This window comes from Eutrigla gurnardus (assembly GCF_963514095.1).
Source record: "Eutrigla gurnardus genome assembly, chromosome: 9".
Lineage (NCBI taxonomy): Eukaryota > Metazoa > Chordata > Actinopteri > Perciformes > Triglidae > Eutrigla > Eutrigla gurnardus.
In genome coordinates this window covers 25,226,580-25,347,638 of record NC_139923.1, presented here as the reverse complement: position 1 = coordinate 25,347,638, position 121,059 = coordinate 25,226,580, and the positions used below count along the sequence as shown (strand labels likewise).

The following is a 121,059-nucleotide window of genomic DNA, read 5'->3' as shown; positions in this document are numbered from 1 at the left end:
CTTCGCTATGATGTCACAGCTGTTGCTGATTTCCTCTTTTTTTTTCTTTTTTGAAGGAATTTGCCAGTTTTGCCACAGCAATAAACCCCTTCTGCATCGCGGGTCCTTGATCCTTTGTTGGCCTGGACTCACCGTGGGGAAGCTGCTGAAATTCACTTGTAAAATATTTCTGTGCACATTTGGTTAGAAGGATGAAAGATATGCCTCCGTTTCAACATAATCCTTATATAAACAGCTGCGTCCAGATGTCTTGAGGTTGGAATTATGGGAACAATAAATGAATTAAAAGGCAAATTCACAGATATTGAAACAAGCCCACACAGTCAGCCTCATGGCAACGTTTCTGCTGCATTTGAGAATTTAATTTTGCGCCGTGATCGCACCTGGAGGCTCAGACATGTTGAGAAGCTCATTCATCACCGAGCTGCACTCATTGCGTTTTGTGTGATCGATGATGCAGCGCGATGACGCCGTCCGATAGACGAGGAGGAGCCTCCGTCTCCGTGTGAGCTATGATACCACTTTGTCCACGTCCAACTGTGTGTCTGTGTGTGTCTTATGTACACACTTAACCCTTTGCTTCATTATGAATGACTTGACAGCTGATGCCGCAGTGTGACTTTGCACAAACATGGCCTGACTTAGCAGCGGGGGCGCGGCGGAGGCCACCTCATGGCAGATGGCTGTGATTCCGTTAACATCTGTGGCGGGCGGCCCCCGCTGTAAAATAAATTTCCCCTCTCGGCCCGAGACACGACTTTGTCTTCGGCGGCGTTAACATGCCATGTAATCACGCTGCGTCTGCGGATGCCATTAGCCTCCCCTTTTGGAACATGTAAGGGAATGAGAGGAGGGGGCTTTGCTTTTTAAACACAGGTGTGGGCATGTTTGATTCCTCCAAAAAAATAAAAAATAATACCTGGTTTTTAAACTGGAGATTAGTGCCATTCATTTTCTATATTCACATGAAATCAATAAAAAAACAACGCAAAGCCAGAGGATGATTAAGCGATTCTCGTTAATGGAGTCTTAATCATACAGTATATTTACAGTAGCCCCTCCAGCAGCCATATACCTTACAGTATAACAACCTAATTGTGATTATATACTAATGAGCCCCAAACGAGACCAAGGTTTGCCTTTAATTTGTCAAGTTAATGCTGCATTCAGCAGAACGTGCACCACAAGGCCTGACCTGGCAACCCGCAGTCCTTTCATGTACTCTCCTCTCTTTTCCTGCCCATTACCTTTCCTGTCTTGTCCATTTCATGTCTTTTCCTTTCCTCTTCCTTCTCTGCTCTTTTCCATGCTTTTCTCGGTTGTTTTTATTTTATTCCTTTCCCTTTCTTCTCATGTCCATTTTCTGTCCTTTTCCATTATTTCTCTTGTATTTCCTTGCCTTTTCCACCAGGTTTCTGACTACTTACGTATTCCACAAACGAAATTCCTTCTCCCACTGGCTTCTCTTTGGGCTTGAAATTTACGATTCTGAGGTGCAGCCGGGGTGTTTCGTCCTGAGGACTGAGGGGAGAACCACGGAAAGGGCATTTTTTTGCAAGCCGTCCTCTGACACACCACCCACACAGTCCTAAGCAGGGTGTTATCCTCGGCCATAAATCACCTGGGTCATTAAATCAAACCCCAGACACTCTTCTGCCCTTTCTCATCACAGTGGTTCCTCTTCATCTTTATTCAATTAGAGAGATTAATGGCCCGGGACACATCGCCCAGGTTGACATTCTGTTGGGGGGGGGGGGTGACTGAAATGTCACGATGTGAGGAGGACAGGACCGGATGAAAAAGGATGGAGGCTCATTTACTGTGGACACATGGTGAGAAGCCTCTTTAGCCCTGTTTATGGATGCACCTGTTGCTACCAGCTTGATTTGACTTCAGGGTGAACATTTAGGGAGAATCAAAGCCAATTTGCATTGTAATTTAATGCACAAATCTGATTTTTGCACACATAACTGGAAGATGTAGTAGATGGATAGATAGTTTTCCCATCTGATTATGAACGAAAACTCAGCAACTGCCAGAATTCAAATATTTCCCGAACTGGGAATCGACCCACGTTTCATCTGCCAAACATTGCACCACATCTGAAAACAAGCGCTGAGCAGCGCCGCTGAAGGCTTCTTGTTAGTTTTTGCAACTAGAACTGTAACTGTGATGTAAATGAGGAAGTCAAACAATACCAGGGATATGAAAACGTGACAGTAGGACAGACAGTGAAAAGAGTCCTCGTTTATTAATGTATTGTTCTGCTGCTGTGCATGCCCCTTGGTGGATACTCCATCACAATCTAAATATAGATTTTAAAATGCATATTTCATACATTGGTCAGCCTTGATGCCTGCTAGCGGGATTTGGTTGATAAGCTACGGAGTTGAAGGGCTGTGATGGCAGAATAAAGCCTTTCATCTGCCGTCATTTGAATCTTTTATCCGGCCTTGTCTGTGGTGCAGCGTCTGGCATGCAGCCTACAGACGGAGAACAGGATCGTTATGGATGAATGCATGGGGGCTCTGTTGCACAAGAGCAGCTACTACTTCCTGTGCTCCCCATGCTAATGGCAACGCTGCAGAGATGCTAATGTCGCTATGTAGCTGAATGGGCCAGCGCTTTAGTCCAAATATCTCATCTTTCTGTGTTGTCTTTGACATTCATGGTCCACAGAGGATGAGTTTGACGTGGTTTTAAGAGCTATGTATAGAACGAATCCCCTTTGTTTCATGCCGATAACCAAATATTAGCATGCCAATGCATACTGAGCAAAGATGGTTACACCTGTTGTGGCCCGTGCGATCAAAAATAAGTCATTTACATTATAAATAATATTAAAATGTAAATGTAAAAGGGTTTTGTTGGTGTTTTATGAATTTTCTTATTGGAATTTGCTGCTGGAAAACATGTATATGCTATATTAATGGTTAAACAGCACATTATGTATTCTATACAGTAAAATCCATGATTACATTTAAGCTCTGACATTTCTGGGTCATGTTGTTTAATGTGTTTTGTGTTTGTATAAAGTATTAACAGAAGAATAATGATCCCGGCTTGTATCCCTGTCGACTCGGCGGAGGCTCACTCACATATTATTATTATTTCACTTACAACATTAATTGCCCGTGCTGGTGTTGCGTTACGCCTTCCACCTCCAATACATCACACGTGAGGAAACGGGGAGTCTGTGAGGTCTGAACGTCAAGAACACTTTCTGCGATGTACTCCCCGCTGTTCTCCAAATAATACGCCTGTTATGATTTCCACATAGTTGTTTTCATTTCATTAACTCCACTTTCAACATGACAAAATAGAGTGTAACGTGATTTGTGACAGAAACGGCAACGAACTAAGACATTTGACACATCCATCAAATGATCATCAGATGATGGGGAGGAGGGGGTTCCTGCAACTCATCCACAAAAAGTAGGTTTGCTTCATTTAACTTTCTTTGCCTTTGCATAGAGTTTGGAAGCAGCTAGGGGAAGAAGACGAAGAAGAATGAGAAGAAGGGAAAGAAGAGGAAGGAGGAGGAGGAGGAGGGGGGAAGAAGAGGAAGAAGAAGAAGAAGAAGAGGAAGAAGAAGAAGAAGGAGGAGGAGAGGGAAGAAGGGGAAGAAGAAGAAGGAGGAGGAGGAGAGGGAAGAAGGGGAAGAAGAAGAGGAAGAAGAAGGAGGAGAAGGAGGAGCTCAGTTCTCTGCTGCTTCGTCTCCATCATCATCTGGCAGGTGACTGACAAGAGCAAACACTCAGGCAGCCACGGTATTGTTCACAGGGAGGAAATCTCCTGGGAACCCTCTGCAGACACACACACACACACACACACATATTTACAAGCCCTCGTAGACACAGACGGGATTGTCTCCCGTTAGTTAGTATTCATTTCTTCCCCTGACTGATTGTCGGGCTCTGGGCAGCCATTGTTCAGGTTGTGTAGTGTGTTTTAGATGTTGTGTAATGTGACAGTCGTCGTGACTAAAGCTGACGGGAGTCTGGCAATAAGCTCGTTAACGAGGTAAATGAAAGAACACATTTCGAGTCCAACATTTTGTTATTTATTTTGTTTCATTTTGTATCGCTGTTTAAAAGAGCCTTTTAATTCAGCGTTTTATCTGCCGCTGACACTCAGTAGACTCCTCCATGCGCCGCTTATATAATTAACGTTTACTCATGTGTGCAATCCAAAGCACAGTGGAGCTAAACAATCAGGCGTATGGCCTCACGCTCCCAGATACGGTTTGTCTCCGGTGAAATGAGGAGGAGCGGAAAGATCCCGACATGGGAAGTAACATGATTACGCAGGGACTCGCAGGTGTAACATTTTCCAATTACTGCAGCTCTCATTTTAATCAAATCACAGCCACCCCAGTGCACCGCAAATCTCTGTGTTTATGAATTGTAGTTTAGAGGGTTTGGCTGTCAAAGTTGCTTAAATAATCATCCTACATCCCATCCAGAAAAGTACGTCTTCAAGGAAATAACTGGAAAAAAAAAGCATTTTAATTTCGGTGTTTCAGGAAATGTGTTGATCTGCCAGCTTGGCAGCGGTTGCATTCATCCAAGCTGTGAGAGTTTTGGCAATCAAAGATTTGAGATGATTCCAAAGTAAAGACAAACAATAGCGAGTGACCGCAGGGTGGTAACCAAGCGGAAGCAGACAAAACGATGCCACATTCTCCCTTTCTGAACACATTTTCAATAGAAAACATGCAAGTTACACACATTTAGCACACATGACATACATGGTTTTATGTGTCTTCGTGTAAAAGGTGCTGACTAATGATTTTGGACAATTGCGCTGGAGCATGTTGTTTGGCTGAATGCGTAATATCATCATAGGGATGTTACATAAAGATGTTTTGACAGACATTTAAAAAAGCATATTGTAACAGTGGTGGTTGGTAGAGTTACCTCAGCACATACTGAATATGTATGTTCAATACTTTTCAAAACAGGAAAAAAGAGTGAATGGTGATGTAAGTATAGTTTGCTGTGTTATTTTTTGAAGGTTAACTGAACCCTGAGTGAAGCAAGCATTGGTTTTGGGTGGAATCCAATCCGTATTAAATGATAGTAGAAGTGCCAGCTAAAGCAGGGGTTCCTCTTCCTCTGCTATGGCAACTTCTACACAGTTTCAACCCTCTCTTCATTAAACGGCCATTTGTCACAATTGAGAAAATCCATTGTAAGAGCTTTTAATGCAATTTTAGGAGCTTTTTCATGTCTTCATGACCGGCCAATGACAGGGTGTGACCATATTGTGCAGGCCTTCAGTGTGAGTGGATCCATGCATGGATGACGGGAAAATGGACTCAATCAGACCATCAGACGAGGCAAAAAAACAACGAAAAGGTGGATGGAAAATGTTGGACCTCACTTGACGGAAAGGAAAATGCACCTTCGTGCCAGAATAGCTCATACTACGCTCCGTGGCTGCAGCAGCAGCATGAATGATGTCATCCTGTCAATATTAAATGAATTACTTTGTGGCCAAAAAGCTGATTGGATCTTGAGGAAAATACTCTGCCAATCCCACTCCCCCACATTAGCATGAAGAGCCGAGCGACAATGAACAACAGTTCTGTTATTTCCAAGCCAATTATTGTCATCAACTCTGCACCGCCTGCCATTTCTCAGCAAACCTCAGATCCACGGAGCAAATATATATTGTTATACGCTCTCTGGATCTGATGCAGTGATGCTTTCAATGTCGCATTCTTCAACGGGATTGATACTTGGAAGGAGGGGGAGGCAAACGAGCGGCTCGGCAACTCATTAGCATAATTGCATCATTAATTGTGAATCCCTTTCACTCTGAGAAATAGTAGCTGGTACTGGGTGCAGCTTGCAGTCAAGAGAAAGGCTCCACACAGCGGGTTGTTACGAGCCAGAGAAATGCCTGCTGCCTCATTAGTGCTAGATCCCTCCAGACCCCCCTTCTCTCTATACAGGGGGGGTCTGACGCCTGTGAATGACAAACCCATGGTGTTTGGTAGAGTGGAGGCATTCAGGTGAAAGTTATTACACTTTTCTTCCCACACTCGGCCGCATAACTCAGCTTTAGTGTTTCCCCCCACAGGGACACTCCAAGGTCGATTGTATCTCTCCCAAAGTAAAAGCTGCTAGCAAACTTGCCTTCTTAAGAACTGTTTTCCCCCCAAACTGGTGTCTGCTCCGTAATGAGGACGCTCTCCCGGCATTCCTGCCCCGCCGGCGCTGTGAAAACAGAATGGAAGAAAGACTCGTGTGAAGAGGATGAATGAGTGAGTAATTAGTGAGTGTGAGGGCCGATCTCGAATTAGCAAAAGGAATGACAAGTGTGAAAGCCGGCTCTTTATTTGAACACAGAGAGGAACCTAGTGAGTGGGCAGAACATGAGTCACAACAGGCTGCATTCAAGACACAATGGAGAATGTGCGAAATGCACGCTGTTTGAGCGTTCATCGTACAATATGATGCTTATGAGATTGTTTCGAGTGACACAAGGTTCAATAATAGGATTAATGTCTGCACAAAGCTACCGCTAGAAGCTGGTTAGCTTAGCTTCAAAAAAAGACTGGAAACGGGACCAAAACTAGTCCTGCATATTAAACAGTGTCACACTGTATGGATTGGTTGAGCTTTAGAGGTGCTGGGAGGTGGCGTTTGTTGGCTGTTATTTCATCTCAAGCCGAGAGTTGAGACACGAGGAGGCTGATGCCACGCTCACGTTTGTGCGATAAATACGAAGCCAAAGCCAGCAGATGGTAAACTCAGGCAGGGCAAGTATTTATGTAGCAACGAGGCAATTAATGGTGCTTAACAAAAAAACATAAAAAGGAAACGAGTCAGTTGTTTAAGAGCCAAGAGAATCGGGAATGAAAACAATCTAAACTAGAATTAAAAAGAAAAAGAAGAAGTTACAGTGGAGTGTAGGAAATTAAGAATTATTTGATTTAATAAAAAAGGTCTTCAGCCTTGATGTAAAAGAAGTTAGAGTTGCTGCAGTTTTCTTTGAGACCTGAAGACACCGATACAGTAGTCGAGTCTATAATGAAGATAAATGCATGAACACTTTATCAGAAAATCCTGCTGAGACATAAATTCTTTAATCCTTGTTATATTGTTAAAGTGATAGTAGGCTGACTTTGTCATCGTCTGGTCTATGTAGCTGTTGACATTCAGGTCTGAGTCCAGAACTACACCAAGATTTCTGGCTTGGTCTGTGGTTTCTGACTTTTTTTTGACATTGCCAATTGAAGCAAATTGCTGACTTTTAATCACTCCTCATTGGCTCCAAAAAAACAACTAGGTTTGTTTGAAATGAGCCCTTAAAAGGTTCTATATAGAACCATTTCAGAGTTGCAAGGAACAATTTGGGGTTGGGGCTTTGTTGCTAAACAAAATGTTTTCATATCGAACCCCTTAAAGGTTTAATCAATATCTCAAAACCTTTATTGCCCTGGTTGGCTAAATGTTTAATAATTTGGCAGAATTACCATGAAATAGGTTTTTTTAAATAACCAAAAAGCAATATTAAACCTTTAAATGCACCTTTAAAGCTCATGTTATATCTCTTTTGTTTAAAATGACATATTGTGGTGTTACCAGAGGTTATGTGGGACTACGCTAAGCTAACCGGCTGCTGGTTGTAGTTGTATATTATTTGAACAGACATGACAGTGGTATCAAACCTCTCATCTAACTCACTCGTCAAACTATTCCATTAAAGAAGATGTTTACTTTCAGACAGTATGGACATGTTGGGAATGTTTCCTTTCTTGGCTAAATAAAACGAGAAACGAGGAGAACGTGGTAGCTAATTAATGGCCAAGCTGCTCAACAGTCCATCTCCTAAAATGTCTGGTGGCTCCCAGATGAAAACAAGCCAACAATATTAATGTGACTTGGTTGAAAACCGGTCTTTCATGGAGCCATAAATGGTCTCCTTCAAAAGCAATTACGGGGTACATTTCCTCAGCCTGCATGGTTGAATAATTACTCATCTAAAAAAAATGCCGAAGACGGATGCAACAAGATTCACTTATATGATACGGACATATTCAAATCATTTTCTGCTTTTCAATTAGAGCATTTAATTTTCTCACTCGTTTGTGGTTTTGAAAGCAGCAACACAAAAACAAATGAATAATCCTCTCGCGGCCCCAAAACAAACGGTTCACATTAAGTATCTGATATCGCATCGGGACACTCAGGCATGTTGTGATGTTCTCTTCATTATTCATGGTTGATAAATAATGCAACAGGTGTTGCAATGGGTCAGACGCGACACAGTGTGCTTTTAGGGGGAAATGGAGGATTCACACTGTATGCATTTTTAATATAACGCCGCTTTCTGTTTCCAGTCTGCGATGAAAAATGCTTCTCTGACCTTTCTTGCTGATGCGGAAATTAAATAGCCTTCTGCAACGCGTCAAACGCGAGAGAGGGGGGAGACTTCAAATCCACAAATCTCTTCAGAATGAAACGACGGCAACGTGGTCTTAAATTCATGGAAAACCAAACACTCTAAAAGGTTTGGCCGGGGAAGTCTGTGATGAATGACAAAAGAATCAGGAGTTTTGGTGGTTTGTAGCCACCCAGGTGGAGGTGAAAAACAAGAAAAGATCCCTGAAAACGGATAGGAATGCCATGATTGTTTCAATAAATCATGCTTTAAATACTGCATTTGTTTTTCAAGTTTGTTTTTCAAGTCTAAAGCTGAAATTGTATGAATTGTTTCAATAATCTGATTTGTTTTGCATCTGTGTGTGAAATGTACCTCCCAAAGGTCACAGATATAAATGTTTAATTTGGGGTAAACAGCTTGTACTACTCTACTTGATATTAAGTTAATATTCTGTGTTTACATTGACGCATCATCTCACCTCACATTTTTCATATTTGAATATCTCAATAATAAAAATGTATCTTTAAAAGGTTCTTATGTATTAAACATGCTTGCAGGGGAAAGTCAATGATTCAGGAATATGATTTATATTTTCCCATTGCTTCTGCTTAAATGTTTTAGAGATGGCATATCGTCTTATATGTTAGAGCATTTATTTACCGAATGCACAACAATGTAAACCAAATAACAGAACTTCCTTTCTACCAGGATATAACATCAATGCACTGCTCATAATTTGAATGAATAATGAATGTCCGTAACAGATTTCACAGACACATTAATACAGATTGTATTTAAATGTAGCTGATCCACTCACTTATATACTCGGCGCCCATCGAATTCGAAACCCTGGCAAATATCACAGTGCTCCTAAAGAAGACGTATCACATCAGCGTATATTCGACCACTGTCTCCGATGTCGTAGCACGGCGTGATGGATGGGCCCTCCTCAGCGACGTCGATCACGTCTACTCCTTCATTTTCGGAACGAATGGAGCGTCCTTCCCACCGGGAGCCTTTTAAGTGATAAGCTGCATTTATTTCTAAAATGCTTTCCCTTTCTTGGTACAAAGCCCTGGACATCTGTTGGAGCTGATTACAAAACCAGACCTGTTTCATGCGTTCCCTGTTTTTTCCCCCCTCCCCATGTCAACCTTTGGGATTGTTTATCAAAAAAATTATGAGCAGTGAAAGGAGCTATCCAGGGAGGGGATGCTCACGATGAAAAACAGATGGCGAAGCGTCAGATTCTTGGTAATGTCATGTTGCGTTGCAGACAAGTGTGTTCTGGTAAGCAAGTGAGTATTCTCACAATTACTATGTTTGATTAATGTAAAGGGGTGTGTGCTGCAGACTGTAAATCTGGGTGTAAGTGATGCTTGATTATAGTCAGAGCTGGGGGTCCGACCATTGACTGTATAAAAGAAGTAGACCGTGTCACTGTGACATCACCCATTGGTTTTGGCTGCCGCTGTCTCATTTTTTTTTGCAACCAAAAGTGACACGATAGGGTGGAGCTAAGTAGGACCAGACGTGGAATTAGACATTTTTAGGCGAGGAAAATGTTATATTGGAAGTGCAAAATAAGAGAAATAAATAAATAAAATTCCAAAACACCATGGTTTCATCTTCCTCCTGTCCTAACCCTCAACTGTCACTGGTTGATACACTACATTCATTCAACAGTCACACTTTTTATCTGTCAGAAAGTAATCATTTAAGAACGTGAAAGATCATAAAAAAACACTCAATGCTTTGTATTGGACATTCCTATTTATTTACTTCCAAATAATCTGCAGAGGATTATTTCATTTAAATACCTTTAACTTTTTTGTTGGTTTCTGTTTTGACCTCCGGCTCAGAAAACAACAATCCCAAAAGCCACAACCACCCCGGAGCCATATTTACCTCCCAGCTCTGAGCTCAGACCGCTCTTGGCTCTCTATGTTAAGATGCTCTTCGATACATAAACAGAACCCAAGCTCACATTTCTTGCGTATAAACAAGCTCCCATGAACTCAACATTTGACCTGAAAGCTAATGTAATTGTGTTTAAGTATGATGCCCAAAGTAGAGAGGCCTACCTTGTGATTAGGAGAGATGATTACATGGTGAAAATCTATAATGGCTGTGGATAAGGTCTGCACACCAGCAGCGATGCGTTTTCACTCTGGAGGTTTAAAAGAAACCCATGTTATTTAGTCAACCAAAACAAAAGCTCCTCAGACTATTTTTCGAAGCTTGGCTCACTTGTTGGATAATCTGACTGTGATTAGTTGTCCTGCGATAACCTCACACACCAGCAGACGATTGAGCAAATCTTGAACACAATATCCCAAAAGGTCACGTCAGCGAATGATAGAAAGCAACATATTTGGGCATGATTCACGTCTTTGTCTCGAACACCTCCTTCTCACAGTGCTTCTTTTCTTTTCTCCCACTTGAGCTCAGATGTGCCAATCACAGAGGCAGCAGCCGAGTGTTTGTGTTTACCTCACAGATTTACACACAATCTGTTCGACTAAATTTGAACCGTTTGAGTTGGATCTTGAACAGAAGGTGGTTTGGATGATGTTTGATTTTTCTTTGTTTCCATGAAAGGAAAGAGCATAACATTCACATACAGTGCACGGTGTTTTTGAAACAAGGCCTCTGAAGGAGTTCAGGCAGTCGACTGTAACTATGAGCACAGCACTCCGACAACATGGTCTCAACGGTTTTGAAAAAAGAAAAATGTATGCAATCCAGACACATCCACATTGTCTTTTTCATTCCATGCATGTGTTCGTCCCTCAGCCACATTGTCTTTTTCATTCCATGCATGTGTTCGTCCCTCAGCCTACATTACCCACAATGCAACTACTCCACTGACAGTTGGAGAGTCGGGTGTGATATAGTATGTCACATAAAGTCATAAAACAATCATAGTATAGCGTGCCCAAAAAAGTCATCAGAAAAGTGATATAATGTTGAAAAAAGTCATAGTAAAGTGTCCTGTCCCCTCTGTGTGTATTAATTCCCCTGTTGGGAGTGTTCTGTGAATGTATGGAGGTGTGTCTGTGTGTGTGTGTGTGTGTGTAGTGCATTCATCACATAGTGTCCACTGAGCAGGACTGATGCCATCCACCGGGGGAGGCTGATTGGTGCCTCACTTTCCAGGACCGAGACACCAATGAGAGGAGCAGGAAACAGTTTAAAGCCTCTACAACGTGACATTCGAGACGGAGGCTGCTCGTGATAACATTGTAGCAATACTGTTAACTAGTGGAGGCACTTGTTTGAGTCTGGACCAGGTAATACTCATAGTATAGTATGTCCAAAAAAGTAAAAATAATAATAATTAAAAAAAAGTAAAATAATAATTTGTCCAAAAAAGTCCATAAAAAGTCAGTATAGCATGTCCAAAAAAAATCAGAAAAAGTTATAGTATGGCATGTCGGAAAAAGTCAATAGAGTATGAACAAAAAAGTAAAAAAAAAAAATGTCACCGTATAAAAAAGATCAGAAAAAGTCAGCAGTTTGTCAAAAAAAAGTCCTAAAAAAGTCATGGTATTGTATGTCCAAAAATGTAAAAAAAAAAAAAAAAAAAAAAAGGAAAGTAAAAGTATAGAATGTTGAAAAAAGTAAAAAAAAGTCAGAAAAAACAAATGAAGAAAATTTATAACAGTAGTTAAAATGTATATACAATACCTTTTTTTTATAATGAATATGTATTCTCGCCTGTGGTGTGAGTCAATATATTGATCAATTGCTGCCATACTAATAAGCCCCACCCACCCCAGAACCCCATAACACCTGTAGGATCTAAGTCTACTGCCCCGAGGGGGAACTCATTATCGCCACTGCAGAAGTCTTACCGCAAGCACCTTGGTGTGTCCTTATGGGGGTGATGAGGTCAGAGCCTGGACGCCAAATACCAACTCTGAACATATTCTTCACTCGTATACATTCCTGGTGAGTTGGCTGACTGGTGTGGTGGTGGCGGAGCTCTAAGGTTACGAAGGGGGGCGTGAACAAAGGGGTCACCACATTAAATCCCTCAACTAAGGTAAAGGGCAGAAACACAAACTGGCTCTACTTTCTTTCATTTTTTTCTCGTGTTTCTTGGTTTGTTTTTTTATTTCACCTGTCCCTTTTTATTCAGCCAGCTGTGAATCACCAGCACCTTTCATGTGGTCCCCTGCACTGATAGCTAATAGGGAAGTCTGCCCAAATATGGCCCCCAGATGTTCATTTGAAGGGTCATTTGCTGTTGATGTTATATTAACACAAGTGTTTGAGTTGACCGACCCAACTGTGATTTATGATCTCTTGGGAATTCCAGGAAATTGTGGTGAACGTGTAATTGCAGACGGACATTTTTAGCTCCTTGCAGTTCACTGGACATTGTTGCCCGGTCAGAGGTCTGGCAACCACACTGGAGCTCAGGGGGAAAACAGGGATTGTTGGAACGTGTGACGCCGCATGCTTTGATTTCTTACCGATAGAATCTTAATTCGTTGCAGTAACATAATGATTGTTTACACACTGTCCGGTAGCTCATTCAGTCCGAGCAGGGCAATGAATCACACGGTAAACCATAGAGAGAGAACAGAAGGAGTGGAGTCTTTGAACCACGGAGTAGCGTTTGCATCTGCGGCACCTCCTATCCTCCTTCACCATTTCCTCCAGGTGTCCATCACACAAAGAGCTGCTCTGTGAGTCAAACCATATATACCTGGGCTCGTTATAAAGCAGCACGACCACAATGAAAGTCTTTGTCCGGGCGCCGCATGATTCGGTGCATTCAAAGAAAGAAAAAAGTTCAAATAAATGACGAAAGGGATCGCTCTAGAAGTCACTTGTAAGTTCAGCAGGCCGTCTCATTTTTCTTTAGAGAGAAATAAAAACACCATTAAGGATACATCCACAATGAATCACAGTAGCAGCAGACTTTTTCTCCAATATATATCTATATACAATATCTGCAAACATGTACAATTAGCATTTTGGGTGGCATTATATGAAGACAAAGAGCCTTAAAAGAACCATATTTGATACACATTGCTGTTATTAAAACATGATTCCCTGAGCTGAATGGATCCCATTACAGTGACTGTGTGTTTCTAACAGAGCCCTTTGGGTTGGGTGTAATCTATGTATGAACCGAATCAATTTCTTTCGCGTCATAAAAATCTAATCCAAAGTTTTTAATTTAGACGGAGCTGTCAGAACATCTGAAACTAATCTGCTCCTGTAAGACTCGTATTAAAGCAGCACTCGGCCTCATTTTTAAAGATCTTGTGGGTGTTTCGAAACAGAAAACAGAACTTACTGTTGTACCAACCAACTGTGCAAAAATGGAGTGACTCATGCGTTTCAAATTCAAATATCATCTTCACAACCCAAAACAGAAGGCAATAAAGGAGGTTTAACGCAGAGTGACCTGACAAAAACCAAGCAATCGCTCTGTTTATTTTGCAAATCAAGAGGAAAAATCCACTTCCATGTGTGTGACCATGTAATGGTTTGGTTCAACGTGCCCTTGGGAAGGTTGAATTCATCTAAATCCCTCTAATTAATTTACCGGACATTTCCAGGTCTCACACACTCACATCTGCTTGGACAAACAGCCAATCAGGACAGACCCACCGCGTTCAGCGTGGTATTCAACATTAGCTTAATGAGTGATCAGTGTAAATGTGAGTACATTTGTTTCTTTTTACTGGCTGAATTAAACTGTACCCAAAGGCTGTCTGGTATCCCACTGTAAACATGGTGTTACATAAATAACACAATGTTTGTGTGACGTAAAACTTTAAACATCCTGCTTTTCCTTCAGAATTATTGCTCGACACACTGAAACACTTCAAGCTTTAAATGTTAACCAATAAGAAAGAACAGAAAACAGTTTGCTTTGTAAAAAAGTGCCAACGTAAATCATCTCCTGTAATACACGTTGCAGCCCAAATGTCAAAGTAATAGATAAAATAATAATCATTTTAGGCGTGAACACTTCTCATGGAGAACATTAGCATAAGTGACACTTTAGATACTGACTACAAATACAGGCTGTGGTATCATCCCCTGCTTTATCCTCTATTTAACTCTATATTTACTAATTTAACATCCTGTTGCATTGAAGAAGACTAGCGATTGGGACCATAAACTCATGTTTACAATGTTTACAGAGATAAAAAATCAAGTGGAAGGAATGTAGATAGAGAATGCAAGTTAAGGGCACTTCAGCATTGGCTTCACTTTTCAAAACCGGAAGCTGCCGGCTGTCGGCTATTCAAACACCACCTATATTTTGAGCTCAGCTACACATGGTAAAGGTCTGTGACTGCATCTTCCATGCTCGTGATTCAGACTGACACACTCCGTCCACAGACAGAGAGACGGACAGACGGACAGACACATAACCGCCTGGCAAAGTACTCAAAACCACTTCTACGCTAGTTCCCGGTATAGCAGATGTCTCCACGATGACACACACACACACACACACACACAAAGAGAGAGAGTCGCAAGGTGAAAACAATCCCACCACACGTTGTCGTGGCTGGTAATAAGGGCCGTGAGAGGTTGGTCATGGTGCTGCACACATTCGCCAGGACTTAAGATTCTCATCATTAACAGCCCTCAAAGCCCCACAAAGTGCTGTGGCTCAAGCTAATGAAGAAATATGAGTGGGTTAAAAGTGACAGCCTAATGGCTGCGATAGTAAGCAGTTAACCACCAGCTGCCTCGTTGCCATTTCATACTCGGCATTAAGTGAATATCGTTTTGCCAAATTCATAAACATCTTCTGATTACTTCCAGATTTTTTATTTTTTTTTGCTTTTCCCACTAGAGCGGAAAAACACGCCAAATCCACTCAGTTGACGAATGATATGATTAACGAAAAACAGTTTTGGTACCTCTGGGTTGGTGACAGAAAAATATGAAATTACTCCAACAACAGCAACTCCCCACAAAAAATACACAAAAAAACGGTTGAATCTGATAGAGGCAGTCAATTTTTCTTCCTTTTTTTTTTTCAAACGAATAACCCATTCATTATGTGTGCTATGTTTGGAAATAAGTTGACATTGTACCAGGCGTTTTACTGTGGGATTACCATTCTGAGGGTTGGGCACACATCTACTTACAGTGCATACATTTGTCACAAACCCGGGGGGTGTTTACGAGGCTTTTCCTCATCATTCTTACACTCCGCTGCAAACTAACAGCATTTTTTCTGCTGGCCTCAATGGAGACTTTGTTCCTTTTCTCCGCTGTCTGGTTTGATGCACAACAGAAGCGGCTGTGCGTGCTGTTTTTTCAGGGTATTTCTTCTCACATGACGACGTATCGTGGCCTCCAGCTATAGTTAGCGTGGCTGTGGATGGCAGAGCTTGACACAATCAAAGGCATCAATTACAATCAGGCATGTAATAGGGCTATCGGCATTGTTTGAAAAAGAGCTGATTTGCAACTTTGCCTTCAGAGGGGAGAAAAAAAAAGGGATTTTCGACAGAAGACGCATTCGCGTGTGAGTGGAAAGACTCCACATGTGTGTGAGGCTGCATTTAAGTTGGTTAAACAGATGAAAAACACAGACACGTCTTGGCAAACAATGAATCGCGACGTGGTCGTGTCCGTTAATTATTTTAACAGCACCGAATGTACTCGGGCCAAACAAACACTTCATCATCGCAACAAACTAAAACTTAGGCCGCTATTTCTACTTCATCAGCTGGAATTCTGTTCGCGTTAAACGGTTCGTGCACGCTCATACCTCAGACGTGCCTGATCCAACGTCTGTCATATGAGCTGGGGCAAGAGAAAAAATGTTGATAGTAAAAACGAATGCACTGGTTTCAGCTTTGAAAGCGATTGCATAGCAGCGCGGCATTTCCCTCACGTGCCTGAATAACCTTTTGATGTCAAAGGGCGGATTAGTGTTCTGAGCGTAGACTCTAATTTCACGTTTGCGCAGGTATCAAAAAGGGGGGAATACTGCTTTTATTTGAATAAATAGCCTTCAGGATTCTTCTGGAGCTCAGTTAAACCTGCTGGTAGATGTCCAAACCGCAGCTTTTCCATTGGAATCCATATCGGAGCTGTCAGGGGGCCTCTGGGCTGGAACCCTGGCGCTGAGCGTCCCAAAGCCTATTTGCAAATTACCTCCTTCACCGGAGTGGAGGGTAGAATAACACACAGCAGCCTGCTGTCTGTCCGAAGCCAGCTACCTGGGTCAGCTACCGCAGGGGGAAGAGATATGGACGGGGGTTGGGGGGGATGTCAAACCTGGCTAACTGAACCCTACTGATACGAGACCTGTTGCTCCTTCCACGCTCGCCCACTGGTGTCCCATTTCTGTTATTATGGGAGGTTTTTTTTAAAAAGGAAGTGTCCAGAGTTGTTAGCGGCAGACTTTTTACTGGTTTTTGACATGAGGGTATAATAAAGCAGACTGAGGCGGACTTGAGCACAGCGTTCGTGTTCTAGATTTGCATGATGGATGGTGGCGGTGGCTCGGTGGGACAGGTTGCCTGCTCTAATGGGTCTCCGAGGAACTTAATCAGCCATTCCCGTGGCGCTAAGGATAAATAACAAGCTGGACAACGCCGCTGCAGGGGGGGTCCGGTTAGGAAAGAGCTGACTGATGGCACCTCTTGCAAAAAAAAGAGCAAGAGATCCCCTTAGCAAGATATGAACTTAATTATGAGTGAAGGGTGAGAAACTGAGCCACATACTCTTAAAATAAATCCATCTGTGTGAATCAACCTGTGTGCATTCGTGGAGCATCTAAATCTGTGGCGAAGGATGGTGTAAGGTTTGTCGGTTCTTTGTCAAACCGCATATTTAGGCACCAGTCGGATCCGACAGCAAAGTATTGCATGTGAGCTCTGCTGCAGTATGTTCATGTATGGTGGAAAACTGACAAGATCTCTCAGTATAAATAGAATTTTCACCTAGACAGTCATCCAGGTACCTGATGTACTCACAGGGTGAGATTAATCCATTAAAATGATTAGCAACAACAGCTCTGGCTACGTGAAATACACGGCGGCAGCTGTCAAGAATGTATTGATCGTTTCAAAAATGATTCTGCAGCAGATGGTTGGAAACAGCCGAGCACGGGACCTGCAGCCGACATCCACTGGCAAAAACACGGGTAATGAACTCACAGTATACGAGCTGATAAACGGAGAACAACAATTTAGATGGTGTACTCTGGGGTTGGGAAAAGAGCCAAAACTGCAGCACATAAAACTACCTACTCGGGACACGTCGGGAGGATATACTGTGCAGATATCACAGACTTTTACCTGAATTAAATTATGCAACCAGAAAAAAAAAAACCAATGTTGTAAAAATGTCAAAACACAAGCTGTGTTTAAGAAATCACAGAAGCTCCGGGAGACAAACTGTGAATTGTAATCTGACTGTAAACAGTAATTATTGTAAATACGCGGGATGACAATTTGCTGTTCGCTATATCAACAATGTTCTGCTCCAGTAACAGGTAGGAGGTAGACAAGTGCAAGGATTATAAATAATATTTCTTCTGACGCACAAACTGCCTCTAATGATGTTAAACTCCAGCAGTGCTACTTTCACTCATCCATTGTTTCTGCTGTTTACATCCAACCAGGAGGATCTTTGTTGCACCTCCACTGTGCTCTGCAGTCCACCACCAGCCTGGACATCAGGTTGAATGCAACAAGGAGATCATTTTTAAATCAGATGAAATAAAGAAGAGAAAGGGCTCTGCAGCATCATAAACCTCTTGGCCTCTGCTGATGCAAATTTTGCTGTGTCAAAACATTTCAAACACCCACACAAGTTAATGTAATAAGCACCAAAGTGGATTAGTTGGACAGTGGTGTGATGCTGATGTTCCTCTGTCACTGCCTGATTTATACAATATGCCCACGCAACATTACTTTACACCACAGCACTTCAACGCCAAAGAATTGTCCGTTCCCAGTCACGTCTCTCATCCGTTCTCTCTGGACCGCGTAACCGTTTTTACGCTTCATATTTATCTCACTAGAGCAGCCTGACAACAAGAGCGATGCCTGGAAAAGATTGTTGCGACGTGGGCGTGTGATCAAGCGCTTACATCACGTGGCAAAATGGAGACCACAATCACTGCAGGCAACAATGTGAAAACAAGACGCTTGATAATTAGCATGCAAATAATCCACCAGGGGGTTTCAAGCAGAAGTAAAGGTGCAAACAAACAGAGCGGAGCTAAAGCAGGTGGAGGTCGGAGTGAGGAGCCTCTGGCAGCAGCAGCAGCTACTGAGAGAAACACATCTGCACTCGTATTGGAGTTGAAATAGCCTCCGAATCACTGCGTTGAGATGTGTTGACAATTAACGCAGTACGCTGTGATGCAGAGAATCCTCCCAGGACGGATTCATTAGGGTCATTAAAAGTGACTACTGTTCATAAACGACAATCTGTCTCCAGACAGTCAGAGTGGTAGGACACAACACCTTCCTTCATCCTGCATCATTAAGTAAACCAGCTGAAGTAAGTTGAACCGCAGCATTAAAAAACCCACTGGAATAGAGAGGAGAGATACTACAACTGGTGATTATGCTGCCTGTCAGTAAGAGCTAACATTATGGGCAATAATAGCAGAATAATGGAACAGAAACAGAAACCTCAAAGTATAGTTATGAACCATTATCACCTGTCAGTACCTGTTGCATACTTCTGGGTCGTAAGCCGCCCAACTAAAACTTTTTGTAATTCAATAAGTCCAAAACATATACATTTTTATGAAGCAAATATCTCGTATATCTCTCTTTATCTTGGATTTTGCCCGTTGACATCCTCAAATGTTTGCATCCAGTGAAAGGATATCAAGTGACCATATTTGGACTCAATAGTCCGAAAGTCTCATAGATTTTCATGCAATCTTATTTGCAACTACAGGAGTCGCCCCCTGATGGCCAACAGTGGAAATGCAAATGTAGGCGCTTCCGCATTGGCTTCACTTTTGGCAAATTCTGTTTTTTTTAGGTGACATACAAAATCTCCCAAAATACAAAATTTGACTAAGATTTTCCAATGTCTCGCAAAAATAGGAGAAGATATATTGAAGATATGGTGAGAATATTTAGTGTAGTGACCAAATTTGCATAAATAAGGCTAACCTTCAGTGTGTCCCACCTGCCTACACACTGGGATATTGGATAAGTGATGAAATCTGATAAATCTCCTGTCAAAACAGTAAAAAATGAGCCCCATATGTTTAATGTACATTTAGATGTGCAATCTGTTCACCCGCATTGTTGCTCATGCAGTTGAGGACGTCCGTTATGGCTGTCAGTGTGTGTTAAATCACCTGGAATCACCTCTCTGTAGGTCAAATGAATAATTCTTCTCTATCGTTCCGTTGCACGACATTGATCTTCTGGCGGCTTGCGAAGAATTCCCCCAAAAGAGCTCTGAGCCCACACTGGATCACACACAACTCCCCTATAAATAGTCTCCCATAGAGTCCTCCACCCCCAAAGCATGCATGCATCCACGACGGTCTGAATGGAAATCCAGCTGGCTGGAGAGGAGCCTGTTGTTTTGACAGTACGCTGCTGGATCTTCACATCTCGTCTCTCTCTCTGGAACTAATCAATCCTGCAATAAGGGCAGGCCGCACCTGCGTCCTCTCCGGCTACCACACACACACACACACACACACACATATGGTATATGTGTGCATGCATGTAATTCTACACATACACATCGCAGTACTCCAGCTTGGAGGCCGCTGCAGTACTCTCATACAGGGCAGAAGGGAAGACAAAGTACATTCTGTCAGTGTAGACCGAACACAAAAAAAAAAGAAAAAAGAAGCCATTTCCTGAGGTGTGTAGGTCCCAACTGCCAAAAAAACACACAAAACCGTGTGTTCAGAAGGTCTCGAGAGTTTGGCTGTTAATAGTGCTCTGTAAATCCTCAAGGGTGGCCAAGTTGTGGGGGAGACGGGGGGATCTGGGTTGTGTCTCTGACTCCTTTTTCATGCTACATTGTACACCTGCACAAGCACACACAGGATCACACACACATACACGACTGTGGTAGTAGCTGGTATATGTGGGGGGAATCGAGTCCAAACAGGGGAATAGAACAGAGGAGGCCTTTGCCAACTAATAGTCAGAGCCAATAATGGTGTTTTTCGGAGGATTCCTGCATGCCCGTACTGACATTTGGGAGAGCGTTGGCACTGAAACACAAAAATTTGAGTTCTGGGAAATCACATGCATCAGCAACTTTGGTTTCAAACTTTTCAAAAACCAAACACACATTACACAATGTGCTCGTGTCAGGATGGCTGGTGTAAAAACCAAATATAGAGTGCTGTAGTGTTGAAGAGAAGATTAATGGCACGGATGACAGGAAACCACCCAATGTGTTCATTTCCTGTGGTGTGCCAGAACTCTCTCTCTCTCTCTCTCTCTACACACACACACACACATACACACACACACGCTCATTTCAATGATATGATCAGAAACTCATTCCAGTCGGGTGTTATTACACCGCATATCTTCATGTACAAGTAGTCCTGGAAGCGAAGGATTTGACAGCGTCGTTGTGATGAATGTGTCGTCACATTGCTGGACTAAATATAATGTGGGGGTTTGGATTGTGTTAAGCTTTTGTTATGACTCTTTCATGCCATTATTATATATGCATGTATGCGTTTAAAATGGAGTTTCCCAGTTACTGCTGCAGTGGGATTTAACGTGGCAAAGAGAGATTACGTATCTGTTCCTTCAACTTCAACGTTGCTCTAACAGCTAATGTTTACACGCTGTCCTCTCATTGGCTTTCAGACAATGTGAAATAAACAATAACTAGGTCAAGTTAAGTTATGAATAGGAATGAATAAGAAATATACAAAACAAAGAGACCACAGCCATGCTAGCTAGAGGCGGTGGTTCGGAACTATGGTGCTTTAAATGCTAATTTCAGCATGCTAACATTATCACAATGATAAATAAATGCTAATGCTAAAGAGGTACAATGTTAACATGTTCATCTTCATGCTTAGCAAACATTAGCCAACTAGCACTAAACATAAAGTACAGCTGAAGTTTGAAAATAAAAAAAATAAAAAATATCACCAAAGTCATTATTATTTTTTGTCCTCTGGGTTAAATGGATACTTCTATCAAATTATATGGCAATCCATGAAATAGAGATATTTCAGTCAGGACTAAAGTTGTGAACAGACGATTATTGCTATGCTTTTTAGCGTTTTAGCGAATTCCCAAATAAATCTGTCAAGAAAAGAATAACACAAGGAAATCCTATTTCCAAAATAAAGTGTGGCTTACAAATCCATCACAGCATATTTACCTACAATACTCTGCCACGAGGAAAGGGCTGAAGAACCCACCTCCTCGTGAACTTTGCCGTGTTCTCATAAGCACTCTGTATTCAAAGGTAGTAGCTTCTGTTACACCGGCAACCTCAGCCAGAGTAGATATTGCATAGCAACGCCAAAGAAAGACAATTTCCTTTCTGGACATCAAAACACTTCAATAATATGAAGCAGTCTCATCTTAATGCTTCTTCCATCAAGTAATAATAGTGGATATTGGGTCCAGAGGGAGGACTTCCCAGCATCACCGTCCACTCCACAGAAGCTGGCCGGCTGCTGTGAGCGCCCCGGCTCAGGCGCTGCAGATCAAAGTGGTGATAGCTCATCAGCGCATACCACAAAATATTTGCTCGATAACGGCGGGAAGATTTGTCAGATCAGAGCAAAATAAGGCAAATTCCTTTCTCCCAGCGTGAACTCTTCTGGATGCATGAGGTGCTGAACGCAGGGAGTCCAAACTTCATCAAACGCTATGAGAGAAATGGGGGAATATTTTGAAAAAGTTCTCCAGTGGAAGAAATGATTATATTATTATTTAAAAGATATGTAACTTTGACAGTAAACTATGGACTTGAGTCAGTAGCATATCACTTTGAGTACGATGATGTCATGTTGGCGTCAATTTCTAATTCTCCAAGAGGATTTAATTTACAGGCTCTCTGCTGCACATAATGATGCCGTCGATGGGAAAAGACCCATGACTTGATTTATCATTACCACTCTAATTGAAAGCCTTGCAGCACTAATAACAACTGACAAAGTGATATGCTCGCATAAACACAAGTGTTTAGAGGTTTAAAGGCAAACGAGGACACGTGAGAGCCCAGAAACATCACTATTTGTTTGACATTTAGATCCAAATAAACACACAAGGTCAACGTCCATCTGCTTAAATCATTTTAGGAAAGCCCGCATAAGTGTTACATGGCATAGACTTGTGCAGAGGGGATAATGAACAGTATGTGATACAGCCAAAGTCAGATGGAGGGATAATAATAATTACCGACATTGCCCTGCTTTAAAATCCTTTAAGACTGTTTCTCAGAAATGCCTTGCAACCTCAAAAACGCCTAAAACAGGACTCTGCAACCGGGGCAAGTACCATGCAATGTCACATAATTCCAAAGAGGAACTATGTGACCTCATACTGGAAGAAACCCGAATGCGTCCCGAGGCCTAGAGCAAGAAATCGAACTCCAGTGTGAAACCAGCTAGCTTCACCATTGCATTCATTGTCTGGACTAGAGAGCACATTCCAGACCAGGAAGGAATGCCGGCACGGCGGTGAGCTCCGATCATGGGAGCAGCAGACCTTCCACGTGGACACGTGAGGAAACATCACAGGGCGGACGTCTCGGGGAATGGCCGTTCACTTGTCAGCGGGGTCCGGCTTGCGGAGGCGGTCGTAATCGAAACACACCGGCCATATGTAGACACCGTGCTACCGCTTCCATATGGGATTATTTACATGTCTTCTTTGTTGTACGAGATCAAAGAGAAGGAAGGAGATCCATTTGAGTTGATTTTATGACACATTTTTAGCAAATTTGGCTAGGGGGAACTTTAAATACCCTGTAAAACCTGTTTCACAGCATGCAAGGGTCCACCCCCCCTCCCCCGCCGGCCCATATGAACATAAAGGAGCCAGAGGACTGTACATGTTGCTAAAGGGAGTGGCTACTTCTGTGAATGTGAATCATCAATATGAAACCCATAAACGAATGTGAAATGTAAGCTACTTCAAAAGAACGGCGCCACAGGAACCAAAGCAAAAGCAGAACAACATAAATTTATTGTTGAAAAAAAAACCAAAAAGAAGCAACAATCGGGAAGAAAAAAAGCTCTATCCTGGCACATTGTTCATCTTTATATTACAAAAAGGAGCAAAAAGGCTACAAATCTCGATAATTTATACAAATACGACAACTTTCCAAAAATAAATCTTTAATTTAGTAAACGCTCTGTGAACAAGTTTCTGCAATAACCCACCGCTTGAGATCCCTGAGCAGAGACACATTTTTTTTTTTTTTTTTTTTTTTTACATCTTCACTCAAGCAATAATAATTATCAGTGTTTGTTCATTTAAACACTTTATATACACAGGCCAACTTAGCGAGCTCTTTGACTAAGGGGTGCGTGAGGTGTGGGGGAGGGGAGGGGAGGGGGGTGAACGTGAGCCGGGGTGATCTTACTGAACATATCACTGGTGACGATCAATAACAGGACGGTGTCGACGCAACACACCACATATATATATATTTATATATATATCCAACATTTCTATTCTCCGACATACTCTGCATTTACCAATAATGAGCTGTATAGGGAGATTTCTCTCTCTCCTTCTCTCTCTCAGTAATGACCACAAACGTGTACATCACATCCGTTAACTTCCTTCATATTATTATTATTATGTAAAAACACAGTGCCAGCTGGTTCTGTTGCTACGGTAACACACAGCAATAAGTTACAATATGTTCAAAACTAAGGACACAGAATAGTTCAGCGAGGTTTGTGGTCAATGACAAACAAATGATCACAAATATACTGCACATACTCTTACTTCCCGCAAGGTGCCGTTTTCACTTCATGTATGCTGACAACAAACTAAACACACAAATAGATGTTAATCACACAGAATATATACACAATGAGACCTCACGATGTGGGGAAATCCTTCATGTGACCAAACCAAACTTCAGCCTGGCTACTTTTTCGCTGCGAGATCTTCAGTATACTATACACGACGTAGGTATATATTAAGGATTCATTTATACAAACAAAATTAGTTTTATTCCGACACAAAACATAGGCGTTATAACACTTCCCTCAGACGTGCTGCGTCCGTGCGTCGGCATAGCTTTTTGGATTTGGTTCGGAGACCTTTCACCAGTTTCAGCTCCGCGTTATTGTTCGTAAAAAAGCTTCAGGCATGTGGGAAGACGTGTACCAAACTACTGCAGCTTCCTCATTCCTATAGCTTCTTACTGTTGCCGACAAACAAGTAACCATGACGGCTCGGCTTCCTCGCCAGCGTAGATCACAAGGAAGTAGTGGTAAAATCACTCTACTAGAGGAGCTCCTCACCTTTTATTATAAGGCATCACAATGTAAACGGAGCCCCATTTCCGTATTAGCTTTTTTTTGCGTTTTCTTGCACAAAACCTATCGTGTTTGGCAAAGTCCAGCCTTTCGAGGAGGTTTAAGAGGCTATTGTTGTGCTGTAATGGATACCAGATTAAATTCCCTTTTTCAAGTTTTCACCCAATATCAGGACGTCTGCTGCAAATGGTTTGCAGCGATGGTGCTAATTTTTCCCATCTTCGTGATGAAGTGTGTGCAATCTCCCGTCGAGGATGTGAACGGAGCTTTAAGTGATTTAAACTATTGAAGGGTATCCAATTCTTAATATTGTGTTTTTTTTTTTTTGTCTCTATCAAGATGGGACATGAGATCAAACCAAAAACTTTATTAAATTGTGATGGAATACGTGTTCAGGGCAGCGCTCTGAGATTCTTTTCCCTCTTTTATACCTCACTATGCTCGGAGACAAATTTCACCTCTTTGAACTACAATTCCTTATTTAAAAAAAAAAACCCAATTCATCACAAATCTTGAAGGATGTACCTACGGTATGGTCTTACTTCAAGTTCAAGTGCTCTAGGTCTAAAAGTAAAAAGAAAACAAAAAAAACCCCACAAACACATGGTTCCTGCGGGAGCACACGTTTTGCAGAGATTTATAAAAAAACAGTCCAAAGACCATGTAGCACCTGCCAAACTGTGAGCAACGCTTCTGAAGAAAAGGCTGCTGGCCCCCGAGGCGTGTGCAGAGCTCAGGAGTTATTAGAAAGGCCGGGCGGCACAGTCGCAGTCTCACTGAGCAAACATCCTCCCTGAGTCTCTCCCATCTTTTCCTGGACGAGAGGAGCCAATGGGGAGCGTGCGGGCCGTTTCCCCGTTCCCTCCCCTCCAGGTCTGGCTTGCAGATGGCAGGTAGGCAGGCGGGGTTGAGCTCAGGGGCTCATGGTCCTCAGGCCCTGTTTCTCCATTATGTTCCACAGCTTACGCAGGTTGGACTGGGTGATAGCGTCATCCGGTTTCAGTTGAAGTGCTCGGAGGTAATTGGCTTCGGCTTCTCGCAGCTTCCCGTTGAGGTGGAGGATCGCGCCCAGGTTCATCAAGGCGGCGGGATACTAAACACCAAAAAGAGAGAAAAAAAAAGAAGAGTATTAGTCATTTTTAGGATGAGATCGGTTTCATACCTGCACCTCAGGGTGGCTTAAAGCTCGGTTCCAAAGGTGCACATTGTTCAAGGACAGCAACTAAGCATACCCTTGTTATTGAGAAATAACTAATGATTTAGATTCTCCTTTTTTTATGCTTGTTTTGAGCCGAGCTCTCCGGCTTCTCTGTGTTTTCATGCTGATGACTTGTATTTGTAGGGCACTTAATGCACTTTTAATCCTCTGTATTGCATTATAAACTCATTTAAGAGAGAGAGAGAGAGAGAGAGAGAGAGAGAGAGAGAGAGAGAGAGAGAGAGAGAGAGAAAGGTACAATAAGTACAAACACAATGAGTCTAAGAGATAGCAAGAGATTTACCTACAGTTATTACTCATCTCTAATGGTGTGTTCAGAGACTTCATTTAATAAGGAATTCAATTTTTTAAGACGCCAGAGATCAGGTGTGGATTACGATGAATAATGCAAATGAAGTCTAACGACTTACACGTTGGGTGGTACACACAATTTAACAGGGAACTCAATTTGACCAGAAATGTTTTACATCAACGAGCCACATCCAATTTCTATTGTTACAGAAAAACAGATGTTATTTCAGAGCGTTAAACACTTTGAAATATCAGTCTTATTAGAAAACCCGAGGGGAAAAATGTCATCGCGGATGACGGCATGGAGTTTGAAGAATAAACAGTTATTTTGTCTGTGAAGTGAATAAAAACGGCCGCTGTAAAAGAACATTTGGTCGTCCTGTGAAGTTTCTGCAGAGCGTTATTGGATCACACGCAGGCTGCAGCGCCGTGTTTGGTAACCATGCCACTTTGCCTGTCCCTGTGTCTTGTCCGCGGCCACAGATGTCGGAGGCAGCAAAACCGCCACTTTGAAGTGGGTCGGGATGAATGCTATCCGGGTCGCTGCTCGGTGCCAAGAGGGCAGTGAGACGGGCGGGTGAGTCATGAAGACATAAGTACAGGAAAAAGTGTCCAGGGTGCAATCACGGTACGACCGTGAAGTAACCGGGCCAAGGGAGGGGCCCACATCTGATCTCCATTTTAGTCAGAAGTGTGGAAAAAAACGATGTCTAATCCTGTAGCAAAGCTACTGTTTTACAGCTTGAGATTATTGTAATTTCTGTAATTGCCATTCTTAGGAAACAAAGAATGTTCAAATAAAACAGTCTGGGTAGAAACGGACAATCGTGTGCTTTCATTGCAGCGTTTGGGAGTTTTTCTCATACACCATTGACACATGGAACGGCACATGATTATGGCATCTTGACATTTACTGAGTGCTGCGCTGCGAGCATTAGCCTTAATTTCTTTCTTATGGTCTATTAGCTAATGAAGAGTGATTCCCAGAGCAACACTCTTGCATGAGAAAACAGTGTTTTCCTATAAATGTTAGGAGAAATCTGCAGACTGTTATGAGATACGCGTGGAAAGTGAACCATTCACAATAACAGCAGTGCTGCGGAAAAGACTAGAGTCCGCAGCCATGCTAGTGAGAAATTCAAAATGTTGGATCAGCAAAGTCATGAGGATATATCCTCTGGGAACCACGAATGTCTGTAGCAAACATGGCACCAATCCATCCATTAGATGTTGAGGTATTTCATAGAATAGGTGACATTTTTGACCTAATGGAGCTACAGGAAAAGTCACATGATCACTAAGGCCAATCAACCTCATCCTCTGGGGACCACGAATGTCTGTAGCAAACATGGTGCCAATCCATCCATTAGATGTTGAGGTATTTCAGAGAATAGAATTTTTGACCTAGTGGAGCTACAGGAAAAGTCACATGATCACTAAGGCCAATCAACCTCATCCTCTGGGGACCACGAATGTCTGTACAACTGGATCAAAGCCACTAGCATGGCAAAAATACAGATAACTTCTTAACTTATCAATAAAGATTCAGATGGGATTCATCTTTTTTCCTATAAACTTAAAAAATATGATATATAAACTTCTAACAGGCTGGAAAGAAAATCAGGGTTTTAAATCAGAATGAAACGCATTCCTGAGGACAAACAGCCACAGATGAACCATCTGAACCGAATCACTTCCCATACAGTACACACCTTATCGTGGTTTCAAAGTTTACTCTCTGCGTATCCACGGTTTAGCTGTCGGTGCATTGAGAATACCTTCTCAGAGAGGTTCTCAAACACAGACAGTCTTAAATCATACGGTCATTTATCTTGCTTTGTCCACACTGCAAGTTTGTGTGAACTGTCCTCCTTTGCCGGACTGTTGCACTCTTGTCTCACAAAAACTCCCAAAACATCTCTGTGTTTTTCCACTGTCAGATTCAGATGAGTGATGCTCCACGCATGAGAATCGCAATGGGAACAATATGTCCAATAGCGCTGCTTTTCTCATCGGGAGAATTCAATTGCTGAATAAATCAAAGGGACTCTGGAACGGTCCTGTTGTCTCTTAGAGACACATTCTAAGTATATACGCACATATAAAACATGCTAGAAATGCCTTGGCCATATATATATATATATATATATACGCATACTGACTCCAAATCTGCATGTAAGTTACTTCCAATCCACTACATTCGGTGCAAATTGCTCTATGAAATGAATCCCCTAGCAAAACAAGATATTTCTCTGTGTTTTTGGATTATTGTTCACAGAAGCAGCCAAAGTTCTTGACTTTAATGGTCGGGGTAATTCCGAGGCTGTTTGTGTAATAAATTACCTTCTGTTTGACCCACCATTCCAAGGTCAAACCACAAAATAACGCTGGGGGATCAATTTGCACGTTTTGGGAGATTTTTACAACTCAGAATAATGCTAGCCCCAAAATATAGAACCGTTAATACACATGGACGGAGAAGTGACAGTGAAGGGGCCACACAGAAACACTGTATCCACAACAGGTAAGTGACAACGTTACTGATATTAATGCCATTGTGTGGAGTTGATCCAGTGGCCTCAGGCAAGGGTTTGGATTTGGTTTCTGAAGTGGGGGGGGGGGGGGGACATTATGATTAATTTATTGTTCAGAATTATAAATTATGATTTAATTAGTTATCTTCACAAAAGTGTTAGAGTACCAAAACATTTCCACGTACATATTTCTCATAATGACCTATACTTTTTTCTTGGATTGGATTTTTTGGAATAAATATGTTTGTATATGAAACATATAAACACAAAGAAAATGCTTCTAAAAACTACCATTTCCAATTTCAACAATGAACCTTTAGCCATATCTTACTCCATTATCTTTGATTATGAGTCCTTTCAGGAGAATTGTCTGCTAAATTATTACTTTTTACCGAAATGCGGAGTTGTGGGACTTTTTTCAGGCCCGACTGGTCTGCAGTCAGCATGACTCAAAGCTTCTCCCATCTGGATTTTGGTAGTTTGGTGGTCTTTTAGTGAATGGATCAAAATGAAATTGTAGAAAGTGAAAGGGAACCTGGAAAGTTTCACTGATGATTCAAGCTTCTCACAACATTCTCTTTATCCCACCGCGTCAGAGTGAGTTTGTTCTCTCACTAGTGGTGCCACTAAAGACGGTCTTGATGATCGAATAATGGGTCTATTATTACTTCGATTTATAGAAGACTAATCGGATAAAATGTGTTTTTTTTCCAGCATTTAATGAAAATCTCACACTTTTAATAAAGACAAATGTCATCACCTATTGCCTTACGTCTGATTTCTTCCCATTTCCGTTACTTTCATCAAGCTTTAGCTTCAAAATGTCTGAATCAGGGACTGCTTGCATTGGTACATCATGACAGCAGACAGTATTTCTGTCTGTTTTTTAAATTAGATCCTGTAATCATGCTTTTGCTGTACTTTTTCTCCAGTGCATTGTTAGTTTTTGCCTCTGGCTTGCGGCATATTTTCTTTGTTTACTTCAAATGTTTACTCCAGAGACATAGGAGACGGTGCCACTTCATGGAATTCAACATTTGAGCTACACAAGGAGTGGCACTGGCTGGCTTACTGCCTCCGTGGAGACGCTGCCACAGTGCCTGCATAGACCCAACTAATCAATGATGGAATTCATTGCCAACATAATACAGCAAGATTTCCCTCAGAAATGAGTGAGCTTTGCTAAACAACTGTCCATAAAAGAGGAGGTTTAAGATGGATGAGAGGTTGGTGAAGATGTGGAACGACAACCACTGACTCTGGTTTTCCTCTCAGTGCAGTTCAAAAGATCTTTTCTTCTCCGCCCATGCAGGACTTACAGGACTTATCAATCCACGAGTTTCGTTTCCTTCCTCTACCTTCCTCCCCTGTAGGCCCCCCCTTTCCTCACCAAAGCCTCCCCCCCATTACTTTATAGACTTTTGTGATTTATAACCATACTCCTGCATTCTTCCTCACCCTTGCAACACTCGCAACACTCTACAAAACGTTCCCTTGTCAAAAGATTTCTTTTTTTCCCCTCATTTCCTGCTGCTCTGCAACCTCTCCGCCTGCCTACCCTTCCCAAAACTGGCATGTCGCAGCCGAGGCTTGGGCCAGATGTGCAGCATATTAGCCTATAGCCCCGTAAAGAACGTAGTAAAGAGCAAAGAGTGAAGCTAGGTCGAGGAACGACCTGACCATAATGGCTTCTGATTGACAATGAAGTGAAGAATATTTACATTGAATGGGAAAACGAGAGATGTCATAGGGTGCAGAGATCGACCATCGGATGGGATTTAGCTCGTCTTGATAGGGGGAATTGTTGGACTAAGGGTCTAAATCCCTTGAATGGAGGGAATTGTCCTCTCTCACTCAGAGCGAGCAAACACATGTGCTTAATAAAAAACACCAGGGCTTTTTTTGGAGAGCCGCAAAAAAGCACGAAGCGACAAATGAAGACGGACAGGCTACATGGCTTAAGTCAAGTCACATCGGAAAGAACAAAGGATAATGGTCAGGATGATGAATGAAGATGCTAAATTCAGCTGTAAGCAATACAAATGACAAAAAGGCACCAAAGCAGAAGTGACCAAGCTGGGGCAAAAAAAGAAAAAAGAAAGGCCTCTGTGTTTGGATGTGGCAATTAGAGATGCCAAGAACCAGTCGTGAGGAAATTGCATGGATTTGGCTCCGAAATAGAACTTTAAGGAACACAAATACCCTCAGCACCTTTTTACAGAAGTACATATCCATCAGGGGATGGAGTCTTCTCAACCACCAACCCTGTCGCCCTGATTTACATTTTTCCCTAAAAAATCCATTAAGATTTCAGGACAATTTGTGCTTCTTTATAAAAAAAAAGGGACTTCATAGACACACTCCCACAATTCACCTGAAATGCAATGGTTGTCTTCCTTTATTCAAGTATGCTTTGAACTAAAAACTTGAACAAATATTTTCCCTAACTTTACATCTGGGTTTAATCAGATATACCCAATTCTCCTGCGCTACATTGGCACCGAGAACGACAGCGCGGATTGCCGCAGCTCGGCTCAATTTCATGGTTTCCGTGGGAAATCTTACAGTTGTATCCTTTTGTTATACTCAACTTTTTTGTTTGTCATTGTTTGTGCGTATCATACAGAGGTTTGTGTGCTTGCAGATCCAAACTTTATCTTCTGTATAACAATGTTCAGATTTATTTTCATCATTAATCCTGAACGGATTTCGTCCAATCAAGCCTCAGTGACAAACAGGGCGACCACATGGCAAACATATTTTTGCTCCCTTCGGCGGCCCACACTTAAACAACTCGACCCCTCCTGCCAAAGCTCTCAAAGACTGGACCCCATTCATTTTCAAGATGTCAAAGTCCCCAGACTGAGTGTTATCATTATTCTTTCCAATCTACGTATTCCCTTTGAAGCCGGTGATGGATGCTGCATAAACAAACCTCTGAGCTCAGGAAAAACCCAGCCCTCGTTTCTCTGAGACCCAGTGACAATGAAAGTCGTTGTGACAAGGCAGACCGGGGCAGCAGGAATATTGGAAAAAGCCACCCAGACTGTGATTGCAGTGTCCATCAGGGTTAATAGTAATGAGGGATGATTAGCTAGTTGTGGTTGTACTCACGTTGGGCCTCAGGCTCGCCGCTTGTCCGTAATACTTCTCGGCTGCCTCATTCAGGCTGGCTTGTCTGCAAAGGGAAAACAGAGAGAGGCATTACTCATCTTTATTGCTCCGGGCTTCGAATGAGGCCTTGACCTCCTGTGTGTTTACCAGCACTCAGGGGTCACTGAGCAAATAACAGAAGGGAAGAGCACAAGGGCCGAGAGAAGCCGATCCAATCGCCTATAGAGTTCCATAGCATCTTTCACTTGATACCATCTGTGCTGCGTATCTGCTTTAATTGAGCCTCGAGGTCAGGACATTTGGCTTGTTGTTGGGTACTCAAGAGAAGACTCATCAACACACCAAAGGCTGATCAGGAAAAGTCACCGTACATTTTTCTGTTTACAGCCGGTGGGGGAAGATTGTGGTTCGACATGCTGGATGGATACTGAGACGCTGAAGGAATGCAAACATTGTGGAAGCGCTAAGTCATTTAATCTTATTATCACGACAACGTGGACAGTAGAGGAGATGGCGCAGATGCACCAAAATATGCTGCATGTGCCACACTGTGACAAAAAGGATTTTTAGGGGCAGATGGCTTATCGGCATGACTCCCTGGAACCAGAAACGCTTTGTTCCCGAGGACATAAAGCCTGCAGCCAAGACAGGATGTCCTATATTATGCTTTTCATCTTCTTTCATAAAGCCGAAGCTCTGCCTACTGTTATACACTAACCTGTGGCTCCTCTGTCACAAGGCCTTTCCTGTTATTAATAATACCCCCGCTATCTCAGAAATCACCTTTATGGTCCACAGCTGCATGCTTTTCACTGATGGTAACAATTGTCTCATTGCAAGTAATTTAACTTTGACGATGTCAAGGACGGAGTCAACGACGGCTGGCCGTGGAGCCCCTTAAGTCGTAATGATCAAAGGAGGCGAGGCTGTAGAACCACAGTTTCATTTAGGCTGTCGTGGTCTATTAAGGGATCATCATGCATGTGGTTCCAGATATAAAAGGCACAGCTTTTATTTTAGGATTACCAGATCAGTGGCCAAAGTAAACACAAAGTAGTTATGTTTGGCTTTAAAGACTCTTATGTGCTCTAACTTTTAAAAATTAGTAGATACGGTAAGTGATGTTTTGTCAGTTAAATATAACAAAGTAAAGCTTAATAGCTTAAATGTAGCCTGGAAACAAATGTTTTAATTTTTCCTGAGTCTTATTAAAAAAACGAATTATCAGATAAAAATGGACCTTTAAGAAAAACTGACTTTTAAAACAAATTACTACCAACAAAAGACACATATCTTCTTTTTTTAAATTTTTTTTTTTTTTAGATTTTTTTGAGGCATAGACGCCTTTTATTAGCAGTGGATAGATCGGAAACATGAGGAGAGAGAGGGGATGTGACATGCAGCAAAGGACCTCCGGCCGGGATTCGAACCGGGGTCAGACACATATCTTCTATGTAGTTATTGGAATTAGTGAGAAGAAAAAGCCACGCTAACTAAATGCTTATGTCAGCATGCTAACATGCTAACACGGTGATGTTTAGCAGGTATCATTTTTACCAAGTTCACCATCTAAGCTTAGCCTGTAACCATGATGACAACTACTTTGTGTTTAGTGATAATGCCATTATTTCGTCAGGTGTTTAGTTTGAGACATTTCAATTTCAACCGCAACCAAACCACCAAAGTCAGAAGGAGTTAGCCTCCGAGGACCATGAATGTGGGTATTAAATGTCATGGTAGTGATTCAAAGAGCGGTTGGAAGTGTCCAAAGTGCTGGAACAACTGACACTGCCATGCTGACGTGATTAAATCACAATCATTTTGTGTAATTTTGTTCCAAAAGAAGTTGTCCTACATGTTATCATATACTTCAGAAAACACGTAAGAACATGCCAACGCTCTTTATTTTTTAAGTACAACTGAATTGCTCCAGTTTGGTTCCAAAAAAGCATTTTACGTCCCAAAAGGCGATCCAGATACCGACTCAAGTTGCTGAATTTGTCCTGAGATTATAAATGTGGGTTTCACGTCCAACCACAACCATATGTTTGTTTGCCAGTGTAACATTTAGAAAGTGCAACCTTATGAGAAAAAAAGAGGCACAAATCTAATTCTATAATATCATTATCACATTATCATTGAGGAGCTGGAGAGCTGCCACGCCATGAGCATAGGGGCAGCAGCAAGACCTCCTAGGGCTGTCTCACTGCGGGCTCTGAGAGGGCAAACAATGAAGGCCAAGAATGTAAACCACTGCCTGACTTTAAACCCGAAGGGGAAAGTCAGTGTAATGCTACGAGAGCGCACGGGAATAATGAGATGGATGGGAAATGTAGGAATGAAATAAATCCCCCGGGGGAAAAGAAATCTCGTCCATATTTCAAATCAACAACTCAACCACTGATCTTCTTGCCCTGACATCTTGTCTGGAGATGGTCTATTAACCCCAGACATGCACAAATCAGAGCCCTGACAGTACTGCTTATAAGCGTGGCATTGTTGGAGCGTAATGACTGAATGAACAAATTGCATTTTTCAACAACATCCAAATATCTGTGCTTAAACCACAGCCGTCCCATCTGTCTCAAGAGCAGAATTACATTTTTTTTTTCAGACTAAGATTCTGCCTGATAGAACGCTACACTGAACACAGCCGTTCTCCCTCAGGGTGGTTCTGTTTGTGTAAGTTCACCTAATGTAACTTATTACCGATTCATTCTTTTTATTACCATTACAAGGTTGCATTTAAACCAATTTATACACATTTTTGGAATTAGGACTGTCAAATTATGCAATTGGCATACCTAACACCATGACATGCTGGTAATGTATAAGGTAATCTTTCAGATCTTATCGTGTTATTACATTATTATATAAGAAATATGGTCTTGGAGGTTTAACTATGAGTGCATAACCTTTGTGAGTGTGTCTTTTCCCCTGGCTGACTCCACATTTAACCTTACTGTATGATGTCACAGTGTCATTTTAGTCTCTTGCTGATATTTGACACATTATTAAAAGGGTAGTGTAAACATTGGCCTCGCCATTAACCAAGATTCCCAGTCCAACATTCACATGATAAACAAGACTTTGTCTCCCCATAAGAATGTTTCAAAGGAGGCAGAAGGAAATTATTAGTTTGGGAACAAAATGGTAAAAAAAAAAAGGGTCCAAGAGGGCAATAAAAGTCATTTGTATGTCTGACAGCGTCTGCTTCTCCTTTTAATCCTTCCCCCCATGTAGATTCACTTGTGTCCCCACCAACCGAGGGCTTTTCCACGTCTGTTTCCAAGACAAACACATAAAGAACATGAGCTGTGGAGAAGCGAGACCCCATGCCAAGCAGGCGGAGAACAGTTCAGTCCGAGCACCGCTTGAAGCCCTCTTCGGTTGCCAGGGGTCTGGACCACGGAAGAGGGCTCTCAAGACTGAAAGGCTGTTGGCGGTGAAGATCCTGCGTGATCAGACTGGTCGGGGACGAGCTACGCATAAAGCAGCTGGCGAAGAATCTCAGAGCTGTGGAGCAACGCTGCACTCTTGGGCCAAAGTCAGCTGAGATGAGATAATGGTCGAAAGGAATGGTTTGATATGATAGCAAACTCTTTTGCATGTCAAGAGTTACATGTGGAGATTTATACTGTAACCGCTCTAATGACTGTAAATATAAATAAAGATGAAGCTACAGCCAGCTTAGCTGAGGGAAGCAACAACCTGGCTCCGTCCAAATCAGGTGGCAACCTCTGGTCCTGAGAAATACACCAATGTAGAACGTGTATTCTCTCTGGTGGCCATAAGGGGGCGACTCCTCTGTTTGCAAAAAGAAGTCTGATTGCATGGAAGTCCATGAGAAAATGTCCCTAAACATGAATCTATGATCACAATCTCTAGTCGTCAATACAGCTCCTCCGCAGTCTATATATGGTCACTTCCGTTCACTGGCTGAAAAAAATAATAAATCCAAGATGGCGATGGCAAAAATGCCAAACTCGCGAGTCCACAAACGAATGGTTGACGTCACGATGACTACGTACACTAATTTTACTCTTTGGGTATATGAATATTTTCTTTATTGACATTTTGTGAGTTTATTTAATTTATTCATGGCAAATTCTCCTTTTAAGCTAGCTAAGCCAACCAGCTGTTAGCTGTGGCTTCATGAAGACTAGTATCAGAATCTCCCACCTAACCAGCAAGAATACTCATATTTCTCAGTGTTCCTTCAAAGATAACCATCCCTTGTCAGTAGGCAGCTGTAATTGAAAAATCCTGGAGTTACCCGCGATGTGTTTAAAGAAGGAAATCTCTACACGGGGGTCATCGTTTTGTAGGTTTATTCAGTCGGCGAGGCAACACACTGTCAGTTGGCACGTCGCCCTATATTTACACATTTCCACTCGTGGCTCGTGTTCAGGGACACAACAGCTTGTGGGCTTCAAAGTAGGAGCCAGGGCCGACGGAGAAAAGAGTGCGACGGAGTGAGAGAGGGGTATAGCATATGAAGAAATATATAGCTGCACAGCACGCGAAGACAAACCAGCAGCTCTCGGGTTGGCAGCGCAGCGAGAAAAGAGGATTACAAAGCACAGCCAAGTAAATCACAGTGGCTGAGGAGTAGTGTAAGCCCCCCGGATAAACCGTGCAGACAGTAGACCTCCCTCTCTCACACACATACACTGCCTCCTTTCTCCTCACCCACGGAAAGCTGAGGCCCACCCATCTCAACGACTAGGAGTGAAATACAGCACAGTGTCTCGGTACACTCACCTGAGCATGTGTGCAGCGCTGAAGACCACGTCGAACTCCTCGCTGTCGAGGCGCGCCGCTTTCTCCGCCATCTCCGCCGCTTCCAGCAGCCGCGACTCTTCCAACAAAAACTGACCTGGCAGGGGGCAAGGAGAGAAAACGCTGAAGGATCCCCACAGAGGCCCCAGAGGGATACACACCAGTCTGCGAGTGTTAGGACGGCCTGGTCTGCCCCCTGAAATAACACGCTGAAACACTCGATATGAGCGCGTCGTACATCACTCTTTGGCCATCTCTCAGGCCCATTTGTTCAGACCTTCATAAATCTGTTTCTGGAAGATGAAAATGTGTCTTAGTTGAGTTGAGGCTTTTTCCTCTGAGGCAAATTTGTGATTTCGGGGCTATATAAACACAATTTAAATGAATTGAATTGACCTCTGTGGACCCGCGGAGCGAAATGAGCTCGCGGAAGCCCGACAAGGCCGTGAACCGAGAGTGCACCCCTTTTTTGGTGAGGGCCAGGTTTAGAGAGGAATTAATACCCTGTTGACTTTGGTAAGCCCCACTACTGTACCAGGATGCTAAACCACTCTGTGAACCTAAGCATATTTTCCTTAATAACTGTGGCTGAAACTGAAGCCATGAATACAGGCCTGAGGTGGGAGACGGATGAAAAGTGAGTCTTCGGACTTTAAGTGAGTGTAAAATAGCCGCAGGTTACAAACACCTCGGCATTTATGGGGGATTTATGATATATCAAAGCAAACCTAAGAGTAATAAAGGAAAGACGGCCCCCGCACTAATACATTTTTTTACATTTTACAAAGCTGTGTATACAGACTTTAATACTGTGAGTTCATCATGTTACAGCCGGACTTTTAAGGGAATATTTGGAGATCCAGTTCTGAAGACAACCAGTTCCAGGACAGTGGGAAACCTGAGCTTTTTTTCAAAAACAAACTCAAGTCATGAATATCCAGCAGTATGCAACATAATTGTGTGTTTGCTATTCATCTGACAACTACTGTGACAGAATAAGGGCTTGTAAAATCGATGGTTTATGTTTGAGCCAATGACATGTTTGTCTATCTGTATCCTGTTCTTTGCCTCTCAAAGTCGACTAATAAGACATGATAGAGCTCTTGGAGAAAATGCACCATTAACCCGATTGTATTGTTCCCTTTAAATGTCACATACAATCTGGTGCAGTGATAGTGAGCTTAAAGGCTGTAAATGCTATTAAAGGAGGGAAGTAATTAACTTGTCATATGATTCAAACTAAACTCACGATAGCAATAATTAAATCCAAGAGGTAATTCTCTGATTCACATGGAAATAATGTTGGACGGGAACAAAATTTTCCATCAAGTCGAAGAGAACAATCATCCTCCACAGATCACATACGGACCGACACGGCGGCTGATTAGAGGAGGGGAGGGCAAAGGGGGTCAGCCAAAACCTGTAGTCCCACCAACCTGTGGAAGGTGTGGAAGTTCCTGCCTTTGTGCTCTGGTGCAACACGTATTTATGTTCAATTTCCCCAAAATATTTGAAGGATGTAATAATTAAGGATATGTCAAATTACAAAAAATTAAATGTTGATACGTACCATAATGCATGTAGCAGTTCCCTTTAGCGGGATCAAGCTGGATGGCCTTCAGGAAGTACCTCTCCGCTTCTGTTTTCTGCCCCTGAAGAGAGACGGATTCAAACCGGCGTCATTATGAAAACACCACACTCAACTTAACAGCAAAAAAACTTTTGTTTGTGTACCTTATGCCCCCCCCCCCCCTCCAAACTGCAGACCCACTTTAACAATAAATCTTAATAAATAGATACGCGCCCCGCGAGTGTTATTCTTTCAATCTCATGTGTCATCCTGTCAAAACACACGCCGTCACGCTTGGCACGGCCGCTCCAGGCGGAGCAAAGGCTCATTCATTACGCACTTTTTATCTGTGCAAATAGCACTTCCAGAGCGTGACCGCAGATCGCCGGCGTGTGTGGGCCTGACTGCTCTGAAGCAAGGCAGAGAGGCTGGAGAGGAGACAGCGAACGGTGAGGGGAGATCTACAGGGATCTTTAGGTTCACACCAGGTTTTCACGTGTGTGTGTGTACAGTGTTGCTCCGGCCTTTAGACGGATGAGAGAACCCATACCGGGGAAAGTAGTGCGATGAGGAGAAGCATCACTGAAGCCCGGTGGACCTGAAGAGCTCCCTGAGGTCCTCCAGACTGTGACACGCAACCCATCGCAGCTCAAACACAACGCAGCAGCTGGCCAACAGTCGAAGCCAGCTGGGACTTTGACACGTCCCTGCTCCGTTCGGCACCAGATGCCGTCTGATTAACAATTAACAATGCGTGCCTGACTATTAATGCTGATGTTTTAGCATTAACAACGCACCCATTAGTGCGTTTCACTTAAAAAACAATGCCTTTGCATGAATTAAACATGTAGTATGTTGTTGAATTGGACGGGTGCCAAGTCTTTAAGGCCTTTGGGTGAAATATGACGGAGGATTTAATAAAGATTGCCTCGGCCAGGAAAAATAATGTACATAGCTGCATCAGTTAACCAAACAGAAGAATGGGCTTAAATCCAATCAGTGCAGCGTAGCATAAATGACAGATACTTAGTCAAGCATGTACATTTTCAGTGAGCTGTAGATTCAATAAATACATAATCTTCTAATGTAAACATCTGAGCGGCGTTCCCCTTGAAGCTGCGGAAAAGCGGAGCCCGTGCTAAGTATATGTTTAATAGACGGGAAGGTGTCCGAGTGGCCGATCACACACTTCCAGTCCTCTCTGTGTATTTTTATACCCGTGTTCGCAGATGTAGGAATGTGTGTGTTGGAGGGGGCCAGCTGGTTTTATAATAACACGGACCCGCGTCTGTTTGTTAAACCTCAGAATTAAGCTTTCACACGTTGGAATGAGTCGAGCAGGCGTGAGCGGACGGAGGATTCGTATCCATTAACGGGTACGGAGCCCAGAGTGAGATATATAGACGTCAGGAGTCACAAGTTGCTCATTTCTCACGTATTATTGTTGTTATTAGACAGGCAATTTGTTACAGTACTTGTTATATTACACTATGTCCAACGGTGCCAACTGCATTCGCTTTCATCTTCAAATTTATGGATTGTAACACATTTGGCTCACCGACACGTCTCTATGAATAATCATGACACCCAAACCAGCACCGATGCTTAATATTCTTGTTATGATTCTGGAAAGACAATCACGGCGGAGCTTCCAACCTTTGTGTCATATGCTGCAGCAACATCCCAAAGCTAAACAAGTATAAGCATGGTGTTGCTCATGGCAACGGTCAATAATGAAAGGATGAGCTGAAGCAGAAACGGGTTCAGAAGGTTGGTGGTACCCATCAGACCATGGCACTCCTGGGCGAGGGGCCACCGAGGCAAACACATTTAGAACAAAAATTAATGTTTACTTTGCTTTTTCTTCCTAAAGGAGAATTCATATCCTGGCAAGAAAAATAAAACTCCTGCATTCCCCGTGAGTGCTAATGGAGGGCGCACAGTTGAGCTGTCAGAGACAAGAATCAATAGAAGCCGTAGTTCACTTGCTGTCACTCCCTTTCCACGATGCTGACAACACGCTGCCTCTTTGTTGAATTGAAAGCACCTTGAGGGCCACAAGCTTGAGGAGGAGTGGTGGAAAAAACACAAAAATAATAATATAGGAAATCGATAAAATGCCAACCACCCTTCAAACGTAGACTTTCCATTAAATATACATCCACTTCTCATTCCAGGCAGCTCACCATCACTTCCTGGTGCACGCCTCACACCTCGAATCTCCCGCTAACAGCAGATAGACTGCAGATGTAGCTGCGGCTCCGCGGACGCCGAGCCAATTAGGAAGGAAGCCTGCATCGTATTAGCCGAGAGGAAGCGACGGGGAAGATGACTAAATCCCAATCTTGGGAGCGTCGGGGCGGCCGTGTCCTTCTCCGAGCAGCGGTGTGCACAAGAGAGAGGGTTCACATCCCGATCTCCAGGGGGTTTCAGCGATACTGATCTGGGTTATTAACTCTCCCTTCCTTCATCCTCGTTTCACAGCATTTCAGTCACTCTCTCTGGGCCTCGGCTCTCCCAGCTCACCTCCACCGTTTTCTCCTCTCACCCTTCCCTGACCCCGCAGCAAAGCCTCATTCCCCCACCCCCCCACACAGGGATCCGAACCTCCGAAATACCCCTGACAGTATCTAAAGTGTCTTCATCACTCATAGCGGTGCCACGGGGAGTGCCGGAGTAAGGGGATGAAAGAAGTGGGGGTTGACTTCCTGCGCTGGTTTTGATCACACTTAAACGCTGTTGTCATCGGGAACAGAGGCCATAGGAAGAGAATGCATTGAATGGTACGGCTAATTTACATCACATTGGTAGAAACTTTGACACAGGTTCCCTCGGCGTAATTTGCACGGTGGCTACAAAACCCCCGGACCATTCATCATGGTCAGAGATCCAGAGTCCTTCAGGGTTTGGGCTCCATCCCTCCAAAAATCAATAACACTTTCTTTAAATAAAATCAGCTTCTCGTAACGGCCCGCTGAATCCTTCTCCGAATCCACTTCACCGAGTCGAAACACTCTGAAGAATTGTGTTGTTCCCGTTGACTGTCCATCGCCGACAGCGTTTCGGTGTCAGATGGTTATTTGACGTCCGGTGGAGAGAGAGCTTAACAAGCGACTTTTTATCTGCCATGTCAGCCGAACTATTCTTTCAGCTGAGCGTCAGTCCGGCTGGGAATTGGAGAAATCAATCTAGTACGCTGCTGGAGTTCAGTTTGATGACACAAAGATCTACGACTACGTTACTGAGGATACGCTACGGAATGGCTTTGTTCGGCCACAAGTCTATGACATAGCAGATTAAATAGTTTAACAGTTGTTGCAGGGATTGGATGAAAAGATTGATACCACTGATATATATTCAGCTGATGAAGCAACATTAGCCTAGCTCAGCATAAAGAATGGAAAAGGGAGCTAACAGCTAGCTTGGTTGTGTCCAAAAGGTAACAAAACCTAACATGAGCCATCTTCGTGTGGGTCTAACAACCCTTTGAGTTTTTGTTAGCTTTGGATAGAATCCGGCTAGCTGTTTTCCCTTCTATTATGCTAAGCTAAGCTAACTGTGTCCTGGCTTCAGCTTCATATTCACCACAGACTTGGCAGTAAATCTTCTCACGTAACTAAGCATACAGCAAGAACAAGCACATTTGCCAAAATGTCTTTCTGTAATATATTCTTGAACGTGTTATGTGCCAGAAGATACTGAGACACAGTCTGGCAAATAACCCCTCGTGAAACCAGTGTTATCTTCACACATCAGGTTTTTTGCACACATTAAACAAATGAGATGCAACGTGTTAATTAGCGAGCTTTAGAGATGCTGGTCGTGGATTTTGTTCGGGACAGAGCCAAGCTAGCTAGTTTCCAGACCAGCTGTTGGGCCTAGAGCTTCATATTTGCTGTACAGATGTGAGATCGGTCTCATCTCGCTCTCTCGGCAGCAATGCTAACATTTTCCCCAAAATGTCCCAGTGTTCCTTCCTCGGGGCTTAATTTAGAGCTTTGATACAAAAACTGACAAAAATTGTTAAATCTAAGTTTAGGTAAGAAATGTCTTCCACACAAAACGTCAAATCCTGGAAAGACTATAAATGAAAAGAAGTTGAAAAGGACTCCGTTTCCATCGGGGGAAATGAAACGCGACAGGTCCAAGAAGATTCTAGCGTTGGAGCGGAGATCCAGATCCCACGCTGCAGGCCATCGAACACATTGACGTCCTTTCATTAAGGGCCCAGACTGTGGGAGACAGACGTAGCAGCCGGGGAGAAAAAGCCTCCGCCCTTCATTTGACCTTCCGTGCGACTCGTCTTCTAATTTGTTTAGTTCTCCTCTGACAGTCTCTTTCAGCTCCCACTGCTCCTCCTGGTAAGCTTTACCCCAAATACGCCTATCGAGCTGCGATCTGTAAGAACTTTATGACCCGACCACATGACCACCTCCTCGTAAACTCCTCGACACTGGAAACTCGGCTTCTGCCCCTCAGACCTTTTCCCTTCGGTTATTGGAACACGGGTCAGCTGTGTGACCCCCGAGAGGATAACATCTCCGTCTTGGCAGATGTCGATCTCTTTCTTCACGGTGCAGAGATTTAAATTCTCTATTTTTCAGACGCCTGATATCGGTTTTTGCTGTTGATTGGAAGGTGTGAATGCATTTCGTTCATCTCGTAACAAGTTAACAAAAACAAAAATGGGCAAGCCAGGACAAGGTTTTTAATCAGGAAGTCCGATTCCCTTGAGAGAGAAACACGATGTGACAACCTTCTCTTGGTCTCTCCTGCTCTCCCTTTTTCTAATCTTCTCCCTCACACACTATTGATTAAACAGACTTCAGGAGGACATTACATCTATCAGTAAAGAGCCGGAGAGGAGAAGTGATGAAAGGCCTAAGGCAGATGAAAGAGAGTGCAATACAGAAAATGGAAAGTGGAAAGAGCACGAGGAGGGGGGGATAGAAATAAAATGACTATCAACTTGTTTGCGAGGATTGAGGTCTCACCGTCATAGCCAGGAGTTTGCCGTAGGTGAGGTGTGCAGGGATGTGGTCCGGCTTGGCTCGCAGCGACTCTCTGTACCAGTGTTCGGCATCGGCCAGCTTGTTCAGTCGTATGTAGGCCTCTCCTGTGGGACGAAAGGCAGCATCAGAAACCACCCCTCTCCCCGTTGTTTTTATGTTTTAGAATCACATCACAATCATAATTCATGATCTACCTTCAAAATCTTTAATAATAATGAACATTTAAGTCATTCTGTGTTGTACGTCTTAGACGTGAGCGGGAGGATACGAGTCTATAACTCGCTCCCTCCCCCAGACATCATCTGATACCTCCCCCACATCTGACCCTCACCCCGCTCACACCTGAACAAACAACACCCTCCCCACCACGGACGCCCAATAACACGCGTTATCCCACAACAATCAGCCCCGGTAATCGGACACAACGCGGTTAATATCAACATTATGACATATTTAGTGAACGGAACGTGGAGAGCGGACGTGTCCCGGTTGTTAAAACGACACGTAGGAAAAGCAACACTTTAAGTCTGAGAGGATTAGGACTAATCGCTTCCCCGATAGGAACGTGTGATAAGCAGCAGGTGTCACATGGCTAATCACAAGTCTTTAAAAAACACGCTTTCTCTTATTACTACGAATGAGCAACAGCGTTGTGTAATACCTTCCATAAGCATGAATGACCCCTAACCCCACCCACCCACCGTTGAGATGATATCCATCAGTGCAGCCTTATGTTTCAGATTTGAGTGTTGTAAATGTAAATTTAAATGTGTAAAATCACAGCTGCATTATCACAAATGTCCTTGTCAACAGCTGACATCAGACATATCATTTATATATATAAATACATATATGGTTGCCCATGAAGCTGGAATATTTGGTTTTCAGACACAATCCTGTTTATTCCTATTTAAATGCATCACTTTTCACCAGGTGTACATTATGTCACAATTAACAGGTGAAATGAATTCATGCAACGTTTGTTTGGCTCTATAAGACAAGACGTTTGCAAAATATTCAAACTTGAAGCATTTTAAAGCTTTCCGAGTTTCATACTACAAAGACTTGGTTTAATAAATCGTCAGTGTGTTTAATGGACAGGATTACCTGGATTTTAGAGATTTACCAGCGAGCCCCGACGCACTGAGCTCCTCTAAAAGTTGCACAGGCCTGCTTTGACATCGGCCGCTTCATTAATTGACGGGTTTAAACGCGGCCTAAACATCTTTTCTCGCCCTCGTGGCAGCGGACGCCTGCATGAGATTAGCACAAACGTCACCGTGCAATTAGAAGTGACGTTGAATGCGAGGGAGCTCCGAGGAGTGGAACATTCCTGGGCCCACCAGAGAGTGTTGGAGCGAGACCAGCGGGGTGCAGATTACCACCCAGGGCTGCCTCTGATGAAAGCCTCTGCTCGGCGGCGTCTGACAAACAGCGTGGGAGCGAGCTGCGGCTAAAAAAAAACTAAAAAAAAAACTGGAGAAACATATGAGCAGGTGTGCCAAATGTGCAAATCGGCTGCCACGCTGCAGAAAAATCACAGATCTCCGGCTCGCTGCCTCCGTTTGCAGACGCAGCGCCGCTCCCGAACGGCGACTGCAGCCTTCATCAACATTTTGACATAATCTCGGTAGCTCTGTCAAATTGCATTTTTTGCCACCGCGTAAAGCGAAACCCCCACGTGGCACGAAACAATACTGGATTACAGACTTTCAAACGGAGTGTGTGTGTGTAAGTAGCTGCATGTGGGTGAGAGAGAAAGAAAGCAGGGCGGGAGAAAAAAGGAAAAGAAAAAGTAACGGAGCAAAGAGAAAGCAGCTATAATGAGCCTGAAAGCAGCTGTTCTCCAGCTGCAATCTAACAAGCTGGCGTGTTCTTGCAGTGAAAAGCAAATTATCTCTGTTTAACATGATATCGTAAAGCTGACTACCGTCTCAAAACGCACTTTATCTGCATTAAGGCAACCTTCCAAAGAAGGATTTCACTGATACATTGCTCGTTTTTTCTACATTTTTATTGATGACGTTCTTTATTCAAGCACTCAAACTTTTCTCTTTGCAGCCCAGGCTTAACCCAATGCCGAAAAATCAGTTTCAGCATCACTTAATCTAGTTTTCATCTTCATGCCTAATAAGTGAGGGGCTTAAGGGTAAAGCCCAGGTTTAAGGTTCGCAACTGGCAATGTGAACCCGAGGTTGACTGGATTCTCACAGCACTGACGGTTTAAAAGGTGTTTGAATTCTTCTAATATTTCATCTTTATTTTATTGGCTTTGGAGCAAACGTATGCAAATGATTCCAACCTGTGTTTTTTTTTTTTAGGGCACAGATATCCACAGCGGGCGACGCTGAGCCCCCGAGGCTATCACACATTCAAAGCTGTGAGTGTAAAACAGCTAATGGGGCTGCAAGCAGAGAGCTTACTTGCAATTAGTGAGCCACTAATGCTTCCTGAAAGTTTGGTGCACTTAAAACGCTGCCCGTCCAGAAGAAAAAAAATAAATAAAAGGGGTTATTTGTTTTCAGAAACCCAGAACAACAAAGTCAAACAAAAACTGAATGATGTCGAGCAGCCAATTGCTCCCCAAAAATAACCTCCTCCTCTCATTTCCACTGCCTGTTAAATTCCCTGGACTCAAACAACGGCTTTTGTGCGTGTGGTGGTGAAACAAAAGCGGCTCTTACCCATCATGTTGTAGAGGCTCTGTGGTGCAAATTGTCTTGGCATTTTCTGTATTGCTTCTTTAAACACTGTGAGGGCCTCCTGTGAATGAAACAAATAAAAAAAAGGGGAGAGAAGGTGGGGGGGGGGGGGGGGGATGTTTGCATTAGAGAGTGGAGAGAGAGAAACTGGGCGCTGTGGTAACTAGTCATTCCTCCCCTTGCAGCCGGGGGCCCTGACACTGTGAATACGCAGCGTGGAATCGGGGGTCGCCGGGGAGGCCGGTTAATACAGAGTCGAGCAGAAAGGGTCTATCTTCGGCGTCACGGCTGTTAAGGCGACTAGAGCGGTGTCACACATTGACTGTGGAGTGGTATGTTCCGGGGTCCGGGGCGATTCACCCACCCACCACATCCACCCCTCAGAATTTAAAGGCCAGAAGGGAGCTGGAACTACTTTATTGCTGAAGCAAATGTTGTGGTTGGAGGTCGGAGGATGTGGGGCCGAGGCTCTTTCTCCGCCTATTGCCAACAATTTATAAAAGGCCCTTATTGAATCTGCTGCACGGCTTGCTTCAGTCCTGATTGAATCAGCAGCATCGGTGCTTATGTACAGTATGAATGTGCGGCATCGGGGGGGAAGCGGTTACTTTAGCCGGCGTTGGAGGTCTTGATAGACATGAAAGAGAGTGCATTTTGTGAGAAACAGCTCCGGGGATCATCTGTGTCCCCGATGACATGAGCAGTGGAACATGTCCATATCAAAGTGAGTGCTTTCCCAGCATGCACTGCAAGTAAAGGAAGAGCTTTTGAGCTCCTGTGGGAACAGTGGAGGTGTTTGCAGTTCCAAATACATAGATGTGATACAAAAAGAATGAGAAGTAATATATCCAATCTCAACCTACTAAAAACACATATGTAAATTAAATACATTTTGCATTTCTCTCAGGTAAACTAATAATTCAGACAGTCCCATCAACCATATTTGGTATCATGTCGTAAAAACGTCTGGGTCCGTTACCTCCTGGTGTCCCTGTTCGTGGAGCAGCTTGCCCAGGTTGTACAAGCAGCTGGTGACGGAGCTCTTGTGGGCGTGGGGGTCCTTCAGGTTCTCATCCGGGATGTCGGCGCACGTCAGGAAGGTGCGCTTGGACTCATCCAGGCGACCCTGATTCATCAGGATGATGCCCGTGTTCAAGTAGGCCGCTGATGGGAAAAGAAAACACGGGGGAATCGCGTCAGTTCATCAGCTGTCTCCTTCAGGCTCCTTCTCACCTTGAATGGTAACGAGCAAACTGAGACTAACCTCCATATGTGGCGTTTTATTAAACTATTTGAATATTCATTTAGGGGGGAATTCATTCATTAACTGAGTAAATAGAAGAGCCGTATCTCTTATATCTTCTACGTAACCATCTTCCTTGGTCAATAGAGCGATGGCCCTTTCTATATCACACAGTTGAGGTGAACAAAGAACCGCTTGATCTTATTAATGCTTTATAGAGGATTTGACCTTTGCATGCGGCCTTGCGGGATACTTTGGATGCTTGTTAAACTTTTCCTCGAGTGGTTAAAGACAACATCTAATAATCAATAGCCGGAGAGTAATTAGTCTCTGTGGACAGGCCTCTCTAAACAACTCGCTATCAAGTCCGTCTGTTGGAATAAATTAACTTGATGCGGCGGATCAATCCGGAAGGCTCTTCGATTGGGTTTTGACAAGGAATCAAGTTAAAGGAGGCGGTGGAGAACCAGCCTCCCAATCAAACCACTTCCTCTTCTGTCTGTTTGATTTCTTATCTTAAAAGCTACATTTCTTTTATTCCACATCCGTATGTCTAAGCAACAAAGCGGCCAATCGTGGACGTCCACATTGTCGCTGTTATCGGTGCTACACGTGCTGCATTAGACGGTCAGAATAAAGGCTTTGTCCTGTTGGTTGGATCTGCACTGAAAGCCGAACAGATAAGATATTTCATCAGCCTTCTAAAATGATTTGCTGTACGAAACAGACGCACTTTATCACGAGACAGCGTAGCTCTGCGTGTTAAATAAAAAAAAAGCTACAGTTTGCATTCGTTAGCTCCCAACACGTGAGTGAGTAATGGTCCAACCTTGAGAAACGTGTCTGACTATCACGCCTTCAACGTGTCTGCCGCTGCAGGTAATTAATTAACCTCGTTATCGCTTGCGAAGAATTGGATAATTGCACGCCAAATGGGATTTTTCTAGTCCAACCGCGATCTTGATAAGGTGGATAATTAATCCCGGAGAAGAAACAGGAAGAGACGTTTAATATTCCCCGTCTATCTGTCATTGACTGATGCCCGGAGCGACGGGGAGCTCGTTTATTGCAGGATCAGGTGAGACGGTGAGCGATTCGTCTTCGGGTGAAACCTGCTGAATGACAGTGAAATGGAGGATTTAATTCCAGCAGACTGCAGTGACATTATTGGGTGAGAGGACGGAGAGGAAGAGTGAGTAGAAAGTCACGGCCTGAATTCATAATAAACCACATCGTGCGATTGCTGAGTCCGGTCGTACCACCTATTCCCCCCTCTCCCTCCACACAACCACACAATGTGTTGCCGTGGTTACGACGCGGCCACAACCACAAGAAGACCGTCAAGGAAAAAAAAGAAGATCTGTACTTACAAGCCAGAGTTGGACGGCTCCCAATGGCCAGCTTATAGTAGTGGAGAGCCTCGGAGAACTTGTTGCTCTCCTGTAGCAGCAAACCGCTGGAACAGACGGAGAAGACGGCAGTTTAGAGAGGAGACGTATCTTAAAAAACCACAGACGTCTGAGCACACAGAGTGTGTCGGGGCTGCGGGGTGTTTTGTGTTCCCCTCTCGGGATAAAACAGCATCATTAATAACCCTGTCAGGCAGACGGCCCTCTGGGGGATACAAGACAAGGCAGCACTTCCTCCGAGGGAGCAGCTCTGATCAATGGACAAACACATGTAAAAGGAGAAGTCGTCCATTTGTCTTGAAACGGAGCGGAGACACAAAGGAAATCACGAACGCAAGAGCAAAAAGCTGGCTGTGACATCACCGGATTAGGATGGGGAAACAGAACTCACAGGTTATACAGCATGTCGGCCATGTTGCTGCGGTAATAGAGGGCGTTTCTGTACGCCTGCTCGGCCTCCTCCATCTCGCCCTGGCTCTTCAGGACGTTTCCGAGGTTGCCCCACGCTGACGGGTCACAGAAGAAAAAGGTTAATAAAAAAAAAGACCTTCAGGGGAAACGTTCTTTTTTTCAGAATCTTTTCAATTTAAGCAGCAGGAGAGGACATTTCTGAGGCAGGTAATCATTTTTCTTTTGTTATTCTGGGCTCCCTTGCTGCAAGGCATTATGGGTAAGGAGGAACGATGCAGCAGGGGGACGTTTGGCACAAAAAGTGCCCGTCATTCCTCTGACGGCGTGTATGCTTTTATACATTTTATACATGTAGCTTTATAACATAATATCATCATGATCTGATTTTTTTTTTTTTTTCTGCAAAAATGATTTTTATTCCACAGAATAATTTTGCATCTATGATGTTATATTGTTTCTTCTTTTCTGACATTTGTCCTAAAACATGCAGTGTGCCTTTAAGGAAGTGATTTAAAGTATGTATTTGTTGAAAACCATCTTTGGAATCCCAGAAGAATATTCATATCTAAACAAGAACAAACAAGAGTCTTTCTTTCAGCTTTTGCTCATTTATGCACACATTCATATATGAAGTAATCCTGTCTTTCCTAGTGTGTCAGTGTTTGAGGTTATCATATTAGCAACAACGAATGCGAGTCGGGGGCCTTGCTGTTGCTCCGGTCGGCTCGATGGCACTGCCAAAACAAACTGCTGTCACGCCTCGGCGCCGCTCTGAATCTGAAAGGGAAATTAGCGAACACATCGTCTCCCGCCGTTGCCCCGCGTCCCTCCTCGGCAGCTCCGAGAACTTGGCTTCGTTTAGGCATCTGTGTCTGATCTGACCTTGAAATGTGGAGGCCGCTGAATATTTTAGCGGCCGTTAAAGGTGCCAATCGGAGACGGGTGATGGAGAGATGAGGTCTGTGGTGAGATACGTGTGTGATAAACCCTGTTGTGTTCCTTGGAACGGTGCAATCTGGTGTTTTGTTGAATAAATTCAACCTTGAAAAGTACGACTCACAGCAGTCTGATTCTGCTTTTGGGGCTCTGCCTCGTGAGCACTTTTATATTCCGTGGGAAGGCTGAGTGATGAAGGGAAGACAATGTGAAGCTGCTTCATTTTGAATTATTCAGGGAGGCAGCAGAGAGACAGCAGCACACATTATCAAATCCCAAAAAAGGTGCTCGCCAGTTACACAATGAGATACAACGGGGCGGAAGAGGTTTTTGGCGTGCGTGCCGATTTGAATTACCTTTAGCAGGATTGACGTAAATCCCCGACTTGTAGAGCATCTCCTCGTTCCGCCAGTCCCGGTTCCTCAACACCGTTTTGACGCTGAAAAGAAGCACCACGGCGGCGCTGCAGTACACCAGCATGGCCCTGGTGGAGCGCCGTCGCAGGCGGACGTACAGAGACCGCACCCCCACCGCCACCAGCAAGCAGAAGCCCATGCTGGGGATGTACAGCACCCTCTCTGCTATCACGAAGCCCACGTAGAAGAACAAGTTCGTGGCGGGGAGGAAGGGGACGGCCAGCAGGCCGAGAGCGAACACCACCACGTTCTCACTCGTGGGCAGCGGAGTCCGGCTCTCGTAGTGCTGCTTGGTGCCGTTCTGGGTGCTGTGAACGTGGCCGTCCCCGTGGGAATTGTTAAAATGTTCGTGATTGTTGTATTGGTAGCTGTGTCCGTTACTGTTCCCGTTCCGGCCGTTGGTGTAATGGTGCGCCTTGCCGTTGGTCTCCTTGCCCTTCGCCGCCTGGTGCGTCCACAGGCCGAACCACGCCAGCGAGAGCAACGCCAGGTAGAAGGCCGCCGTGTGGAGGTTCCTCCGGTCGGCGAGGCCCCGGATCAGAGGCAGGGCGTCCATCGACCAGTCGAAGCTGAGCGTGTCCGGGCAAAGGAGGAGCCAGAAGTTGACGGCGGGCAGGTGGGAGAAGGTCAGCGCCCTGGTGAGGAGCGAGGGCGAGTCGGCCGCCGGGTTGTCGGAGTTGGAGAAGTTGGGGGGTTTGTTGCCCATCCAGTAGAAGCGGCCGGCCAGCAGGACGGCGCCCCAGGCCGCCAGCAGGAACACGTTGAGCAGCAGGTGGACGTTCTTCCTCTGAAGGGCAGAGAAAACACAGAAACGGTGATCGAACATGTGAGAGCGCCGAGCCGAACCTTGATATATTTATGACCGTTATGACGTTTACTCCGACCCGGCCTACAGATCACAAATCGACCAAAGGAAGGACAGATCTTACATCACTTTAACGCTCCAGAATAAACAAGTGTCCAAGGACGAAATAAAGTGTTGATAAAGTAGTTTGGCTTTTGTGAAGGAAACCCACGAAGTGAGAACAAATCACTTCTGGGACATGTTTTTTTTCTTTTTTAGTTATTGACTTTTGAAACCGCTGTTAAAGCCAGAACATTCACACTGAGTCCATTCATCGAAATGTTTATAAACGACTTTACAACAGAACTTTCCGTTCATACACACATTTCTTTTCCTCCATAGGCATATGAAAACAAACACATCTATTTGAGCTCCATTCATCATTTTATGGTCTCAATGTTAAACACTTTCCCAAAATGCTGTGTGGGAATGCTTATGAAATATTTATACTCTGTTTGGTGGTTCAATACTTTGAAAAATGACTGGACATATATATATATATATATATTTTTGTCAAGAACTGACCTTCCATATTAAGCTCATGTTGGAAATCCAATTTAGAAGAACTTTGTTTGAGTTTGTTGGCGCATGTACAGAAATGTACATTTAAACCCAAGGCTGACCTCGCATCACGTTTATTCCAGTGGAAAGGTTGGAACATGCCTCATCTGTGATCATAATCTTCATACCATCTATGCTTTGGGGGATGTACTATTGATTTTCTCGCCCGCCCATTGTCATTTACGGATTGTTTCTGTGAAGAGACGCTCCAGTAACCGCCGGCGATGTCCGACCACGGGGGGAAAGCTTTGTTGTCTGCTAACGATCGCTGCTAATGCAACGAGCTGCAGCTCAGCACTCGGGCAGCAGGAAGTGTGACTGCAGCTAAAAGCACAGCACTGTCTTACAATACGAGGCTGAATATTGGTTTATATACTCAATATGGTTAAATATAAGAAAAACATGAAAAAAAAACTATTTGTTTAAGGTCAAATCCGTCAGAACCTACTGTGGAGACCTGACAACGACCCTCCGTGCAGTATTTCATGATGATATGCCGCTGCTGAAGACGTTATTCAGTTGCCTAGCAACAAAAGGTCATCATTTCAATCCACATCACCGTTTCTCATTAATTTGAGCTACTGTCAAAGGTGTTAGCTCTGCGTGAATTCTCGGGGAAGACTTTCCACAATAAAGTCACAGATATACTTATGAGAATTATCATCAGATAGTGTTTGAAACAGTAAATTAAAAGGTATAAAGTCTATGCAGTGTGACCCAACTTGAGGCCTTTATGGATCTACTTTAGCTAGAAACCCTCTGAGAAAACGGACGCTCCGACATGGAAACAAGAGACCACAGCTAGGCAACTAGAGAACAAAACAGTGGTGTCTACGCCAAACAACCGCAATGATCTCAACGCTATTAAAAATAAAAACAGGAAAGGACTAACATCTGCCGGTACATGTAGATCCAGCTGATAGCACGGTGCAAAGGTTCCAAAAACTGGAGCAAAGTGATGGTTTTGTCATGTGAACATTCAATGTGAATCTGTGCCAGTTCATGTGAAGGCTACAGGGCAGAAAGCACACGGGGTCACGGAGCAAAGAATTATCATTAAATGCTCTATTGGGCAAATCAAATAAATCGGCCTCATTTCATAGCATGTGTATCAGTTTAATACGCCCTCAGTGACGCACAGGAATGTAACATCTATGTTCCTGCTGATTGTGGGAGTAACCACGGAGGCTTTAAACAAACACAAACCCATAAAGACTAGACAACACTTTCATGCCAAGGGAGAGTCAGATAAGGAGATTGATACCGCTCATGTCTGTACGATAAATGGAGCTAGCAGCCGATTAGCGGTGTACTTTGAGTTTTGCAGGGCGTAAACAACCAAAGATATGTGTTGAATGTGAGCTGTATGTTGGGGTTTCCTCCTGTTTCTCTCTTTGTGATATTTCTTCTTTCCCACTATGTACCATTCATATAGAAATAAACTTAAAAAAACATCATGGGGATATTAATATCAGCATGCCGTTACAAAATACAGCTGAAAATCTGTCATCTGAACTTCACATGAACTCCTGGGACGGACGGATGGATGCAGATTATCCTCTTTAAATCTCTCCCACCAGCTTTTAAATGTTTACTTTGAGTCAATCCCTAAAAAATCACCGGAGTGGAGAAACGGCCACGTCTTCCATCCGAGCAGGTGAGCAGGAGCTCTTCAAAGAGAGCGAAGTGGGCCGAAGCGGGTCCGTCGAGGGCCCCCGGGGGCCGCACTTTGCGCAGACTTTGCCAGAGAAGGCTTGCTGAGCGGGGTTAATGCATCTCAATCACCGCTTCGGGGAGATCCAGCTGGGATTTATGAGGCTCTTCTACAAGCTCTGGAGTCGCCTCTTTGGCCCGAGCGCTGGCTCAGGAGACGCCACCTCAAAGTTAACTCGGAGCGCTCCAGACGAGAGGCGGGAAGAAAAAAGCTCCCCTCTATTTTTAGAGCGAACAGGTCATCAAATTGGGTGTGATGTGCACGGGGCCGGCGCCAGGTTCCCAGATCTCCTCTGAGCTAATTCACGGCCGATTCCTGATCCGTACCTTTGATTCCTGCAAAGCCGCTTTTGTTCCCGCTGCGACGACACCACCGTCGGCAGGGCGACGAGGTGACGTGTGGTGTTTCATGTTATTGTGTGCGCACACCTCCCAAAGTGCCGACGACAACCTGGCGCGGCTCCCGTAGACACTCATAACCAGGAGATATGTCATCCTGACTCTTCCCAGACGCAGCCCAGGCTCAGACACCACCTTAACCACATCCATATGTCTCGCACCGAGGCCGTGTTTCATTCATGTGCTACACTCCCACATTGAGATTTCCCCTTTTCTATGCAGAATTAAGTCTTTGGGCAGCGTCGAGAGCATAAAACAATCCTCCTCTTGGCCCACTTTCTCCCCACTGCCACGGAGTTTCTAAGGAAAATAAATGTGAAAGCAAAGAATCCAGGCAGGAGGCAAACAGGAAGCGCTCCAGAGATGATCTGGGGGACGCATTACTGGGAGGAACATGAAGCCAATGTCCATTATCTCTCGAATAAACAAACATGCGTGTCCTCCCTAATATGCCTGCGGTTTAAAATGTCGACTACTGAAAAGTTCAATTACCAGCCGGGCAACGGCTCCCTGGATGCTGCGGCTCTTCTGCAGGAAAACCGAAGCATTCCAGCTTTGTGTCTTTTGTCTCTAATCCAGTTTAGTTTGGAATAAGTGGTTTAGCACAACCCCGCAGGAGGCATGAGGGCAGTGTACTTCTTTTTCTTTTCCCTTTTGTGTTTCAGGCTCAATCAGTTCAGAATTGAAACAATTTAGCTTTTATAAGCCCGGCATTTGAATAAAATATCCTTGGAGATGAAATGCAAAACAGGCCAATTACGGAATCCCTATTTGTGTCTTTATTCCCCCCTCTACTTTGATTAGGTTGAATTGAGTCAGAAGGAGATGTGAAGCGTTTTTTTTTTGTGTTGTGAAAGAACATTTGTGGCAAAATCCAGTAAAAAAAAAAGGGGGGGGAAATGTAATTAATTTGTTTGGGGAGAAAGTACTCTATTCTCTGGGTACACACAGGCCTTTTTTGCATAATTGGCTGATGCACACTACCATTTTTCAAGAGCAGTTTAAAAACAATCCATCACTCGCCAGCTAACTAGCCCATCAAACTGTGGAAAATCCCGTGAAAGAAGAAGTGGCACGTCTGACCTATCCTCCTCTTCATCATTACTGAGATCAATTGTCTGAAGAGGGCTCTTCATCAAGATCCCCGGCTCCACATTGATAGACTTGTAATGGAAGCGAAAATGAGCTCAGGGTACCAATCAGAGAGGATAACCACCTTCAGAGCGGACAGATACAGAAAGCCCACCAGATCCCCTTAAAAAAGTCTGGAGAAATCTTTCTAACGGGTTTGATGGATGGATCTACACCCCCCGTCCTTGTTCCTATGACAGGGGGGACCAACCAATCCAGCCTGTGGTTGATGAACTACAAATCCACCACCTATCTGTTCCCCTTCTTATCGGCAACAGCTGTTGCCATTCCCCTCCTCCGAGACGGCGAAGGACCTTCGCTTGTAGAAACCGTGATTGTTAGCAGGCAAGACAAGATAAGAGCCTGACTATTGCACTTCCTAACAACGCGTTATGGATTTCCAACAGCTGGCTCACATTTTCAAAATGTGATTAAGCTGATGCCTGACAGTTTGTGTCCCACGCACGCGAGTGTGCAAGCTGTTGCATATTGCTTTGGCCCATTCCAGAGCCAGTTATGGTAAAATAACAGTGCATGACACCATCTGTAAATATAGCTGAAAACTTCTAACATATATATATATTTTTCAAGTTAGATGAGAGGAGGTAGAAGCCAGTTAGTTAGCTTAGCTTAGCACGACGACTGGGAACATTGGGAAACAACTGGCCTGGCTCTGTCCGGAAGTAACAAGATCAGCCTACAAACACGTCTTAAAGTCATTGATTAACATGTTATATGTCTTTTGTTTAACCTGTACATAACCAGCGTGGAAAAACACCTTTTTTTTTGGCTGTGTGAGGTCACTTCCTGGTTCCAAAATCACTCATTCATAACGCAGACGCTCACAGAGTACTTCAAGTTTATTTATTCATTTGGAAAAAAATATGCTTATTGCCTCCAGGAAGGAATACCGCCCCTTTTGCTCTCACCTTTCACAATAAAAGCCCTTGGCATATATGTGGCCTAACAATATGTATTCATATACATATGAAAACATATTTGTGCTAACCTAAGCTAACTGAGAGTAAAGTAGAATCAATATTCTGAGCTAACACTTGACAACTAAGTGAAGAAGCATACTAACATTCATTTAAATGCCTAACACAATTTAATCAATCAATTTAAAGCCCAGAGGCGACAGGTGCACTCATTTTTTTTTTTTACAACTAACTGCATGAACAGAGGATCGAGGCACGTGCAATAAATTCTAGTTCAATCTAGTTCTAATTTTAGTTCAGCTGAGATAAGCTGGCATCCCATTAGACAGATAACCCTCTATAAATGACAGCATGTAGGCGCCATATGTAGTTTACTTAAAGGCAAGGGGGCGACCGCCGGATCGCCGGCCGCACGGTGTGAAAGGTCAAACCCCGCAGCGGACCTGGCTCGCACCGCTCATGATCAAAGCTTTTAACCCGTGTGAACCCATCAGAAAACCCACAGAGTCAGCTGGCAGCAAAGAGCTGCCTCAGAAGGCCTGTGATGAACAGGAATCCATTGGAGATAAGAAACAGACTTTTATTGACTGTGAAACTGTGCGAGAGAATTAAAAACACCCGGTTTCCAGCGGTGAGGGGGATACGTGTGAGGTAGGGGAAAGTGGGGAGAGAGAGCCAGAAGGGCAACATTATGTGGTGCTGGATGGATGGAAGCCACTGACCGGTTAAGTTTCCGTGCTGAATGGGAAAAAAAGAGCGTTTTCTCTTGTAAGTATTACTGCTCATCTCCAAAAGGCTTCTGGGAGAAAGAAAAAGAGTTGGAATTGAAACATGCGTGAAAGCAAATAAATCAGAGCAAGAAAATTTCCGCCAAGACGACGTTAAAAAAAGAAAATGCACTCATGCTCCCTCGGTCAGCTTGTATTAACCATAATCACTGAACCAACACAGGATCCGTTTCTTTTGAAAACCTTTCGCTTGACATTCCAGCTCGTCTCACTTCACATGTCCCAATCTTCTTTCCACGCCGGAGCCAGACGATCTTTGTTCAGGGGGTCAGACGGGGTCTTCCTCTCCCGATGCCACAATCAGTACCTTTATGTTGTCATCAGTGGGCAATCAGGCAAATCTATAGATTTATAATGGCATGGGGAGAACATATCTCATCCCGTCAACCTGGACGGGTGCCTCTTGAAGGGGATGAAATCTGAACTTAGTTTAAAAAAGGACGCATGTTAAAGGTAGGCAGGAGGAAGAGGAGGGAGGGACCCCGAGGCAAAGAACATAAACAGCTAATCAATGGAAAAACCCTCCGCCTTGCCAAGTCCTCGCGGTAACAGAAACTTGGGTTGATACAAATGTATGGAAAAGACACTTCTCACTATATTATTCAAGAGTCACAACAGTTTGCCTTCTTGAAGTTCAACTCGAGCACCAAACTCCCCCCCCAAAAAAGTTATATTTCAAAGTGGATTTGCCGGGGTCACACAGCCACATCAAGGTCACGCATGGTGATTCATTTAAGTGAAGCCCGGGAAATGAAAACAACTCCGAATTCGTCTTCATTAGTAGTCGATACAAACGTGAAGTCACATTCGGGGGGGAAGCGGCGCGAGGCAGACCAAACAATAAGGACATAACGACAATGGAAACCCTTAACATTTCATAAGAGATATTTATTGAGTGAAACCACAGTAATGGTTTGTAAAATAAACCGAGTGTTCCTTATTTCTGGTCTTTCATTTCCAATATTTATTTGCACTGCGAGGGCCAACGAGACTGTATGACCACCGCTGCAAATTTGCTGTGACAAGATGCTGATTCAAGCTCAACAGAAAGGGGGGGAGGGGGCTGAAATGTGGGCTTCCATGCTCCGTGCTGCTCGTGGGGGTGTTTCTGAGGCACGTTGCCCGTTGTAGCCGAACCAGATTAGTCCCGTCCATGCCCGGCTTCCCGGTCATTACTGTGCATTTGGGAGATCACATTGTATTTTAGGGGGTTTAGAGAGGCGGTAATCTTCTACAGAACATGCATACATGAGACACAGAAGCCCCGAGCTATGCAGATAAACTGTCAGAGGGATGTCAGGCGGTGGATGGCGAAAATTGCTCTGATTGCATATTTTCTCTAAACCGCTTTTTTTTTTCGGGAGGGAAAACGGCTCTCTGGTGTGTCACGTTACGATGACCGCCACGACTCAGTGACAGCACGCCATTTGTTGCTGTTTATATTGGCTAGGAAAAAAACACGATAGGGACCAGGGAAGCATAAAAAGATGATGATGATGATGATGATGAACAGCGGACCTCGAATGTTTTTTTTTTCACGGGTAAATGAAAAGCAACTTGAGGATAGAGAGTGTGTTTCTCTGAGAAACAAAACTACAGTCTGTGTTTAAAGCCACTGTAATAGATCTCTATAATAATAATGTGAAAGGGTTCGTTTGCAGTGATGCACCGACAGAGAATCATCACAATACGCCAGCAGCCCTCAGCTTTGCAGTTTCAGCTCAGTGTTTAGCTGCCCGACCCATAAATTTAACTGTTTTGTTCCCCCATCACATTTCTCATTGTGCTAGCCAGCTGTTTTATGTACAAACACCCCATTGAACACGACCTGCTCGGCACCAAACAGCAGTCAGACACAGTTTGCATCAAGCCCGTGTCTGAATGGAGCATTTAGCAGCTAAAGAGGAAGGTATTTCACTCATGGGTTGGTGGAGACCAAAAATGGAGCTAAAAGGGAATGAATATCGGATTTAAATTCACCCGGTCGCCAGCTGATACAACTGTTTCCTAACAAGTTCACCACATGTCAATGGTGTGTTCACATCTTGGTTTTGGGGGATTCAAAGTAGACAAAAAAAATCTGTTCTCTAAGCAAATTTAAGCACAACGACATGCTCACAATAACAATCCGAATGTTTAGCAGTTTATATTTATACCACGTTCACTATCATAGTATTCATCATTCACTTTTAGAATGAAACCAAAGAGAACATAACAATATAATGATAATAATGCGTTATTAGCTCTGACAGAATATCCACCGTGTATTAGCTCGAAATACCAAAAGGCCTCTGCTGGATTTGTAAAGGAATGGGGCCATAGATCAAACTCACAAAATCCTCACAGCATCATAAAAGTCACTCAAGAACCATGAGATTACTTTAATTTGTAGTTTTCAGCCGAGACAGTGAATCAAAAATGGAGAGAGAGAGCGAGAGAAGCAGCCGGAGACATCCAGCAGTTAGTATAGAAACATTAAATACTGTGGGCGTGTGCTGGCAGACATCCTCCTGTGGGTCTCTGAGCCTCCACATGTCTCCGTGCGGGTTTGAACGACTACAAGGGCACGATAACAGTTCTACACCGGAACGGCTCCGGACTACCAATGAATCCGGGGACCGAGAGAGGACTGGCTCGGATGTGCTGGTGCCGAAATCAAGCACCTCTACGTCTCCTTTATGTGCAACGCCCGATCCTTCTGTGACAGCATGACGGGTCTTCATAGGAACGATATTCATATTTCATGAGCAGGATGTCATACTGGTGTTATGGATTTGTATGAATAATAAAATAACTACGTTTTCCTTTTACGGATCCTTGCGTGGAGGAGGATTCTTTCCGCTAATTTTGGCATCCATGTTTTTCGGCCGGTAGATCGTCCCATGTGGCTTTGCTTTACCGCTGTGATAATCATTCCAATGTGTCAAAGGAGGGAACAAATTCAAATTGGCCGTGGGCCAGGGGCCATTTAGTTCACACGGTCGACTGGATGTTTAAGGACAGAAAGTGCAACTCGGCAGCTAAACAAGAAGGCATTTGAAAACAATTAAGAACTACTGTAGGAGCAGAAACGAGGGGGAAATAGCAGCACTCCGTCTTTCATGACTGGCACGCGTCAAAACAACTCCACATCCTCCTCCTCCGAGAGCGAGCGTCCCTAGAGACATAGTGACGGCCGTCTTACTTCCCAGACATCTCAGAATAATACATACTGCCTACAGTTATACCTGTTGCAGGTAACTAAGTCATTTTCATAAATGCAACTACAATAAAGTTACGGCACGTGTTGTGATCAGGTGTTAAAAGGAGAAGAGAAGGAAAACCAAATGTGTGAGGAAAATAAATAAATAAAATATATAACAATAGTAGGCTAATAATTATATAAAATATAAAAATAAGTAAATATATAATAATTATTATGTTGAAGCAAGCTATCTTCATGCACACTTGATAGGGCTATATATCCTTGTATGATATTAAAATGTCTCGCTTCTATTTTACGATATAATTTCACTTGTCAAGTATTTAATTCACAGGAGAATAAAATTCATGGTAGCTACTTCATATAAATCACCAAAAAACATGCTTCATTGTCATATATATCATGATCTAGTTATGAAATGGCCTTACCGCCCACACACAGTATATGTACACACACACATTTATGTATATATACACACACAGTATGTATATATTAGCGTCACAGTTTCCCAAAGCTGGAGGCAGCGTCCCCGATCCACCTGCCCCGTCCAAGCAAACTGTCTAAAGCCTCTTAGGTTTGACATCAGCTAATCCTCACAGTGGAGTCAGGGATTAGCCGGCACCGCTGCCAAGAAAAATTAAAAAGGCTATTCTAAAAATGGTTTCTGACTTTTAAACATTCCCATACGTGTCTTGATGTCCTGATTAAAGAAGATGAATGTTGGAAACTATTGCGGAAGTAATAAATAGATACACATCGGCGATGAGGGCTCAGAGAGGAACATGGATATCCTATATTTAGCAGCAGCAGGTATACAGGTCCAATCCCGGTCTGTGATCCTCAAATAGAGCATCCAGTGGCATCGGTTTCTGTTCTCTTTCCCACATGCCCCGCCCCCTTTTTCATCCATCGGTAGCGGACCTTTCTGTAGCAGCACCCACAAAGGGACATATCCGCTCTCAGGTGATAGACCGGACCGCTCTGTTCTTTGTTAATACAGGGAATGCAATGAGATGATGCAGCAGAGACGTTGCAGATCGCTCTATATTTGTTTTCCTTCTCTTTTGTTTGTTGAAAGTGGCGGTTTGCCCATTTCCACATCTGAGTGATTCCATTCGCTCTTATCCATCGGGGAGTTTTTGGCAGCAGCAGCAGTTTATTGGGATATATCTGCTTATGCTTGTTTTAATTAAGATTCCTTAAAGCCATATTTACCGTACTTTATACACAAACAACTCGCGAGAGAAAATCCCAAGAGTACTGTAAACCTAAATCATAAGGCTATATGCAGTTTTGGATTTTACATTGTGTAAACTGATGAAATGAAATGAAATACTCCGTTTAATTAGAGTAAGAAATCTGCATGAAGACGTGGAGGAAACAAAAGGGATATAGATTAATTCTGAAGTGGCCCAACGTGTCCACATGAGGCCGAACAAAGGGGTCCTGGTCCTTTTTTTATTACCGGTACAGTAGCTGGAAGTAATGCAGTTCTGGCTGACTGACTTTACATCACCAGTTTATTTGAGACCATAAAAAACAAGCCATAAATAAGAATGGCGATCCGGAACTGAAACAAAGGTCCACCAAGCTATATTTCCATTGCACTGGAGGTCTAAACTACAGAAAATCTCTAAAAATATCAATTGCCTTTAGAATGTGCTGGAAGGGCAGGTCCAATGTGGAGACAGAATGATGTGAAAAAGCACGTCTCATTCATTAGAACGATTTTCTTCACTCCGAGTCTGTTATTCCCTGTAATACATCCGGATGAATCCGTTATTCCTTGTGAAAGCTAAATGATTCAGGAGAAACGGACAAACCAGCAAATCCATACGCGTCTCCATTAAGACAAGCCCAGTGCTGCAGGACAGCGTGGGTCACTCCTCTCCTTACATAACGTGCCACTATGGATTCACACACACGGCCTCTATAAAAAGAAACCAGAGCATTCGTTTTCAGCGAAGAAGGCGAAGCAAAAGAGACAAATGTGGAATATCTCGAGCACTTCACGTTTCTCTTTTCATACAGATGTGATTTTCCATTCTTTCTCACAGCAGGAAAAGTCAGGGTGACCGTGCTGGCTGTCGCCGGCACCCCGCCTGTCAGGTCCACTTATCCATGAGGAACCGGAGGCCGAGGCAACCAAACCCCAGCTCAAGTCACTTCCTATCACCGCGGTCGCTCCACGCCCCGTTTTACCCCACGGCCAAGACGCTCAGGGGTCAAAAGACACATTGGATCGTCTTCACCATTAACCTGCTTCTAGGATATGATATATTTTAGGGTGAGAGACGTGAAGATAGTAGTGTCTTTCATGTTCAGTTTCAAAACAAATGTTAAATGTCTTTTTTGGAAATACGCAGATTTACTAGTTAGATGAGCAGATCGATACGGCTCTCTCTTGTGTATGCTAAATGTGAAGCTAAAGTGGGACATGGTTAGCTTAGCATAAAGACAGGAACCTAAGGGCCTGGTCTGCACGAGATTTCTGCCTAAAAGCCTATTAATGCAGTTCATTGAAAATGTATTAACTCTGAAAATCATGAGCGTAATCTAGTCCTGCTCAATGTCCAAACGCACCAAAATCTACCTACTTGTAAGAAGTTTTATCTCAGAGTGCTAAGCTAAGCTAAGCTAAGCTAAGCTAAGCTTAACTAAGTGCTTAGACAGCAACCTTCTCATCCAGCTATAAGCGTATTTCTTTAAATGTCAAACTATTCCTTACACGTTACACAACCTAAGCCTTCCTGAGAAATGTGGCTCCGTTATGCATGCCTCCCACCACCATCTCCACGCCGGCAGCAGCAGCAGCAGCAGCAGCAGCAGTGGTGGGTGTGTATCCCCGCCATGCGAGAGGCAGGTGGGCGAGGGCAGGGGGCAGTAGCTGAGCCCACCGGGGCCAATCCATCACACGCTGACAGCAGCCATTAGAGCGCGGAGGAGCATCTGTGGAGCCCCAGGTAAGAATGCGTCGGCCGGGCTGCGTTTTACCTCGGCGAGGGGACGTATGGATGTCGTGTTTCTTATGCATGGGACTGCAAACACGTGCACATGCTCGGAGGGGCCGCCCCATGCTCCATCTGCCCTCCCTGGGATCAGGGCCACACCAGCTCCCCCCACATGACCCTCCAGACACACAAACACACACCGCAGTCAGTGACCTTGCACTAATAGACGAAGTGTGAACAGCAAATGGGAGGTGTGAAAAGATAAAGCCTGACATTCGCTTAGGGCCAGTCGGGTCTCCAGCTTTTCCAGCAGCGCCAGCGTTCCCAGAAGTCTCTCTGAAGATACATCTGAGGCCCCGGTGGACGCGCGGCTTTGACATGACATCACCGGGATGATTCCTCTTCACCGGGTTCACGCTTTCAAAGCATCAGATTTCTGTATTGTGTTTTTTTTTTTCCCCTCTTTCTTTCTTGTAACGGTCACGACAGGAGTGTCAGGTCCGTCGGGGACTCATACTGCACCTGCATGTTGACAGCATTGTGTCTCCAGTGTGACGGGATCTCACAAACACTTTACCTCTCTGGTTAAATATGCGGACGGGACTGTCAAACAAAGGGAGAATGGATCCTCATGACTCAACATCAAAAGAAAAATGAGTCAAATTGGAGCGAAGATGTTTACACTGAATTATAGGGCGAGACAGGTCTACATAGCCGGCGACTACACCGTCGTCAACCGTCCAAACATTCATTTGGTCAAACAACAAAGAGAAGAACGCCTCAGGCCTCATGAGAGATGATTTATTGCATCATGCTATGGAATAAACACCGTGAGATCACATTAGAAAAGCATTCCTTCCTATATTAAATTAGGTGCTTTATTTGTCTTTCTGTATCTCTTATTGAAAATGAGGCTATTAACCAAAACTGGGCAGGAAACATTCTCGTAAAACTAAAAAAAAACAAAAAACACACTTTTTTTCCACATAAATTGCAGCAGCACCGCACACACACACCCGCGCCTGCCAACTACGCTGCATTCAAATGCCTGCGAGTAGCTCGGTGCATCAGAACACATGGCCGTAAATGTTTTAATCAGGCACAAAAAGCAACTGGAGAATATCAGCGCTGTAAAAGGTCAGCCTGAGTAAACAATTTAATGACAAGGTTGGGTTTTTTTCTCTTCCCACTTTTGAAGACGGCGCACGTCTCGGGGAGAAGTAATTGCAGCGTGTTGTAAGCCGTTACTAAATAAACAGACTATTTACTGGAGGGGAAGGAAGGAAGGAGGGTGTTTGTCGAGAGGTATATGGGAGATTAGCGGCCGTAAAAAAGAATAATTAAACCACGACTTAATGCAGATTCTGCATGAAAAAGGTGTTTTTGTATGTATATATTCATAAAGACGCCATCCAAAAGTGCAGATGGGTGATTTATCCAAAGAGTTTTTTGTAAAAGTAAGGTTATTCGAGCATGCAAAGGTTGCACCAGATCTCTTAATAAAAGCTTCGAAAATGCACTTTTTCAATTACAGTCCAGGCACCATTGTTTCCTCTCGGACACAGCTTTTTTCCAGCTGAATGCTCTGTATAATCCATCGGAGAATATGAAGTTGGCATGCATTTGTCTAATCCTTTTAAGGATTTCAGATTGCCTCGGGGACAATAAAATGTGATGAATGGAAGAATCGGATCCACGTAAGCTCCGAAGCTGGCATCGCTCAGACAAAAGCCTACAAAGTAGAGACACACGCACGGTACACAAGCTAATTACAGTCCATTCAAACTGACGGGATACTCTGGGCCTAATTTGAATACGGCATGGAAGATGTCTCTTTCCACACAATTATTTCTGTGATTTCGCTACAATCCTTGAAAGCTTGTTATTTTGGAGGTTTATTTTAACATGTGATTAATTTTGGCGCTTGCTTCTGCTGTTCCAAGATCTGTTGTGTGACATATAACCAATCAAGATAACATCAATACCTCTTCCCTCTTGATTAAAAGAGAGTCTACAGATAAAGTCTTGATGAAATGAGTTATGAACGGGAGATTTGCAGCCGATATATAACACTAATGTGACTCAGATTAGCCCATTTTGCCATTTTTCCAACGTCCAGCGACCGCAGCCGAGTGGAGAGCTGGGTGATGACCGGCCCGTCACTCATGCAAGAAGCTGGGCTTTTGAGTCTGACTGAAGATTGGGTGTTATGCACTCGCACAAGGAAACGAGGCTGCGACATGGTGACAGCTCCTTTTATTAAAATGCTTTTATGCCGCATTCACATTCTTACGCGTCAGTTTGGATGACCGAGTCTTCAGCACCCGATACATCTCCAGCCCCATTTTGAGGGAGGGAACCGCATTTATTTCCCCCCCCCGTGATCGCACAACAGCTAACGTTGAAGGCTCAGCTCCCCCTAAAGGAATAACACTTTGCTACAGCATCAGTCAAAGCGACTATAGCCTCACCGCACGGAGACAAAGGGTAAGAGATCGGGTCACTTGATCACATACACATCTATGATCACAGAGCGGACACAAAACCTCCCAAGTAAACGTGATTGATGCCGTGATGACAGCTCTCTCTCTCTCTAAGCTGCCTTTTATGATGTCTGTGGCGCGGCGGAATGACACGCTAGGAAAAACGACAATTGTCAGCTTAAAGTTGCATGTATAATAATAAAGGAGCATATGTGGTAGCCTCTCTCTTCCAGAGAAAATATGCTGCTTTATAGTCTTCTCTCCGCCGAGTTGTTTTGCAGAGCGTTCCAACCCACGCACTTCCTTATTTGTCTTTTTCCTCTGAAAAAGTCTCTCGTGTGGCCAATTCACTTAAAACTTGTAGAACTGGCTCCTTTAATGGCTTTTTATTGTCGTTATTTAAGATTTATTCTCCTTTAATGGCTTTTTAGTGTTGATATTTTTAAGATTTATTCTCGTTTAACAGCTTTTTATTGTTGATATTTAAGATTTATTCTCCATTACAGCTTTTAATTGTTGATATTTAAGCATGCACTATAGATAATTGATGGTAGTAGTGGCTAATGTTTGAAAAGATACCCGTCGCCTTGTATGATATAATTTTATAAAATAAAACTGCCTTATTCACGGGCTTCGTCAAGGTTGATTCAATATTGCACCATTAAATCATCATAATTGTCCATGTTACCACTTTGGAAGGATGAAAGCTTTTTAATGTGAATCTTTACTGAGACTCAAATTGTGGGTGATAAAATGAAAATGAACTTTTAGAGGCCACATTTTCCAACCTTAGAAACGCAGCAAAGTTCATACAATACTGGATTTAATGCGAGAGATTTCTGCATGAATCAGAGCATTAATAACCAAAGCGATGAAAAGAAAGCACATCACGGCCATTTTCGTTTTCGTTTTAAAAAAGGAGTTCACAAGGCTTTGAATGTTCACGCACATCTACACTCAGTCGACTGAGTCTGTCCTCCCGGCTGCTGCCTCATCAGGGTCATCGAACCAACAGCTGAGACTCAGAAATAAAGAATAAATTACTTGTTATTCTGGACCAAAACCCGTAAACATCTGACACGCAACTATTCCTTCAAGGGACATCTTTATGTAGCTTCTTATTGCGTCGTATTCTCCCGAAAAGAAACTTAACAATTCCACGGTTAACCACGATGGCGAGCCATGAAAGAATGTACGCTTTCCTCCACGTCACAAGTGTAACTATCTTCCAGTCCATTCATGCGTTTTCACCCCAAAGACAATTGGATCGGCAAGCTTTGTGGATTTCTGATCACATGAGTAGAAAAACCGTCAGCTGGGAGGCGTCTTCTCCCTCGGACCCTTCTGGCCCCCGTTCCTCTTGAGTCTGGCCGGGCCTGACAAGCCATTAGAAGGCCTGTCCGCCTGCGGGAATGGATGGGCCATACTCCAGAGGACACGGGGAGTCAGATAAGGCTGCCAGCGCTATCCCCTCGCTCTTCCGTCTCCACACTGTGCTGAGCAACAACGGGGACGGAGCTGGATGTGCACTTCAATTAAACCTCTTTGCAACGTTTCTTTGACGCGTTGCTCTTCGCAGCCGCCTCCTCATTGGCCGCTCCGGAGGCCCCTTTTCGTCACGTTTGTGCACACGTCTCGTTGAATTGGTTATGACGGGCAGAGAGCTGCGGATGTCACACCGACTAGCCGGCGGACAGTAAACACTTCTGACAGGAGCTGTTGGGGTAAAAGGCAACTAAATAGCTGAACGCTCCAAAAGCAACACCGACGTAGAAAATGGCCTTTTTGTTACCTCAGCTTTTTTACGTTTGAAAAATGTTTTCATTTTTCTTCTTCTATCTGTTGCAGCGTGCAATATCAATATATGAGCAAACTGAGTCTCACACACACACACACACACACACACACACACAATAATAAAGCTGTTTGCTACTCATACTGCGTTCTTATTGGTCAAACCGGATCTTTGTTTCAATGTTTAGAATTTCAATGTTTTTTTCAAGAAGAAAACAATGTGATTGTTCAAGTTGGAGCCTCAGGCTTGAATGGAGGTTTGTTGCGGGTTTGTGTATTAGAATGAGTTTCGTCCCGGCGCTGAACGGGTTAAACTCCCTGCTACCGATTACTATAATTACTTTTTCATTACCGTGATGAGCGATTACATTCCTCTGACATTACCTATTAATATAAGCATTAATAAATATACATGGCTACGGCTGTAAAACATCAGTGCTGTTTGTTCCCTCTGCACAGACACAGAAAAAAAAGCTTGTTTACGTTCCTTTTTCCAACATGTGTTTCCTTCCATTTAATGGGAAACACAACAATCTGACCTGAATGGCACAGCTGTGAATAGACTGCCAAATGTTTTTCACGTTATTTTGTGATGAGAAGCAAACAAAAAACACATCTAGTGCTCACAGACCTATTTATATACATACATACTTTCCAGTGCTGTTTACCAGGGGAACGGCGGCAGGAAATTATATATGTGAGAAAGCAGCGCGACGGGGCCAAGAACAAACTGTTTACCTTGTAGAGGAGCATGATGACCTGTCGCAGTTTGAGCTTGTGGAAAACGCAGACGTCATACAGCGCCGACACGGCCAGGACGGTCACTCCGAGCTCCTTCCACAGCATGCTGCACGCGGCGCAGCCCAGGCTGCCCAGGAACCAGGCCGCCAGCCGCCAGGCGCCGGCGTGGCCCCGCAGCGTGCAGTGACGCATGTAGCACAGCAGCGACAGCAAGAAGAACAGCGCGGCGCCCTCGTCGGCCCGGCCCACGACGCCCGCCACCGCCTCCGTGTGGATGGGGTGCGAGGCGAAGAGCAGGCCGGCCAGCAGGCTCCACAGGCCTCCGCCGAGCAGCAGGCGAGCCAGGGAGGTGAAGAGGGCCGTCACGGCCCCGTGGAGGGCCACGTTGACCAGGTGGTAGCCCCAGGGCTCCAGCCCGCCCACGGCGTGGTTGAGGCGGAAGGAGAGGGTGCAGAGGGGCCGGTAGGACTTGTGGCTGCCGCTGTGTGTGAGCAAGGTGCCCCAGAAGTCATCGTAGAAGATGTTGGTCCAGGGGGTCTCCGGGAGCAGGTCCTGATTGGTCTTGATCGCACGGCTGTAAAGAGAACAAAAATAACCGTGAGAATACGATTCTGTATTTATTTAAATTCAAACTCAATGAAGTGCTACGTCCGAACACAGTGTTTATGGTTTATGGTGTTTCTACTGGCAACGCGCTGCAGATTCTACAGGGAGGATGCACAGCTATTCTTAGACGATATAGGTTGCCGTGAAATAAAACTTTTGCATTTGCAGTCGCAGCCTTTGCCCGGACCAGTGCGGTCGCGTGGCATTCGCAAAACAGACAGAAATCAGAGGGTGCGAGCTTCGAGCCTCGGGGGCAGCTTTGCCACAGCTGCCGACTCGCGGATTAAGCGAGAGCACCGCGCCCTTAACCACAAACAAATACGGGCACGCAATAGGGGAACGCCGTGTTGGCAAAACACAGCTTGGGAGAGAGGGTGACCCGGGGCGACGATGGACGCGGCAGCACCGTTTGTCTGGGGATGAAAGCAGCAGCGGTGCAAAACTGAGACGTGTGTCTTTCAGGCTGTTTTTTTTTCTTGGCAGCCGCTAAGTAAGAGTTTGACCTCCTCTCTGTCAGAGATGAACCTGCGTGACCTGACCCGACGCTGCTTCATCAGCCACAAGCTGTGTGTGTCGGTTACCGAGGGCAACGGCCGGCAGGGGTCACAGGAGGTGAGGAAGAGAAGGCACGTTTCTCCCAGCAGGAGTCCTTAAGTGTTTCTTTTTTTCTTCCATCTTTTCTGTCGCGTTCAGAGGTGTCTGACAAAGCGACGGACCTCTGCTGCTTTCAACCGGGACACGGAGGCGCTGATGATTGGGAGGAAACTGGATGAACCTCCGCAGAGACAAGAGGTGTTGTAATTAAATACGGGACATGACACGTGAGAACAAGCCAAGTCGCAATTAACACAATCAGTTCAAAGAGAGGCGGGAGGGAACCACAGGGAGTGCAAGACAAGAAAGGAATTGTTATTTTTAAATACGTGTAAAATACAGAAATGCTCCTTCAGCAAAACTCTTTACCTTCTGCAAAATCGCTACCAGTAAAGGTGGATCTAAGGGAAATAAATACCACCTGGCCTCAGGGTGTTGGGCATAGAAAGAATCAGCTGGGATATAATAAGAAATACCTTGGACGTCAGCACACAGATGATTGGGTTTCTCTAGCATCTCTAGTCAGACTCACAGAGCCCTCCACCAGCCAGCTTAATAGTCGGTAGCCCATCTCTCCACTTCCTGACTCAGATATGTCAGTTTATTTTCACCGGCCCATTTGTCAAGTGAGATCTTCATCCCGCCGCAAGACGCTCACATAAGAGGCATTATGGTTCAATTATCTGAAAAGCCGTTTTGGAGACAAGTGCGCTCTTTTTCCACTGCACAGTGCAGCGCGAGCCAACGGGGCCCAGATACTTTATATATCGCCTCAAAAAGCCCAGACCAGATCTCTCTGGCAGCCCCGGGAACGCACAAAAGCCAGTGCTGCTCGCTCAGAAGCCCACATGCATTTACAGCCTGGGCTTCCTGCGTCGCGGTGAAGAAGGTTCGACTCCCAGACGGCCGCCGGCTCGTACGTCACAGAGGCACCCAAAGGCATCTGACAAGCAGAGAAAGAGGGGGTGGCGGGGGTGGGTGTAAACTCTTCAGCTCTGCAACAACTACTCAAGCAAATGAATGGGAAACACCCACAGCCAAATTCACAGATTGACATCATAGCCCCAACCGGTCTTCCAAAAACCTTCCATGAATCCGCTGCAGGTCTTCATCATCGTCACCGGACCCTGCTCCTCTACCGGCCGAGAGGCCAGCTGGAGAGCTAGATCAGGTTTCTGTGGCCGGCCAAGGCCACTTCTCAGTAGAGCTGGAGGCGAGGACCTCTCGGTGCACTGCAAACCTTTTTCCAGCCCGGAGCACATTCCTGCCCGACCGCACGCCTGTACGCCGACTCCCAGAGGAACAGGGGGGATTGTGTGACCGCTAACAAGAGCTGCCCCTGAAAAACGGTCCCGTCTCCATCATCTACCTCTCGCTGCCAGCCTCAGGTCCTCCACAACTCGTCTGGATTTCAATCACACACAATGTGGACCCAAACTTGTTTAGAATATCATATATATAATGCTATGAAGTGAACTTTCGGCTACCGCTAATTGGGCTAAATGTGGTGAACTCAGGGGCCCGAGAAATGTTCACAGCACTTCCTTAAACCGAATACTTCGAGACAAGTATGTTACATGACATCATGAGCTGAACAGAGAGGGGGAAAAAGAAAGCAGCATCACGATGTCTGTTGCTCATATCAAAGGTCTGACTAACTCTTCATAAAAACGATCCCTTTCACTCCAAAACCACTTCACAGAGCAAAGACAGGACACTGAAAATAGCCCGTTTCTTCTACAGTGCAGTTCCCAGTCTCTCACATATGTAAATGATTCTCTGTTGGGCATGAACAAAAGTTATTTCTTTTTCTAAAGCCCTGCCATGTTAGTCAGCATTTGCATAACTGAGACCTGCAGACCACATAATTGTAAACCCACAGTAAAACAATTTCCTAAGTGGGCGTATCTCGAACCCTCTTCTCACTGAGCTTTTCCATGATAAATTGCTCCGACCATCTCCTTATCTCCTTAGATGAAAAATAATCACGTGAGAGCTATCCTCTTTAGCCCCCAGAACAGTTCCCCGTATAATGCGAGTGCACCGGCGGGGTGGAGAGGAGCGCCGCGGCTGCAGCATCCCGCGGAGGGGAGGCTATCTGAAATTGAAGATTGATTGGCGTCTATGCAGCGGGCGCACACGCGGGAGACGAGGCTGGATATTAGAAAACGGGAGATTGAAAACCAAAGACGTGCTTTCAGGACATTCCTCCCTTTTACAACTATTCAATGAATTTGAGATGAAGCGGTGGGTGGAGTGGAGCCACGTGACCAGGATTAAACCCTGTTTTTAAAAACCCTCTAAAGAATAGGTGAACAATCTTTCCACCAATCAGCTAGTGGGGGAGAGCATACGATTGATCGGAGCAAACACCAAAAGTACCGACTCGTTTGGAGATTGAAACGCTGAAGAGAATAAAGATTTCCATTTGTGACTGCATATGAAAAGAAAATCAGCTGGTGGGGAGTTGGGGGTGATCGAAGGCCTGCCAACTACATGTCATCACCCGGCTTCAATATCTGAAAGAGGCACAGTGGTATTTTTAGACTGCCCACAGAGACACCGGGGTAGCCCGCTCAGTGTTTCCGGAAAGCTCCTTTGTCTAATGTTTCTTCCCATGGGCACGCCAGCGGACCATTAATGGCATACCTCCGCCGCCGGTACCTAATATATAAGAGAAAAGTATTTTCCTACAGCCAAGAGCACATATTCAATTAGGTTGCTTTACTAAAAATGTTGTACGACTGACTAAATTAATTTAAAATAATGCCTTAACATAATGTATGATTGTGCTTCGGATCTTAATGAAAGACAAATAATGGTCTATTTCTGTGCCTTCCGGCGGCTGTGATTAATGTATTCAGAGGCCTCGGAAAAGCAATGCAACTCTCAATATTCTCATTTGAATACATCAATTATTAATCCAGAAGTTGATGGAAATGACATGCACAAAAATAATAGGAAATAGATCCATTTGGGGTATTTTTTTGACTCCAAACGTAACCAAACATTTGCATTTGGTGACTTTCTTTGCTACGGAGAGAAGGAAAAAAGAAGCACCCCCATTCAAACATGGAGATGGAGTCCGAATTTGTTTTGGCTTACATTCAAAACTCTCCCACTTCTGTATCTTCAGGCTAAGATATGATTAATAACCTCGGTATCACGGCGTCACTGGATGTTTTTGGTATTTCAGGGAACAACAGGCAGCGCAGTGAATGAGGGATGAGGAAAGCTAGAGGCCAAACACAGAAAGTGGTTGCCGGGTAAACTCGCTGTGGCCAACACAACGGCACCGAGGTCGCCGTAAAATCCCCTATTGTCAAGAACGAATGGCCGTTTTCTTCCTTTTGACGTGTGCGATTAGAACGCCTGTTATAAAAGCACTTCATAAAAGAGGGCGGCCTCGGGGAAGCAGTGAGGAGCATATTTTTTACACAAGAGGGACTTTTTACGATGACAATTTATTTTTGTTATATGCAGACGATATCTCACGCTACATCATTCTAATTTATTGACCTGAAAATAACCTCTTCTGCAAATGTCTGAGTGAGAACTATAACATTCATCTCCATCTGTTTTTTCAAGTCAAAATGAATCTAAGAAATGAAGCTGTCTTGTCTTTTTTTTCTGTTTTTTTTTTTAAATCACCCACCGTTCCTGAGAGCGAGTGAAGCGGAGGCTGGTGCATTATTATCCCTGGCTGTGCACACGTGACGCCTCCCCTCCATCATTGTAATTGATGAAAGGCAGGGGAGTGAAGATGGATGACACAGTGGCGATGGACAATCAGGATAAAGGGCATTAATTAGGTGTCTTAATCTGGGTTGGATCTACTCTGCATGGAACAATTCTCCCCTTCAATGTTCTTCACCATCAGCTTTTTGTCATTAATGCATCATATACTGTTTTTATCTGTGTGAACACTACGATTAAAATACTAATAAAAAAATAGAAAATATAAATAATTTAATACAAATTGTGTGGGGCAGACCCAGCGTGTTTCAGCTCGCGCCTGCTGTCCAGCATCCCTGATCAGCCCTTTGTGCAGTACGAGATGGGCACAGTAGGGCCACGACCTGAATGCTGAATCCCCGAGAGCCAATCAGACAGCCAGCGAACCGACCAACCCGAGAGCCACGCTTCTCTCCGGCCAACCGGGCTGGCAGAGCAGGAATCCTGGCAGCATTGAATCCCCTGGTGTATCGTTGCCAGGGGCACGTATGAGTCCCGCTCAACCCTCTGATGTCCAGCAGAGGCCCCGAGGGCCACAGCTCCGTCTGATGGAGCTGTCTGGGAGTCTGTTTCTATTCCTTTCAAACCAACTAGACATCAAAACGATCCCACCGACACTGGAATTATATTTTGAAGGCTGAACATATTGTTTGCTGCTCTCCGTGTAAAAGCAAAAGCACGTTGAAACCAGTGAGTGTTGTAAATAAAGCACCTAAATGTGAAGTAAACTGTAAATTCCAGGTATAACGGAGCGTACCCACCAAACGCGATGAACGCGATTTAATCGCGCGACAAATGAAATCGCGTCGCGCTAGACGCTCCAGTTTTGACGCCGGTCCAATATGCCAAAAAACGCCTCATCGCGGCATCGCGTCATCGCGTCATCGCGTCGCGCGACGAGCTCGCCCAAACAACAACATTTCTTCCGCCATTTCATTCTCTCGTCGATCATGGCTGAGATAACCACCATCGCTGCACTGTATCTACTCTGGAGAAGTTCCCAGCTTCGTCTGCGGGCTAGGCGCCGACGTCGGTTCTGGGTGCATGCTACCCTACGGAGGCGGCGTGAGCTCGGCGAGTTCCACCGTCTCCTGCAGGAGCTGCGCCTGGACGACGGCCGGTTCCAGCGGTACTTCAGGCTGACTGTTGCCCAGTTTGAAGACCTGCTAACCAGGGTACAGGACCGGGAGGTTTAGCTGCTGCTCTGCCCAGAACTGGTGCTTCATAGCCGGCCATAAGCTCGTTGTTACCCAGTGATAGAGAGAGTTTAAGTTTATCGGTTTGTCAAAATCAATCAATATTCACTGTAGTTAGCAAGACTCCGACCGGTACAGGACCGGGAGGTTTAGCTGCTGCTCTGCCCAGAACTGGTGCTTCATAGCCGGCCATAAGCCCCAGTGATAAACAATCGCAAAAAAAAAGATCTCTGTGTGTGAAAGAGCTGGGATTGATATGTATGTGTGTGTGTGTGTGTGTGTGTGTGTGTGTGTGTGTGTGTGTGTGTGTGTGTGTGTGTGTGTGTGTGTGTGTGTGTGCGCGCGCGTGCGTGCGCCCCCCAACTTTGATTATGGGCAATATATAATATAATATAATATATAAATATTGTGGCAAAAAGCGAGGGAACACCAGGACGTCCGTACGTCAGCACGTCGGTGACGATCTCAACGCTGATAGGCTGTCGCGGCGCGTCTTCACGCGAATTCGCCGCAAAAGTTCAATTATTTCAACTCGAGCGATGGCGCGATGAAGCGATGAAGCGATTTTTCGCGTCCATCGCGTCCATCGCGCCGCGCTATCGCGTCCATCGCGTCGCCCGGCGCGATGAAGCGTCTAATCGCGTCTTTGCATTGACTTTACATGTAATCTTGTCGCGCGATGAAGTTTCATCGCGTTTGGTGGGTACGCCCCGTAAGAGTGGATTCCAGGAGCAGTAGAGCAGAGCGATATACACTGATTATTGTAACCAATAAATCTGTCAGCATGTGCACACACACACACACACACACACACACACCTCTTTCTCTCAGACACTAACTTTCTTCTGCCTTTGTCTCTGTCACTACTTCCGTCTTCAACAGGCCGACTCGTTGTGAAAGTGTGGTGGGCAGTCGGAGGTACGAACTTTCCTCCAGATGGTTTTCACATTCATTCTCCTGCACTTACTGACAAGCACCTGCATGCTTTCACAGCATCCAACAGTGTTTGGGATATTTCAGTCTGGACAAGTGGAGGACCATCCGACCTACAGACCGACATGGCCAGTGTAAGCAACAAAATGATTAAAAGAAAATACTTTATTTTATATATGAAAGAAAGCAGCTGCCAAATCCCCATTTAATAAATTCCTCATATAAAAGCTAAACATGCTATTAAATTAGGATCTACCAGCCAGGTTGCTCAAACACACTTGAGAAGGCTATATTACTATAACACTACATGTCTTATAAACTTTAATACTCAAATTAACTTGACTTTAATTCATGGAATTTCTCATTATGGTCAACAAATTGAAAAAATTAAATTTCTCCGTGTCTCATTAGGTTTATATTTTTTTAATCCACTTTAACACTAAAGTGGAAAATTTAACCACACAGGTTTTTTTTTTAAAGAAACGTCACAGCCGAAACGAGACTGAAGAACGACGTCTTTGTTCTCAGACTAGTTGTACCTCCATGTTTTCTCTCAGTCTGACCCATGTCTAATGCTGCGGTAGTCACCCAGGCTCTGTTTGGGTGGGGGGTTACTCCAAGCACTCCTCCTCACAACAGGAGGGCTTTTGTCACGCTCTGACCTTTTCGGCCACGTGGGAATAAATGTTTGATTTGTTCCTCCTCTCCCGTTTAGAGTGCTTCTCCTCCGCTCGGAGACGGACAGCGATGCAGATGAGGCCGCCCTTCCCGGGCTCGTGGCCATGTAGCATGCGAGACCCATCCGGCCTGGCCCACCACTGGGCCGTTTAAGCATTCTGATTTTGGGCTCGGAGGATGTTGACCCATGGAGAGGAAGGGGGTTCAGCGAGACCTGCGCCAGATGGAGAGGACCAGCAGAGCGAGGATGGAAACAAACCCACCGTGCAAGCCGGAGCTCAACGAAAACAGCCAACGAGGGGTCGCCCGTCCAACACTTTTGCCATCCTTCTTCCCGAAAACCTTTTTCTGCATGGAGGGGCTTTACGAGGCACGGCAGCCGTGAAGGATGAGCCTGAATCACGGCACATCAACGGAGAGGCCTCCCGCTCACTGATGTTTATTGCATGGGGGCTTAAGTGCAGGAAGAGCCTTTGAGAATGCCAGTGGAGCAGAAAGGAGAAGACATCTTTAGTGCCCCGGACCATCTTATATCTGCAGCGTTTGAAACAGCTGCGTCTCGTCCCAGTTCTCCTCACCGCTGTGAGGCTTCTTCTGCTTAAATATGAAGATGCCGTCCTCCTGCAGGCCGTCGCACTAAGTGGGACGGCCTGCAGGAGGACGCCCTAAGTCTAGACGCCCCCGTGCAATCAATCAAACAAACAAATATGAGAGCTGGAGGCAAGGGAGGAAGGCAAGATGGAGACCAGGAGAAAGAGTCCAATTGATTACTTAGCTCTTTGCTCAGATCGTACCGTCATTAGCTTCATATAAACCTCTAATGCAGCCTCATTGAAGCTCCTCTCTGCTCACCACATGGCAGCGACCGCAACGCAGCATGAAAGCCTCCCTGGTGAATTGGGCCACGCGGAGACACGGAGAATCATTCCATTAATGAATGGCAGCGTTCAAGGATGAAGCTCCGAGTGATCTCATTAGATGCTATCACAACAGGCCAGTGTTCTCACACTGCTTTCAGCCCAGCCTGATTTTTTGGGGGATTTTTTTTTTTAACTCTCCCAATCGGACTCCGGTTCCAGGTCCTAATTGAAGGCACATGTAGTCCGCTCGCACACATATCGAGAGCCCCCATTGACAGCCATGTGAGCGTGTGGAGGTTGTCAGTGGAGGGGGTGAAGGTTTGATGCTCCTTCGGGTATCAGCAAGGTCGTTTTTATGACAGACTGAACTGATGTACCTCCGATATCGCTGCCTCGTGGGGGCGACGTGAGCTGGTACACAGGGGGGAAATCAGGCCGAGGCGCGATGCTAATCTGGTATTTATTTTATCTTAAATTGGAAACGGGAAAACTAAACTTTAGGGGGGTGACGATACAGACGTGCTCCAAAACGAGATGAAAGATCCTCTCCACTGGAGGCCACCACTTGGTAAACAGTGTTTAAACTGAAATCGTTGAGATCTAAACAGATGGAAAGAAACAACGAGAAAAGCTGAACTTTCTATCTCCCTAAACATCTCCAGCGCCGCCTGCCATTGCGTGAGACACCGACTTGTAAACCTACAAACATGTCTAAGAAGAAACCCAAATTGCCTCTTACGTGTTCTCGAATGCTTTGTCTTCCACATGGTGTCAATTTACATTTTTGCGAAGGAGCTCATTTACGCATTTGAAATTTTATGGCCACCAAATCACACAAACCGCACCACCTCCGTTACCAAAGCATGGGCTTTTTTTTTCTTTTTTACAGACTTTGGATTTCCTCAGTTTTCCATTTCGAAAGTGTAGAATGTCCCAAATAAATAAAATAAACACGAGCAAACACAGAAGTTGATTCCATGTGTTCGAATCATTACTAATGAGCTTTTTTCAGCGGGCGCTATCTTTGTGGCTCCTCAAGCAAACTTTTTGACCTCAGTTTCAGACAAATGCACTTTTCACTATTCGAAAAGTCAACTAGTCACAAAGGGAAGGAAGCCAAGTACAAAACAGACCGTTACAAATTCAGCGTACGTGCCTCTAATAATAAGTCTTTATGCCCCGAAAGCAAAAATAACGTTTCCTCCTGTGTTTTCATGTCTTCTCTCTGTTGTACTGTCGTCCCCGCCACAAAGACTTCCCCCCCAGCAACTCTTTGTCTCAGAGTCAATAACATTCAGACGTAATTTCCTTCGCTTCCCATTGTCGAGCTGAATACAAACTTACAGAACAAACGCTGCAACAGTCAGCACTATTGGATTTTCCAAAACCATTTGTATGACACACTGTACGATGTATAAAAAACAAGAAATTAAATAAAAAATATGACAGACAGTGTATGTCAATGAGGTTGCATCATTAGCTTTGAATTACTGCGGGATCAATTGGATGAAGCGGGCACCGATCGATGTGTTTGGTTTAGCCTCCTTGTCTGAGAGCAGGTATCAATAGTTTCTCTGTTCTGAGGGCAGAACTGATGGTTAAACAGACAGCTGCTTGTTTTCTTGTCCCTAACCGGCTGGCGGAAGCGATCAAGGCCACGCGACTCCACGGGGAGAGAGGCTCCATTTCAATACGTTTCCCTGAAATTGAGAGACACTCCCAGGTGATGATGAAATACCAAGCAGAAGCTGACATTTTCAAACCACTGCGGAGGGGCACAACATCGTTTAAAAAAAAAGAAAATCTTACTGGAAATGTGAAAGTACGGGCAGCGCGCTGGCCTCGGAGGTTTTGAAGCTCGTATATTTTTTGATGAGGGGCTGTAAAAGTTTGGCACGGCTGACATCTGATGTTACGGAGAGTTAGTGGCAATAAAACGACGCTCAGTAAAGATGGTCGAAAATTTTACGCAGGTCAGATAGATATTAGGAATCTGAGCCAGCTCTGCAGATGGAAAGTTTTTAAAACCCACCAATACGTCGAATAACTTACTTTCGAATGGAAAGAAAAAAACAAAAACTCAAATACTACATCCAGGATGATGCCCTGAATGAGTGAGGAAGAGAAATCATAAAATAATAAAATTCAAGGCTGCCCAAGAGGTAGTTTCCCTTTGATGTTTCCCCAAACTTTATTCCTGGTTAGCACCAAAACAACAAAGAACCACATGGTGCGGGGGACTTATTAGGACTCGAGTGGATCCGCGTTAACAACTGAACTTCGGTCCTGCAGGTTTGTGCAGGCAGTGCAAACAGACCGACGCCATCCGTATGGTTAAACCAGAGCCGAACCATTTGGATGAGGTGCATAAAATGACATCCCTTTTATAGTTTAAAATGCTAACAGTGAAATCCTAGTCTAAAGTAGGATGGGGATTTCATTAAATCTACATCATTACCGTCCCCACAGGCCTCGTGGTAATAATAAAGTGTCAGGGTGGTACCATCGCTGCGGGCCTTGACAGAAGTTTTCTAAATTAGCGAGGCCCTCCAGTAAGGAATAAGAAAATGAAACCTCGCTGACATGTGTGTCAAACATCAAAAAAACTCCACTCGGCAGATAAAAAGGAAACTTAATAAGCCTCGGATATAAAGATTTATGGATGCAAAGTCAGACATGTTAGTGAACGTGGAGACAGAGGGACATATATTACGTTTTTTAGTGTAGTATCCAGACTTCTGACGCCTGTTTTTTAGCCCTTTAATTTGGTCAACTATGATAAATATGTCTACAGGTCTGATCAAAAAAAGCCCTTTCGGGGGTTTCATGTGGTCTGCGATGGAGGTTACCCAACCACTAGGGACTCCTGGGACTGAGGTCTGCTCTGTATTGCTGAGTCATCTGCTATTTAAAGGCACACATGAGGTTTCGATTCGCCACCAACACTTGCTCTTAATTTAGAGCAAATTTTTAGAAATGGCCCCGAGCAAACAACAATCTCTCACTTGGGAAAAATGTTAAGTCATTAACTTCTTAAAGCAAGAATGTTATTTCGTTGTCTCAAACATTAAGGATTTTTTTAGTTTAGTATCCCAATGAATTTGTCCATCAGCTCCATAAACTGCCCAAATCGTCAGCGAAACCAATGAAATCAAAAGCCCGCGTTCTCCCTCTTTGCTTAGGCACATTCAAGTTGACAGAAAGGCCGGCATTCATTGCATTTCTGGAATACTTGTTGGTGGCATATTGTAGGTGGAGTGAACAAAAGCTGAGGGAGTGGACGCTGAGGCACCGGGCCCCCAGATAGTAGGACAAAAGGGCCCACAGCAGGAGTGAAAAGGGCCCTGACAAAAGGCTGAGGAGAAGAGCGCTCTATGGGCCGGTTGCAAGGAGAGGAGGCCAGCGCCGGGGTCCTGTGCCCACGCACCAAGGCCCCGGGGTCTTGGTGAGCTGCCGGAGCACGAAACATGTGTGGTCCATTATCGCAAACCGGCAAGCGGGCGAACGCCACGCCTCCCTCAATGGGAAGACGGATGCTCCCTCGCTGATTGCCCCCCAGAAAAAACTGGTAAGAAAAGCTCCAGGAACAAAGGCACCCGCCTCGTTTGGGAGGCAGCCATTGAAAAAAAAAAGGTCGCAGGAGCATGCCTGGTTTGCTCCTCTTCAGGGGAAGGACAATGGAGCTGACAGGTGCTGGAGGAAAACAGACAAGAGGACGGAGCGCGAGAAAGGACACAAATGGGGATTGGGTGCGGCGGTGGCTTCCTGAGGAGCGCAGCGAGAGTCGACTCGTTTATTGACGTTGCAAACAAAAGAGGCTCGCCCGAGTAAACGCGGCAATGTTGAATCGGTAAACAAGTTACAGACCGAAAATGCTGTCGGCGGATCTCGTCTACTGTTGGTGCTTATCTGTGTATAATGACGCCCGACACAACCGCCACTCAGAGTCATTTAACAAACACTCCAATAGTTCCAGCCTCGCGCACTCGAGTAGAAGCACACTTGTCACAACATGAGAATAAAGCTTCGACTCATCCTTCCATTTATTCATTTGTCTTCATCCGATCGGAACGGAGCAGACGTCAGAAGCAGGAAACAGAAGGAGTCGCGGCCTTCACCAAAAAAAAAAAAAAACAACAAAAGAGGCAGTTCAGGCCCTTCAGCGCCTCGTCCGAAGCCTCTACAAAACGGCGCCATCTGCGTCGGCTGCTCCCTGCACCGGTTTCCAGGTCAACCGCCAAAAAGGGAGCAAGGAGCGACTCTTCCCAGGAAACCTTTCCTTAAGGAATCAGGGTCAGTGACCTCCTGAGTGCCAAGATCAGGGATCAGGGGAGGATGGAAGGAAGAACACCAGGACACTTGCGTCATTCCCTCCCTCCCATCCTCAGTGACCAGGTCTCTTACACAAGAGGGTTCATAGCTCCGCCGCTGACAGCAGATGAGCAGGGGGGGCTCATCAGACACGACGATCCCCATCCTGGATGTCCAGCGGGCCATATCTCACTACTGTCACTACGTATCTGTCAGCGCTGAGCACGTATGGCACATAAACACGCATGCTTCAAGCAGCACTCAGCAGCTTGTTACAGTCTGTGATGGATGCTCGGGAGTGGCCCTGTTGGAAATCAGCTCAGATAAGGTCGGATAAACTCCCAACAGGGAATGTGCTTTTTGCTCCCGGACAGAGCGGCTAGTCTCTGTTGTGTAATATGATAGTTAATGTTACGCAGATGTAAAAGCAGCATCTTTTTTTTTCTTTTTTTTTTAAACACAGTCTGCTCTCATGGTAGCATTTAAGCGCAAAATGAAGAAGTCAGTCTAACCGTGCATTCACGCTGTGAGTAACAAGATCGACAAGTCACCAGGGGGCCATTCATTTCTTATAAAGAGCTGTGAGAGCAGCGAAACCCAAGCTTTGGGCAAGAAGCCTGCAGCCTGAGAGAAAGCCACGTCATCCGAACCTTTTCAAGGACATCAGTCATTAACAGCCAATAGATCAGCACGCTCTCCTTGTAACAATTTAACAGAAATGGCCAATACGTTTAACGGCCACGTGGGAAATGGTGTGGAAGTGTTTTTTTGGTTTATTTTCAAGAAATACTTCCGAATTCAAGCAATAAATCCGGGGTATCAGCCGATATATCAGTATCGCTGTTTGTGTCGGCCAATACCACAAGTCGCAAGGAATAGCAGTGCAAAGAAATGCCAAACTAGGTTTGATGTCATATAGAAACTGTGTTACATTACAAACTGTGAACACCATAGAGCAAACTGACAAACTGTAAAATGTCTCTTTTGGTAACTTTTACAAAACAAAACCATTCGTTTATCGTTATGTTTATCATTCAACAATTCAATTATTGGTAGTGGAATCAAAATATGCAATGTCGGTCGGGTCTACCGATAAAATCGTACAATTTTATATTTGGAAATGTAATAAAACAATGCTAATAAATGTAATAATATACAATTTTTTCTATCTACAAATGACATTGGGAAAGGCGGGGTATATTTGAGGAACAGCAGACTTTTTCATTGGTTGTGGTCTTAATGCTTCAAGGCTATAGATTCTTTAAGTCTTGTCTCATGGACAAGGACAAGCCTACACTTAAGTATCTAACAGTATCTCAGGGAAACTTCCATGAGGACTAGTCTGAGAGTCTCGTCATCAATAGGTTTCGGAGAAGCGGGGATGAGTTATAATCAGTCGGTTTGTTAAACCCAGTACGTCCCCACATCCATGCGGTCGGACCGGCTCCACCCACAGAAGGGGAATGACCCATCTGGCTCGCGTTGTGAACACACTGTGAAAACAGAGGTGGTGAGAGCTGATGAGACCATCATTAGAACATCTGGAAAGGAAATATCACTATGACAGTTTAGTGGCTTTGTCTGTTAAACTGTGTGGTCAACTTGTTAAACGCGTCTGATGTGTGGGGCTGATTTTCCCAGAACCAAGGGGGGAAAAAAAGAGACAATAGTTAACAAACGAGAGGCGGCGAACGGGGCATTGTGCAACATCGCTTTTGGGTGTGACCACCCAGCTCCCAGCATCTGGGATCTGGTCTGGAAATGAGTCCAACCCAGTCCAGCGGTGCTGTGCAACACAAAGACTACCCACATGTTCTTCCTGCGGTGCAGAATCAAAGCTCCATTTTTAAAGATAAATATCACCAAACAAGAACATCACACACAATCTTTCATCGCCGTGGCTGAATGTGGAAGGGAAACAATCATTTTACAGTATGTGCAAACATGTAAGCTAATTTCCAAACGTCTTGGGAAGGAGGAGGAGGAGGAGGAGGGAACACCGCGGTGATCACTGCCAAGAAGCTTTTTACTCTATCTGTTTCCAGCCACGAACCTTTACTGAAGAAAAAAATCCCTTTGGCTTATTTCTCCGCGGACTGTTTGAATTAGCCGTATCACACCATCAGAACAGCAACATTCAAACAAGTGCAACAGAGCCAGCGATGGTGAAATCCTTCCACCAGAAAGACAAGGTTGATAAGTTCAGTCTTCTCCACTCAGCGTCAATCCGCTCCCACCTCGTCGGCAGATAACGGCACGACGTCCAGATATAAACCCAAAGACGGGATCCGAGGTGTTTTGAGTCGAGTCGGGCCAGAAATACCATTCGGAGGTGAAAGTTGCTCTCCAAGCATTTGTCTGAGCAACAAACTGTCATTTCTGGTATGTGCTACTGAATGTAACTGTCTGGGAAGGCCTTCACAAAAGGCGTATTTTTCATCTCGCAACACCTCCGGCTATATTTCAGGAACAACTCTCAGCCATATGCAGAATATTAATAAATCAAGACAGAAAAAAAAAAAAAAAAAAAAGATCATCCATCCAGAGTGCTGCTTTTAGATGTTTCCTACACACGGGGGAGTAATTTGTTATTGCAGGTGGCCCCTTACAAGCCCAGTGTTCCTTCTCAAGTATCCCAGATAAAGAAAACAAAGGTTCTCACATTGGAAATGCACCAGATTTTTTTCTTTGCTCTGCACAAAAAGCATAAAATAGAAAAAGTGCCGCTTTGCTTGATAAAAGCACACACAATAAATGACATTTTACTGGCTGATATCAGGGCTACCCTTTGCATAAGTAAATTTGCCGAGATAGATTTGTGTATTTCTCCCCTAATCCCTTTGTTGCCCAGAGGAAGGGATTTGTGGGTGAAGCCTGAGGGGGTGGATGGGTTCACGCTGTGTCCACCTACATGGTGGGAGAAGCTAGGATGCTTCGACCAGACGAAGCCTACGTGCCTCGCTCCCCCCTCCCCCACAAACACACAATCAGACACACACACACACACGAACATCTTCCCTCAGACAGACCAGGAACAAACCATAATGGCACATTGACCTACAAACCATAGCCCCCACAGGAATTATTCACAAGCTTTTAAATCAGATTCCATTAAAAGTCAGCTGCAGCAGCAATGCAAGAAAGAAGGGAGGGGGGGCGTACCCCACCCCCGACCCCATGCATTCTAACACATCGTATTAGGAGCTCACGCTAAAACAAAAGGCATCGCTGGCTGTGTTAAACAATACTGCTTTGTTTCCGACATACTGTATATTGGTCATCCGGCAGAGCTACAACAGCTACAAATCCACATTCATTAAAACAGAGACATCACGATGTTGTAAGCAGCATACAAAGTCATATCAATGGTTATTTTTTTTCCTTTCTACAGCATTTATTATTTTCTGGCTGAGTTATTAGAATAAATGCAGATCTTATTATGATTAGATAAAAGTACGATTTAAGTAATTAACCCAACTAAACCCAATTCCTACTTGTGATGAGTGAGATAAGGACCTCGCTGTACTTCCACATTATGCAGACGATTCAGTAAATCTGCCAAGACTCAAAGTGATTCATCGTGACTCATGGACGGAGCAGCAACTACTGCTGGGAGTAAAGCAAGACCTGCCCGAGCTTCCAGCAAATAAAATGGCATCATAACCTCAGGTATTTAAAAATATATACTTTTATTATGAAAAGTATAGTGCAAGGGAGCCTGGTCTGGTTGTAGCAGATTTGCTATTTGAAGTAAAAATGCATGAAAATACAAATCAAAAAAAGCATTTGATGGCTTCCAATAATGTCCACGTTTAACTTATAGACCACAGGGTTTCTGAATGATGAATTCAAGCCACTTCTGCTTAATTTAATCCAAATGATTTTCACCGAATATATAATAAACCCATATTGTGTACATTACATAACCTGGAAGTGCAACTGGAAACAATTAACGTCTTTTACAGCTACTTTGGTTCCAGCTGTATAAATTGCACTCCTGTTTTTATAAGTTCAAGATCGTGAAACAAAGCAACTTTTTCAGACACCGTATGAAACGTCATCAACCTTAAAATCGGTCAATAAACTGCGACCAGCCTCCAGGTTTTGGGGAAATTGTTGGATCATTTACACCGCAGACCGCAGAACATCTTAAGACTGCCAATCGCTGATCCAAGAATAGTGTTTGGAATTCAATTTCCTCTCTGGGATAGAGGAGAAAAGTAAAAAGGTAGCACTACGGGTATAAAAAGGCAAACTTACATAACAAACAACATAATTCCTCTTGTTCCCAGTTCTCTTGACGGACCACCTGTTAGACTCCATGCTCATTAGGCTGGATGCTGGGAGGCAGCCATGGGGCCATTCTATCAAACAGTCCGACTCATCCTGGAGGAATCCGGCTGTAAAACACACTCTCGCTGGGAAATCACTCAGACGAGCTCATAAAAAAAAAAAAGAAGGCACACACCAGCGTTTCCTCGCACGAGCTTGCACACACACACACACACACGGCCTCCAATATGCCCAAACAAACACTGCTGCATTTGAACGCGGGGGCAATCACGATCGCCAGGTCCTCAAGGACTCATAGACCCATTATCCAGCAGGGTGGGATTTGATTTTCTCTTCGGGTGGCTCTGGTGCGGAAAGTTGCTGGTGGAAACAGATTATCTCGCCGGGGAGTACGAAACAACGTCCTTCAGCACAAAACAGATGATGTCTTGTAAACATTTTTTTTTTTGCATACTCATTTTCTGATGTAGCGTTCGCTGGTTTCCAGCACTATAGTGAGCGGATTCTTCTAAAGATTTCAGCTGTTTACCTCCATAAATCACACCTCACCCCGCACAATTTAACCCCAATTACAGGCGACACAGTTTAAGAAAAGAGGTCAAAGCCATATAAAAATAGCTGAGATAGCACCAGTCCCTTTTGTCTCCTGTGATTACCCCTAATTCCTCTCACTGGAGCGAACAGATAATGTTAACCTCCCCTCCGGGTATTTATAGGTGTTAAACAAGCAAGCGCTCTTTCTTTACATCGTCCGCCGAGCCGCTTTCTATGTGCTTGACTCATCTTGGGAGCCGGCGGCGCCTCCACCAGCTCGTGGTGGATATTCAGTCCGCCCCACAAACCCTATTTCTGGTCCCGGGGATCAGGTTACGCTGTTTTACATGAACACGGGAAGTTTTTCCAGAGGTAATGAGAATCTGTGCCAGCCCAGGAAAGTGCAAAAGCGCACTCAGCAGGCCCCAGGGGCAGACAAAACAGCATTAAGTATTAAGGCTGCTTAAATGGAAAGAAATTCTCTGTGTCAACCCAATTTCCTCATGAAGGGAGCGAGGAAGCCATAATCTCCAAAAAAAAAGAGAGAAAAAACATGTTGACAGAAGGTGAGTTCATCCTGTTGCTAGTTCTGTGGTAATGTCCAAAACAGTGAGCCGGCGATGAGTTACACTGGCGTCGGTTTGCAATCCTCTGACTCACTGAGGCAGATTAGTAACGATGAAATATTCAAGACTACTGGGGGAGTGAATAAACCCCCCTCCCCCCCAGAATTATCTGATCTAGTAGCTTATGGTCGTCCAGAGTAGCAACATAATGGACATGAAAAGCCTTTTAGTGCTTTAGAAAATTATGAGTCGACAAATTATTAATTATAGTAATATTTTCTTTTTCCAGATCCTCAAATGTGTCTAAGACAATTTGCGTCTATTCTCAATTTTATATTGTAGCCTTGGGCTTTGGACGTATTTTTTGGAAAGTTTTCTTTTTTTAAACTAAAGTATGAACAGATGGAAGCTGAATGTCAGAGCGACCCATCGGATGGTTGTTGAGGTATTTCAGTCTGGACCAAAGCGGTGGACCGGTCTGACATCCATCCACATGAGGCTAGCACGGCTAAAAAGCATCAAAGCAATTGATTTGCATGGTATTATTGAGCGGTAGAGCTAAATACAGAACAATACAAAATATAGAGATGTAAGCCTCCTGTTAAGAAGGAATTGGAAAAAATAAAGTGCAGAAAAAAAGTACATTTCCACAAAACACTGATGATATAATGGTGAAAAATACCAACAAAGAATGAAACAATAACCTACTGGTAAACACAGTGTTTTCCTTCTTGCGATAGCATACCACCTTAAATAAATGTGATAAATGTGTGAACACCTGCTTATGATGTCTCTACGGGCTATTTGTGGCACAGTCTCACTAAATCCAGCGAATCCCGTCTATCGGTCCCAGAAGGCTGCAGGGATGGCTGGTACGTGGGTTGTGTTTGCATATCTGCGGGGGGGGGGGAGGGGTACCGTCATCTCCAGTATACCATCAGAACAAATCGGCACCAGCGAGCCCTTAATTCACTGATGTCTGCTTAATTATGAGCAAGCTGCATGCTTAACGATGGAAAGAGGGGCGCGTGGATGGGTGGAGGCGAGAGAGAGACAGAGATGGATCATGTACGATGCAGCTGTATGCAGATGTGAACGAAGCAGCAACATGAAAAATGTCTTGTTAGGCCTTTTAATCACATCCATGGTCCTATTGTGCAATTATTTAACAAAAAAAATATATAATTCTGGGTATTTTTATATCAAAAATCTTCTCCCTGTAAAACAAACATACGCTTGCTTACATCAGTGCCAACCAATAACATCATGACATCCATCCATCAGTCTTCACAGAGAAGCTAGAGAAGTTCTTGAGTAAATATTTTGAACAATCAAAGCAAATCCTCCCAATGTTGCGACCGGGTACAGAAGCTAGACGCTCTGGAAATGCCGTTTCAGCTCGGCTTTAAATATACGAACCTGCTAGCATGTCGTATCCCTGATAACAGAGTGGAGAGGAGGACGGCCTCCCCAGAGGAGAGATTTACCGGCCCCGTTTGACCTACAAGAAGTCAGTGAATTAAGAGTGGGAGGAAGGATTCATTCCAGCCTCCTACCTAGTGAGCCATATACAATCCTGAATTACAGTTGGGTCAAACGTTTTTTGGCTACGTATTGCATACTCTGGTCCATCTCCCTCTTAGAGCTTGACTTACAGCTCGGCTGCAGGGCAATAAAATATCATCTTAATAATATGACGATCTTTTATTAGCCCACTGTTTTAGCCACACTAAGCAGTTTGGCCCGGTGGATGGTGATGTTTCTTGGCCGTCGGCCACTTTAACTGAAACGTAACAGATTAATGGATTGCTATGACATTTTTGGAAAGATGTGCGTGGTCCCCAGGGGCTGAATGATCCGAGAGATTTCTCAGATCCCCAGACTTTATCTCAAGCGGCACCGAATGTTGCCATTTGTGTTCAGTGTGACATACCTTAACAACTACTTGATGGATTGCCATGACATTTACTGCAGGTAGTCAAAGAGGATTGTGCCATTGAGCAAGCAAAACTTTCCCCATCAGCCTTCGCAGTACTTTGTGCTAAGTGCTAGTCAGCGAATGCTAGCATGCAAGTCTAGACTGCAAAGAAGATGAGATTGGTAAATAACATTATATGATTGGTAGCATTGTCCCTGTGGGCGTTGTTACTTTTAATTCATTAGCAAAATTGCTTTGAACAATTTCTTTCAATCAATGAGTTGACGAATCATTTCAACAATGAATGCGAGCTCCTTCACAACAATGACACCAAGCCACTGCTCATCTATCTGAGCTAATTCTGGTCTTTTGTGTTTCCCAACAAAGAGCCAAACTGGAGAGGATTCATTTCCCGGTTTTGTTCACCAGAGCTCAGATAATCGATACGACTATTGTCCTCTGACAACTATTTCCACCAGTCTAACAAATGACTCCGACCCCACAGCTCCAGCCAATACGGCAGTTAACATATCTGTTGAGAGTGAGGACCGAACAAAAGCGCCTCATCTCTCAGTTCATCCCCTCATACTTCAGTCTCCGATCGTTAAGAGTGGAGAGTGTTGTGGGCCGCTGCAGAATAATGAAATCACTCGGTGCGATGGAGACCCCCGCCAGTGCACCGGAGCGCATTCCTGGAGCTGAGCAGATATTAAACATTCATGTCACGCAAACCGGGTTAAAAAACGCCACACATTTAGATCGGCTCAGTAGCCAAGGGTTTAGGCCCGACTCCTGCACCCGGCAGCAAGTAAATACACACTTTAGCACTTTGGAGTGTTGACTGGAAGCCGTGACCGGACAAGAAGCAGGGAAAGGCTGCTTGACTCAGCAAAAAGTAAGTCCCTTAAAATGAAGGGATTCATATCCTGTCATTCTTGTGTAAGGTGGTTTACAGTGAGGGAGGCAGGGAAGAGGACTAAACACACGTTAGTGATGCGAAGGCAGACATCATCCTCTGCCCTGCCCTCCTCATCACTTCTACAACCCTAGGGAGCACTCTGAAGGCTCCGAGCAAGGGACCTTCAGTAAGAGGCCTTCAGGCAGCAGCACTCGAGGTGTACTCGCAGGTTTTTATGAGGTGCAAAGTGAGCTATTATTCCTCCAACCCTTCAGCCGCCTTTCCTGAGGGCGAGGAATTCTCTCTAAAACCACCAAAGAAAAATACATGTATAGGGATTTTTATGACTTGAAAAGTGTACGTGCAATTGACCTATCCCCTCTTTTGGCAAGGGAAAAGCTAAGTTCCACGCCGTGCCAAGTAACTGTACTGCATGAATTCTGTACCAAACATACAAACAGATGGAAGAAGCACTGCAGATGGTTTCAAAGTCAGATCCAAGGATGAAAAAGAAAAGCTCAAACAGGCCGCAGTCGTGTCCTTCGATTGTATTATTCATGTTGTATCAACAAATTATTTAAGGCCTTGCCCCGAGCGAAGCGTATTTCGTGGAATTAATGGAAACCATATTCCCCCACAGATCATGCAGGTACTGTAGGCTGCAATCAAGCCCACATCCCAAAGAACTGAGCTCATCTTTTTCCAATAGAGCAGAGTGGTGGTTATTAATCTCTGCAGCATCTTCTAATGTGGTATTTGAACTAGGCAGAGTAAGTGAGTGATGTGTCCACTCCTTTGTAGTGGTCCTCCATGTCATAGTATGCCAAAAGCCTGTGTTCAGGATCCACACACCGATTTATGTCCTTGATATGTCTCTCAATGATAGGCAGTTGAAAAGAATTATTCTCTGCCCACAGTACGGAAAACCACATGGTCAAACATATGGCCAGTAAAAACAAATGGCCTGTGTCACTGTGATATGTTTTTTCTAATAACATCACAAGTGTAGTGTGGCAAAACGGTTGGTTTATAGCTAAGGCCCGAACGAGAACAAAGAGCTGCGGCACCACTTCCACAGCCTCATCATGTAGTATTGATCTTTCCGTGGGTCGTGGACCTGGTTTTTTCTTTTATTCCCTCTCATCCCTCCCTGCATTCAGCTACGCCTCAGGACTGTACTTGTCATCTCATTTCAGCAAACCAGTAGGGGGGCTTTAACAAATCAATTACCAGTCTCTTGCTGGTTAGCTCTATTAGAGGCCGTCGCCACCCCCTTTGGTTTTGGGGCAAAGCGCGAAGCTCCATCAGTGATAGCTGACAAATTACTTATTACAGTTCAAATGATCTCTTTGGGGGGTTCTCTATACGATATTCAGAACATTTAAGTATGTCATTTAGGGGGATTTTTTGGCAAAAATGTAATTTATTAAGAAGCACGTTTTCTTCAGTGTATTATCACCTTACTAATAAATGTTCTATTATTTACCATAGATGTAGTGGTCGCTCTCCCTCTGTGTGTGTTGTTATTTGAGCTACTGTGCACTGAACAAGTGCACTGCTTATTTATGTCTTCTATGTATGTTTTTTTTCTATTAAAGGATATATATTTGTGACTATATCTTTTTTCTTGATTTACATTTTCAGTAATACAGTATGGGCAGTTCTAGAAAAGGAGTGCCTTATATCTTAAACTACTACACCTCAAGAGACAGGATGTGACTATAAACACTAAAGAATGAAATGATGATCATATTTATAGCTACAATGGCTTCAAAACGTCCCATTAAAGACATTAACTTGGAAGCCTAAAATGCCCCATGAAGAAAAATTGGACAATTTTACTTTTCAATAATGCATGATATTGCACATATTTTGGTTCAGTGTTTTTAAAGAGAAAGCTGGGTAAGAAGAGCAGCAGGATAATGATTTGTCGTACTCGCAGCTCCTCACAATCAGAGAGCATTCAGAGAAAATGAGCAGGTATTTCTTCATTCAAACAGAGGCATATTCATTTCATGGTTCTCCGTAAAGGTAGCAGATGTTTCAGCCGCACTGAAAACTCTCGGAGGTAAACTCTGCTGAACACTGAGCTTATTATTCAGCTCATAAATCTCACAATTATCTGACTGGGCCTACTGTATACTGCAGAAGCCGGTCCCAAATAAACAGCCTTAAATCCTGCTCAAATAAACACAGGCCCCAACATCCATAAACACATCAGCGACTGAGCTAATAACCTAAATCCGAGGCTGCTGAAAATAACGCAAGTATGCGCTGTCAATCCAAGCAGACAAATACTGGAACTGTGTTTACTTCTGGCATTTGGTTGACTGACTGGGGATCTGCCAGGATGTTTGTCCATACTGGGGCCAGTTATGAATGATTTATATAAGATGTTTTTGTGTTGTCGGGGCCGCCTCATTATCCTGCATCATTTGCCGTAAACAGAAGTGTGATTTCATATTTCATTTTCCTACTAATAAAGTGCGCTTGACCTCCTAAGTATTCGCTAATGAGGGCATTAGAAAAGATTGTATACCATTAAAAAATGAGGGAGGCAGCTCAACATATCAAATGTGAGGTGAGCGTTGCAGTAAAACTAATGCTGGCTACTGCACAAAGCTGGCAGGAAGACAGACTCGCAGACCAACGGTTGCACCACAAGCAGCTAAACTTACATCACAGCATCATAGCACTCTTAGCTGCTCCGCTTTATTTTACATCACAATCTTGTTAGGTGTTTCCTTAATGTGCCGAGACTAACAACTCCCAGATTCATTATCGCACGCGTGTACCTCGACGTATTCGTATGTAGAGAGCAGCTGGTCCCGTATTTCTGGTCCTCAACAAGGCGGCGACCGCCGACCGTTAGCTGCAGACATGTGAGAATCATCAGAGCTGAACATCCAGGTAGACATCAGGTCAACGGCGCGGGGGTTTATGAATATGTAAGTGACCTCGGCTTCAAGGTTTAGAGCTGTCAGAAAGTGTTAAAGTGTTGAGGTGAAAACATTGTGCATGCACTCGTAGGGGAGAGGTTGTTTTTTTTTTATCTCCAGCTGGGTTTTGGGACGAGATGTTGATTTGCTGATGATATCAGGATGTTCACTGCACTTTGATCTCGCTAATCAATCTTTTTTTTTTTTTATGAATCCTCTGATCAAGATCAAGTGCAGCTCGCCTTCAAGGTCCGGCTTTTTCATCTTCGGACAGCTTTCCGTTAATTCATGAATCATGTAGCAAACCACGATGTTGAACAATGAAGAGAAGATTAACATCCTCTCGACTGGCGACTAAAAGGTTTTAACTCTTAATCTGGTTTAGGCTGTAGGGCGTCTCCAGCTGCAGCAGCTGACTCACCCTTGGGAGTCCATGGACAGTAACACAGAAAGCCTCCTAAATCACACAAATCTGCAAATAATCAAAGCTTTTAGGAGAACCCTTAATTAATAGGTCCTAAATCTATTTGGAGGAAGCAGCTGTTTGGATGAGAGAGAAAAAAACATGGCGTACCATCCATCTGTTAAATTGTTTTAGGTTCCTTTGCCAATAACAGTATTATCTGTGAGGTTCAGACGAAGGAACCTGCAGAACCTCAGGTAAGAACCTGGTTCTGATTATTGTGGAATACACTGGAACTGTGATGCACGTATAAAACCAATTAAATATATTTCAATAGAGGCAAAGTGGTAATGTCGGAAAATGCTAAAAAAATAAAATAAGAAATATTTTATATCAGATACTGGATATTATGCAAGTTGGTGTCTTGAAGGAAACCAGAGTTCTCGAACGCCATGAGATCATCATAATGATGATTATGTGATTATGGCAAAGCTACAAATGTGTCCTTTCGATACTCGTTGGAAAGGAATTGAGGAAGTGCTTTGCGGCACCTAATTTAAACCATTTCTACATAAAAATATTCTTGATTACATTTCAAATATTTCTCATTGTGATGAGCAGGTTTGGGAAACGGGTAATTGCACGGGGTGAACTTTGTGTTGTGTTTTTTGTCACAGCCAATTACGCTAGAAAGAAAACAGACGTGTAACTGTAGCCAGACTGACTAATTTTGTGCGTTTAATAAGTAGTTACAATTAAAAACTAAATGAAGCAGCCTTAGACGCAATCAGAAATTGTCTTGAAATCTACAGAAGGGTCTAACAATACTGGCACGACAGACAAAGGAATCATTTCCCGGACTAATGCCTTGCGCCAAAAGAGCTTTCTCCCAGATGCAAACACATTTCCTTTGCATATATTCTCTGTACTTTGCATGAAAAGTTCCCTTAGCGCCATTTCTTCCTATCCTCTGAAGCCCGTCTGTCATTTCGTCTGCACGGCAGAGCAAACAGGTACATCTTAGAAACACATCCTTAATACTGATCCACAGAAGTCAAACTTTTCTGATTTCCAAAGGCCTCGTCTGCTGATGTCAAGATGTTACCGCAAATTAAAAGCCCATTGAGCAGGCAAACACGGCGGCGCGCGTCCTGCCAACTCATCTGCTCATTGTGACAACCGGTATCCATCATTCCCCCGTGTGATTTACAGCCAAACGGCTCCAACGGTAGAGTGAGACGCGCCATAATCTCAGGCATAAATCTGAACCGTACTCGTTGGCCACATGCGATGCATTTCACTCCCTCGCATTAACACGTCTCCATACTAAAACCCCTAACAGAGGACATATTTTACATGCAAATGTATACTGCTGTGACACTGCAGGCAATAGACAGAAGTCATACATTTTCCTTTATGGATTTATGCTTTATTGAATTCATGTACGGGGCTCTGAAACAGCTGCAGGGAGAAATTAATGAAATCCTTTTCCTCCTAATAAGGGCCGGCCATCTGCGTGCTCACCGGGAAACTATGGCGGATTGTTCCATCACCGAAAATCAATAACTCCTGAATGAGCTGCCGGTGGTAAGGTGCTAGCAGCCGAGGAGAAACGGGGATATGAGCAACGGGCCGGGCCTTTTTAGGGAGGTGACATAATCACAGGTCCATTGTCTCCCAGGCAACGGAGTCTCCAGGGAGCCGACGAGCCCACATGGCAGGTACCCCGAGGCCTGCCTGCGCTACGTCAGCCGTCATGACTCATCAGCTCCATCAATCAAGTGGAGCGATGGGCGCACTGCATTAGCAAACGTTGCAGAAGGAGCGGTGCTAAATGAGAAGCGGGGGCAGGGAGAGCGAGTCATTTAATCTCGTGTTTAGTGCTGAAAATGTCATTTTTTTCTCTACACAAAGCGATCAAAGTGTGCCGGCAGGGTAAGATAATTTTGCCTCTTCCCACACGGCGATCAACTCGCCTCCAGAAGTTTTTGTCTTAGCATAATTTGTCTTATTCCGAGATAATGGTTCCTTTTTTTTCCCTACTACAAAACATGACATTAAGCCAGAGAATGAGGCTAAAAGACTCAACAAGGTCAGCACTGTTTTGGCAGAAAAAGATGGTTTGACTGACAGTTTGTTTGAACAGTCGTGAGTCCGGTGTGTCTGAAGGTTCGGATCTAGATTCGGGGACCCCGGCAGTCACTCACGCAAATGAAAACAAAGCACATAGAGCCGGCTCGGCCCGTAGATGGATTTCTCTTAAACTGCTTCCTAATTAAAACAGCCACTGATGTTTCTACCATGTGGTGGCGAGAAATGTGTCTACTCTACAGTGCAGGCCGGACCCCATTTTGGAAGAGCCACTTGGGGGATCCGGTGTGGTTTTGAGCCCTCTTAACATCTCATCGGGTAAATGTTGTAAGACTCGAAAGCAGCCGGAGTTCACAGTCGGGACAACACGTGCTCGCCGCAGACTGAAACAGATCAGCCACGAGGCCTTCGCAGTCACACTTAAACAATCAGGGATCAGACCTTCCATCACTCATGCTTTCTTTCCAGCTGTGCTCTTTTTCTTTTTTCGCATAACCTCAATCGCTCTCAGATTATAAATTTATTTTCCTTGAGAGCGCCTTTTAAGAAGTCTCATTATTCTGTCAGAGCATCTGACAGCACCTCTCTTCCAGATCCTCAGACCTTTGGGGGCTGGTAAAGGAAAAACACTTTCTCTCGACCCAAACTTCCTCCTCCTTGCTTTCAAAAATAAACTCGGAGCCCAATTGCGTGTATCCACCTCCCGCCGAAGAGGAAGCCCTCACTTGGCAAAATAGCCCGAGGGGGAGAAAAGTCACACATGCGAAAAAAAAAGGTTAAAGATGAGGGGGAAACGCCGCGGCCGCAGATACCGAGGGTCAGCGCTCAGCCAAAATAAACCGGTGAAATCAACCCTGTAAACCAACGTGATTCCATCAATTTGTCACCCGGTGTGATTTTAGTCATGATGACAGAGAGAGAGAGAGAGGGAAAGAGAGAGTTGGATCAGTCGGTGAAACACAATACAACACAAGCTGTTCTCCATCTGGAGGGATGTCAGACTCGTCTGTCTCACCGAGCCATGACAGGCTGCATTAAAACCAAGTCAATTTACACCGCTTCTGATTGGATGTGGCAACGCCACGTACATGCATCCAACAACAAAACCTATGCGGCCCTCACTTAACATAGAAAGATTTAAACGGCTCTACAGGTGGAGCTGGCGAAGGAAAAGCAACAGTATGAGGGAGAAACAGTAGCCTGAAACCAGTGCCAACAGTAGGAACTTAACCTACATCTATAACTGGTCGCATTCTTTCATAACCCACAGGAGCATTTAGCGAAAAAGCCCCCTAAGGCTGAGATTACAGCTCTGGATCCGATTCAACTCTTGCCCTCTCTTACTGTAGTTTTTTTTGATGAAAGACTTGGCAAGGGTCACATCCAAGTGCGGTGTTTCTAACTTAAATGAAAATATACAAGGACCTGGGCCAGGCTGGTCGTCTGGTTTGTAAATAACCTGCGGTGTCCCAGAGGGGTGGCACGCTGCGTGGCTCTTGTAGCTTTGCACGCATTTCACAGGAGCATTGGAACCACACACTTGGTTCCCAGGGCCCTCAGCAGCATCAATTAGAGGCAGCTTGTGAAAAGATGTGCTTCCTCTGTCGCTGTGGTCTGGTCAGAGGTAGGAAGCGAGGGAGGAGAGAGAGGGAGGGAGGAGGCGACTCCTACAGCTGGGGCGGTCGGAGGCCACAAGTTGTCAGCCTTCAGTTTTCTTCCTTACAAAAGTGTACTGCAACACACCTAAGAGTCCCTCCCTTGTTCCCCCCCTTCTAGTCCATACAATAAAGTTCCCTCCCTGCAGATGCATTAACTCCAGAACTTGAGAGAACAAGCAGCAACTGAATAAAAGCAACAAGGAAGCATGTGTCTTCTCGTGTCCCAGTGTGAAAAGTGACAGGTCGCCCACAGCGGCTAAACTGTCCAGACCACAGGCCCTCCTGTGCTGCATGTGACTCACTTAAACCACACTTAGGAAACACCGGATACTGCAATCATACTTGAGAACCGCTTTAACCGCAATAATAAGTCCAACACTTGTGTCCTTTAAGGAATGAACCTGAACCTGAGAAGAAAGAGAGAAAAATTCCTGACCGATGATGTTGTCAAACGAAAAGAAGGTTTTGCACAATACCTTGTTTTCACTGAGTCTTTTTTTTTCTTCCAACTGGCATTTGCCAGGTAGCTACAGGAGTCCTGAAATTTGGACCACGGTAAGCCATTTAATTTGGATGGTGGCCACTGTGTTTCAAAAGAAATCCCAATATGTCCTATAAATTAAAGTTGAAAATATATTGCGTGAAACTACCCTTTAGAGCAACACGTACATGTTTTTTTGCCCCAGGGTGACATCACAAATCACTGTTGAAAAATCAATATATTTTATGATGTGACAACAATATGGTTCAAGGCTTTTGGCACAAAAACAGAGTGGTTACGTTGAGGGAAATATCTACAGCAGTACACCACCGCACCAAAGCATATGAAGTCAGCTTATTCTCAGAAACACCAAACCCTCCACAGCAACAAGTCCATTTGGTTTATGTAAAATATGTTCTTGATTTTGCTTTTTCATGACTTAAAGCTGGCTTGTAATTAAAAAAACAATATAATTACTCCAATCATAAATTAAATATGGCAACCGTTCTGGCAGCTTTGGCAACCAAGAGCCGATGGCTGTTTTCCAGCTTGGCAACCGGCAAAACCATTTTCCCCCGAAGTGCACCGAGTATCGCCTCATCTTTCCATCCGTGCCACCCAAAGCTAACAAGTTGCGCTGGCATGTTCCCGACACAAAGAGGCTCCTCATAGCTCACCTCCTCTGCCCTCCGTCTCGCCCACTTGAGAACCTCGAACCAGAGCACGTACGCCCGTCGTGAGTTCACCCGATTCTGACAGGTTTGGATCGCAAAAAAGCTGCAGCAATTTGCTGCTCCGTCCAAACAGCGAACACTGAGGTCTTGCTCCTTTGTCCTCCATAAACAACAGACCAACACAACCAGGGCTTAATTCCCCTCTATTTGGGGGACAAATGGGCTCCTTCATTGCGTCCAGGGAGAACAGAGGGACCACACAGCCCCTTCTTCTCACAACGGACAAAGGCATTGCCCCCGAAAACCGGCCAACTTGTGTCATAACCTTAATCCAAACGAGCCAGTGCTCCTCGTCAAGAGAATAAGGCCAACGAGATGGAGAGAGGCCCCGTGAAGAGGGGTAGCCTTCTCCTCTCCCTCAGTGAAAAGGGCAAACTATAGCATCCCCGCTGGATACGGGGGGACAGGGGAGTTTTTGTTTCTAATGGCTTGGGGTTCTCTGCTTACACGTCGTGCCCCCTCTCATCCACAGTCCTGTTAATCCCATTAATATGAAGAGGGCCAAGAGCCTGAGAGTGGCCACGGCTTAAGGGCCATCAGCCAGCATTAGCCCTGGAAATCCAAACCCTTGTCTAGACCCATTAAGAATTTAACCTGGCAGAGTCAAATCAATGTGAGAACTCACATCGCGATGACGGGAGTGCAACACGTAGGTATCGTCGAACGCATCGCCGTGTTCAAAGCACCGTTTTACAAAGAGAGAGACGCGCCAGACGCATCGTGTTATTTGATTTTAAATCCCACTAATCTCATTCTGCGGGTCAAACGGCACATTTGATCCATCATTTTGACTTGGTGTGTTCCTTGGCAGCTTTAGTGCCTTTCTCACATTATTGAGTAGCTGTGTTGAACGTCTGCCATGCAATACTGACCATGTGAGGGATTTTGTTATAGGATGATTCGAGGCCCCGGTATTAAACATCATTCCCATTTAAGGCGATTATTACCGTGTCTGTCTGTCTGTCTGTCTGTCTGTCTGTAGTATACTGTAAAGTGTGCCTGCTGCTATGACCACATGATGTATTAGGAGAGATAATCTGTGGGCTTTTAATTAAATAGCCAGCCAAGGAGCACTGAAAATACCAAACAGGACGAAGGTTAACAGCGAAGACAATCTCTATAATGCCTCAATCCACCACCAGGCAGCTAGCCCGGCATCTACATATGCTTACATTTCTCATCCCACTGCATACCCGTCGGGTGATTATAAAGCATTAGAGCCTGATTAATGCAGCTTTGAAGCAGCTTGCCTTAGCGGGGCTAGAGCACGCCAAGCACAGCAAGGGCTTTCAAGAAACGATGGCCATGGTGTCCAATCCCGAGCATCTTTTAATCCCACGGTGAAAACAGTGACCCGTGCCATAGGGTATCACAAAGGACAATCAGCCGAAGCCGGCAATCACTGACGCCTTGCCACGCACGTTCAGTTTCATCAACGGCAGACAGCGGTTTGCTCCGGTAATCAAAGGTAGCTCCACACTGTTTGATCACCTCCACAGCAGACCACACAGGTATTTCAGACCCAGGAGTATCAAGTATCTCCAGGGTCCAAACATCATCATGAATTAACAAAATAACTGGTAATTAACGTAATTAACTATAGGCGGACTTGCTTAACGTCTTATCCGTTAACATGCACAATGAATTGGTACTTGCTGTGTGTGGTTTTCCCGTCCTCTGGACAGTATTGTGCCTACGTATCTGTGATCCATTCCTAAGATCCAAATAAGGCTTTTGCCCTCCTTTTTTCTTATTTATTTAAATATAACTGGCATTTTCTGCATGGCAAATATTGATATGCTAACATGGCCCAAAGCTGAATTATATAAAAAGTGATACAAAATATTGCACGCATCGCAAACCAACATATTTACTCAGTTCCTTGTGGGGGAAAAAAAGAATGTCGAGCCTTTAAATTGCAAAAGCAGTGAGAGAGCTGCTGGAAGAAGAAAGTTCGCCAAAAGCCTGGCGGGGTCACGCCGGCCAACGCACCTTTCCCACAGTGGAAGCCGCGTTCCCGCCCTGGGCCACGCTAGCAGTCTGAGGAGCTAATTTAACTGTTTTCACAGTCACTGAGAAAACCTGTGGCAACAACGAATGGAAAGGTAGGGGGAACAGGAAGTATAAGCAAGAGGATTTCAGTCTTCTGCCGCAACGCGTGCATTTCCACACGTTTTTTCTTTTTTTTTTTTTTACATGGAAGGAAGTGCACCAATAAAACACTTTCTCAAATTTAATCGCTATTGCACATTTTCCAGCTATGCAGGTATTTGGGATTTTTTCTTCACCTCGGGGAATGCTGTACAAAAAGGCCAACGTTTTGATGAATGTTAAGGGGTGAAATTCAATAACTAAGATACAGTATAATGAAGTCTTATTCTAGGTCTGATGACAGTCGGGGAGAAAAAGGGAGCATCGTATCCAGTCAGCTGCTTCCTATTGACCTAAATATGAACTCACTCTACCCAAGACTCTGACGCTTCAAGTAACTCTGTAGGGTTTTGTGGGTAAGGGAAGCGACTCGCAAACATATCAAAACCCCTCATTAATGGTATTTTTAGAAACAAATGAATTTTTGCCAGGCTAGCTTATCTTGCAATTGTGGCGAGGGCGAAAATAACAATTTCGGGCCTCATCGGCTAACCGTTGGAAAATGAGAGCTTAGGAAAATGGGAGATCCAATCTATCTGTGGTTAGACGCTGAGCTGATCTTTCCGGCCTGATGTAGCTAAAGCAAAGGCGGCGGCATATTCTTGAGAGGATTACGGTGGGAGATCAGTTATTGTTTCTGCAGCATTTAATCATCTTGTGAGAAAAACGACCTTTTGACTTTACGAGGTTGTTGACACACGACAGTTAACAGTGCCTCGGGTGTGAACGGTCTCGTGTTGGCGGACAGGAATTGTGTATAACCTGTAAACGTTGGTTGAAAAATCACAAACACTGTCTTTCCCTCGTCTGAGAGAAATCTATTGGCGAAAGTGCAGGACCAAAAAGATTGGACAGGATGCCTCACGGATATCGACTTCCTCTCCTGCCAACAGATGGAACTCCCTGGTGATTTGAAGGGAGGTAATGCAGGAACAGCACAGGTTCCTCCCCTTGACAACATATCCATTTTACATTGAACATAGCCAGTCATTTTCCTCATCCACCTAATTCGAAATTTAATTTAAAGCAGCAATAACTGATTTTGTTGGCCACTCGATAGTGTAGCAGACACAAACCAAGAACACACTTCTTACAATATTATATTTTTTAAAGTGCGTTTGGAGCAGTAATTTTTTTGGGGGCCGTTTTGTTCTCCACCAACTCTTGAAGGAAATTGTGAGTCTTTAACTGCTAAATGCGAGTCCGAGTTAACGAGAAAGTCGCTCAAAAGTAGTGCACGTTTGTTTTTAGGGGTCTTTGTTGTGGCCCTTAAAACCGCACCAAAGTGGTGATGGATATATGAAATCGATTATAGCCATTTTGAAAAAAAAACCATGGATAGTTTTTTTGACACGACGCCCTCTTCACTGACTCCGTTACGCAGCGTCTGTGCCACTCGCCACTTTGATGTCTCCATCCAAACGCAGCATCTTCCATTTGAATCCACTTCAAACCTTCCCCTTCCAACTGCAGACGGGAGAAAAACCCTGAACTGCTTACCAAACGGGACCATCTGGAGGCAGTCGCTGGAAGATGGGAGCTGGAGGACTAAAAGGCTTTGAGAGGGAGAGAGAGTGGAGCAGCTACGTCTACCACACCATGTCGTGAGTCCCTCTCTGCCGGCTGGACGGTAATTACAGGGAGCAGACGGGGAGAGAGAGCCTGGAAGGGGGGAAAAAAAGCTGAGATACTCAAACTGCGGGGTTGCCGCCCTTGGGCCCTCGACGTTACCGCAGCCAGCCTTTTCCTACAGCATCGGCTACGGGAGTCGGGTTCCAGATCAGTGCACCAGCGCCAAGTGCCAAGGTCGAGGCAGCCACAGGCAAAGACGGGCGGCAGACAGTCCGGGTCAAGCCAGGTAGGTCTGGCAGAACCACATGAGTCCAAACAAAGACTTCATCATCATCAGACCGGAGGTCGAGTACTTTTCTTAGGAAACTGCCTATGATGCACGATGGAAAACAATAAAAACAAGCACCACCAATAAATAAATATATAAAGACTCCCTCATGCCCCCTAACCCCGTTGGTATGGTCATTAAAGCAATATGATTCACTGCCCAAAGCGTTGTGTGGCTTCCTCGCCGTCATCGACTCCCAGCTCACATCACACCGCATCAGCGTGACGCAGCCGATTTTTTCCCCCTCCCTCCCGTTCCCCACTTCTCTAAATAAAGCTTTTCAGGGGCACGGAGCACAGCGGGGCGGCTCGCCTCCACCGACTGTCTGAGCAGTTATAAATCACCGCACCATGCCCAGGGAGGCCGCGTCCTTCAGCGTGACCTTCCCGAACCTGCACGCATCCGTGTGGAGTAAAAAAAAAACTTCACGGCGTCAAAATAAAACGAGGTGGGTGCAGTTCATCACATCCGTCAAGCTCCTGACGGGGAACCATAATCCATGAAGCCGGCGTGTGTGTGTGCGTGTTTGTGTGTGTGGGCTGAAATACACCTCAATGTCCTCAACTGTTAATGGCTGCATTTTTAACATCACTACCGGTACGTTGACCTCGTTTAACCCGAAGCACAGAAGCCGTTTTCACTCAGGAACTTTTTAAACGACTGTGACATAAATTTTCGCCACCTAAAGAATAAATCAAGCTCATGAGAATAAATGACGGTGCCTCCACCAGGGTTTTTTTCTTTCCTGATTGGCTCACGGCAAGTCACACGGTTATTGCTCCAGTATTTCCTCCTCTGACATTTATCTGGGCTCTCCCATTCCTCCACTCAGCCCTAACTGCAGATTAGAGACAGCAGAGATATGAGCTACGTGACGTATGATTCCACATTTTTTCCGCCGCAGGTGTCGAAGCCGTGTATGTGTTAATGGTGAGCGTGTCCAGGAAAAAAAAGCTCCCCGGGCGAGTCTCGATTATCAAGGGAGGGGGCGGCGCAAACAAAAAAAATCAACAGCCTGCAGGATATTTCTTGTAACACATCAACTAAACTGTTGTTCCTCCCCCCTTTGACCTCCTGGTTGCCTTGGTTACCAAGTATGGAACGCATGCAGTTTACTCAAATTAATGTGTAACCGGTGAAGTCAGCGATAAGGAGAACACACAGCGCCATGGACTGTTTTTCACCAAACATTCCCTCCACCACGATAAGAACACAGAGAGGAAAGTCATTACTATTACTATTCCAGCACCAAACCAGACTACCAGCCGATCAATTACAAATCCTCACGCGTCTTTAATGCCTCCGTAGCCCTCAGTGGTTTTTCCACGCACCCAAACACACGCCTGCAAAGTTGGATCTCAACTTTTTAATCACTCGCCGACTGCAGTCGATGCACCGGTGGCTTCACATGCCGGGAGCAACTATCCGCCTGCTTATAGGGAACAGCTATCGATCGTTATTCTTCCAGCCTCAACATTCTGCAATTTTTTGAATGATCCATAAATGACAGTTAAAATTAATCTGCCTTCGAGCTGCAGGAATGATGGGTAGCGGCGGGCGTGCAGTCAGCCTTTTCTCTACACGAGTACAGCATTAGCCAGTTGGATCAGCCTGTGAGTCCAGAGCTGACTTCCCCCTCCCTCCCTACCTCCCTCTCTCCCCGCGGGGGACGGGAGACGGCTGTTAATTGCGAGCCTGAACCAAACACATGGTGTTAAAAAACAGATAACCCCTCGATGCAAAACATGTCAGGAGACGGAATACGTCATCTTTCTGATTCCGAGGGAGGTTGCAACAACTTGGAGCGAAGCTCCGGTGGTAATAAATAACATTATGTTAACATCTCTTTCGCTGAATAATCAGGGTTCTCTGTCTCGCATTAGAAACTTGGAGGCCCGAGGCGCTCCAGCAGCCGCACAGCAGCTGACTCTGCTGCAGCGGCGGCGGCGGTAGCCTCTCACCTCTCTGCACAGCGCCGCCACTCCCTGACAGGTTTATGGACACAGGACGACCATCCTTCTCGCCCCGAATCGACCTGCAAGTATCAAACTGTGCGGCGGCTCTACCAAGAGAAAGCATTAAAAAGGCCCTTTGGGGTGGATGTTAGTGCAGGAAGCGCTCTATAAAGTTAGAAAGGAAACACTCCACCGGTTGATGGTGTTAACGCAGTGTTTCTGCCGCTAAGCTGCATCCTCTGGGCGTGCTTTTAAAATAAAGCTGCACCTGCTGCACAAAGTGCAGAAGAGGATGAGCTGCACATGAAGAGCAGGTGTTGCTCCTTAAAAAATGTTTTTAAAAAAACCTATAAATATGAGCTGGAATCAAAGTGGCAGCAACAGTGACAGGACGATGACCCACATCCAGGCTCCGATGGTGCATAAGTGAGCCCGAGGGCTCCGACAACCATCCAGCCGTCACGTAGCTTACCATGCAGCCGGGCTGAACCCCAAACCGATGGATCTCTGTGGAGCAGTGCTGCCCACTTTTATGCAATTTAATGAAAAGACTTTGCAGAAAAGTTGAAGGCAGGCTGCACTTTGGGGAACTCTTTCCGCTTTGGGGTTGAGGAGACTTTTTTTTTCCTCCTGAGATCAATTATTTCCTCGGCACAAAACTTGAGAGCAAGTCCAGACTCTGGAGAGACTCCTAGAGCATCCAAGCACACTGCTGGAAAACACAGCGATGCTGGGAAGGTGGCTGCAGGAATGTAACACAGGAGGAAAGAAAACACCAAAAAAAACATAGGAATGCAACAGTGGTGTCCAAGTTTCTGTTTCATCCCTCTGCTGATGAATCCCTGCCTGCTCGTGTTAATGGACCAGCGTTGCCGCCGCTGGTGCACCGAAACGCGGCCACATGATGGATGGAGAAGCCTCGTTTATGCCCGTGTGCAGAATAAACAGCGGCGACGTCACTTACACGGAGCTTCTCCGTCACTCATTCAAACAAGGTACCTGTCATCGTAGCAGAAATCGGCGCCCAGAGTGTTGACGTACAGGACCAGAGCCACGGCGCCGCACAGCAATTCTGCAAACATTTCTCTGCCTCGCACACACGCGGGAAAAATAAAATAAAAATATATTTTAAAAAATAAATAAAAAAGAATGCAAAAGACGAGAGAGAGAGGAGCCCTATTCCCGTCTCAGTCCCCACGTCTTTGTCAAGACGCCTCTGCGAGAACAAGTCCGCTTCTTCTTCCCCCCCATCATCATCATCATCATCATCATCATCCTCGAGGAAGTGCACAAAGTGGATAATCCATAGGCGGCTTTCTCTCTAACCCATGTTGTCGTGGGCGCGAGACGGAGCTGCTCGTCCCGGCGGCGAGTTGAGCACGAAAGAAAAAAAAAAACGCGAGCGGCGTTTACGGGGAATCAGTGACAGCGAGCACCAGCACGCCTTCCCGACTCTGGAGGAGGATCAGCGCTCTGATGCTGCTCAGCGGCCGCTGCTGCTGGATCAACGTCGGCGAGGCGACGCCGCGTTCAAGTCGGCCACGCTGGCGCCCGCAACTTCCGGTTCAACTTTCAAAATAAAGCTATACCAGCAAAATTAGTTCAATTAAATCAAATTAAATATAACGTGAAGTTGTTTTAAAGTTGTAGGCTATAACAGAAATACCATGCTACCCAACAGAAACTTTAAAAAAAAATAAAAAAAAGTATGATTTATGACTGGACATAATCCAGCCATGTGTACGTGAATGCATCACGTTGTCCCACATTTTAAGTCCTCCATCCGTTTCTGCATTATCTAATTTTGACATTTCACGTGTTATTTGCTCACATAAACACAGCAATTTGCAAACACACATTGAATAGTATGCATACAGTATATGAAGAATATATAAATAAACGTATTTATATTTCAACAACACTCTACACGTTTGTGTTTTTCTATTGCCGGACTCTCGTGCTTTTATACTGAAAATAATCTGATTCACTTCCGCTCCCGCTCTCGGTGTCTTTGGTTGGTTGACGCTGTCGTGATCCAAACGCATGTGGTTTGAGAGATTTTGGGCGCATGCGCACCGGCCCAACCTCCGGGATGTGGATAGATCTACTGATGCTGAGACCCGCTGGTAAGGGTCGTTTACTACCACTAACAGTTGTCCATAACGATGAGGTGGTCCTCCGAGTGACGTTCAGGGACATCTAGGAATGATTCACGTGGGTATTACGAATGTCTGGAGTAGAATCATGAATGTTTTATTTAGTTTAATTATCTATGCCACCTTAATGAGTGGAATATTATTCCCATCATAGTGGTCACTCCCCTCAACTACAGTATAGAGTACATTATTGTATGTAACCACTTATCCCTTATTATGATGATTATTATATTGTATTTTAAATTGAACCCCGAGGCTACAGCAACAGCATTGCAATCACGTGTGTTGTGATCTGAGTGAATCAAACCACTTTTATTCTAAAGCTGATCTGGCTTTAATAAACCAAACATAAATGATAACAGCTGCAGAAAACAGCAGCTATGAAAAGACCATTGTACGTTTGGCTTCTGTTAAAAAAAAAAATTAAAAAAAAGATGGAAGATTCAACATTGTCTATTTGAAGTGACTTTATAGTCGGCTTTTAGTAGAAAACCACAGTTTTGGGAGCGGGTTTCTGTCAGCCCACTGACTAGATTCTGACCACTTTGATAAAAAAGAAGTCTGGTAAAACATGGAAAAACATATTTTCCTTTCATTGATGTGGAGAATATGTGACATGTTCATCACACTGGCAAGTAAACGTCTCGTCAGTGTCATTCCAGTAATTGCCTTCTGCTTTAGGGTTGAGCAGGCTTAAAAAATGAGTAGCTGGCCGCACAGTGACCAGTAGAGGGCTCACAGTGCATGATGTCTGCAAGGAGGCACTTCAGTCTGCTGTACTACATACATTGTCCTTTAATAAAAATGATAATCCATAGAGTAAATAATAAAAATTACTGTTTTTTTTTTTATTTTCCATGATATGTAGCTCCATTGTCTGTTATTAGCCCCATTCAACTTTTCTAGATTGCATCCTGTATCCTGAATTTCAGGATGAACAACATGTTTTAAATTCCAAAAAATAACAATACACAACATATTTTAATCAAAGTCTTCCATTGTTCACAACTTTTGCATAATATTAAGAAGTGAGAGACCAGCAGCAAAGGAGAGAGAGAAAAAATAATTGTCAAAGTGCTCCACGGACAAAGCATGCGGTCTGGCCGACTGCATATTGATTCAGGGCTGTTTGAATAGACAGACCCCATCTGTCGGAGCAGACTTCAATGCAGCCTTTCACAGGACGGCAGCAGGACACTACCATGTAGCAACTTTCAGGAATTAATTACACTGATTATTTGCTTCTGGACTACAACTGTGGACTATTAAATACCCAAACACGAATGATCCGACCTTGTGTTCCTGTGCAGTTCAAAGCATTTACATGTGTTACACTGTCTCCCTGTTTAAAGCTTCAAGGAGTACATTTACTCTAGTAATGTACCTGAGTGCATTTCTGAGGTTGTACTTTAGTATTTTCATGTATACTTCTACTCTTATACATTTCTGAGGGAAATACTGTACTTTGCAAGCTGAAACTATTTCTTTGAATGACAAGTAGACGGACAGAAACCTGCCAACTGATAAGTAATTGACAATTAATTGATAATTTAAGTCATTTTTCACGCAAAAATGCCAAACATTCCCTCGTTCCAGCTCATCATTTGGAACAAAGTCCATATCTTTCTGTTTTGCGCTTTAGTTTTACATTTTTTTTCATGATTTTGATGAACATAATTAAGAATGGAAACAATCCGTAGTGGCAGCCCTATTCTTTAGATATTTTATACAAAACATGTGGAGCAGTGGTGGACGACGTATTCAGACACTTTCCTAAACTAAAAAAAAAAAAAAAATACCACATGCACCTGCAATGAACATATGTCATAATAAAACAATGAATTAGTATAGAAGTACTGGATACCTAAAAGTGGCCTTTGTGACTCTTATATTATTTTATATTATCTCATTTAATTATTTATACTGATGAATTTGCAGCGATGTTGTCCAATCAATAGTCTTCTTCCTAGAAGTCTTCACTTTACCGTCATTTGAAATTCTGAAGAGCAGAACATCCTGATTTCAGAAGCTAGAACTGTGAAATGTTGACTGAAAAATGTATTAAACTTATGACTCAGTGAATTTATTTAGATTTATTTTATGTCAATCAACTAATTGATGAATCAGCTAATCGTTTCATCATCATTTCATGAGCTCATCATATGTTATGTAAAGTCGTAATCTGCTTTGAAATAAATTAAGTGGAGTGAAAAGTAGAATATTTCTTCATTATGGGAGTCAATAAAGTGTCAATAATCAAGGCAATAACATAATACAACAAATATATAAAATAATAAAACCCTCACATGGCCATTTCTGCTGCATGACGATACTTGATATTTTGCATGGAATATCCATAAGCATATACTTTTACCTAAAAACACAATCTGAATACTTCTTCCACCACCGACCTCTGGATCCTCACATGTTCTCTGTTAAGTATTTATTTTAGAGTCTAATTTACCGTTAAAAGTATGTATATTGGAGCTTCTGTGCAGGGAACCGGGGCGACTGTGCATGATAAAGATAAGCTAAGATAAGTTCTCGGCTTCACACATGTAGGGTGTCCACCAAAGTGAAAACACGTGTACGTGTGTGGGTGAAGGAGGCAGACGACGGGGGGTCGGGGGGGCTTCGAGCCTGATGTGTGTGACAGAGGAAGACCTCCCTGAACGTCGGACGGTTTGAAAGAATTACAGGGACACTGCTCTGGCTGTTAGATAATTACAGGTTCAGACCCACGTCTGAGGGCCAAATCACTTCTGCATGGGAAAAAAAAAAAACGAAGAAGAAAGTGTGGTGAAACAGAAAGTGATGCTTAACGCAGGCTCTCTTAAGTACGGCTTCGCACGAAGCCAAGAGGCTTAAATGGACTTTGTGGCTGTTTTGGTGGGACTGACGTATCGAGGGAAGATGTGACGTGTGATCCGGGGTCCCCAACCTGAAGCTACTGGAAAAAAAACACAAGCTCATTAGTGTGAGGCTCCAATATTCATCAGCTTACTCAGCAGCGAACTATCGTTGTAAATTACTTTTCCCTTCAGAGCCGATGGAGCCTCGGAGAGAGCGGAGGTGGAAGAAGCAAGTCCGTCAAACGGGACGCGGTGGCGTTTCCATTAATATCATTTGTCTCTTCCTCATTAGATAGTCAGCTTGTCTTATTCAGAGGCAGGTCCATTAACAGCGTGGGGACGTTTGATGGACCAGCTAATAAAGGCAGGTCTTGTGAGATTCAAACTGCCTGGTGGTGATATCCGGATCAACGTATCACATCTCAGCGTCGGCGACGGAGCGTAGAGGAGTAAACCTTCCAATTTGAAAAAGCAATTAAATCCTGAGATGAAGAGAATCAACTGGATAATCGAAGCAGCCCAACTGCATGATTTGGGCTGACGTTCTTACTCAACTAACACTCATCACATGATAACAAAATAAAAGCACCACTTTTAAATCTTGTGTTTACCAGAGCGGTCATAAGTTGATTGGAAATACATGAAAAACATCTCGAACCTTTCTAAATCAGTGATAAACAGCCCGAGGTTTTTAGGCTGCACTACTTTTTCTCTCTCTTCAGTCACCTCCACCATCTTAGGAGTCCATCAGCACCGCCCGGGCCTCGCTTTGAACCCTGATGCCCCCCCGCAGCGGCAACCACGCCGCTGTCTCTCTCGCAAGTCTAAGCAGAGAGGGAAAGTCTTGATCTTCGGCGTGGAAGGGAACCAACGCTGTCTTTTCTATTTTAAGTCATGAGTTCTGAGGCGGATTCTTGTTATTTGCCAAAATGAAAGCAAGCTGGAGTGAGTAAGTTGTTGGATGAATTACTTTGATTTTTTTTTTTTTTTTTTTACCCACACATCACCCGCCACCTCAACTGATAAGTAGGAGAGAATTCAGCATATATTTGCACTGTTAACCGTTCGTGTGCAACATGGAGGGAAGCATCGGCGCACACTTTTCACAGCAGAAATGGTTAAACGGCACGAGGGAGGGGTGATTATTCATGGCACGGAGACAGAATGAAGGAGAACAATAAAAACTTGCCTGCAAGAACAGAAAAAAAACAAGGAATCGTCTACAAAAAAAAACGAGTTTCCATGGCGCGTTTCAACACGCTGTATGAAGCCTGTTATATTAAATCAGTTATTTCCAACTCTTTTTGATGAAGCACCAAATTCTCGGCGGGAGGAAAATGCCAACACAGCAGCAGCAGCAGCAGCAGCAGTGCTATAAATGACAACAATAGATCTCGGAGTAAAGTTAAGGCCGGTGGCGCGGCCAAGAACTCCCATCTGTTTATGCTATACAGACGTAGGCATTGTCAGAGGAATGCTGTGGCTTTCTTCAGAATGCTATTTTCCCCCGATAAAACACCAGAGGAGAGGGTATAACGTCAACTGATCAGGAGGCGTGCTCTCCCACAAGTGTATGGATTATATACCAGCCGCACGCCGCCCCGCCTCCTTTTCAGCTCGGTCACCAGCCACGGGGAGCACTCGTACTCATCTGCATAATGAAATTACCCGGAGCAAGGTCTTTCCACGGATGAATCAACGTCTCCACCCCAGAGACAAATCGTTGAAACCCCTGTTATTCCTAACCTCTGCCTCTGTAACCTTCCAAAACCCCACCGCACATTAGAGCCGGATCCTTCAGCAACCTTTTAAAAGCAACACAGAGGACGCTTCTCGCAGAGCAAAATCACCCTCTGCTGCACTAAGCCTTTGTTTTCCCCCCTTCAGCGTATCCTCCAGATATGGAGAATGCATGATGATTTTCTTGGAAGGTATACACTTCTCACTCGTACCCTAAGAGCCAATAAAACGCTGCCTTGGTCCATGAATGACTGGAATAAAACACGCCGCTTGTTAAAACACGAGTGATACAGGAATATTTCAAGTTCCACACGAAATAAAAGTAGTTGATGATTATCTGTTAAAAGCGGGTCTTGATCCGAAGCAACAACCTGCGACATAAATGATCATTTTAATGAGACCCGCCGGAGTGCTTGAGCTTCGCCAGCTCGTCTCTTTCTCCCCGTAAATATGTGCCACGAGAGGATGTTTACAGCTGTTTTAATGAAGACACAGCTCCCTGAATGTGTCCCACTCACAACGGGTGCAGAAAACAGGTTGTGTGTGATGCACACACACACAATAACCAGCGTGTCTTCGATGTTTTTTCGATGCGTAACATTTGGCCCCCCTCTGATGAGAACCGCAGCCGATCCGGGGTTAATGTGTTCTGCAGAGGCGAGCCGAGCCGAGGGGATCCTTTAAACGTCAGGAACCGGGTCTCCTCCTGCCTGCTCCTCCTCCTCCAGCTCCTCTGGTAAGTGCACACCAGCGGAGGGCTAACTGCGAGCGAAAGGTCTTGTTGATGTTAAGGAATTGTGTATTTTTTGATGTCATGTCCTGAGACAGACTAAGACAGAATTACACGGTCGCCGGTCATGAGTCTCTTGGCTCGGCTGCAGTTTGGCAGGAGTTTGAAGGAAGCGGCGTTTTCTTGCAGATGACATCGATCGACAACCAGAGGAAGGGAATAAGGGAACATGTTCATGAATTACCAGCTACTAAAAGTACAACCAAGAAAAACAAAACAGATTTAGATTTTTTTATAGCAGACATTTTGACATGTCAACAATGAATTATTGCATTGTTTACACATGTGCTTTTCATAGTTTGACACATTAAAGTGTCTTCTTTGAGAAAGACCAGATTTTTTCCATTTTTTATATAAGAATAAAATTCACCAATAACAAGTCAAAGTTCTGAGAAGAGCTGTTATGAGTCAAATTAAGCAAAAACACTTGTGTGGGTTCACCACAGCTCTACGGAGGGTTTTTTTTAGCATCTTTCAGCTCATTGTTTTGATTTATTTTACCTTTTTTTTACCCTCAACTTCGCTCTTTTGGTTTTCTCTCGAAGCTCCTGTAGCGTTGTCTTTCATTCATGGCTACTAGCGTACGCTACCTGTTCAGCACCGTTAGCATCTAGCTGGTAAACAAAGCAGCTAATGAGCCATTTTGTTCCCTCTGGAGTTGGTGGAGACCAAAAACAGAGCTAAAATTAGACCAGAAACAAAACTCCAAACGTTTGCCATATCCACTGAAAAATTGATAATAATGGGATTTTCCCACAATCCAAAGTGACCAAAAAAACAAATCTGTTATTGTAGGTTTAAGTGTTCAACGGAGCCACTTCAGTAGCACCACACATGCAGCTAATGTTACGTTGAACACCAATAACTCTCTGATGTTTAGTCAAAATCCCTTCAGTGGCTCGGAGGAACAGCGGGACGGACTGAGAGCCTTCCCTAATCTCTGCATGAACAACGATAAGATTCTGTCAAACATCAATTTACATGATTTCCTGGAAGACGTTTCTGGCAAAAAAGTGGGTTACATTGTCTGTCGGATGCCAATTTTCGGTCATATCGATTTAGATATTTCTCCTGAACGTCGTTAGCATTAGGAAACCGGCTTCGGCTGCAGGCTTTCACACATAAAACCCAAAATCAAATGTGAAGCTCCCAGTGTGGACCCGTGGTGCACCGTGCCTCGGCAATAACTCCTCCGTCGGTGCACTCCTCCGCTGTAAACATGCTGTTTGATTTATAGTGGGGGTGAGCACACAGCCGAGAGTGACTAGTCACTGAATGCTAATGTGCCAAAGCTAAGCCTTGCATACAAATGTTCTTCCCCTTCTTCTCCCACTATTTCTCTTTCCTGGCCTTTTTTCTCTTTTGGCGAACCCTCTCCTGATCTCCCTGTCGCTCTGCCTCGCTTCCCCGCTCCCTCTTCGGAGACGACAACGCCGTTGACAAATTGTAGCTGGGCCGCTCTCGTTGCTTTTCTACGAAGCGGAATCGCTTCGGTGGTGAAGACAACAGGCAAGCGGGGGGAAAGCAAGTGGCTCCAAACTTTTCCTTTTGTTCGCCTTTCTTTTTTCCCCCTCTCAGCTCCAGCAGTGTTCAGAGCCAGATATATTCACATGGTTGAAGTGGAACCACACACCATGGGATTTCTGACCGGATTGATGCGGAGGAGACGCACAGTAAACTCTAACAAAACTGCACTTAGGCTGTAATTTACCCATGTAATGTGGTTGGAGGGGATTATGTGTTATTAGACATCAGAGTAAACCGACATCATTTACACTGGTAATAATGTCATTAGATGAATGGCAGAACAGAGACGAGAGAAACAGAAACAAACAAGCGGGATGAAGCACATCAAGCAGAAACGGTTAAAAAATCAGCCGTTTTCCTACTTCATAAGGTTCACGTGTCGAAGATTTAATTCAAGGATTTAGAGACATATTGCAACGATTTTGTCCTTTTTCTTTGGCATGAATGTACATTATCTAAGTAATGCACACCACTCAGGGCCCCGATCAAATATAACACCCTCTAATACCATTTCAGCTTGTTCACAGATGAAAAGTGCCAGATTCGACTGAATGGAAGTGACACGTGACGGCGTGCTCCACGAGCGCCATCGTGGACCGCGATGACAGATCTCAGTCACAGCAGAGCTGAGCTGGGCTGCTATGAAAATGTGACCACTGCAACGTGAAAGTCCCAAAAATGGTGCATGCGTTCATTTGTAAAAACTATCAAATCTTATCTGACGAGTCTGGCCTCAATGCTTTTTTTGTGTCTGTTTTTTTGTATCACGAGCTGTGGACAACAGCTCTCGGGTTCAGCCATGTTTGCTGCTCACGGAGGAGATGACAGATCCCAAACAAAGCCTCCGAACGCCACAAGCAGCGTTGACATATTTTCCATCCAACAGTGGAATTGGATTTAAATGTTTCATGTGCAGTAACGTGCGAAACTCGTAGATTGGGAGACGATTTAATGTGATTCAGAACGTGTTTTTCAACTCAGTCCCTTGCTATTTTCGGTGCATTGCACAGCTCTAACTAAATGTTACAACAGGCTATTTTCCACCATCATAATTTCTGGGTTTCACTGAAAAAGAATGGGGGTGCAGCAGATGCTGATTTCCATTATTCCCACTGCCCACAAACTGGCAAGCAGTCCATCTCCAAGCCTAGTGTTTACAAATGAAAATCAGCTTTACATGTGTTCCCTGCAGCAGATATTAGACCGCACCGGTGCGATAAGTTATTGTTTATCAGGGCTGAATCAGTGACAGGCGGGTAAATTGTCGTAAAACTAGAGAACGCGTTTAAAAGTGCTGAGTCCGTCGTGCACAGACTGGGAGATAATAAGCAGAGGGGAAAAATGGTTCCAACTCCCATCTAAAATTACAGAGAGTGCTCTGATGCGGCAGCTCTGCAGCCTCATATCACAAATAATGACCACAAGCGAAATCCCTCCGCACGCATAATGATGCCTTTTGTCCTCGTCTGCGCTTCGTGGGCGCCGCGATATTTCAAACTGTTTATATCGTCAACTAGGATTACTCAGGATTCCACCACACTGCCCTGTGATATAGGATACAGTGTCACTGACGCTCTAATGGGCCCTTTAATCTGCACATCCTTTCAGCGGTGCAGCCGGGCGCGGCAGACACGGGCGGGGACAGATGTGGACGATGTCGAGGAAAATATTTTGACTGGCGATACACAGCGGTTTGATGGTGTTTGGACGTTTTTCTGCAACGTTTCATTTTCGGGGGCGGGGAGATTGTGTTTGTTGAGTTTACTTTCTGTCTGGGGCATCTGGAAGCGATTCAAGGAAGAATTTAAGCTTTTTTTTATGTCCTGAGATCAACCAGGTTTCAGTTCCTTTTATTCAATTTTATGTTCAATAAAGTTCACAATTTGCACACACACACATACAAACATCACCCTGCAACTATTTTTTTTAAAAGGTTACATTCCATGCAAACGATATCAACGTGCACCCAGAATGCACATAACGTGATAGTGAGTTGCCCGCTGAGGTAACATCGGGGAATTTCCCACGGGGACTTTCCCCCTCAGATGGACTGAACCAACCGTCTTCAACTGTAAGTGGATTTTAATTTTTATTATAAACCGCTGGAAAGTTTCTGATCTTTCGTCCAGCAGCGTAGAGACACAAGAGCACAGATGGGACAATGTCCGTAACGGTTTCAACAGATCCAGGTCAGGACGAAACTTACTGCCTTTTGATCAATGAAGTTGCAAGCTTTAGACGGTTCTGTATCATTTGTAGAGGCTTTGCTGGAGCGATGCACCTGCTAATCACTTAAAGGTTCTATATATGGGATTCACGGCATTAAGCTATTTGAAATGTAAAGATGTACTTAAGTAATGTCTGAGCAGAGAATAGGTCTCTCTACCATGCAGGACATGTGGGCCGACCCATGGCATCGTCCTGGAAACATAGCGGCCACCTTCTGCTACCCTCTCAGGTAAACACCGTTAGCTGCTTCCCACCGACTCAGCCGGCTCCAGGTGGAGGCAATAGATATGCTCCGAATTCACCTTCAAGAATGAAGAGTGACATCTTTTATGACTTAATATCATTTCCACATTTCTCCTCAATACTGGAAGCCGTGCAAACAGCTCCAACAAGACCTGCGGTGTTGTGTTAACTGATCATATTTCATTTCTTGGATCGACTACTATCCTCCAAACAAATGCACCCACAATTGCTCACAATGCATTAACGATCCGTTGTGTTTATATTGGGTGTGTGTGTCCTTTGTACATTTCCAAGCCGTAGGACTATCTCATCTTATCTCTTCTCATCTTAAAAACGCTGATGATGTCAGTAGGATTTAATGAAAGTTTTGTTGCATTATGGGAATTGTGGGATCCAACATTTTTTGGAGCTCGGCGAAAAGCCAGGATGTCTCGGCCTCAGCTGCTATTATTTTTCCGTCCCAACGTTGAGCAAGTGTAATAATAAAACGTTGGAGGAGGCTACCGCTTTAACATTAACATGTTTTCTGAACTACAAGATCAGACAGACAATCACATTCTCTCAGTGTTTCCGAGAGCTACCCCCAGAGTCTGTGATGATTTAGAGTTCTAACAAAGGTCACCATGGCGACAAACGCAACCTAAACCATTAAGCCAAAAAGCAGACACGTCTGACTAGATTGAACTATCCTCACACGTATTGGTTCTCATTTAGTGTAACCTGCCCTTTAAAGATAGATTGTAAATTGGCAAGTTTGCTGTAGAAGTCTGAGTGATGCTAATTCATCACTGGGATTGTTGCTGTGAATACTAACGGCAGGCTGTGAATTCCAGAGTTTGCATGCGTGGAAGCATTATCAGGTTAATGATGATGATGATGATGATGATGATGATGATGATAATGATGATCAATGGGTGGATCAGCCATGAATTTTTCATCGATAATTGTACAACAAATCATCCAAGAAATATTTCCGTTCTTGCTGCAATTATTTGGAGCAGGTTACGCAAAGTTCAGGTTAACAAATTGTTTTCATGATAGGAGGAAAAATAATAAATAAACTTTAATGAAATAAAACTGAATGTTTTTCCAACGTCAAAATGTGGACACTCTGTTTTTCGGCATTTTGTAATGGTTTTGGTTTGACCCCTAAACTCTAATTAAAATGAGATGTTGATGATAATTAAATAAATGAAAGTAAAACAATAATATGGTGTAACCTTCCATAGAGTGAAATGTCGTACTTTGCCATCAGTGGGAAAAAAATAATAATCGGTGTCAAAATATGCAACAAGTGCTGAAACACTAACAAAATGCTTGTAGCTAGCTTAACATTAGATTTCATCATGTCAAGGGATTCATTTAGCCTCCAATCTCTATGGAGCTATCTGAGTTAGCTGTTCGCGAGCTAATGTGAGCTATATGTTTGCAAGTTGCTGTAGTAAGCAAATACCCTTTCAAACATAATATTGCATAGCTTTGTGACACGATGATACAATGTTGCTTTAGCGTGACAGAAATATAGTTTATATAACAAGTGTAACAAAATGTTTGCTGGACACGCAACCTTAAGGTGTATTCGCCAAAACAAAGCAAACCTTTGATGTTAATGACATGAATGATGCTAATGCATGAATTAGGCGAATCGAGGACAGACCTAACAAACCATGACTTTGGACTTTTTACAAATGTCATCATTATGTAGGCATTTTGGAATCCTTTTTTTAATCCGTTGATTGCAATTAAATCACAGAAAATTGTTGTGCCGGGATCAAATCGCTCTAGTAAACCAGCCGATGTGTGGTGAAATTCAGTGAATACAGCTCAGTGGAATTAGAAGTATTGACCCTGTTGGTAGTGTATCCTGCCAAGTAGCAGCTAATAGTCATTTTCTGTTGTTAACTAGTGACAAAGAAGCCCCTTTACACAATCTAAAAGTCTCCTGTATGGTCGGGCTCATGTAGGTGCCTCAAGCAAGTGCTTCCCCTGGACTTTATGTTCCTCTGACAGCTGTGGTTGCTGTCCTGGGCTTGCCACTCAGTCTGAGCCTTATGCTCTAAAAAAGCCATTTTCACACTCAGCATGCAATAACGCTACAAGAACCAAGCACAAAGAAGTCATTCTAGTTCCCCCCTTTTTTTTTTCCTGGAACGAAGAGGGGTAATGAACTTCTTGTACAGTGAATACAAAGGCTTGCTATTTTGGAGGCGCTTCGGCCGGTCACAAATCAGGACACGGGGCCTCGCCTCAGGCTGTGTCCATAAGTGTGCAGCGTGTTGCGTTGCGTGCATAAAATTAGTTTGTTTTGGACCCATGACTCATCGCTTTGAAACCATGAGTGAATGTGCCATGTGCTAATATGACACGGAAACTTTTTATGTCCTTGGAGCAGGTAACTAATGTGTTTAAGATGCTCACGGCCTGTGGCGGCCAATAGGACTAATTTTCCACTCTATTTGTGCAACAAGTTCTCCACTTCCCATAAAGGCTTGTTTTTTGGGGGTTCCAGCAAACGTTGTCAAGCGCATCTCTTCCAATATTCAGAAAGTTTTCCTTTCTATCTGCATGTGGAGGCAGTGATGGAGTGTGTTACTACTGCCGGACGCACAAGGACATTGTTATTGTATATCTGCACGCTTTGCGTGACTATCAGAGAGTGGGCGAGCGCACACACAATCAACAGGATGTGACAATGCAATGCCCCAAATGGCCCCTTCTCTCTCTCTCTCTCTCCCTCTCTTTCTCGGCTTTAAACCAACATGCAAACATCTTGAAGCGTTTAATCTCATCAAGGCTTCTTTTTTTCCCCGTCTCTCTCTTCATGCAGCCGCTCTCCTTTAGAAGTGGTAGGCCGGCTGGACTCAACACACTCCACCCATATGCGCCATCCCAGAAAGTGTGGACCAAGGGCCTGTGAGAAAGCAATTAGCCTCTGGCTAAGTCCTTCTGATGATAAGGATGAGGGGGTTTGTCCACATGGAAGGTAGCAGAAAAACAGCACCTCCTGCAGGAGAGATTGAGAAAGGAGGAGAAAGCAAGAAAGCAGGCATATTGTTTTGGGCACTTGAATTAGGACTGCAGACAAGAAAGTGCTCCACAGTGGCACCGTAAAATTCACTCCAAACAACTGAAGCGAGGCTGTAGAATATGGCTGGATTTATTTCTCACTGAATTTGTAATCACTGCCAGAAGTGTTTCTTTTTCCCGCTCCCAGTGTCCCAGAGACTAGTTTAGGGACAGGCAATCAAATGAAGTCCCAGGCAGACCTGGAGGCGGACTCGTCGAAATGTGGAAGTGGCGGTTACCGAGCTCTCTCTCTCTCTCTCTCTCTCTCTCCTGTCCCACATGCTCACATTACAAAGCCACTGTTCATCCATAAATCTCCACCACGCAGCCATCTGGAGCACATCTTCACACTCTCCACACACAAAACCCCTCTCTCTCAGGCATTGACCTCACTCGCACAAGTCCCGCTTACGAGAGCCCGAGCATGATATCACCCCGGGTTTATCTCATTGTGCAAACATAGGCCTGTCTGTGCACACGCATTAGATGTTCTACATTATAAAATACAAGTAGCCTACAGTGCACACATGCGAGGCTCTACAGCCACTGCAGACAGCGAACCAGAAGGGAGGGGCAGCAGAAAGTGAGATGACTTAGGAGTGGAAAGCTCTGCAAAGCCAGGCATCACGTTTCCACTTTTCAAAGAAGAGCTCGACTCCGTAAGCTCAGCCCGACGCCGGGCCGTTGGGTTTGAGTAACTGGCAGTTCGGTGCGGAGTCAGGCAGGTGTTCGCTTACCTTCGTATCGAGAGCAATATTTCACATTGACGGCTCGCAGTTCGGTGTTTCATATTATTCATGAAAAGCAAACAGGTGCAGGTTCTGGCGATGCACCAGGAAGTAAGGAAGGAACACATGCAAGAATGTGAGACTGCTGCTCAAAAACAACGCCTCTGAACTGTCGTATAAATAAAACCGCTATCCAAGGTGAGAGCTTTTGGAGAAAGTGGAGCTGTGTTGACACATGAATGTCTAAAGGTGCCTGCAGTGGAACGGATGGACACGGGGACGCCGGACAAAAGATACAGGACACTTTCAGCTGGTCTCTGCAGTCTAAGATATGGAAAATAAGCGTTAAAGGATAATGGAATGGAGCAAATGTTACAACTGGGTAGTGTTTCGACCAGAATGTAAAAACGATCTGCAAACAAAGCCAACCTTCCGCAAATTTGTCAATATAAAGAATTAAAGCATGACATTTTGAGCAGTTTATGTCTTTAAATCAGCTTAATAATGATGGTAACCCACATTTTAAAGGGGATGTTCGCCCAAATTAGAAAAACAACTGTTTTTTTTTTATGTTTAAGAAATAGCTCCAATAAAATCTCTTAACAGCAAGGCGAGTAACAGGGAGTGAAAGATTAAAAATAAAAGAAAGCAAACACACATTCAGACAAAGTTCATTAAAAGCAAGCAACAGCTCAGCTCACATCTGACAGACAGGTGCAGCTCACCTCCTTTATTTATACATTATTATTATTATTATCATAACGGAGATATTGACGAACGAGACCAATGGCATGATGACTAAACGCAGATGCAAATGAATGTAAATGATATGCTAATACATGCCAGACAAAAAGATGCCTCCTGAAGTGAGATCTGATTTTAGAAGAAAGACGTCAGGATGCATCACTTCAAGTAGGAGGTCGTATCCCGCAGACAGAACCGCCACGGTGACATTTAAAGGACACTCGGAGAGCGACTGCAGTAAGTAGTGCCAATGGGTTTACAATGGCTGCTGTAATTACTGTAAATGTCATTTATTACATCTCCATTGTGTCCGTGTGTGTGTGTGTGTGTGCTGTTGAGTTCAAATGTGACATTTCATCCTTTTTACTCCGTGTTTGGTCTCCACCAACTCCAGGACAATATCTGGCTCTTTAGCTGCCAATTGCTCCACTATGCAGCGGTAGAAGTATTCAGATCCTTAACTTCCAAAAATACTGATACAGCAGTGTAGAAATACTCTGTTACAATTCAAAGTCCTGCATTAGAAACCTCACTTCAGTGTAGTTTAGCTTTAGCTAAGTAAAAATGCTTGTTTTGTCCCTGTGACTAAAATATTACATGCAACCCGATCTCAACGGAAGGTGAATAAGTAGAACGTAATTTCCAAGTGTCATTAAATGCCACGTGGCTCCCTTGTTTTGGGAAATAATGGATCATTTGACCTCTTAAATGTTGTTTAAATACGACCATGTGAGGAGTTTACAGTGGAAATTGATCGTTGGTGGAACTGCTGGAGCTCGCACATGATAATAAATTCAGTGAAAAGTAGTAATAATTGGTAGAAAACGTAGTAGAAATAAAGTTCTTAAGTACAGCAGTCGTACAGAAAGCTTTTAGTTAACTTTGTAGCTACATTTCCTTTTTATTTTTATCCATGCAGCTCTTTCACCATATGTAAGGGCAGATACTCATCAGCATGGAAGCAGACAGTAAATCAGACAGACAGCGCCGGTCCCTTGCATCTGAGACTACTGGATCCACTTACTGTCATTTAGACACTACGGCTAGAAGCTGGATATGTGGATGCACCATTACTGTCGAGCTCACAGGACACAGTTAAAGGAACATCTGTAATTCAGCTGTGTTTGAACAGTTTGCTGCGCTGTGCAAAGACGACCCTTGCTGTCAGGCTTCATTTCCGCTGGAGAAAGATACATCTATAGTAGTTGTGGTATCATAACATCCATCCAGAGAGAACGTACACACGCTAAATCAATAACAGCCCATTCGCGCAATATTCAAGACTTAAAGGGATGAAGTAAACACGAAGCTCTAAATTTTCTTCTCCGAGCGACCCTCGGTTTGTTGCCAAGAGACCCGATTCCCGAAGAAGAGGACTATTTGACGTGCAAACAATGCGGCAGACGGAGGAAGGACTTTAAATCAGAGGCCATGTGGGAGCCATCACCTCTCTGCGGCATTGCATCACTTCCACAGCTCGCCGTTCGTACTC

At 44.3% G+C, this 121,059-nt stretch overlaps 1 protein-coding gene across 1 annotated transcript; it reads right to left on the bottom strand.

Annotated features, from left to right (window-relative positions):
• Positions 1 to 23,576: 23,576 nt before the first annotated feature.
• On the bottom strand, positions 23,577 to 104,873 carry tmtc2b (transmembrane O-mannosyltransferase targeting cadherins 2b). The gene is made up of 12 exons (XM_084017775.1): positions 104,492 to 104,873; positions 68,056 to 68,632; positions 50,454 to 51,300; positions 49,142 to 49,256; positions 48,712 to 48,797; positions 47,078 to 47,262; positions 46,081 to 46,159; positions 43,379 to 43,500; positions 38,385 to 38,466; positions 36,797 to 36,911; positions 32,033 to 32,096; positions 23,577 to 25,967 (listed from the first exon to the last, which is right to left on the bottom strand). Exons 1-12 carry the CDS (start codon positions 104,572 to 104,574, stop codon positions 25,788 to 25,790), a joined length of 2,535 nt encoding a protein of 844 aa, XP_083873901.1. The 5' UTR covers positions 104,575 to 104,873; the 3' UTR covers positions 23,577 to 25,787.
• Between the last annotated feature and the right edge of the window lie 16,186 nt (positions 104,874 to 121,059).

Coding starts and splice junctions, on each gene's coding strand:
- tmtc2b (XM_084017775.1), bottom strand. CDS start 104,574: ATGTTTGCAGAATTGCTGTGCGGCGCCGTGGCTCTGGTCCTGTACGTC. Junction 47,263..48,711: donor GAGCCGTCCAACTCTGGCTT/GTAAGTACAGAT, acceptor TTTTCCCATCAG/CGGCCTACTTGAACACGGGC. Junction 25,968..32,032: donor CGGCGAGCCTGAGGCCCAAC/GTGAGTACAACC, acceptor TTTGGTGTTTAG/TATCCCGCCGCCTTGATGAA.